The sequence below is a fragment of the Ascaphus truei genome, chromosome 7 (assembly GCF_040206685.1).
Source record: "Ascaphus truei isolate aAscTru1 chromosome 7, aAscTru1.hap1, whole genome shotgun sequence".
Taxonomy (NCBI): domain Eukaryota; kingdom Metazoa; phylum Chordata; class Amphibia; order Anura; family Ascaphidae; genus Ascaphus; species Ascaphus truei.
In genome coordinates, this window is record NC_134489.1 from 100,043,086 (window position 1) to 100,163,085 (window position 120,000).

Genomic DNA, 120,000 nt, shown 5'->3' on the forward strand with positions numbered 1-120,000 from the left:
CTCAGTCTCTCAGACCTGGTCAGGGTGCTGGGTGGGTACAGGCTGGCGCTCAGTCTGCTCAGGACCTGGTCAGGGTGCTGGGTGGGTACAGGGGGGCTGTCTCAGACCTGGTAGGATGGGTGATATGCAGATAGAATAAGGATGGGCGCCATGAACTTTTAGATTATAAACAAAGCGTTTATTCACATCCGTTTATAAGGGTCGCCATACAAGGACATACTTCACGTTAGACATATTAACTGGTGGCAAATCATAAATTTACTCTGTGCTTCTTCCCTGGCAGCTCTCTCTCTGGGAAGTACAATGGGGAGGGTACACTAGGGGAGGTACTTATGCGCTTGTTTCCTTAGTATTGGTTAGATTGACAATCACCTGCATAGCGTCAATAGTGCCCCATCCTAAGTGGGCCCCTGCTGGGAGTACACTCTGCTTTGTGGGATCAGTATCCCTTTATTATGTACTGCATACTTCGTCCATGTATATTGGATCAGGAGTTTACTAAGGACATTCCAGTGGGGCCGATCCGATTATGCTCCGGAGTTACTGCTCTGAGAACTCCTGCTAAGCACAAGCTCACTCCTGTTCCAGCAGGAGAACAATCTTGGGCCATTACTATAGGCACTAACTATATAGGGCACGTTCCTTAACTGAAGACAATGGATAGGACAGTCTTACAATACATATCTATACAGTTAAATAAATATATTTACAGGACTCATGGTGAGGCTCTCTGCCAGATCTCTGAGGAACCTGCTTCTATAACATTGAGTGGAACTACATATACCCATCTATCTCCCTATGGGGACATCACTGGTCACAGTACATACAAGGAAGTGGCAATCCCTTCTTAGGGCCCAGGATTTCTGTTTTATCCTGTTATTTTAAGAAACTGTTTTGCATTTACTGCAATTGTCTGTTCTTGTAATTATGTTTTTTCTGTAATTTGAAGCACTGTATTTTTATATAAAATGTTCCTTTAACCTGCTCCTGAATCCAGACCTCTGCATCTGAAGCAGCTCCTGCTAATGTGCCATTTGCTATTGCGGTTTCCAAACGGCGTGCAGATCCACCAACGAGATGAACAGGAACAAATTGCAGGAAACGGCAGCGCACTGCCACAAAAGCAGGAGGAGGCTCACAAGGAAAATAAAGTGATTTATTCCATGATAGGATCAAACATAGCACCTAGATAGCTCCACAAGCAGCACGCCTACGCGTTTCGGGCCGTGTGCCCTTCATCACCTTGATGGAGTATGCTGCCGTTTTCTGCTATTTTTTCCACTACCCGTGAGGTCGCAATGACCTCACTCTGGCACTTTTCGAGGGCTCAGATCCAGGGGAGCAGGTGGTCCCCCTCGTGTGGGCAGCATGGTGTGTGTGTCTCTGTGTCTGTGTGTGTGTGTCTGTGTCCCTCCATTCTCTCCCTCCCCTTCCCTCCATTCTCTCCCCCTCTTCCTCCATTCTCTCCCTCCCCCTTCCCTCCATTTTCTCCCCCTCTTCCTCCATTCTCTCCCTCCTGCCCTTCCCTCCATTCTCTCCCTCCCTCCCCCCCATCCATCCATTCTCTCTCCGCTCATCCGATACTGTCTCTCTCTCCCCATTCTGTGTCTGCCTCTAACTAGTGTAGATAAATGTATGTTATTGTCTGCTAGTTAAAAAAAAAATTCTGCACATTTAATATAGTGGGGGTTTCCACCCCCAATATTTTTTTTTATTAAATCACGGGTGCATCTTAGAATTGAGGAAATAGGGTATGTTATCTTTTGATTTAAACATTGCACTTCCAGGGGTCAAACCTGACACATAAGGATGATGGTGGGCAAATAAAGAAGAAGTAACAGGCTCCTCCAGTCTCCACGCTTGTTCCAGTCATTTCTCAGATTATTGTTTGTGTTTCTTTTGCCCACAGAGCAAACCCCCCTGGTTTCCTTCAGTTGTCTGTGACTCTTCCCTCTGGAAAATGTCACAGATGCCGCCCGGTGAGAAAGGATCTAGGCAGGATCTCATAACTCAGAACATTGGAAAGTTCTTCCGGTTGTCACTTATCTTTGGATAACCAAACAGGTTCAGCGATCCAGCTGTTCGTATAAACTGGAGATGGCTTCGGCTTCCCTTTCACACTGGAAGGGGGATATTCTGGAAGCCAGAGGGTCACGTGTAGGATGACTTAGCTCAGATAGTGTCAACTCGGCCCTCTTTTCCAAGCACGACAAGGTCTGTTTCTTTTCTTACTTTATTTGGAGAAAGCAGGGAAAAACAGTCTCTTGTGTAGAGGTGTAGGTCTAAATATCTCTGTGTGTGCTTAGTAGTAAAGGGAGGTGAAAAGATAATCTTGCAGTACCATTACAGGGGTTACAGCAAGGTACTCACTAGTCCAGAGGAATGGTGGAAAGGAAGTGCCAATGTATGCTGGGTAGTAAGATAGTCTGGGGACAGACCATCTGTGGGCAGAGCAGAGGGGGAGAAAGCAGACTAGCCCATTTGAGAGAAAAGCTGGGGCTGCTATGGCAACTCACAGGAGTGTCTGGGGGAGCTACAACATGTAGCAATAATGTTGCATTTCTAATACAGCAAGCTGCTGGGAGAGAGGAAATGGCACTGTATTATCACACAAGCGCTGTGTTTGTGTACAGAGCCAAACACATACAGCTGGCACTAAGAAGCTGGAAAGCAGGGCTCCAAGGAAAGAGGGGGTGAAACAGAAGTGCAGACAGGGGTATTCCTGTTCCATGACACTCCTGTCTGGTATCTGTAGATACCACTATATAACAGGCTATGTGGAACATATGTGCAATGCAAACATAACATAACAATGCAAAGGTCCATATTCCCATAGCAAGGTGATACCGGCCGGTACCACTGGCGTCAAAGTCCTTTGGCCAAACCTCCCAGTAAGGGAAGCCAGGTGGGTGCACAGCTCCAGGTTTGCTGTTTGCACCACAATGTCTTTGTGTAAAAGTCTCTGGCACTGTTTCATTTTAGCCTTGTGAGAGAACAGTCTTTTTGTCTCTGTAGTTTTACCCACAGAACGCATCCCCTTGTAGGTATGCCAGTCGTGGTAGCCTGTCGCTCTATCACCTGGCGTTTGGCAGAAGGAGATGGCTTTTGGCCCTTTGCGGAAGCGGAACAACACTCCTGGAAGATTGGTTGTCGAATCTAGTCCAGTAAAGAGGGCGTCGTTCAGGGACACTCCCTGAAACTGAGTGCTGGGGCTGAACACTACCCGGATTTGATCGGGTTCCTGAGGGTGGTAGGCCCCAGATGATTGGAGGTACCGGCATTCTTCACCTTTCTTCATTAGAGGTGCTGGCTTTGCGTGGCCGGTAAAGAATATCTTCTGGACGAAGGCCACAAAGTTGTTTTTGGTCTCTGGTTCCCTTTGTAGGTCGCAGAGGTGCAAAGTGAACCTAGAGATGGCATGTTCTCCATTGTTTGGGAAGCGCCTTCTTGGTGAACGGAATGGTAGCGGAGTCACCCAACTGCTTAGTCCGTCTTTAGAGAGCTCCTTGACTGTTAACTTCGGGAATCCTCTATCTTCCATTAATGGTGTTTGCTTGTCGTCGTTCCTTGTTGTCTGGAACGCTGTGCACCGTAGGTCATTGGTGCATTTCTCTTGCACGAGAACATCTCCCTGTAGTTTGGTTAAACGCTTTTGTGTCTCTTTGTTAACTGCCATCGGGAGGTTATTGTCTCCCCGGACGTAACGAAGAACAGTCTCTTTTGCCCTAGTAAAACCCTTTATGAAATGTCTCTGTGGCTGTCTCTTTTTAGATGTGTGAGAGGACAGTCCTTTTGACACTGTGGCTTCACCTGTGGAGCGCAGTGTTTTGCGGCTGTGCCAGCCGTGGCAGTTGGTTGCTTTGTCGCTTGATACTCTGTGGAGAAGAACAACTGTACATCTTAGTCGTGCCACTGCTCGCGAGAGGACTGTTTGATTGTTCATTGCCTTTTGGACGATCCCTTTGTCGGTCACCTTTGGGAGGTTCCTTTCTTCCTTCGGTGGAATCGACTCATCATCCTTAGCTGTCTGGACTGCTGAGCATCCCAGGCCATTGTCACATCCCCCTGATGTGAGGATGTTTTTGTTGATCTCAGGGGTATGACCTTGTCTCTTCTCTTCACTTGGCCCTCCTATCACTTGGAGATGGCCAAGACATGATTCAGAGAGGGGTTTGTGTCTACATTCTGTTACCACCGTTCTGCGGGCGTAAACATAGTGCTCTTTGTCGATGCACGCGTTGCCTACTATCACCCATCCTAGGTCAAGTCTTTGTGCGTATGGTGCGTTGTGGGGTCCGTTATGCTGTTTACGGACTTTATGTACCCTCATGATGTCCCTGCCGAGCAGCAGCAAGATCTTGGCGCCTTGTTCTACCGGCAGGATGTAGTTGGCTATTCCCTTGAGGTGCGGGTAATGGCGTGCCATGTCTGGTGTGGGAATCTCGTCCCTGTTTGTGGCCATGTGGCTGCACTCGATGAGTGTGGGAAGGGGCATGTTCACTTTGCCGTCTATTGAGCATATGGTGTAGCCGTTCACTCTTCTCCCTGTGGTCTCCATTCGCCCTGCGCACGTTCTGAGAGTGTAAGGAGAAGCACCATCTTGTATGTTAAACATATCGAAGAACTCTGACATGACCAGCGATCGGTTGCTCTGGTCGTCGAGGATTGCGTACATCCGAATAGCCTTCTGAGGTGGTCCCTGGGGGTGCACTGCGACAAGGCATATTTTGGAGCAGGATATTTTGTCACCTTCTTTTCCGCAAACCTCAATGCGCTGAGATGTGATGGATGTTGGTTCTCCTTCTTCTTTCTCCCCGCCGTGCTCCGCTACGGAGGATGGGTTCTTGAGTTGGTGGAGTGTCAGCGCCTCTGGGTGTAACGATGTCACGTGCTTGTCACTCTCGCACACTGTGCATTTGATCTCTTCTTTACAGTCCCTGGCTAGGTGAGTCGTGGAACCGCAGCACCTGAAGCAAACTCTGAATTCTCCAAGTAACTTCTTGCGTTCCTCTAGGGACTTCATCCTGAACCCAAAGCACTTGTTGAGTGGGTGTGGCTTCTTGTGTATGGGGCATTCCCTGTTTGGGTCCCTTGGTTCCTTGTCTCCGGCGATCGACTGATCGGGAGTAGTTTGGGTCGTGGGAGGCACGTTCGTCCTGCGGACCGAGATGGGTGTTTGGGTGTTACCGTATCTCGCCACTGGTCTCTCTGTCCTCAAGCTGCTTGCACTGTGTGTGGTTTGCGCACCTAAGAAGAAGCTGGGGTCGTTCCTTGTCCTGGCTGCTTCGCGAATGAAGCTCAAGAAAACTGAGAATGGGGGGTAGACGACTTGTTTCTCCCTTTTGTATTTGGAGCCTTGTGAAATCCACCTTTCTTGGAGGTTGAAGGGTAGCTTCTCCAGGATGGGTCTCACTCCACGAGCTGAGTCTAGGACGTTGAGACCTATTAAGGAATGGTCTTTCCTTGCGAACTCCAGTTCTTGCAGCAGGTCCCCGAGCTCTCGTAACTTCGAGTAGTCTTTAGTTGTGATCTTGGGGAAGCTGTCGATTCTTTTGAAGAGCGAATCCTCGACCACTTCGGGGCTGCCGTAGGACTCTTCTAGCCTTTCCCACACTAGGTCAAGACCTACTTGGGGTTGGTGCGCGTTTGCCGCCCGCAGTCTATTCGCGTACTCTCTGGATTCGTTCCCCAGGAACTTGAATAGCAGGTTGAGCTCTTCCCTTGCTGAGAAGTCCAAGCTGTTGATTGCGTCTTTGAACGTGAACTTCCACGTCTGGTAGTTCTCAGGGTGGTCGTCGAAGCAGATGAGCCCTGCTTGCACCAGGTCGCGTCGGATCATATACTTGGCTATGTCTGTCAGGCCTGAGGCGTCGGCGTGTTTGTCCCATTCTGAGGTAGTTGCTGGGAGGGTCTGTGCGGTAGCCTCTTCCTTGGCGTGGACGCGTGATGACTGCTGGTCGGTGTGAGGGGCTGTGTTTCCCCGTGTGGGTGTACCTGGATGGCGAGCCCGTTGTAGTGCATCCGTGTGCGCGCTGGCGTGCGGATCACTGTTGCGGCTGTGGCTATCCCAGGCAGCATGTGCCATTGACGGAGCAGCGTCTTCTCCTCGTGGACCTAGCGAGTCTTCGGTGTCTGTGGTGTCACTCCCTCCGTGTTGAGATGGTGCGCTGGTGTTTACGCTGAAGAGGCTCCTTACGTAGTCTTCAGTCCATTGGGCTGGATCCTCTGAGGCTATCCGTCTGTACGGTAGCTCCCCACCGTCCTGTCTCGCAGCTGCTTCTAGGACTTCGGCTTGAGCTATGGCGGCAGCGGCGTCCTCTTCTTTGCTTAGAGCCTCTAGATCCGCGTCTAATTCGGCCTTTCTACGCGCATTGGCAGCGGCGGCGCTAGCAGCGGCGGCGACATTGGCAGTGGAGGCGACGGCGGCAACCTGCTCCTCCTCTTCTATGCGCGCCTTTTCTGCCATTATGGCTGCCTCTCTCCGACCATATTCGGCCCTGGCACGTGCGGCCTCTGCGGTAGCTCGCGCCTTGGTAGCTTTTGCGCTTGCACTAGACGCGTGAGATTGCGCTGATCTTGCTGACCTTGATGAGTGCCTGGGTGTGCTCGAGCGCTGCGATGCGGTCTCCAGGAGGAGCTCTTTTCTCTCGCTTTGGGCGTCTGCGATGGCGGTTCGCACGCGGCTATCACGTGTCAAGTCAATGTTGTGCTGTAAATCCCTTTCATGCAGGCTTTCGCCGGTATTAGCCCTGGCCAGGTAAGTGACGTATGCCTCTGATAGCCCTTGGTAGCATAAGTGATCTATCTTTAATTGAGTTATTGCCTGCTCGAGCTGTTGTACGGAATTGCCAGCGGCGGCGACATTGCGTATCCCAAGTGTGGTAGTGTTCCAGGCCAACTCTAATTTAGCGCGGTGCGCTTCAATGTCAGTCTCGTATTTTTCGCGGGCCTTTTGTGTCAGTGTGACTGTCCGTTTGGGCCTTGCGCCTGCCTGCGCCTGTTGCAGTTGCGCAGCGGTCTCTGTGTCTGAGTGATCGCTTTCCTGCGTGATGTCTGGTGAGGCTCTGAGTTCTGCCATGCTGTAGGTGTGTGTAGGCCTTTTGCCAGTGCGTGTGGTGTGCGGTCTTTTACCTTGTCAGCGATGGGCGTCTGTCTCAGATGATGCCGAGCGGTGTCCTGCAGCGTGCAGCGTAGAGGTAGCTGTACTCACAGGTGTCCGGTGGCTCTGACCCGTATCCTGGCGGGTGTCCGGTGGCGTGGCCTTTGATGGCGCTGGCCGTTGGGACGTGCGCATGGGTAAGGTGAGATGGTGGATCCTCACTATGGGGCTGTGCAGAGGGTGAGCTCAGACAGAGAAAGGCATTAGGTTTTGTGTAAGAAGCACTGTTTGTTTGCAAAGCTGCTGGGCAGTTTGAGCTACTTCTTGTCTGTTAAGGCTGCAGGCTGTGTGCAGTTTGCTGTGTAAGCTGCTTGCTTGTACTGCTGTAGAGGCTGCTCTGTATTAGCTGTGTAAGCTGCTTGCTTGTACTGCTGTGGAGGCTGCTGTTTTATCATGGAGTCTGGAGTACCAGCTCCTGTAAGTGTCTGTAAGGCACACGATATCTTTTCATTATTCTGGAAGCCAGAGGGTCACGTGTAGGATGACTTAGCTCAGATAGTGTCAACTCGGCCCTCTTTTCCAAGCACGACAAGGTCTGTTTCTTTTCTTACTTTATTTGGAGAAAGCAGGGAAAAACAGTCTCTTGTGTAGAGGTGTAGGTCTAAATATCTCTGTGTGTGCTTAGTAGTAAAGGGAGGTGAAAAGATAATCTTGCAGTACAATTACAGGGGTTACAGCAAGGTACTCACTAGTCCAGAGGAATGGTGGAAAGGAAGTGCCAATGTATGCTGGGTAGTAAGATATTCTGGGGACAGACCATCTGTGGGCAGAGCAGAGGGGGATAAAGCAGACTAGCCCATTTGAGAGAAAAGCTGGGGCTGCTATGGCAACTCACAGGAGTGTCTGGGGGAGCTACAACATGTAGCAATAATGTTGCATTTCTAATACAGCAAGCTGCTGGGAGAGAGGAAATGGCACTGTATTATCACACAAGCGCTGTGTTTGTGTACAGAGCCAAACACATACAGCTGGCACTAAGAAGCTGGCAAGCAGGGCTGCAAGGAAAGGGGGGGGGGGGGGGTGAAACAGAAGTGCAGACAGGGGTATTCCTGTTCCATGACAGGGGATTATAATTTCAGATTTACAGATTAACAATCCCACTGTGGAAACCTGTACGGGCCGAGCAATTCCACTGATCACAGCCAGGTGGCAGCATTGTGGGACATGTTTATCAAAGTCTCCCAGCTACACAACTGGGGCAAACAAACAGCACCTGATTGATCAAAACTGGATTTCATTGTTTCTCTTCCTTGATAAATCTGATGTAAATCCAATTAACCCCTCACTATTTCCTAAATATGTTGCTCATAGGGGTGCATGTTAAAATGGCTGAGAAGTAAAGCCTGTCACCCTGTGCTCATTTGCATGTCATTACCCAGAATCCCTGGCTGCAGGGGAAGCACAGTTTGCTAAGAGATAATGGGGAAAGGCGGGGTTTGCAGACCTGTCACAGACATGAAAATGCCCCACACGTGGTATTTTTATTTACTGAAATCTGTTGCAAACTTGTTTATAAAACATTACGTCATTTTAGCGTTTGAATCACTCATTTAGACTTGATAAGTGACCCAGCGCCCGTCCCTTTATTTATTCAGGGTACGTATGACTTAAGAGGGTGACATAAATAGGCGAATAGCAAAAGTTAAATCTTTGCCCCTGTTTGGTCACAATAAATACGTTTTTTTATTTTTTTCACCTCATTTGAGTCCACACAGACATTTAGATCCCCCTGGCAGTTAAAGGGTTAACAATCCACCCCATTTACCTGCTACCCTTCCCAAAGCACCAGACCTTTGGGTAAAAAGATCACAACCAATGATTGTTAGCTATTGCTATCGATGAACCATCTGTACAGTGAGCCAAAGGTCGGGGCCGGAGCTGTACAGGTGTGTGTGAGAGGTGAAGGATGAGAACCCAGCGCTGGAGCGCATGAATCACTCACTTGCCATGTGTGAGAGGTGAAGCTGATACTATCAGGCGGCAAGGCCTTGGCGAGTCCAATGAAGCTCAGGGCAGGAGCAGATATGAGTTCAGCAGACGATCTCCTTCGAGGGGGTCGCTTCAGCCGAGATTGCGGGAGAGGCAGATAGCCCTGGAGGGGGTGAGGGTACGAGCTCGCTGTTGCCCCCCCACATCCACATACCACAAAGAATAGGACCCTCGGGCGTGTCGACTTCCGGCAAAGGAGGGGACATTGCGCCATCCCCCTCCCCCCCTTTTCTCACTCCACCTTCCCCCTCCCCCCCTTTTCTCACCCCACCTTCCCCCTCCTCCCCTTTATTCCTCAGTTGGCATCTTTACATAGTAGCTTTTGACTTACATCGGTAACTATATATTACAATGGATGTATGCTATGTCTATGCATTACTGTAAAAACTAATCAGTCAAGTAATAAAAAAAAAAGATGAGTTCAGTAAAATGCTTTTGGATTTTAACTTCAGATTACCACAGGGGTTCTCAAGTCCAGTCCTCAAGACACCCTCCCCCCCCCCGCCCCCAACAGGTCAGGTTGTCAGGATATCTCTGCTTCAGCACAGGTGACTCAATCAGTCCCTGCTTCAGCACAAGTGGCTCAATCAGTGGTGTTATGTACATAGCGCTTCACAGTAGTAATACATGTGGTAATCAAATAAATAACAGATAATATAAATAACAGATCATGGGAATAAGTGCTTTAGACATAAAAGTAACATTAAGGAAGAGGAGTCCCTGCCCCGAGAAGCTTACAGTCTAATTGGTAGGTAGGGAGAACGTACAGAGACAGTAGGAGGGAGTTCTGGTAAGTGCGTCTGCAGGGGGCCAAGCTTTATGTATCATGTGTTCAGAATATCCACAGTGCTATTCGTATGCTTCTTTAAGCAAGTGTGTCTTAAGGTGGGTCTTAAAGGTGGATAGAGAGGGTGCTAGTCGGGTACTGAGGGGAAGGGCGCTAGTCGGGTACTGAGGGGAAGGGCATTCCAGAGGTGTGGGGCAGTCAGTGAAAATCCATCCATTCTCTCTCCGCTCATCCGATACTGTCTCTCTCTCCCCATTCTGTGTCTGCCTCTCTAGTGTAGATAAATGTATGTTAATGTCTGCTAGTTAAAAAAAAAAAATTCTGCACATTTAAAATAGTGGGGGTTTCTACCCCCAATTTTTTTTTTATTAAATCAAGGGTGCATCTTAGAATTGAGGAAATAGGGTATGTTATCTTTTGATTAAAACATTGCACTTCCAGGGGTCAACCCTGACACATAAGGATGATGGTGGGCAAATAAAGAAGAAGTAACAGGCTCCTCCAGTCTCCACGCTTGTTCCAGTCATTTCTCAGATTATTGTTTGTGTTTCTTTTGCCCACAGAGCAAACCCCCCTGGTTCCCTTCAGTTGTCTGTGACTCTTCCCTCTGGAAAATGTCACAGATGCCACCCGGTGAGAAAGGATCTAGACAGGATCTCATAACTCAGAACATTGTAAAGTTCTTCCGGTTGTCACTTATCTTTGTTTAACCCAAACAGGTTCAGCGATCCAGCTGTTCGTATAAACTGGAGATGGCGTCGGCTTCCCTTTCACACTGGAAGGGGGATTATAACTTCAGAGTTACAGATTAACAATCCCACTGTGGAAACCTGTACAGGCCGAGAAATTCCACTGATCACAGCCAGGTGGCAGCATTGTGGGACATGTTTATCAAAGTCTCCCAGCTACACAACTGGGGCAAACAAACAGCACCTGATTGATCAAAACTGGATTTCATTGTTTCTCTTCCTTTGATAAATCTGATGTAAATCCAGTTAACCCCTCACTATTTCCTAAATATGTTGCTCATAGGGGTGCATGTTAAAATGGCTGAGAAGTAAAGCCTGTCACCCTGTGCTCATTTGCATGTCATTACCCAGAATCCCTGGCTGCAGGGGAAGCACAGTTTGCTAAGAGATAATGGGGAAAGGCGGGGTTTGCAGATCTGTCACAGACATGAAAATGCCCCACACGTGGTATTTTTATTTACTGAAATCTGTTGCAAACTTGTTTACAAAACATTACGTCATTTTAGCATTTGAATCACTCATTTAGACTTGATAAGTGACCCAGCGCCCGTCCCTTTATTTATTCAGGGTACGTATGACTTAAGAGGGTGACATAAATAGGCGAATAGCAAAAGTTAAATCTTTGCCCCTGTTTGGTCACAATAAATATGTTTTTTTTATTTGTTTTACCTCATTTGAGTCCACACAGATATTTAGATCCCCCTGGCAGTTAAAGGGTTAATAATCCACCCCATTTACCTCCTGCCCTTCCCAAAGCACCAGACCTTTGGGTAAAATGATCACAACCAATGATTGTTAGCTATTGCTATCGATGAACCATCTGTACAGTGAGCCAAAGGTCGGGGCCGGAGCTGCACATGTGTGTGTGAGAGGTGAAGGATGAGAACCCAGCGCTGGAGCGCACGAATCACTCGCTTGCCATGTGTGAGAGGTGAAGGATGAGAATCCAGCGCTGGAGCGCATGAATCACTCACTCACTTGCCATGTGTGAGAGGTGAAGCTGATACTATCAGGCGGCAAGGCCTTGGCGAGTCCGATGAAGCTCAGGGCAGCAGCAGATATGAGTTCAGCAGACGATCTCCTTCCAGGGGGTCGCTTCAGCCGAGATTGCGGGAGAGACAGATAGCTGGGAGGGGGTGAGGGTACGAGCTCGCTGTTGCCCCCCCACATCCACATACCCCAAAGAATAGGACCCTCGGGCCTGTCGACTTCCGGCAAAGGATGGGACATTCCGCCATCCCCCTCCCCCCCTTTTCTCACCCCACCTTCCCCCTCCCCCCCTTTTCTCACCCCACCTTCCCCTTCCTCCCCTTTATTCCTCAGTTGGCATCTTTACATAGTAGCTTTTGACTTACATCGGTAACTATATATTACAATGTCTATGCATTACTGTAAAAACTCATAACAGTCAAGTAATAAAGAAAAAAGATATGAGTTCAGTAAAAATGCTTTTGGATTTTAACTTCAGATTACCACAGGGGTTCTCAAATCCAGTCCTCAAGGCACCACAGAGCGTCGCGGACTTTGGAAGCCGGGAATATTTGATTTTTTCAAGGGCTGTCGCCTCATGTGGCAGCCCCTGAACAAATCAAATGCCCGGAAGCCCGCGCCGCCGCCGCAAAGCGAAATATAACTTTCGCTAGCGGCGATGGGTGACGTCACCCGTCCCGTCGCGGCCGCTATACACGTGGCCTAAGAGAAGAAGACGTGACCGAATTCCTTGGGACCATCAACCGTCTTTTGGAGTCAGATCTCAGGTGATAGGTGCTGCGTGTGGTAGGGGTGAGGAGCTTGTTCAGGTAGGCGGGTAGCTTGCCCAGAAAGTATTTGAAGGCAAGAGAGGAAAAATGAACTTTGCGTCTAGACTCAAGGAATTGCCAATCTAGTTTTTGGAGTATTCCGCGGAGTATTCATTTGTGTTGTAACATTATATGACAAAATGACATATTACATTGTAGCGATTGTCTAGTTTGCTAAGGTGAGTTTGGGGTGCTGTACCATATACTATGTCCTCATAGCCTATAATCGGCATTAGCATCTGCTGGGCGATGCGCTTTCTGACTTGTGAGCTTAGGAAGGATTTGCACCTGCAGTATAAAGTACACCCAGCTTGGCATAGGTTTCTTGTACGTTGCACAACTCAGTCCTATGTAAATATTTGTCATTGCATTCTAACGTTCTCACAGGCAGCCTGGTGTGAGCATTGGTCCAACAGTACCTGACCACATTTTAATAAGCATCAGAGTCAGGGCACAATAAGACACTTAACTACTGATAGGAAGCTGTCTGGGGGACTTATAGAGAGGCATTTTAAACATCTCTCTCTTTGTGAATATATCAAAATCATTTTTAATTTTTTTCCCCGCTCGGTATTTGAGGGAGTGATTATAGGATTTAAAAAATGAGAGTTAATGGCGTCAAGGATAAAAGCAGGGGACGGGCAACGCCAGTCTTCAACGGCCACCAACAGGTCGGTTTTCAGGATATCCCTGCTTCAGCACGGGTGGCTCAAGTCGAAGGCTACCTGTGCTGAAGCAGGGATATCCTGAAAACCAAACCTGTTGGTGGCCCTTGAGGACTGGAGTTGCCCGCCCCTGGATAAGAGCGTTAGAAACCCGTTGTTACACTGTATCACAGATGACTGTAAAGATATTCAGGTACACACACTTAAATCAGACCACAGAAGTCGCCGGTGGTCGACATTTTATTTGCATATAATTGTTTCACAATACCTCGTCTTGACCTTTTCAACGCTGTTATTATTTGAAAAATATAAGCGTTTGAAATATGAAGTGTCCGGGAGGTTAAACTGCAGCTCTCCCGAGAGTCCAGTTCAGCCTTAGAAGCTAGATACAGTACAACTCCGATAGTCCGCTATCCTATAGTACGGAACTCCTGATAATCCGGCATTTGACGGCTCACTCACTGTATCTTTGCATTCTGGTCCTCTCTGGTCTGAGAACTCCCAGGATCCAATGGTGGCAGGGTCAGCAGCCAATAGAAAAGCTGCCATGTCATCAGGAAGTGACATGGCAGCTTTCTATTGGTCGACCCCGCGGCTTCCGGGTTTAATCCCTGTCACAGGCATTTATTCCCAGAGTGATAAAATATATTCTTTTAGTCCCCACAATAGTTCGGAATATCCAATAATCCGGCACCACTCAAGTCCCAACGGGGAATTGTACTGTACTAACATTATTAAGATCATGATTTGTAACACTCTATAAGGGCAGGAAGTACTCAGTGACCACCTATGGGGCCTAATTACTAAATGTATCCGTATGCCATTTTTTCAGGCCTTTCTTTAATGTGCCTTTGTTGCTTCTGCTTTTATGTAAGAAAACTGAATCTAGTCCAAGTTTGGGATGTACTAAATTCTGCATCTGGAGTCAAAATCAAAATCCATTGAGTCCAGAGTCTCTTAAACCTTTGGTTAACAATGGGATTCTTACGTTTGCCGCAAATATGTGAAAAAAAAGTTTATGACATGTTATAGTATTATATGAGTAATATATTATGTAGAAGAGAGATGGGGGGGAAAGAGAGAGGGGGAGGTGAGAAAGGGGAAGAAGAGGGAGAAGGAGGGAGAATGAGAGGAAGGAGAGAGGGAGGGAGAGGAGGGAGTGAGTTAGAGTAGGGGTGCGCAAAATTAGGGTCACAGGATTTTCTAGGGACGCATCTCCATGACAACGCGGCATTAAATAACGCTGCGGGGTCAAATGGCTACGCGTTGCTATGGCAACGTGACGTCACATGACGTTGTGCCGTCATATGACACCGCCAAAGAGCAGGTATGGAGGTTGGGGAGGGGGCGCGAGTTGGGGGGGGGAGAGCAGACAGGGGGGCGCGAACAGAAAAGTTTGCCGGCCCCTGAGTAAGAGAGAGGAAAGATTGGGGAGGGTGCGTGAGAATTAGATAATACACGCCATGTTTTATAATGATGCTGACTATGTATACGATGATAATGAACGCACTGCGGTGTCAAATGCTGCCGAGTATGTATACGCTGATAATGAACATGCCGCGTTGTAAAATGGTGTTGAGTAAAATTGTAAAATTGTCAAATTAGTTGGAGAAGATATTGAGCGCCGAACATTCATACTCAACTTTTCACAGACAACAATCCTGGGTCCTCGTGGAAATGCAGAACCTTAGTCTGATCACAAAGAACTGAAATTAAAACATAAAGTTTGGATGGGAGAAAAATGATCTGAGAACCATATGCACACACTCACACTCACTCTCACTCTCTCACACACACACATATGTATCTCATACTTTGATACAAGGGCCTGCATATTTCAGTAAAGGATACATTTAAATATGTAATTGTAGTGATGATATTTTGCCATTGGTCAGTATCATGTAAATATTTTTAAGAACCCTTGTAATTGTTATTTACTGCTATGTACCGAAATCAAGGACATTATAGTTTCCGGAATGCAGACTGCTGATCGTGTGAAATGTAAAATCAGCTCCTTGCTATCACTGAGGTTTTTTCTTTAATAAATAACTTGGGCACCACAGTTTTTTTTTATACGTTACCTTAATAGTATTTCTTTTAACATTTCTAATAATTGTGCAAACCTAAGAAAAGAACCCAAATAGACCATATACTGTAGTTGTCTTATAACAGAGGTGGGCATCTGCAGTCCTCAAGGGCCACCAACAGGTCAGGTTTTCAGGATACCCCAGCTTCAGCGCAGGTGGCTCAGCCATTCTGAATGAGCCACCTGTGCTGCAGCAGGGATATCCTGAAAACCTGACCTGTTGGTGGCCCTTGAGGACTGCAGAGCACTTGCCCACCTCTGGCTTATAAACTCTCTCGTTTAAAGACAGAGGAGCTTCTCAGAAGGAGAAGTGGATGCAGGTGTGTGTGTGGGGGGGGGGGGAGGTTATAGGTTTGCTGAGCACGAGATGTGTCTCATACTATCTGTGGTTTGTTATCTACAGATTACATACATGAGACAATAAAACAGCTCTTGCTGAGCATGCATCCGGGAACATTGAGATCGATCTGCTCTGCGAGTCGGTCAAAGGGAATCTGATTTACACAATATTAGACCATTGGTGTAGAAGGGTCCTGAAGAAATGCCACGTACCCACATTTCCATCTCTCAGATACTTGGCTGTGGAAGGGCAACACAACGTATTGCTAAGGAGTAACTTACTAGTGCAGTCCCATGAACCCCTCTGATTTGCAGCGTGTGCTGGTCCCCGTGTGAAGTGGGTAAAGCAGCAATACGGGTTAACTTTTACAAATAAATACATATGTAGCTGGGCTCCCCTCTCACGCACATGTTGTTATATGATGGGAGGGTTGCAGCAGTGCAGGGAACGCTCCGGTGTATCGGAGGTTCCGCGACTTCAGGGCGCCGCCATATTGATTTCTTACTGGCGCAGGCGCAGCAGGATGTGGAGTTGGCTAGGGAGCAGAGGTCGCGCATGCGCGGGTGTAGCTGCCAAAGCCCGCGAAGGAGGAATAGTTCCTATAGGGTGCAGCGTAGGGGACTACGAGCCCCAGCAGTCATCGCGAGACCATGTGATGCCAGGGAACCAATGGGGTGGCTGGAATATCGGGAGGAAGGGAGATAGGGTTGCACGGGGGCGCACGTTGTTCAGAGCTAGCGGGAGGAGGAAGGAGACGGAGCTCCAGGTGTAGGGAGGCTCCCAGCCCCTACCTAGGCCTTATACCCCGGCCCAGTTAGGCCCTGGGTCCCCGTAGAGTGGAGCGGAGATAGGGATTGTCCCCAGACAGGTTCCAGTGTCCCTTACTGTGCCAGTTCAGAGACAAAGTAAAGAGACAGTACATATCTAGCAGAGGTCCGGGCTCAGACCCGGCTACCGTTGCGGCAGTCCTCTGGGTGGGATCGCCCCGGACAGCTATTGCTGGATCCAGTCGCATCTGACCCTTTGTGAAGACCCTTGGCAGGTCCGGGTACTGGAGTGCCCGGCAGGTAACCATCACCAAGTGCACCAACGATATATTCCATTCACACGGGACCAGAGGCTGCGCAGTCACACACATATATCTCACTTGAGGATGGGGGACATATTGTGTGGGGTTATTGGACACGCGGTGGGATCACCCGGTGTAGGGGGGGAGCGTCCTGCACGACGCGGTAGTGTCTCCTCTAGAGAGAGGCACCTGTTGATATATTGCATATGCTACAAGTAAAGTAATTCGGTTGTTTTACATGCTGTGTGCGTGTGGAGTGATATATAATTGTCCTGCGAGGGACCACTCCCCCTCTGGTGGGAGCCATCGCAGGTGGAGGCGCTGCACCGAGTACGAGGTATTACCTATCATTACGTGTGCCCCAGGCTCTCCGTGGCGGAGGCTCAGGCCCTGTGAGCCTACAGGTTATGCAGCATATGGGAGCGGTCTGTGCTCACACGGAAACAGGGCTACACATACACAAAACAATTACTACAGGGTTGAAGCAGGGGGTCTCCGCAGCTGATCCCCATTCATTTCAGCTCAGAGGACCCCCTGCTTTTGTAGAGATACTTCTCTATGGAGTTGAAAGGTCCAGGTGATGTGGTCCAATATGAAGCCGCGTCGAATGATATCACAGCTTCCAATTGGCCCAAATGACACGGGACATTTAAACGCCACCAATAGATGAAGGATCCTAGTTTCTCTGCTTACAGGGATACCGACACCGCTAGAGGGGTAAGTATCTCTGCAAGTAGGGGGTCCCCAGAGCTGAGATCAATAGGGTTCAGCTCCGGAGACCCCCCTGCTTTAAAAGTGTAAATATATACTGTATATATTATTATTATTTTAATTAACCATATTACTGCTTTAAGGCGCAGACTTTGGAGCTGTGTGATAGTCCATGGTTATCGCAAGTGCGAGCGCGCTCACGGCACGATCAAATTGATGGGCCTCTATGAGGTTGTCTTTAGCTCGCGCGGTGCCGCACGCGCAACCAGAAGCGCCGAGGCTCACGATACGCGAGGAAACAAATAAATGTGTTTTCTCGCGCCACGGCCAGGTCACGTGAGCAGTTCGCCCAATGAGGGCGAACCAGCTCTGTGACGTCACGGTCACGGCCACGCCCCCCGACACGTCCCCCCCACCATGTCTACCCAGGCCACAGATCGCTGCAGGTAAAGGCGCAAGTCACGTCATGCGAACGGTAGTGCGCACTCACACCATGGACGCGTCCTAATCCTGAGAACCCTGTAGCATTTGACATTGCTCAGTTGGATAACACAACGTGTGCGGTTATAACACAGAATGTCCCAGAGTGTCCCTGGAATTCTATTTATTTATAAAATGTGTTACCAGGAAGTAATACATTGAGAGTTACCGCTCGTTTTCAAGTATGTCCTGGGCACAGAGTTATGATGACAAATAATACATGGTTACAAATACAGTTACATAAGTGAGCAGGGTATACATTATATGCAAGATGAAAGACATTGCATGCACAGTTAGAGATAATATATATTATAGGCGTATGTAACAGTTACAGACCAGATAAAAATATGCACACAGTGCGCACCAGGGCTAAGTATAGTACATTATTTATTAATAAAAAATAACCGAGGGAATCCAACCCCACCTCAGTACATATGCATAGCAGAGCTAAGTTCGATTGCAGAGAACCCAAACCCTGTGGTTAATTACTACTACCTAGTAAAACTGAGTTCGTCAAAAGCATAACACACAATAAGCAATAAAAATAATAAAAAGACAGTGTTAATATTAACTAAATCTGAATAGACTATAGTATGGTTAAACGACTGTCTAAAAGTGACAGGGAGAGATGGAGACTTACACTAAAGCTCAGGACGGGTGCCGCGGCGAACGTATAGGGATTCGGATCACGTCACCGCAGAGATCTGAACACCGCCAGAGCTTCCTGCAAACGCCGTCTCAGCCTGTCAGAACACGCGCAGAGTGACCTGTCGTGACCTCTACGCGTTTCGCACTACGTGCTTCGTCAGGAGGTCACGCACAAGGTCACGTACGCGTATTTACATAGAACAACAGCCAATCAAATGTCAGACTGTGAATTTGAACAGATAGGATACCAGACGTAAGTGTCCTCCCGAAAGCTATCTATAATTTCATAAAGGCAACAAATATACCCAAACTAACCATAGAACAGAAGAATGAAAAGTGAAAAACAACACATTTATACACAGTATATCCCAACATCACATCCAAAACTAATAGGTGCAATGTTAAACGCAGATGTAAAGCATGCTACACAGTATATATAATTGTATTAGCAATCAAAACATGGAATAACGTATTTAATAAACTTACTAAGGTTACTACATACCGTTTCATACATATTTTATTTAAGGAACGGTGTTAATTCAATTAACTCGATAAATCCAATAGGATACCTAGTTTGGAATGTGTAAATCCAATATTGTTCTCGCTTTAATAGGTGAAGATCTCTATCACCTTGTCTAACGTTGGATAGTACACATTCCAATCCCTTAAATCTAATACAAGGAGGATCATTATTATGCACCTCTTTGAAATGTTTAAGTAAGGGAGTAAGGGGCATACCTTTTTCTAAAGGTTTTGGTATATTTTTAACATTACGCAAATGTTCTAACATACGCATTTTAAATGGTCTCTTGGTCTTACCAATGTACTGTAAATTACAGCTGCATTGTAAAACACAGACCACATGCGTAGTGAGACAATTTATAAAGCTTTTCATTTCATAGACATGATTAGTGGCACATGAAGTTACAGGTTTGGCTTTTGTAATATGATTACACGCCTTACATTTACCGCACTTGTATGTGCCTGTAATTCCTAGGCTAGTTCGCATATCACCAAAAGATTTGTTCTTTCTTACAATCTGACTTGGAGCCAAAAGACTTTTCAAATTGGGTGCACGCTTGAATACAATACCAGGTTGTGATGTCAAATGGGGTCCCAATATGGGGTCCATTTTGAGTACATTCCAGTTTACATAACACGTTTATGATATTATTATGTGCCCCACTAAATTGAGTAATGAAAGAAGGTATACCATCCTTTTTCTTATTAGCCCCTTTTCTTTTTCCATGATGATATCTGAGTAGAGATTCCCGTTGGATTTTTTCCGTTCTTGCTAATGAGTGATCGAACAAATCCTCATTATATTGTTTAGCAAGGAATCTATTTTTAAGGAATGAAGATTGTTCATCAAAGTCTTTGATCTTTGAATCATTCCTTTTAATTCTCAAAAACTGATTAAACGGGATATTCTGAACCCATCTCTTATCATGACAACTAAAGGGGTCCAAATATGAATTAACATTTGTAGCTTTAAAATGAGTTCTAGTTTGAATAGTATTAGCTTCAATATAAATCTCTAAGTCAAGGAAATGAATGCTTACATTACTATTCTCCCCACTAAATTTCAAATTAAATTCATTAACATTCAATAGAGAAACGAAGTCAAGATAAGACTCCTCACTTCCCTCCCAGACGATGATAATGTCATCAATGTACCTCCTCCACAGTTTAAGCTGTGGAGGAGGACACCCAACGACCATAAAGGACTCCCACTGTCCCATATACAAATTGGCGAACGGTGGGGCAAATGTAGTTCCCATCGCCGTCCCCAAGGTTTGTAAAAATATATAGAATCAAACATAAAATAATTGTAAACACAAAAAACAAAACTGTTCGCTACTACCTAACTACCTATAAAGTTTAAATGTACAAATATATACAGTGCAGTGACTATACCATCAATTTAGTGATAAAAAATTTATAAAAAATTAAACCACAACTCCCACAGTGAGATAATTATACATTAAATAATAAGTGCCACATAACCGTGTTGGGGATAATGGCGTCTGCAGCTGTAAACGCAGGGGTGGCTCAGCACCCCACACACACTAAGAGAATGGAAACAAAAGAAAACAGCGCACAACGCCAAATAGTGAAGCAAATTCAACAATATATTATAGAATTAAAAAGGGGGTAATATATCTGCGTACATGAAAAAAGTTGGTAAAAGGCATGTAGTGTGTATCACACTGTTTACCACTCGGCAGCTGTTAGCTGTAGATTCAGGTGCTTGCTTCCCTCTGCTGCTGCAGCTCAGTTGATTCTGGGGCAGGACGTCAGTCTTTTCACTGCCAAGGGGATTTCCCTTCATGCAGCCAGGTTCAGCAGCTGGTACTGGGGCTCGGTGAAATCGCTCCTGCTTCCTGGCCGATATGAAGCTGCTCCTGTACCTCGGCAGGTGTATCCTCTGCACAGAGGTTAAAACGCAGCTTGCTGGGGTGCCCTCAGCGTGCCACGATGTCGCTCCATCGCGGGACGCTGTGTAATGACGTCACTGTCTACACAGCAGTGGTGGATTCAATAGGGAAGTTTGAACAGTCTTACAAAGTCTCTCACAAGTGTCCAAAACAGCACACAGGATGAAATAAAAACAGGACAGGCCAATACATAGACAAAGGCCAATGTAAGCAGATATAAGGCAATAGAATGTTACATCCAACTAGTTTCGTAGAATTAACTACTTCTTCAGGGAAAATAATAAAATAATTGTGACTCAAAATAAATTGTACAGAAGTGAGGAAAAATTCAATTTGTGATATAGGTAAAATTGGTGGTGTCATCAAAAAGTGCCTAACTGCCTCTATAAGTGGTTGTAAATAAAAATCAACGTATACGGACAAATTGGAAGAGAGGGAATTAATCCCTGAAATAATAGGGCGTCCTGGTGGGGAAGTAAGTGATTTGTGTATCTTGGGGATTATTTACAACCACTTGTTATAACACATCCCTCTCACTTAAAAGACACCACTATGGTTTTACAGATCCTGAACAATTTTAGTTGGCATGAAAAATATCGTTTGGCCACATTAGATGTCGAGGCCTTATACACAAGTATCCCTCACTTAAAAGGAATAGAGGCAGTTAGGCACTTTTTGATGACACCACAAATGTTACCTATATCACAAATTGAAATTATCCTCACTTCTGTACAATTTATTTTGAATCACAATTATTTTATGTTTGATTCTATATATTTTTTACAAACCTTGGGGACGGCGATGGGAACTACATTTGCTCCATCATTCGCCAATTTGTATATGGGACAGTGGGAGTCCCTTATGGTCGTTGGGTGTCCTCCTCCACAGCTTAATCTGTGGAGGAGGAACATTGATGACATTATCATCGTCTGGGAGGGAAGTGAGGAGTCTTAGCTTGAGTTCGTTTCTCTTTTGAATGTTAATGAATTTAATTTGAAATTTAGTGGGGAGAATAGTAACGTAAGCATTCGTTTCCTTGACTTAGAGATTTATATTGAAGCTAATACTATTCAAACTAGAACTCATTTTAAAGCTACAAATGTTAATTCATATTTGGACCCCTTTAGTTGTCATGATAAGAGATGGGTTCAGAATATCCCGTTTAATCAGTTTTTGAGAATTAAAAGGAATGATTCAAAGATCAAAGATTTTGATGAACAATCTTCATTCCTTAAAAATAGATTCCTTGCTAAACAATATAATTAGGATTTGTTCGATCACTCATTAGCAAGGACGGAAAAAATCCAACGGGAATCTCTACTCAGATATCATCATGGAAAAAGAAAAGGGGCTAATAAGAAAAAGGATGGTATACCTTCTTTCATTACTCAATTTAGTGGGGCACATAATAATATCATAAACGTGTTACGTAAACTGGAATGTACTCAAAATGGACCCCATATTGGGACCCCATTTGACATCACAACCTGGTGTTGTATTCAAGCGTGCACCCAATTTGAAAAGCCTTTTGGCTCCAAGTCAGATTGTTAGAAAGAACAAATCTTTTGGTGATATGCGAACTAGCCTAGGAATTACAGGCACATACAAGAGCGGTAAATGTAAGGCGTGTAATCATATTACAAAAGCCAAACCTGTAACTTCATGTGCCACTAATCATGTCTATGAAATGAAAAGCTTTATAAATTGTCTCACTACGCATGTGGTCTATGTTTTACAATGCAGCTGTAATTTACAGTACATTGGTAAGACCAGGAGACCATTTAAAATGCGTATGTTAGAACATTTGCATAATGTTAAAAATATACCAAAACCTTTAGAAAAAGGTATGCCCCTTACTCCCTTACTTAAACATTTCAAAGAGGTGCATGATAAGGATCCTTCTTGTATTAGATTTAAGGGATGGGAATGTGTACTATCCAACGTTAGACAAGGTGATAGAGATCTTCACCTATTAAAGCGAGAACAATATTGGATTTACACATTCCAAACTAGGTATCCTATTGGATTTAACGAGTTAATTGAACTTACACCGTTCCTTAAATAAAATATGTATGAAACGGTATGTAGTAACCTTAGTAAGTTTATTAAATACATTATTCCATGTTTTGATTGCTAATACAATTAGATATACTGTGTAGCATGCTTTACATCTGCGTTTAACATTGCACCTGTTAGATTTGGATGTGATGTTGGGATGTACTGTGTATAAATGTGTTGTTTTTCACTTTTCATTCTTCTGTTCTATGGTTAGTTTGGGTATATTTGTTGCCTTTATGAAATTATAGATAGCTTTCGGGAGGACACTTACGTCTGGTATCCTATCTGTTCAAATTCACAGTCTGACATTTGATTGGCTGTTGTTCTATGTAAATACGCGTACGTGACCTTGTGCGTGACCTCCTGACGAAGCACGTAGTGCGAAACGCGTAGAGGTCACGACAGGTCACTCTGCGCGTGTTCTGACAGGCTGAGACGGCGTTTGCAGGAAGCTCCGGCGGTGTTCAGATCTCTGCGGTGACGTGATCCGGATCCCTATACGTTCGCCGCGGCTCCCGTCCTGAGCTTTAGTGTAAGTCTCCGTCTCCCCCTGTCAGCTTATAGACAGTCGTTTAACCATACTATAGTCTATTCAGATTTAGTTAATATTAACACTGTCTTTTTATTATTTTTATTGCTTATTGTGTGTTATGCTTTAGACGAACTCAGTTTTACTAGGTAGTAGTAATTAAACATAGGGTTTGGGTTCTCTGCAATCGAACTTAGTTCTGCTATGCATATGTACTGAGGTGGGGTTGGATCCCCTCGGTCATTTTATATTTATAAATAATTTACTATACTAATCCCTGGTGCGCACTGTGCGCATATTTTTCTTTAGTTTTGAAAGAACTTAGACTGGCGGTTGCTGTGAGAGTCTCCGGTAGACTGTGACTATGGCTGTGATAGTGCAGAGTATCCCAACGAATCCCACCAGATCGGACAATGAAGTCCATAACATTTGTAAAAAACAAGACCAAGAAAAAATATATGTAAACTGTATTACATACAATAACCTTTAGCCAGTTGGTTTACAGACTTAACGTCCCCTGATGCACACGCTTATGAAGCGCTCTGTTAATTTAATAAACCTAGAATTCTGAGAATCAACGCACAGAAAGTGTCATTTTGCTTAAAATGTTTATTTCCGTACCTGTGCAGAATGTGCCAGTGAAGAGTGGACCTCGATGCTAAAATGTTTATAGTCCACATACCCCCTCCAGGTCCTTCCATACCCCGTCCCCTTTGGCACCGCTGCTGTGCTATGGGTTCTGGGGCGCATTTCTCTCTGCCCAATAGTGATTGATTGCCGTTAAGCAGCGAGAAGTCACGCCCCAGAATTCTTCGCGCTGACGCCCCAGCACAAGGCCCACCAGGGAAAATGTCACCAAAACGTAACATCGGGGCCCGGACAAAGAGTCACTTACGATAGTGGGCCCCAGTGCCTGGTTACACCGGATCTTGTTCTGCCCCGGAGCGCTTGTTAAGGTTGGTGGAGATAATTACTCAGGGAAATGCTACAAATGTATCTAACAGATAAGCACCTACATTTGATTCCCATTTTTATTGATTTATTTTTCCATGTGGCACCTAAACGAATGAACAGCAACAAGAGTGCATGAGAAGTGTTGGTGTACACATCTTGGGGGTCTGCTCACATCGACCCCTATATATTTTCCATGAATCACATTCTGGCACTGAAAGGGTTATTTCCCTCAGAGGTGCAGGGGAGTGTGAAGACAAAAGCAAGAATATTACATGACATTGCAACATTACTGTAGCATGCACTGATTATAGGCAGTAAGGCAGCATGTATATTAATACTTGTTTATATGATGCAGCCAGACTGTACTGTCACATAAGCCACCTGCTGCAATGCAAAATCGTGTTTATTAACCCTTAGATGACAGATTATGATAGAACAATATTGTTTTATTTCTCCTGATGATGTTTTTTCATTTGTTTTGGCGCGTAGAAATGGACTGCGCTTTGCAGACAGATATAAATAGCATTAAATGTTTAATTACATAGGTTAAACAAATGTATTATTTCCACAGTATGGCTATTATAAATAATATGACACTCCTAATTTATATTTACTAATACCAGTCATAAATAAACACAAATACACATCATTCTGTTTTATTTCAATTGTATCAGTCAGGTATTCAATATGAGAGATGCGCAGAATAATTACAAAAAATAATTTCAAACATCTATATGGAGGCTTCTACATACATACATACATTCTTCAATACATACATACATGCGTACATACATAATTACATCTATACTATAATTCTAAGTTGTTTGTTTGTTTGTTTGTTTGTATGTCAGAAGCATCGAAATCTCACAAACAGCACCATGTAGCACCACAAAACTTTCACTGTACATTCTGCAGCGGATTTGTAGGTCAACGCAACTATTTTGAGCTTCCAATGTCACTCACCTCCCACATTATGGGCATTCTAAGTTTCCCTCGGGTGTCCTGCAAATTCAATATTACATTCCCTGGGCGAAGCCGGGCACAAAAGCTACTACTTACCTATATATGAGACAAAAGTTACATACATGCATACATACATGCATGCATACATACCCAACGCACATTTACTGAAGTTTTGTATTGCTTTTTGCACTGACATTGTGACGCTCACATTTAATAAAAAAAAGAAATCTTAGTATGTCAGAGGTCTGGTTACTGGATACGCCAGGCTGCCAAACTAGAGCAGAACAGGCAGCATATTTACACAAAATAAATCAAAGGAATCCAGTTGGAGTTTGTCCTTTGATACATCTGGTGCAATTATGTTACAGTAGTTTTCTCTTAATTAAAGCAGCAAAACGTGACATGTTTTTTGTTTGTTTGTTTGTTTTTTAAATAAATTGGTAAATACTTACATTTTTTTTTATTATTATTTTTCAACTCTTAATGCCATTTTTTATGGGTTTTAAAGCATCCTTTCATTTCTATAGCACGTTTAGCCCACCTCCCCAGCAGTGCAAGATAATTGTAACACTTTCCTGTTTGTGATCATTTATTGTCAATGTTCCCAGCAGTTTGAGCTGCAGACTGTAACAATAGACAATGTTACCTTAGTAATATAAGGATACATTGTAGCTGCTGAGTGACACTGACTGAAGGATTGATTGAAACTGAAAGCGGCCATTATGTTGGTCACACAATCAGGATTGTGACAGATTTATAACAGTAGCACCAAACGACTGCCAGCTTCGGTAATAAAGGAGTATTATACATTGTCACACGCTTTACATATACAGTACAAATAAGAAAACAAGGGGGAATGTAGTATTCCTGCTTTAATATTGCAACTGGGAGACATTAGTAAATAACAACCGTGGCATTGGCCGTGGTTCGGTCTGTGGTCATGTGTAAAATGAACCTTGGCCTGCCCCATGCAGATTAAGTAGCACGTCCTCCTATCCAGCAGGGAAGCCGTTAAGAGTGGGAGTATCTCACGCTCTTGCCTGCCTGTGTATTGTATAACGAGAACAGCCTGCAGTATCTGTCAGCCATGATATCCCCTGCTAGCAGGCGCTGCTTCCTCCCCCTGAGCAGGGGAAGGGGCCGCCTGCTCCTGCAGACATGGAACCAGGGGAGAGGGGTCGCAGGAGCAGCGGCAGCCACCGGAGCAGCAGAACGTGACAAGAGGATCAAGACGTTCGAGGACCTGCCGGGACCATCGCTGCTCACCAACATCTACTGGATTTTCCTGAGGGGTTACATCCTGCACTCGCATGAGTTACAAGTAAGTGTTAACCCCTTCTGTCCTGGATACAAAGAATTACACAACAGGGAAACGTACCCTGGGAGACACAAAGATCTCACCTTCCGGGGAGTTCAGACATTATAATGGGGAAAAAAAGCTGACTTGAAAGATTGAACCCTATTGGAATATATGAGAGCTGCGGTGCTGAGAGGCCTGGAAAGGGGTCACATTGTGATGGAATAGCCTCTACAGAGGTAGTAGAGCAGGGGTGGGCAACTCCAGTCCTCAAGGGCTACCAACCGGTCAGGTTTTCAGGATATCCCTGCTTCAGCACAGGTGGCTCAATCAGCGTCTCAGTCGAATACACCTGGCTTGCACAGTGTATTACCTTGTCAGGGTGCTGGGTCCGTGCAGCTGGGTGTTGAGGTAGAAAAGATGGGCGCCGGGAACTTTATAGTTACAAACAGGACAGGCTTTGTTTACAGAGTTTGAGGACGAACAACTTCCTCAGGTGAATTACTTAATTCCTGGAGAGGCACATGCTTGGAACAGTGGGGGTAGTTGTTTGGTCATAAAGGATAACTTAGTCATCATATAGCATACTCTTCTGGGTCCCTGCTTGGGCTGCCCCTTTATATCTTTAGTACAGAGAGGTCTTAGATCTCTATCTGGTTCTACGCGCACTTGATGACAAAGAGCTTGAATACTTGTTTTGCCCTTATCCTATCATTCCCATTTTTCACCATCTCCCAAAGATCCACAAGACATTGGTCTCCCCACCTGGGAGGCCAATAGTCGCTAGTATTGGATCTTTGGGAGATGGTGTATCCAAATATGTTGATCACTTCCTGCAGGCCATAGTGCAAACACTACCATCATATATCAAGGACAGCGGTGATCTCATGATTCAACTTGACTCCATCACATGGGAAACAAATTTTATTTGGCTTAGTCTTGACATCACATCATTGTACATAGTGATAATACATGAGCATGGGCTGGCAGCTGTCAGATTTTATTTACAAAAATCAGAACTTTCACCTGCACAGAGCACGTTTATTCTTAATGCAATTCAATTTTTGTTAACACATAATTACTTTATGTTCGATGGGGATTTTTATCTCCAAACACGTGGTACCGCTATGGGTACCAGCTTTGCTCCATCCTATGCGAATTTATTCCTAGGATGGTGGGAGTCGGTCCACGTGTTTGGAGAAAGAAATCCCTATAGACACTTTATCACTTTTTACAGGCGTTATATTGACGACCTTATTTTTATTTGGCACGGGGATGCACATTCTCTTTTTTTGTTCACAGAATATTTAAATAATAATGAATTTAATTTGAAATTCACCTCCACTCACAATGCTCACCATATTCACTTTCTAGATTTATTTATTTCAGTTAATATGCACAAACAAATTATCACTACGGTGTATCGCAAAGAAAATTCACGTAACACATTTTTGCGAGCTGACAGCTGCCACCCCAAATCCTTGTTAAAAGGAATACCAAAAAGCCAACTCATTAGATTAAGAAGAATTTGTACAAATGATGAGGACTTTGCAAAACAATCCGAGGAGCTGATGGAGCGTTTTGAAGCTAGAGGTTATCCAAAAGACGATCTCAAAAAGACACTCAGGGAGGTGAGAAATTTGGATAGATCTGTTTTGCTCAAAAGAGTGCAAAGTAAGAAAGACAAAAAATCTTTCCAATTTCCATATTTTGTTACTCAACATAACAATCAATCTAAAAACATTAGAGAATCCATTCACAAACATTGGGGAGTGTTAGCAGCAGATCCCTTATTAAAAACTATATACGATGAGGGTCCTAAGATAGTATTCAGCAAAGCCAAAACCATTGCGAACTTTGTATCTGGCAGCTTGTTCACTTCAGACAAATCAGTGATCAAGAAATTACCTAAGGGTAACTATGCATGTTCAAAATGTAAAATTTGCAAACATATGGATATCAAAAAAGATTTCGTTTCTTTTAAAACTGGTAAAAAATATTATGTGAATTCATTTATCAATTGTGATACCAATTTTGTAATATACTTGTTAAGTTGCGGTTGCGGGAAACAGTACATTGGTAAGACTGTAAGACACTTGAAAGTCCGTATACTCGAGCACCTGAGATTAATTATCAAAAAAGATTTGAGTCATCCCGTATCTCAACATTTTAGTCACTGTAACATGGGTGACTCAGATAATTTGTGTGTTCAGGGTATTGAACATATATCGAATCCGATCAGAGGTGGCAATAGACTGGGTATATTAAACAGAAGAGAACTATATTGGATATTTACTTTACAAACACGTATCCCTTATGGTTTAAACTCAGATTGGGATATTGGTACTCTTCTGTTTGATACCTAGCTTTGCGCAGACACTATTTTCTGTGTGTGATTAAATAGACTATATGCTTAATATGTATTAGATTGTCAGACTCTAGACATGTATATAAATCATATTCATTATGTAGACATTGTAAAGAAGGTCTCTGTTTTCATTATCTCTCTGGGCTGTGGAGCTTACACTTTATGTATACCAATTTGTTATTATAAGATGTCTCCACTATGCCCTTACAATATCATACAACCTAACTATGAGGATCTTGAAATACTGTTATCAAAGGTTACTTCTAATTGTTTTTAATTCATTTCTTTATTGGTTTTATCATTATTATGCTTTTCCTCATTAGGAGTGTTTTTATATTTTTTTTTGTTTATGTTAATAAAGATGTGTTTGTTTTGTATAACATACTCCAGGACGCACTGGGCTCGTTGCCTAGCTACGCTTAGCATTTGACCTTTTTGGTCACATGTCTGTGACGGAGTGACGTCATGCGCTATTTTTTCAAGAAGTGGGAGGCACTAGCATCGGGTGCATGTGCTCATGCGCGTGCAGTGATTCTCCCACCTCCTTCGCGCATGACGCGACTACCAGGGCACGCATTATGCAGCGTAACCACGCGACCATACGTCACGGGTCAGAGGTCATCTACGCGACCCGCGTGACGTATGCGGATATGCTCCGTGATTGGGCTACATGCTTGTTAAGTGAGTATAAATGGCGCTCCATAACTTATGGTTGTATTCACCTTGATAAAGGACTGTAGAGGTCCGAAATGCGTAGGTGTGTTGTTACTTTGCCTGGATCCTATTAAATAGCTTATTTTTGGTACGTATCCCTGTTGGTGTTATTGCTATTCTACAGCTGGACTTGGTGCTTCGTTTTTCTTCCCTGTTCTACATTCTAGTTACAAACAGGACAGGCTTTGTTTACAGAGTTTGAGGACGAACAACTTCCTCAGGTGGATTACTTAATTCCTGGAGAGGCACATGCTTGGAACAGTGGGGGTAGTTGTTTGGTCATAAAGGATAACTTAGTCATCATATAGCATACTCTTCTGGGTCCCTGCTTGGGCTGCCCCTTTATATCTTTAGTACAGAGAGGTCTTAGATCTCTATCTGGTTCTGACCATCTTTTTAGTAGCGCTTCAATGCTGGGATGCAAGAGGTGATCCCTTTCTATTGGGCTCAATATTATACTCCCCTGGGATGCTCCTAGCAGGAGGGTGCCCACGGCTACCTGGTCTCCTGTGCTGTGAGAGCAGAGGAACCCAGGAACGGCAGGAACAGAACTCCGCAGAAGGCTCAGCCAGGACGGGTCTTCTTGACTCAGCAGAATAATAAGAGACTGAGCAGGAGCAGATATGTAATCTGTGCTACTTCATTTCACATCAATCCTGTGTTGGGTGATATTCACAGGCTTTTTGTACTGCTTCCAGTTATTGATTACTTATTTGTACTTTTGTAAAGCCCTGTGCATATATTTGTCAGCTGTGCACACTGCTGAAGCTGCAGGTTTGGTGAGGAAGGCCGTGATTATACCGGAAATCTCACGCGACGCAGCGCAGCTTCAAAACAATAAAGTGCAATGAAAGCGCACATACCAATCGCGACGGTAGCGCCACGACGTGCTGCAAAGCTTCTGTCACATGAAGAGATTTGAAATGTTGTTTTTCACAGGCGACTGTCACAGCCAATCACAGTGCATCTTAAACAAAACACACACACACGTACTTCAGTATTAGGTGATACCTTTATCACCTAATGCTGAAGTACTCATTTATTTTGTACTATCGCAACAGGACTAACACGGCTATTTCTGTTTTATAGTGATACCATCCGGTATCTCTAGGTGCTGGAACAGTGCAGTAAGTGTGCTTTCCGGTCTACACAGAGTTAATCTTCCCCAGAGTAGCCAGTAACAGCTGCTGCCTAATTGAGAAGGCTGAACTCCTGATTGCTCACAGAGTTTTAATAGTCAGGAAGGGACTACAGAGAGCTGCCAGACAGACAATGCTGAGTCACAGAGTGAGAGATTGCTGTCGCAGAGAAGGGGACAGAGAAGTGCTCCCCAGCTAAAGAAGGAAGGCTGGCACAGCCCTTGACAGTGGACCCACAGAGGAGAATTTCTCTGAGCTCACGTGGGGCCAAGTTCCCCTAGGAGGAAAGGACGCAAGACCGTGCTGAAGAGGATACATCTGCTCCAAACAGATAAGGAAAACACTTTATTGTTGTCTACAGAGACTGTCTACATGGTTGCTTATGCCAGGGCATGTTTTGGGTGTGGGAACCAGCTTACCTGGCCATCTAAGTAGTGAGGGCGACAGCTACGGTGTAGTTAGCTTTCCATAAAGGGAATAGTTATTTTATTTTATGATTTGTTTGACTTAAAGGGCAGGTTGGTGTATGATTTAATCCCTTTAAATAAAACCCCATATAGAGAAATACAGTATTTCCGGCCTTAAATTGGGACTAAAAGATACTGCAATGTGGTGTGGGCATAAATATATATATATATATATATATATATATATATATATATACACATGAAGGTCAGTCAGCACACTGTAGTAGAAAAGGTTGTAATAGCAGATGCTAGTCCCATAGAGAATAAGTATGATACGAACCAATCCAAAGACCAGTAAAGAGACAGCAGACCGCACGGGGTTAATCCAAAAATCTATATTCACAACATGAAATACACGTAAGCCAACGTTTCGGTCCCACAGAGAGACCTGCCTCAGGGCCGCACGGCCCTGAGGCAGGTCTCTCTGTGGGACCGAAACGTTGGCTTACGTGTATTTCATGTTGTGAATATAGATTTTTGGATTAACCCCGTGCGGTCTGCTGTCTCTTTACTGGTCTTTGGATTGGTTCGTATCATATATATATATATATATATATATATATATATATATATATATATATATATATATATATATGTATAACAGAATTCCTTGCCAGGCAGACCAGGAGATCCAAGACCTGGTCTGTCTGGTAAGGAATTCTGTTACCTATTGTAACAGGGGACTTATCCCTGTTCACAAATGTGCCTCTAATCAAGCAGTGTGGTGGTTAACTGCTGGTAGCAAATTAACTAACACCACCTGCCTGATTAGAGGTGCCTTTGAGACAGGAAGTAACTCCTTAGCTCTGACTGAACTTGGGAGAGAGAGCAGAGATTGTCTTTGACTCTCACAACAGTCTTGAGCCCTGCCAGAAGAAACAGCAGAGCTGCTTACAAGACACAGGGAAAACTTCTGAACCTGAAGCTGACACACCCTGAGGGAAGGGAGCTGAACCAGAGAAAATTTTCCCTCCAAGGAACAGATAAGACTTTTATTCTTAAGAGACTGCTTATATCTGCTTATTTCATGCTATATGTTTTGGGGCTGCGAGAGATGCTTGACTTAGGGAGTTGTGAATTAATTGCATGGTATTTTCACTAGAGATACTCCCAAGTGAATAGAAGCTTTGTTCCCCCCCTGTGTTTGGATGATTTCCTGATGAAAAGGAAAAGGCACAATAAAGCCTATTATAATTTCACCTTATAAAGTCTCCAATTGTGTACCTCTGTGAACATCCGTCTACACCTATTCATTCCTATGGGACAAGAACCTACCTTCAATGCTTATGTGAGTGCCACCTGTTTCTGTACCTTCTCCTCAGCGTCCAGTCATCGTGGCTCTGTGACGTGAAATGGCATCGCGTTGACATGACCCTGCGGCGTCACAGTGTCATGGCAACGTGGCCCCACAGGGTGTCCATTTGTCATAGCAGCGTGATGCCGCATGGCGTCGTGACATCCCGTTGTCATGGCAATGCGACACCATTTGACGTCACAGTGCCATGATGATAAGACCCTGCAGGAGGAGATGCCGTCGGAGAAGGTAAGAGAGTTACCAAGGCCTCGCGCCCTCCCCCGGCAATCAGTTTAATTGTTGTGGGGGAGAGCACGGACGTCTGTAACTGGTGGGGTTTGGTGTGACGGCAACGCCATCAAGCCGGCCCAGCCATCGAGCCGGCCCTGCCATCAAGCCGGCCCTGCCCTCAAGCCGGCCCTGCCATCAACCGGCCCTGCCATCGAGCCGGCCCTGCCATCGAGCCGGCCCTGCCATCAATCCAGCCCTGCCATTAACCGGCCCTGCCATCAAGCCGGCCCTGCCATCAAGCCGGCCCTGCCATCAATCCAGCCCTGCCATTAACTGGCTCTGCCATCAAGCCGGCCCTGCCATCAAGCCGGACCTACCATCAACCGGCCCTGCCATCGAGCCGGCCCTGCCATCAAGCCGGCCCTGCCATCAAGCCGGCCCTGCCATCAATCCGGCCCTGCCATCAAGCCGGCCCTGCTATCAAGCTGGCTCTGCCATCAAGCCGGCCCTGCCATCAAGCCGGCTCTGCTATCAAGCCGGCCCTGCCATCAAGCCGGCCCTGCCATCAAGCCGGCTCTGCTATCAATCTGGCCCTGCCATCAAGCCGGCCCTGCCATCAAGCCGGCCCTGCCATCAAGCCGGCCCTGCCATCAAGCCGGACCTGCCATCAATCCGGCCCTGCCATCAAGCCGGCCCTGCCATCAATCCGTCCCTGCCATCAATCCGGCCCTGCCATCAATCCGTCCCTGCCATCAATCCGGCCCTGCCATCAATCCGTCCCTGCCATCAATCCGTCCCTGCCATCAATCCGGCCCTGCCATCAATCGGTCCCTGCCATCAATCCGGCCCTGCCATCACGCCGGCCCTGCCATCAATCCGGCCCTGCCATCAAGCCGGCCCTGCCATCACGCCGGCCCTGCCATCAATCTGTCCCTGCCATCACGGCGTCCCTGCCATCAATCCGTCCCTGCCATCAATCCGGCCCTGCCATCAAGCCGGCCCTGCCATCACGCCGGCCCTGCCATCAATCCGTCCCTGCCATCAATCCGTCCCTGACATCAATCCGTCCCTGCCATCAATCCGTCCCTGCCATCAATCCGTCCCTGCCATCAATCCGGCCCTGCCATCAATCCGTCCCTGCCATCAATCCGTCCCTGCCATCAATCCGTCCCTGCCATCAATCCGTCCCTGCCATCAATCCGTCCCTGCCATCACGCCGGCCCTGCCATCAATCCGGCCCTGCCATCAATCCGGCCCTGCCATCAATCCGGCCCAGCCATCAATCCGTCCCTGCCATCAATCCGTCCCTGCCATCAATCCGGCCCTGCCATTACGCCGGCCCTTCCATCAATCCGGCCCTGCCATCAATCCGTCCCTGCCATCAATCCGGCCCTGCCATCAATCCGTCCCTGCCATCAATCCGTCCCTGCCATCAATCCGGCCCTGCCATCAATCCGGCCCTGCCATCAATCCGTCCCTGCCATCAATCCGTCCCTGCCATCAAGCCGGCCCTGCCATCAATCCGTCCCTGCCATCAATCCGGCCCTGCCATCAAGCCGGCCCTGCCATCAATCCGTCCCTGCCATCACGCTGTCCCTGCCATCAATCCGGCCCTGCCATCAATCCGGCCCTGCCATCAATCCGTCCCTGCCATCAATCCGTCCCTGCCATCACGCCGGCCCTGCCATCAATCCGGCCCTGCCATCAATCCGGCCCTGCTATCAAGCCGGCCCTGCCATCAAGCCGGCCCTGCCATCAAGCCGGCCCTGCCATCAAGCCGGCCCTGCCATCAAGCCGGCCCTGCCATCAATCCGGCCCTGCCATCAATCCGTCCCTGCCATCACGCCGGCCCTGCCATCACGCCGGCCCTGCCATCAATCCGGCCCTGCCATCAATCCGGCCCTGCCATCAAGCTGGCCCTGCCATCAAGCCGGCCCTGCCATCAAGCCGGCCCTGCCATCAATCCGGCCCTGCCATCAAGCCGGCCCTGCCATCAAGCTGGCTCTGCCATCAAGCCGGCCCTGCCATCAAGCCGGCTCTGCCATCAAGCCGGCCCTGCCATCAATCCGGCCCTGCCATCAAGCCGGCCCTGTCATCAAGCCGGCTCTGCCATCAAGCCGGCCCTGCCATCAATCCGTCCCTGCCATCAATCCGTCCCTGCCATCAATCCGGCCCTTCCATCAATCCGGCCCTGCCATCAATCCGTCCCTGCCATCAATCCGGCCCTGCCATCAATCCGGCCCTGCCATCAATCCGTCCCTGCTATCAATCCGGCCCTGCCATCAATCCGGCCCTGCCATCAATCCGTCCCTGCCATCAATCCGTCCCTGCCATCAAGCCGGCCCTGCCATCAATCCGTCCCTGCCATCAATCCGGCCCTGCCATCAAGCCGGCCCTGCCATCAATCTGTCCCTGTCATCACGCCGTCCCTGCCATCAATCCGGCCCTGCCATCAATCCGGCCCTGCCATCAATCCGTCCCTGCCATCAATCCGTCCCTGCCATCACGCCGGCCCTGCCATCAATCCGGCCCTGCCATCAATCCGGCCCTGCTATCAAGCTGGCCCTGCCATCAAGCCGGCCCTGCCATCAAGCCGGCCCTGCCATCAAGCCGGCCCTGCCATCAATCCGGCCCTGCCATCAATCCGTCCCTGCCATCACGCCGGCCCTGCCATCAATCCGGCCCTGCCATCAATCCGGCCCTGCTATCAAGCCGGCTCTGCCATCAAGCTGGCCCTGCCATCAAGCCGGCCCTGCCATCAAGCCGGCCCTGCCATCAATCCGGCCCTGCCATCAAGCCGGCCCTGCTATCAAGCTGGCTCTGCCATCAAGCCGGCCCTGCCATCAAGCCGGCTCTGCTATCAAGCCGGCCCTGCCATCAATCCGGCCCTGCTATCAAGCTGGCTCTGCCATCAAGCCGGCCCTGCCATCAAGCCGGCCCTGTCATCAAGCCGGCTCTGCTATCAAGCCGGCCCTGCCATTAAGCCGGCCCTGCCATCAAGCCGTCTCTGCCATCAAGCCGGCCCTGCCATCAATCCGTCCCTGCCATCAAGCCGGCCCTGCCATCAATCCGTCCCTGCCATCAATCCGTCCCTGCCATCAATCCGGCCCTGCCATCAAGCCGGCCCTGCCATCAATCCGGCCCTGCCATCAATCCGTCCCTGCCATCAATCCGGCCCTGCCATCAATCCGTCCCTGCCATCAATCCGGCCCTGCCATCAATCCGGCCCTGCCATCAATCCGGCCCTGCCATCACGCCGCCCCTGCCATCACGCCGGCCCTGCCATCAATCCGTCCCTGCCATCAATCCGGCCCTGCCATCACGCCGGCCCTGCCATCAATCCGGCCCTGCCATCAATCCGGCCCTGCCATCAATCTGTCCCTGCCATCACGCCGGCCCTGCCATCAATCCGGCCCTGCCATCAATCCGGCCCTGCTATCAAGCCGGCTCTGCCATCAAGCTGGCCCTGCCATCAAGCCGGCCCTGCCATCAATCCGGCCCTGCCATCAAGCCGGCCCTGCCATCAATCCGGCCCTGCCATCAAGCCGGCCCTGCTATCAAGCTGGCTCTGCCATCAAGCCGGCCCTGCCATCAAGCCGGCTCTGCTATCAAGCCGGCCCTGCCATCAATCCGGCTCTGCTATCAATCCGGCCCTGCCATCAATCCGGCCCTGCCATCAAGCCGGCCCTGCCATCAAGCCGTCTCTGCCATCAATCCGTCCCTGCCATCAATCCGTCCCTGCCATCAATCCGTCCCTGCCATCAATCCGGCCCTGCCATCAAGCCGGCCCTGCCATCAATCCGTCCCTGCCATCACGCCGTCCCTGCCATCAATCCGGCCCTGCCATCAATCCGTCCCTGCCATCAATCCGGCCCTGCCATCAATCCGGCCCTGCCATCAATCCGTCCCTGCCATCACGCTGGCCCTGCCATCAATCCGGCCCTGCCATCAATCCGGCCCTGCCATCAATCTGTCCCTGCCATCACGCTGGCCCTGCCATCAATCCGGCCCTGCCATCAATCCGGCCCTGCTATCAAGCCGGCTCTGCCATCAAGCTGGCCCTGCCATCAAGCCGGCCCTGCCATCAATCCGGCCCTGCCATCAAGCCGGCCCTGCCATCAATCCGGCCCAGCCATCAAGCCGGCCCTGCTATCAAGCCGGCTCTGCCATCAAGCCGGCCCTGCCATCAAGCCGGCTCTGCTATCAAGCCGGCCCTGCCATCAAGCCGGCCCTGCCATCAAGCCGGCTCTGCCATCAATCCGTCCCTGCCATCAAGCCGTCCCTGCCATCAATCCGGCCCTGCCATCAATCCGGCCCTGCCATCAATCCGTCCCTGCCATCAATCTGTCCCTGCCATCACGCCGTCCCTGCCATCACGCCGGCCCTGCCATCAATCCGGCCCTGCCATCAATCCGTCCCTGCCATCACGCCGGCCCTGCCATCAATCCGGCCCTGCCATCAATCCGTCCCTGCCATCAATCCGGCCCTGCCATCAATCCGTCCCTGCCATCAATCCGGCCCTGCCATCAATCCGGCCCTGCCATTAATCCGGCCCTGCCATCAATCCGTCCCTGCCATCAATCCGGCCCTGCCATCAATCCGTCCCTGCCATCAATCCGTCCCTGCCATCAATCCGGCCCTGCCATCAATCCGGCCCTGCCATCAATCCGTCCCTGCCATCAATCCGTCCCTGCCATCAAGCCGGCCCTGCCATCAATCCGTCCCTGCCATCAATCCGGCCCTGCCATCAAGCCGGCCCTGCCATCAATCCGTCCCTGCCATCAATCCGGCCCTGCCATCAATCCGGCCCTGCCATCAATCCGTCCCTGCCATCAATCCGTCCCTGCCATCACGCCGGCCCTGCCATCAATCCGGCCCTGCCATCAATCCGGCCCTGCTATCAAGCCGGCCCTGCCATCAAGCCGGCCCTGCCATCAAGCCGGCCCTGCCATCAAGCCGGCCCTGCCATCAATCCGGCCCTGCCATCAATCCGTCCCTGCCATCACGCCGGCCCTGCCATCAATCCGGCCCTGCCATCAATCCGGCCCTGCTATCAAGCCGGCTCTGCCATCAAGCTGGCCCTGCCATCAAGCCGGCCCTGCCATCAAGCCGGCCCTGCCATCAATCCGGCCCTGCCATCAAGCCGGCCCTGCTATCAAGCTGGCTCTGCCATCAAGCCGGCCCTGCCATCAAGCCGGCACTGCTATCAAGCCGGCCCTGCCATCAATCCGGCCCTGCCATCAAGCCGGCCCTGTCATCAAGCCGGCTCTGCTATCAAGCCGGCCCTGCCATCAATCCGTCCCTGCCATCAATCCGTCCCTGCCATCAATCCGGCCCTTCCATCAATCCGGCCCTGCCATCAATCCGTCCCTGCCATCAATCCGGCCCTGCCATCAATCCGGCCCTGCAATCAATCCGTCCCTGCCATCAATCCGGCCCTGCCATCAATCCGGCCCTGCCATCAATCCGTCCCTGCCATCAATCCGTCCCTGCCATCAAGCCGGCCCTGCCATCAATCCGTCCCTGCCATCAATCCGGCCCTGCCATCAAGCCGGCCCTGCCATCAATCCGTCCCTGCCATCACGCCGCCCTTGCCATCAATCCGGCCCTGCCATCAATCCGTCCCTGCCATCAATCCGGCCCTGCCATGAAGCCGGCCCTGCCATCAATCCGTCCCTGCCATCACGCCGTCCCTGCCATCAATCCGGCCCTGCCATCAATCCGGCCCTGCCATCAATCCGTCCCTGCCATCAATCCGTCCCTGCCATCACGCCGGCCCTGCCATCAATCCGGCCCTGCCATCAATCCGGCCCTGCCATCAAGCCGGCCCTGCCATCAAGCCGGCCCTGCCATCAATCCGGCCCTGCCATCAATCCGTCCCTGCCATCACGCCGGCCCTGCCATCAATCCGGCCCTGCCATCAATCCGGCCCTGCTATCAAGCCGGCTCTGCCATCAAGCTGGCCCTGCCATCAAGCCGGCCCTGCCATCAAGCCGGCCCTGCCATCAATCCGGCCCTGCCATCAAGCCGGCCCTGCTATCAAGCTGGCTCTGCCATCAAGCCGGCCCTGCCATCAAGCCGGCTCTGCTATCAAGCCGGCCCTGCCATCAAGCCGGCCCTGTCATCAAGCCGGCTCTGCTATCAAGCCGGCCCTGCCATCAAGCCGGCCCTGCCATCAAGCCGTCTCTGCCATCAAGCCGGCCCTGCCATCAATCCGTCCCTGCCATCAAGCCGGCCCTGCCATCAATCCGGCCCTGCCATCAATCCGTCCCTGCCATCAATCCGGCCCTGCCATCAAGCCGGCCCTGCCATCAATCCGGCCCTGCCATCAATCCGTCCCTGCCATCAATCCGGCCCTGCCATCAATCCGTCCCTGCCATCAATCCGGCCCTGCCATCAAGCCGGCCCTGCCATCAATCCGGCCCTGCCATCAATCCGGCCCTGCCATCAATCCGGCCCTGCCATCAATCCGTCCCTGCCATCAATCCGGCCCTGCCATCAATCCGGCCCTGCCATCAATCCGTCCTTGCCATCAATCCGTCCCTGCCATCAATCCGTCCCTGCCATCAATCCGTCCCTGCCATCAATCCGGCCCTGCCATCACGCCGGCCCTGCCATCAATCCGGCCCTGCCATCAATCCGGCCCTGCCATCAATCCGGCCCTGCCATCAATCCGTCCCTGCCATCAATCCGGCCCTGCCATCAATCCGGCCCTGCCATCAATCCGGCCCTGCCATCAATCCGTCCCTGCCATCAATCCGTCCCTGCCATCACGCCGGCCCTGCCATCAATCCGGCCCTGCCATCAATCCGGCCCTGCCATCAATCTGTCCCTGCCATCACGCCGGCCCTGCCATCAATCCGGCCCTGCCATCAATCCGGCCCTGCTATCAAGCCGGCTCTGCCATCAAGCTGGCCCTGCCATCAAGCCGGCCCTGCCATCAATCCGGCCCTGCCATCAAGCCGGCCCTGCCATCAATCCGGCCCTGCCATCAAGCCGGCCCTGCTATCAAGCTGGCTCTGCCATCAAGCCGGCCCTGCCATCAAGCCGGCTCTGCTATCAAGCCGGCCCTGCCATCAATCCGGCTCTGCTATCAATCCGGCCCTGCCATCAATCCGGCCCTGCCATCAAGCCGGCCCTGCCATCAAGCCGTCTCTGCCATCAATCCGTCCCTGCCATCAATCCGTCCCTGCCATCAATCCGGCCCTGCCATCAAGCCGGCCCTGCCATCAATCCGTCCCTGCCATCACGCCGTCCCTGCCATCAATCCGGCCCTGCCATCAATCCGTCCCTGCCATCAATCCGGCCCTGCCATCAATCCGGCCCTGCCATCAATCCGTCCCTGCCATCACGCCGGCCCTGCCATCAATCCGGCCCTGCCATCAATCCGGCCCTGCCATCAATCTGTCCCTGCCATCACGCCGGCCCTGCCATCAATCCGGCCCTGCCATCAATCCGGCCCTGCTATCAAGCCGGCTCTGCCATCAAGCGGGCCCTGCCATCAAGCCGGCCCTGCCATCAATCCGGCCCTGCCATCAAGCCGGCCCTGCCATCAATCCGGCCCTGCCATCAAGCCGGCCCTGCTATCAAGCTGGCTCTGCCATCAAGCCGGCCCTGCCATTAAGCCGGCCCTGCCATCAAGCCGGCTCTGCCATCAATCCGTCCCTGCCATCAAGCCGTCCCTGCCATCAATCCGGCCCTGCCATCAATCCGGCCCTGCCATCAATCCGTCCCTGCCATCAATCTGTCCCTGCCATCACGCCGTCCCTGCCATCACGCCGGCCCTGCCATCAATCCGGCCCTGCCATCAATCCGGCCCTGCCATCAATCTGTCCCTGCCATCACGCCGGCCCTGCCATCAATCCGGCCCTGCTATCAAGCCGGCTCTGCCATCAAGCTGGCCCTGCCATCAAGCCGGCCCTGCCATCAATCCGGCCCTGCCATCAAGCCGGCCCTGCCATCAATCCGGCCCTGCCATCAAGCCGGCTCTGCCATCAATCCGTCCCTGCCATCACGCCGTCCCTGCCATCACGCCGGCCCTGCCATCAATCCGGCCCTGCCATCAATCCGGCCCTGCCATCAATCCGGCCCTGCCATCAATCCGTCCCTGCCATCAATCTGTCCCTGCCATCACGCCGTCCCTGCCATCACGCCGGCCCTGCCATCAATCCGGCCCTGCCATCAATCCGGCCCTGCCATCAATCTGTCCCTGCCATCACGCCGGCCCTGCCATCAATCCGGCCCTGCTATCAAGCCGGCTCTGCCATCAAGCTGGCCCTGCCATCAAGCCGGCCCTGCCATCAATCCGGCCCTGCCATCACGCCGGCCCTGCCATCAATCCGGCCCTGCCATCAATCCGGCCCTGCCATCAATCTGTCCCTGCCATCACGCCGGCCCTGCCATCAATCCGGCCCTGCCATCAATCCGGCCCTGCTATCAAGCCGGCTCTGCCATCAATCCGGCCCTGCCATCAATCCGGCCCTGCTATCAAGCCGGCCCTGCCATCAAGCCGGCCCTGCCATCAATCCGGCCCTGCCATCAAGCCGGCCCTGCTATCATGCTGGCTCTGCCATCAATCCGGCCCTGCCATCAAGCCGGCCCTGCCATCAAGCCGGCTCTGCTATCAAGCCGGCCCTGCCATCAAGCCGGCCCTGCCATCAAGCCGGCTCTGCTATCAAGCCGGCCCTGCCATCAAGCCGGCCCTGCCATCAAGCCGGCTCTGCCATCAAGCCGGCCCTGCCATCAAGCCGGCCCTGCCATCAAGCCGGCTCTGCTATCAAGCCGGCCCTGCCATCAAGCCGGCCCTGCTATCAAGCCGGCCCTGCCATCAAGCCGGCCCTGCCATCAAGCCGGCTCTGCTATCAAGCCGGCCCTGCCATCAAGCCGTCTCTGCCATCAAGCCGGCCCTGCCATCAATCCGGCCCTGCCATCAAGCCGGCCCTGCCATCAATCCGGCCCTGCCATCAAGCCGGCTCTGCCATCAATCCGTCCCTGCCATCACGCCGGCCCTGCCATCAATCCGGCCCTGCCATCAATCCGGCCCTGCCATCAATCTGTCCCTGCCATCACGCCGGCCCTGCCATCAATCCGGCCCTGCCATCAATCCGGCCCTGCTATCAAGCCGGCTCTGCCATCAAGCTGGCCCTGCCATCAAGCCGGCCCTGCCATCAATCCGGCCCTGCCATCAAGCCGGCCCTGCTATCATGCTGGCTCTGCCATCAATCCGGCCCTGCCATCAAGCCGGCCCTGCCATCAAGCCGGCCCTGCCATCAATCCGGCCCTGCCATCAAGCCGGCTCTGCTATCAAGCCGGCCCTGCCATCAAGCCGGCCCTGCCATCAAGCCGGCTCTGCTATCAAGCCGGCCCTGCCATCAAGCCGGCCCTGCCATCAAGCCGGCCCTGCCATCAATCCGGCCCTGCCATCAAGCCGGCCCTGCCATCAATCCGTCCCTGCCATCAATCCGGCCCTGCCATCAAGCCGGCCCTGCTATCAAGCCGGCCCTGCCATCAAGCCGGCCCTGCCATCAAGCCGGCTCTGCTATCAAGCCGGCCCTGCCATCAAGCCGTCTCTGCCATCAAGCCGGCCCTGCTATCAAGCCGGACCTGCCATCAGTTATACCAGACGCTCCCCCCCTCTCCAGCAGCCCATTTGCCAAGTCATGAGTACTATTACCCATTGAGGAGTGTTCTGTTACTATACAGCGGAACTTCTGCCTTATTTTCTTATCTGTGAGTGACTCTTGAGCACCGGTTTCCTATAGCACAATATGCTCTGATATCAAGCCGTCCCTGCCATCAATCCGTCCCTGCCATCAAGCCGTCCCTGCCATCAATCCGGCCCTGCCATCAATCCGGCCCTGCCATCAATCCGGCCCTGCCATCACGCCGGCCCTGCCATCAATCCGTCCCTGCCATCAATCCGTCCCTGCCATCAATCCGGCCCTGCCATCACGCCGCCCCTGCCATCAATCCGTCCCTGCCATCAAGCCGGTCCTGCCATCAATCCGGCCCTGCCATCAATCCGTCCCTGCCATCAATCCGGCCCTGCCATCAATCCGGCCCTGCCATCAATCCGGCCCTGCCATCAATCCGTCCCTGCCATCAATCCGGCCCTGCCATCAATCCGTCCCTGCCATCAAGCCGGCCCTGCCATCAAGCCGGCCCTGCCATCACGCCGGCCCTGCCATCAATCCGGCCCTGCCATCAATCCGGCCCTGCCATCAATCCGTCCCTGCCATCAATCCGTCCCTGCCATCAATCCGGCCCTGCCATCAATCCGGCCCTGCCATCAATCCGGCCCTGCCATCAAGCCGGCCCTGCCATCAATCCGTCCCTGCCATCAATCCGTCCCTGCCATCAATCCGGCCCTGCCATCAATCCGGCCCTGCCATCAATCCGTCCCTGCCATCAATCCGGCCCTGCCATCAATCCGGCCCTGCCATCACGCCGCCCCTGCCATCACGCCGGCCCTGCCATCAATCCGTCCCTGCCATCAATCCGTCCCTGCCATCAATCCGTCCCTGCCATCACGCCGGCCCTGCCATCAATCCGGCCCTGCCATCAATCCGGCCCTGCCATCAATCTGTCCCTGCCATCAAGCCGGCCCTGCCATCAATCCGTCCCTGCCATCAATCCGTCCCTGCCATCACGCCGGCCCTGCCATCAATCCGGCCCTGCCATCAATCCGGCCCTGCCATCAAGCCGGCCCTGCCATCAATCCGTCCCTGCCATCAATCCGGCCCTGCCATCAATCCGGCCCTGCCATCACGCCGTCCCTGCCATCAATCCGGCCCTGCCATCAATCCGGCCCTGCCATCAATCTGTCCCTGCCATCAATCCGTCCCTGCCATCAATCCGGCCCTGCCATCAATCCGGCCCTGCCATCAATCTGTCCCTGCCATCACGCCGTCCCTGCCATCAATCCGGCCCTGCCATCAATCCGGCCCTGCCATCAATCTGTCCCTGCCATCACGCCGTCCCTGCCATCAATCCGGCCCTGCCATCAATCCGGCCCTGCCATCAATCCGGCCCTGCCATCAATCCGGCCCTGCCATCAATCCGGCCCTGCCATCAAGCCGGCCCTGCCATCAATCCGTCCCTGCCATCAATCCGTCCCTGCCATCAATCCGGCCCTGCCATCAATCCGGCCCTGCCATCAATCCGTCCCTGCCATCAATCCGGCCCTGCCATCAATCCGGCCCTGCCATCAATCCGGCCCTGCCATCAATCCGTCCCTGCCATCAATCCGTCCCTGCCATCAATCCGTCCCTGCCATCAATCTGTCCCTGCCATCACGCCGTCCCTGCCATCAATCCGGCCCTGCCATCAATCCGTCCCTGCCATCAATCCGTCCCTGCCATCACGCCGGCCCTGCCATCAATCCGGCCCTGCCATCAAGCCGGCCCTGCCATCAAGCCGGCCCTGCCATCAATCCGTCCCTGCCATCAATCCGGCCCTGCCATCAATCCGGCCCTGCCATCAAGGCGTCCCTGCCATCAATCCGGCCCTGCCATCAATCCAGCCCTGCCATCAATCCGGCCCTGCCATCAATCCGGCCCTGCCATCAATCTGTCCCTGCCATCACGCCGTCCCTGCCATCAATCCGGCTCTGCCATCAAGCCGGCCCTGCCATCAAGCCGGCCCTGCCATCAATCCGTCCCTGCCATCAATCCATCCCTGCCATCACGCCGGCCCTGCCATCAATCCGGCCCTGCCATCAATCCGGCCCTGCCATCACGCCGGCCCTGCCATCAATCCGGCCCTGCCATCAATCCGGCCCTGCCATCAAGCCGGCCCTGCCATCAATCCGGCCCTGCCATCAAGCCGGCCCTGCCATCAATCCGGCCCTGCCATCAATCCGGCCCTGCCATCAAGCCGGCCCTGCCATCAATCCAGCCCTGCCATCAATCCGGCCCTGCCATCAAGCCGGCCCTGCCATCAATCCGGCCCTGCCATCACGCCGGCCCTGCCATCAATCCGGCCCTGCCATCAATCCGTCACTGCCATCAATCCGTCCCTGCCATCAATCCGGCCCTGCCATCACGCCGTCCCTGCCATCAATCCGTCCCTGCCATCAATCCGGCCCTGCCATCAATCCGGCCCTGCCATCAATCCGGCCCTGCCATCAAGCCGTCCCTGCCATCAATCCGGCCCTGCCATCAATCCGGCCCTGCCATCAATCCGGCCCTGCCATCAATCCGGCCCTGCCATCAATCCGGCCCTGCCATCAATCCGGCCCTGCCATCAATCCGGCCCTGCCATCAATCCGGCCCTGCCATCAATCCGGCCCTGCCATCAATCCGTCTCTGCCATCAATCCGGCCCTGCCATCAATCCGGCCCTGCCATCAATGCGGCCCTGCCATCAATCCGGCCCTGCCATCAATCCGGCCCTGCCATCAATCCGGCCCTGCCATCAAGCCGTCCCTGCCATCAATCCGGCAGTGCCATCAATCCGGCCCTGCCATCAATCCGGCCCTGCCATCAATCCGGCCCTGCCATCAATCCGGCCCTGCCATCACGCCGGCCCTGCCGTCAATCCGGCCCTGCCATCACGCCGGCCCTGCCATCAATCCGGCCCTGCCATCACGCCGGCCCTGCCATCATGCCGCCCCTGCGATATGACCATTCCAACTGGCTGTTGTTTGAATCTGCTTCTCTCACTGGGTATGTAATTTAGTACAAGATATTCTCATTGACAGGACCAATTAAACAGTGTTCTTCACAGCTAAAAAAAACTGGTAACAAGATATTTTTAGGTCCTTAGTGGTTTACGTTAGAAGCTATTTAAGAAACACTGTAACACTTAAATAATTGTATTTATATTTCAATGTCCCCTTGTCCGCACTTGCTATTTTACTGCTGGCAGAGCTGAGCTCGCCGCTGTTATTGTGCCCGTTATCTGTCTGTGCAGCTAGACGTCAAAAACTTCTTTCAAATAGTCTTTGGCAACAGATCCGGACTCCATTTTGCTGGCAAATCTGCTTTGGGAAAAAAAAGCACAAAATGCACGTATCGATCTGCCAAATCGGAAGTAGTATAATGCATTGTCGCCGGCGCTTATTGTGGACGCGACGGAGAGACAGCGCTACCAAAATTCTGGTAGTCAGTCGAATTTGATTTTTGGAGAGACAGTCTCCACATGTGACTGGCTATAAGCCAATCAGAGAGCTTCTGCGCCCTCACTGCCTTCCCCCTTGCTGACGTCACTGGCCTTGCAGCCAGCGATGTCTCCAAAATATATGTAAGGATGTGCATATATATTAAAGGGGGGGGGGGGGTGGGGGGGAGGTGGTGGGAAGGAGGGGGGTGGGGGGGAAGGGGAGGTGGGGGGGAGGTGGTGGGAAGGGGAGGGGGTGGGGGGGAGGTGGTGGGAAGGGGGGGGGGGTGGGGGGGAGGTGGTGGGAAGGGGGGGTGGGGGGGAGGTGGTGGGAAGGGGGGGGGTTGGGGGGAGGTGGTGGGAAGGGGGGGGGGAAGGGGGGGGAGGTGGTGGGGAGTTGGGAAGGGGGGTGGGGGAGGTGGGAAGGGGGGTGGAGGTGGTGAGGAGGTGGTGGGAGGTTGTAAGGGGGGAGTGAAGGGAAGGTGAAGGGGGGGTGGAGGGGAGGTGAAGGGGAGGTGAAGGGGAGGTGAAGGGTGGGGGTGGAGGGGAGGTGAAGGGGGGGGGGGGTGGAGGGGAGGTGAGGGGGGGGGAGGTGAGGGGAGGTGGAGGGGAGGTGAGGGGAGTGGAGGTGAAGGGGGGGGGTGGAGGGGAGGTGAAGGGGGGGGTGGAGGGGAGGTGAAGGGGGGGGGGTGGAGGGGAGGTGAAGGGGGGGGTGGAGGGGAGGTGAAGGGGGGGTGGAGGGGAGGTGAAGGGGGGGTGGAGGGGAGGTGAAGGGGGGGTGGAGGGGAGGTGAAGGGGGGGTGGGGGGGGGTGAAGGGGAGGTGGGGGGTGAAGGGGAGGTGGGGGGGGTGAAGGGGAGGTGGGGGGGGGTGAAGGGGAGGTGGGGGGGGGTGAAGGGGAGGTGGGGGGGGGGTGAAAGGGGAGATGGGGGGGGTGAAGGGGGGTGGAGGTGAAGGGGGGGTGGAGGGGAGGTGAAGGGGGGGTGGAGGGAGGTGGAAGGGAAGGGAAGTGGAGTGAGGGGAGGTGAGGGGTGGGTGAGGGGAGGTGAGGTGAAGGGGGGTGAGGGGAGGTGAAGGGGGGTGAGGGGAGGTGAAGGCCGCTCCCTCACCCGTCCGGCCGCTCACTCACCCGTCCGGCAGCTCCCTCACCCGTCCGGCCGCTCCCACGTGGATCTGAGGCGGGAGGCAGCTTGTTGTGGCCGCTCCCCCGCTGTGTCCCGGGCACTCGCTCCTCCGCTCACTGTAGCGGCGCCGAGGGGGGGTGTTTGAAAGCGCGGGAGACACGGGGAGAGGAGGACGTGCGCGCGTGTGGAGGCTGATTTCGGGGAGGAAGAGGCGGAGGCTCCGGCGGGTATGTGAGCCCCCCCCCCCCGGGTTATACATGCTGCTAATGTACACCCCCCCCTACTGTGTGTGTGTGTGTGAGTGTGAGTGTGTGTGTGTGTGTGTGTCCCTGTGTGTGTAACTGTGTGTGTGTTTGTGTCCCTGTGTGTGTGTTTGTGTCCCTGTGTGTCCTTTGGGCCGTCACTCCGCCTCAGGCCAATGAGAGGTGTGCGGGGGCGGCACAAGGGACCAATGAGATTTCCCCTAGGGACACCGGACATCCAGCAGGCAGGCAGGCTGGCATGCATGCATGCAGGCATACAGTGCTTTCACTAATATAGTATAAGATGAGACATACTCCTAAGGAAAGTGGCAGAGCCGCTTATGTACAGGACACTATCCCAATAAGGTGTGGCCGAGCCACGTTGTGTGTGTGTATGTAAATGTTATATGATAAGTCTGCATATCATTTGTTATTCATGTGTGATATAAAAAGGTTGCTGTTGCATACTGCTGTTGTTAGGTTCTTGCTCAGGGTATAATCTCTATAATGGGGATCCTGGGTGAGTGGAGGCGCTGCACCACAAGTGATAAAGGTATACCCCCAGGCTCCCAATATGCGGAGGCTCAGAGCTCCTGAAGCCACAGGTTTATGCACCGTAGTCCCTTAGTTCAGGTGTTCACAAAAAGGGCTACATTTGGAGGCGCTGCTGAGATCTTAGACCTGGGGTGCCCCCACATTTTTTTTTGTCTCTATTGTGCAACCAACCCACATCATGTCGGTGCCCTCGGCGCTCGAGGTGCGCAAGTGGGCCCAACGGCGCGGGATTCCCTTGAACCGTGTTTTCGCGCTGGGCCATGTCCCCGCCATGATCTCGTTAGGCACAGTGACCGAGCAGGTCCGAAAGCTTCCTCTCCTGGACAATGCCCAAGTACAAGACCATTTTTATGACCGCGACCAGACCTGGCGCCGGATCTTGTATGCCACTGAACAAGATATATGCCCCGAGGCTTTGCCCCGTATACTGCTGCTGCCCGAGGCTCCGGGGGTGCGCTGTCCCATCGTCCAGGCGGACACCCCTGCGCCCCTGGCCACTTCCACCCCCCGGAGAGAGTATACCCCCACCGCTGGCGCCGCGACGGGAGGCCCCGACCACTCCCCTGACCGTGGCCTGCACCCTCACTAGCCCGCAGCCCTGAGCTTAGGCTCCTCCTCTACCCCGTCCGGCCTGCGGGCTAGCCTCAACCGACTTAGCCTATCAAGATTGGACGCTTACCCCGCTGTCGGGGATAGCTTACCGGGAGACACCTCTTTGCCCGCCTTAGCTGCCGTTATCCACAATACCACCCAGTCGCTCCAGTACAGGAAGTTAAAGGCCTTCTCCGGGGAGAAACCCACGCCCCAAGGGGAAGTAGGGATAGAGGACTGGCTGGATCATACCGAACAGGTACTACCTGAATGGACCTGCACGGACGCGGTCCGTAGACAGCGCATCGTCGAGTGCTTACGGCCCCCCGCGTCCCACATGGTGCACTACTACCGAGACGACAACCCGGAAGCTGATGCGGCAGACCTCATCTACTGCCTAACCAAGGCGTATGGAGCTCCGGTGGACATGTATACTTTGATGTCGAAATTTCATGCGTTAGCCCAGAAGGAAGGGGAGATGGTATCCGATTTTCTCAGGCGACTACACCTGGATCTCTGGAATATGGTCAGGAAAGGCGTGTTGCCACGGAAAGAAGCCAACGGAATACGTACCACTCAGTTGCTGAGGGGCCTCCTACCCCTACACCCCATGTCGGTGCGGGTCAGTAGCTGCATAACGCCCGGGCAAGCCCTGTCGTTTCACGACTTAATGGATCGGGTCCAAGCGCACGAGATGGTGTTGTTAGGGCGTGACTTAGCCACCGGGAAGAAGCCACCGCCCGGGGGTAAAGAAGCCAAGAAAGTGGACCCAAAGCCCGACGTGCCTGAACCTGGGGATCTCGATCCCGAGGATGTCCCCACCCCAGTGACACCCAGACCTCGTCCCCCGACTGGGCGAAGTCCCCCAACCAGGAGAGACGAGGCTTACCTCAGCCAAATGCAGTGTTACGCATGCGGAAAGATGGGACATTTACGGGCCCACTGCCCCACCTCGCGGAGGACGTCGTCCCGATCGGCGCAGTCGATGCCGTGCCGGCCCCTGGAGGATGAAAAGGTGTTGCCACCCTCTCCGAGCCCCCGAATTGGCCCCGCCTCCCTTATTCGAGTGGTTATTGAGGGCATCTACGCCGCCGCATTATTGGATACGGGATCTCAAGTGACCATCGTGTATCGGCCCTTCTACGACCAACACCTACACCAACTACCGTTGCTATCTGCGGATGCCTTGCGACTACGGGGACTGAGTCATGAAGATTACCCCATAGACGGAGTAGTAAAGGTGCAGTTAGATATTCTCCAGCTGAATACTGGTAAACATCACCCCATGGAAGTGGAGGCCTTAGTGTGCCCCGAGCCGCAGGACCACCCCAGCGCCCCAATCATCTTGGGGACCAACGCTGACATTGTGCGCGCGGTATTCCGACAGTTTTTGCAGGAAGCAGGAGAAGCCCCACTGCTGGCCCTAGCGGCCTGTCCCGCCCTCCAAGAGGTCTGCGGTAAAATTGCGACTGAGGAAGAGCATGGCGTCCTCTACAGCCAAGAATGGGGACTGACCCAGATTCCCCCGGGGGAAGGACGAATGATGGTCGCCGCTTGCCATTACCCCCGTCGACGGTCAGAGGATCAGCTCTTCACCTTGGAGAGTGTGGCCCAGGACGAACAACGTTTGGGCTACAAAGTACTAACCTCGGTCAAGGAATGGCCCGGGAAGATCCCGAAGCGCACCTGGGTGTATGTGCAGAATATATCCCCGTACCCGATGACTATTGACCGGCGGCAGACGCTAGGAAGGATATACCCGGTAACTTCCGAGGAGGAGGCCTCGACGGGACTAGCTAGGAGCTCGCCTACTACCATAGCGCCGGCATTGGAATTTGACTTTGGCGACTCGCCCCTCCCGGATGAGTGGAGGAAGAGGCTGCAGGATGAGCTACACGACCGAAGGGGTGTGTTCTCCACTGGTGACATGGATGTGGGGTGCAGTCGCAGTGCCCACCATACCATCCGAATGAGCGACGCCACCCCCTTCCGGGAGCGCTCCCGCCGGCTTGCCTCAAGGGATGTTGACGAAGTGAGGGGATTAATCGACGAGATGGAAACGGCTGGCATCGTGCGGGAATCTCGGAGCCCTTACGCCTCACCCATTGTGGTAGTCCGCAAGATGAACGGGACGGTCCGTCTATGTGTGGATTACAGAACGCTGAATAACCGTACTATCCCCGACCAGTATACACTGCCCCGAATCGAGGACCTCCTGAATGCGTTGACCGGGAGTAAATGGTTCAGTGTGCTCGACCTCCGGTCCGGGTATTATCAAGTGCCCATGGGCCAGGAAGACCAAGAAAAAACGGCCTTCATCTGTCCCTTAGGGTTTTACCAGTTTACCCGCATGCCTCAAGGGATCTGCGGTGCCCCGGCCACGTTCCAGAGACTAATGGAAAAAACCCTCGGAGACCTTAACCCGCGAGAGTGCTTAGTGTACCTGGACGACATTATCGTGTTCTCTGTGTGTGTGTATGTAAATGTTATATGATAAGTCTGCATATCATTTGTTATTCATGTTACTCTAGAGGAGCATTCCGAGAGACTGATGAAGGTGCTGGATAGGCTTGAGGGGGAGGGCCTAAAACTGTCGCTAGACAAGTGCAAATTCTGTCGGACCTCTGTAACGTATGTGGGCCACATTGTGTCAGCTGATGGGGTGTCCACCGACCCAGGGAAGATCGAGGCGGTGATGAACTGGCCCAGACCTCAAAATGTTCAAGAGCTGCGGTCTTTCTTGGGGTTTTGTGGCTATTATCGGCGGTTCGTGGAGGGGTATTCCAGCAAGGCCAAGAGACTGAATGACCTTCTCAAGGTGTATCCGGGAGAAACCGGGAGAAAGGGGAGCTCGGCGCAGACACCCTTTGGGAAGACATGGACTCCAGAATGTGAACAGGCCTTCAAACACTTAAAGACCAGCCTCACTCAGGCCCCCGTCTTGGCCTACGCGGATCCTGAGCGAGACTATGTCCTACATGTCGATGCTAGCCTCAGCGGGCTAGGAGCGGTTTTGCATCAGAAGTATGAGACCGGGCTACGTCCAGTGGCCTACGCGAGCCGAAGTTTAACCCCTAGCGAGCAGAATTACCCGGTCCATAAGTTGGAATTTTTGGCGCTAAAATGGGCGGTGGTGGACAAGCTGCACGATTATCTATATGGAGTACCGTTCGAAGTACGCACGGACAACAATCCCATGACCTATATCAATACGTCTGCCAAATTGGACGCCACCGGACACCGTTGGTTAGCTGCTCTAGCCAATTACCGGTTCAACCTTAAATACAAACCCGGACCCACCAACATAGGTGCCGACGCTCTGTCTCGTCGACCTGGTCTGCAATCCACCCCTGATGAGGAAGTCTGGGAGGAGATACCGGGCCCCGGGATTCGTGCTCTCTGTTCAGTAGCGGCGATAGTCGATGACAACGTAGCATTCTCGGAATTACGGGTGGTTGACTCGTTGGGATGTCATTCGCAGGCTGTTCCTCGGGCCTATCAAGGTCGAGACGGGATGAATATCAATGAAGATAATATCATAGCGTGGAAGGATCTAGTGCATTATCAGACACAAGACCCCATAGTGGAGCTAGCCCGTCAAGCTGTACAGCAAGATAATCCGTCTATACTGAAGCGGGCCCCCAAAGACTTGGTGAAGCTCCTGTTAAATGAGTTTGGGAAGTTTGAAATGGACAATTGTTTGTTATATCGGGTGATCTCCTATCATAACCATCCCGATCGGCGTCAGTTGTTTTTACCGGAACGTTTGAGAACACTAGTCCTCCGGGCCCTTCACGATGACCATGGTCACCTGGGCATTGACAAGACCTTTGGACTACTGCAGGATAGGTTCTATTGGCCGAGAATGAGGGAGTCAGTGGAGCAACATTGTAGGAAGTGTAATCGTTGTTTACAAAGGAAGACACTGCCTACCAGGGCGGCTCCTATGGCACACTTGAAAAGTTCGGGTCCCATGGATTTGGTGTGTATGGATTTTCTTTGTATCGAACCCGACAGTCGGGGAGTTAGTAATGTTCTGGTGATCACTGACCACTACACTAGGTACGCCCAAGCGTTCCCTACGAAAGACCAGAAGGCCGTAACGGTAGCCCGAGTACTATGGGAAAAATATTTCATTCACTATGGGTTACCAAATCGTCTCCACTCCGATCAGGGCCGGGATTTTGAAAGTACACTGATACGGGAGTTGCTCACCCTACTGAACGTTGCCAAGTCACGTACTACCCCGTACCACCCCGAAGGGGATGCCTTGCCCGAACGGTTCAATCGCACCTTGTTGGATATGTTGGGTACATTGACGAGCCCGCAAAAGACGGAGTGGAGTAAACACGTCGAAGCATTGGTACATGCGTATAATTGTACCCGACATGAGTCCACTGGGTATACCCCGTATTTCTTGATGTTCGGAAGGGAAGCCCGGTTACCGGTGGATGTGCGCCTACGGATATCTACCGATGGGGTATCCAATAGGACGCATTTCCGATACGTTCAGCGACTAAAGGACAGTTTACAGTTGGCCTACAAATTGGCTGAGCGGACGACCGCACAATTGAATGCGGGGAATAAAAGGCGTTATGACCACAAAGTACGTTACAAGGAAATTCACCCCGGAGATGCGGTCCTTTTACGCAACTTAGGTGTTCCTGGGAAGCATAAATTGGCAGACCGGTGGCGGGAGGGTGTGTATGAGGTGGAGTCACAGATGCCGGGTCTTCCTGTGTACCGGATCAAGGATTCTGAAGGCCGCGTAAAAGTGTGGCATAGGAATCATCTGCTTCTCATACCTCAAGTAGGGACGGATGAATTGGAAGCCCCAGCCACTGCCCTAGATGGAGCAGTTGAATACACAGAGGATGGCTCCGAGACTATAAAAATTGCCACCTCTGAGGATACAATGGAGGGAACCTCTCAAAGGGGCCTTCCGGCCGTGGAGGCATCTCCCGAAGGAGCCACGGGTAAAGAGCCTTTTGGCCCGAACATTGATCATTTGACTCCCGTGAGTCAGCCTCTAGACCCACAAAGTCCATGTTTTACACCCCAAAGAGACTGTGCTAATGCTGAACACCCCTCAAGGGTAGAGATGGAAATACCAGTTGAGACTGAGCACTCTGCAGAAGAAGCAGAGGAGGATCAACCCCGCCGAAGTCAAAGAAACAGTCAACCTCCCATGCGAATGGCATATGATCAGTTTGGGGCACCCCATTATGAGGCTCAGCAGTGGGCTCGGCATAGGATGCAAGCTATGATGGTACTGTTTAATGAGATGTGTAACCTAATCTAGGAAGAGAGGGTTGTGTACATAGTTAATATATATGTGGTTAGGTAGTCCAGCGGGGACGCTGGATTCTGGAGGGGGGAGAATGTAAGGATGTGCATATATATTAAAGGTTCCGCGCTGTCAATTACATAGGCAGCGCCATATTGTCCCTGTTTGCCAGCGAAGTTACTGCGTACCAGTTGGGCTGCGCATGCGCGAGGGAAGCGCGCGAAGGGTAATATTAAGTAGAGACTTGGAGGGGGTTGAACTATGAACTCTGACTGTGAGAAGGTCAGCTGAGGCTGAGGACCAATGGGATGCGAGACTGTGTATGCAGGAACCGGATGCGTGTGGGCGGTGGGTCAGAGCAGCGAGGGAGGTGAAGGAGGAGGTTGGCGGAACCTCGTGTGCGAGAGCAGAGGGTCAGTGACCCGTCTGCTTAGGTAGGGTATGCCCACAGCCCCAGGAGCCTTTCCCCTGCCATCGTAGGGTGCTGTATTTGTAAGGACGCCCATAGTCGTCAGGGACGTTCCCCTTTAGTGAGGGTCATATGCGGAGCTGCGGAGCTGCGGCCGCCATCTTGGATTTTCCCATCTGACGGTGCTGCAGAAGGGAGAGACGGCGCAAGGCTGGATTAACACCAGGGCCCCCTGTGGAGTGTCAAGGTCATCGTAGTGACCGGAAGGTATCCTTATCTACAAGTGCACCTACACCGGTCACCAGGCACTGATCCCGCCTCCCACTAACTAATTGGGTTTCCTGAGAGAATGCATATGGTACCATACTTTACTGGTTATGAGACATACTCCTAAGGAAAGTGGCAGAGCCGCTTATGTACAGGACACTATCCCAATAAGGTGTGGCCGAGCCACGTTGTGTGTGTGTATGTAAATGTTATATGATAAGTCTGCATATCTGTTAGATCTCTACAGATCAGGTCCTTCTAGGGCAAGCAAAACCTTTTCTCCCGGGAGCTACTGAAACGCAACAGATATGGGATGCTTTCAATTAGCGTAGCATATACGAGCTCGGAGCTGTGAAAATTCAAGGAAGCTAGTGGTTGAATTGTCACAACTAAATTTTAATGATTCTCAAGCAGGTTTATATACACAAAGCAGGGACAAAAATACAGTTGTCATCTGTTACAAATATGGGTACACATCTAAATTTACATGTATCCTTCACATAATGCCTTTTCTGTAGAGCTTAAAACATTTAACTGCTGAGCAAGAGACATATACAATGGTGACTTATAAGGCAGCCCTATCCTCTGTTTTAACAATATTTTGACAAGCATTGAACAGTTGGTCTCAAGCTATTTACGATAGCCTCCCGTGAAAATAGCAAGGCCAGCGTATTCTTTTTAACCTTATCAATTCCAGAAGACAGTTTTAACCTTACATTCCCTCCTTTTGTTCTGAAAGAACAAACCAATTGACCAGTCCCATTTATTCTTCTGCAAACCACTCAGGAGAGGAAAAACTCCAAGGAAGAAACCTCCAAGAGACCATGTGCCTGCAGAAACCTATCTCTTTTAGGTATCTCGTCAGAGATGAACATATGGGTGGTTGACGAGTACCAAGACTATTGGTATTTCTCGCTCTCTTTGTGGGAGGCATATACATAATGGTCGAGCTAGAAGCAGAAACATCTTTCTTTGGCAAAAAATAGAGCTGATTACACTTTTACCCATCTAGATTAATTCATACACACAGAGTAATAAACCTGCGATTATCCTAATTCCGAAAAGAATTTATTTCCCAATACATCGAGCCAATTTTCAAGGCCAAATGTAAAATCAAACTCTTTTGTTTCCTCTCGCATTCTAGATTAAATTTCTGCTAGAGTATCCATATCATGGTGTAAACTTTTTTGATTGGGTGTCAATATAAGAACGGCATTCTTTACCCACTAATTTACAAACCCCTCCTTGTGCTGCCATCAGATAACCCAATGCCATACAATTTTGCAAAACTACTGTCCTTATCTATTGCTGAACCTTAAAAATAGCGTCTTTTAGTATCGTGAAAAAACAACATTTATATTGACTACTGAAAAATCCCCTTTTGCATATAAATCATACATTCCTAAAAGGGTATTAGACCTCCCACTACTCTCTTAACTGAGCTATTTTTAATAATTAATGCCTTTCAATTTCGTATTCTTTGCTTAGGTATGATGAACATTATTTAAATTCTATTTCTGAGCATAAGTGGGGGTTGGTGTGGGTTAATATTTCCTAAGAGCGACTGCCCAACACATACATCTTACATACTACATTTACTCAGAATATCGGAACAGACAAAATGGCTGCCATAGGCAAAATGGTTGACTTGTGATCCTTTCCTTGTGGTTGACACACGCCCTTGGGTGACCTCCCCACCTTCCATTTTTCCAATCTTCTCAGCCCCCTCTTCCTTTAGAGACAGTCTTTTTAAAGAACAGTTAACCATATCATAGTCCTACCGGACCAAAAAAATAGTCCCATAGTACATAACTTGATTCCTTTCTGGCCATTGTATCGGCCCAGTTGATTTCTTTTTTTTCGGTCTCTTCTTCTGGGGGACTGCTGATATCTTCATCACCAAAAAGAGACATAGCATCGGTGGCGGGGTTGCAACGCACTTCAGGACCAAAGTTTTGCTGTTCATAACACAGAGAGTAATGAGTAGGACAGACACACATACAAAAACATCCACTAGCTTCGCTCCCAGCGAAATAATCTAACCACCAAGTCCCAACAAATCCCAACCCTCATCTCTACCTTCAAACACTGGAACCACTTTCCCAAATATCCTAACCTGGTCTAGTTGCAGGATAATAATTTATCTATCCTTCTATCACAGAGTCAATAATTTCCCTAGGGTAAACTTGTATTTCTACTCCCTTCATAACCAATTTCATATATATATAGTTCTACAAATATCTTATAGCATCTTGTCTTTTTCCAAGGGGTTAAATATAACTCTCGTGTTCCTGGGGTGCAATTTATTGGGTATGTATAGTACATTGGGATATATTGCACTAAGATGTGGGCTTTGTTTACCAGGATTCTATTATATAACAAAATATTCTTGTTACTACCCTATCGTCTTTATGTGGACACCACTTACAGTATATAGACCTAATAGAATAAACATTGTAATAAAATAATAAAACCTGTAAAAAGAAAGGTTATTAAAAAGTTAAAAGTTCATATGTTGAGGTCCGATGTTTCTTCCTATGAACTTTTTCTCCTTTTTTTTTGGTTAGTGCCGGGTTTTCTTATGAACCAAAACACCAACTGAGAACGGCTGTGTCTTTAGGCCATCCCTCCTTTGTTGAGGTTTAATTTTGAAGCGACTGTGGGTGCACTTGTGTAACATGGATCCAGGAAAAATACTCTGATTGGGTAGAATCTGGAATGGGCCTCTCCACTTTAGATGAAAAGCGCTTTTGCGTCACCTTTATCTTCATCTAATTGGAAGGACTGCACCTGGACATGAGACACTAAGACAATTGCATTAGTTTCACACAATAGATGCTGATTAATATCGTCTGTTTTAGAACATAATCATACAACATCAAATCTACAAGGTACCTAGGGTGACCATTGGTCTTCCCATGAGAGAAAATTATATCTGATTGTCACATTAGGCTAGGCCAAATACACCTTTATATTTAAGGGATCAATCACAAGGCAAAACAGGCAGAAAAATAAACGGTGGTTCATTCGGATAAGACCTTGAAAACACAAACACAAGAAACAGAGAATATACTTTGGGGGACCTTATACTTATTAGGAAAATAACTTGGGGAGATTTGGACTCGAAATCCAGGAGTCTGGGGGGCACAGGGAGGCCCTGGTGTAATTCACACTGCGTTCTGTCAAATCATGCCTGCTTGCTGGGGTAAATTAAGTGACTACCAGCACTTTGGCCCCACAACTCCTGCAACCAAAATAATTATATTTCCACCCAAATATCCTCCTAAAACTGACACACAAGAAATTTCACAGTTCCGCTAAGGGAATATGACATAGAAAATAACAAGGTCAGTTCACTTTCAGGCACTCCATATCTGAGCTGGGGCATTGGAATGCTTATTCACATGTAATTCACATGCCAATTCACATGCTAATTCACCAACCTGGGTTTAAATCACAGGACAAACACAATGCATTGCAGGTTTTAGAACACATAAAACAAACATGTAAACACAAGAGCTTGCACTCCACTATTTGCACCTATCATGTGGGGTTCTAAAACCTTCTCTTCTCTAAGATACCAGCTAAGAATACCTTGCTGACAGACAAGACAGGCCAAAATATCACCTCCCTTTCCCCTCATGTGCCAGGAGACTCTGTTCTCATAAGCATATTCTGTGCAGCTATTTCTCATAAGGGGCCACCCATACAAGGCAATCCACTTATAAGTTTGCACAGACAGCTGCAGGCCCATGAGGCAAAGGGAATACACAGAGAATGCATTAACTAGCCCACTGGCAGTTAACCCTACATACACAGTTCCTAGTTTATACCCATGTGGGGGTATAAAAAGGAAAAATTACAGGCAACCTAGTAAGGTACAATATTATGTAACCATGCTGTAAAATGGCTACAGTCATCTCTCCTGCTGACAGTAAGGCCTGGTAAGTTATGGGCATGCCAGCAGTAATTATGGAGGTTTGCCCTCACACCCTGGTGAGGTGCCCTATGTATGGATGGGAGTGATTGCACCGAGGGGTGCACCACAGAGGAGTACCTCACCAGGACCATCCACAAGCGGACGCTGGGATCCTGATGAGATGGAGGTGCTGCACTGGATATAGGTACGACTCAAGTACAGTACCTCAGCTGCCTGTCTGGGTTGGCAATCCCCACACACCATCATGCGGGAGACTCAGGAGTCCTGTTGCCAACAGGTGCACCACCAGACACTACACTAATGGGGACTGCTTAGACCACAGGGGCCAATATGAGATTGGGTGGGTCAGGCCAGAAAATCCGTTACAATTACACCCAAGAGCCAAGAGCTGACACTCTCAGCCCTTGCCATATGGTTTCAGGGGTAGCCAGCAATAATAACAGCAATAACACCCTCCTTTTGTTCACTTGTATTACATGTGAACAATATCATATAAAGGATAACAGCATTTAAAGCATAACCTTAATGGAATTGCTTGATGTATAGCAAGACTAACCTAAAACCTTTGGGTATAACATTTTCATAAAAAAAATCTCAAAAGAACCCTACTGAATATAAATATAATCTGCTATAGTCTTCTGACAGAAACTTTTAGAACACAAAATAGCATCTGATTTGCTGAAAGAACAACCTGTAGCATAAAAACCTATAGACACAGATTTAAAGGTGGGACACATTTGAGAGAAAAAGATGGTTAAAAATGATAAAATATTAAATATTTGATCAACTTTGCAGAAAAATAATTCCATAGAGAACCCTCTAGTATATGAGAGAGAGTGGCTCAGTGAGTAACGACACTGACTGGCACTGAGAGCCTGAAGCAGGTGGAGCCCGGTTCAACTCCCAGTGTCGGCTCCCCGAGACTCCGGGCAAGTCACTCTATCTCCCTGTGCCTCAGGCACCAAAAACGTAGACTGTAAGCTCCACGGGGCAGGGACCCGCGCCTGCAAAAATGTCTCTGCAAAGCGCCGCGCACAACCAGCAGCACTATAGAAGAAAATGCTATTATTATTATTATTAGTATACTGGCAGACCTGGTCAGGGGCCGTTTTCCTTGTACGTTGCTTTACTGCTATTTCGGGGTCTGCACACTTATACATGGCTCAGCACTAGAGTTTCTGTGCTGATTACATTGGACTAGTGGTTACTTTATCCACCTGTTCCCACTGCAATACACTAGTGATTCTATGCAGTTCATCAGTGATCCAGAACATTACATTGTGTTCATACTATAGGATCTGAGCGTTTAATATTTGTTTTAATCAACATTATTTTACACTGTTATTAAAGATTTAAGTTTTAACCACTTCGTTACCCACCCACCAGGTGTTTAGAGTGCTCATTTTGGGTTACTGTCCTCTGTTTATTGGAACTCTATATTAATCAATTTACACCTGTTTCCATTTCAAGCCATATAACAAGCTCAAATAACTCTCTGGGTTTCCTGCCAAAACCTTGTACCAGAAAAAATGGTTAATTACTGGTTACTGCAATACAATTTGGGACAGCTTGAAATATGCAGCTCTTCACACAGCCCGACAATGTTTCTGGTATTCAAAAATTAAAACTGGATCTTTGTTAAACAGAAAATTGTAGGCTTTAACATATACTTTTAGATAGTTTAGTTACTGGTTATACACAAAAAGAGCACAGAGCGCAGATACAAAACAAACAGAATTTTACGCTTCTTTCACACATATTTTCTTACCTATTTTAATAAATAGGAAAACAAAACAGTTTGATCCTGCAGAATAAATTAATAAAGATATCCCTTTTTTTTTTTTTTCATATCATAATTAACTTCTTCTTTTTTTTTTTTTTTCTTTATTTAAACTAATTTTTAAAATGCTGAGCTTCTAGTTAGCTTTGTGTCTAGAATATATTTCCCCTGTTATTCTATATAAGATATTCACCTGATTTTATCTGTGGAGATTTAGAGGAAAAGAATTATAATTCTGGTTAAGGAAATAAATCGCCTGGCCAGTACGATAAACATCCTTATTATTCCAGTGACTGGACTGTTTACAAAAATAATTCATCCTTTCTTTATTCTTTTTCTCCACAGATACCCAAAACTTTAAATTAGTTTATATTATTGTGGTGGTGTACACCTTTTAAAAATTAAATTTCAATCATGAGCAATTAATTATATTCTTATTTTAGAATCATTTGCAAGTACTGAATAGTGATTTTGTATACATACAATAAACCAGTATTCTTATTATTCAATGCAAATAACACTTTCACATAGATAGAATTCACCCAGATTCTTACAAGCACACATACAGGGATTACTCAATCAATCAACCTTTTTTTTTTACCATATCCATACTTAAAAATAAAACATTCTGAGGGAAAAAGAAACCTATACCTGTTATACTCTTGTTTTCCACTTTTCAATTCAGACAGGAAAATATTATTAATTTAAACTTAATATATACTCATACTCAGTTAATGTTGCACAAATAATTTGAGTTTGCATGTTCGTTTTTCCTAAGAGGCATTCACGATTTTTAGTACATTCCTATGCCTGTGTAAAAATAGCTGGAGGAAAAAAGGTGGGGGCTACTTGCAGCTGCTTATTACAATACATACAGGCGAGAGAGAGAGACAGCTGATTTTGCCACTAACAGCGAGGGAGAGGGCTGACAGGTTAGTGTAAGTTCATTAGATGACAAAATGTTAGTGCCCATAATGAGTTTATACAGGAAAGAAATCTTAACACTTTATGCGCACGTATTAATAAATCATTATTAACTTAACTTTAAACAATACTTACCTTCACTTAACTTTAAACAATACCTTGACTTAACATTAAACAATCCTTATGTTAACTTAACTTTAAACAATACCTTGACTTAACATTAAACAATCCTTATGTTAACTTAACTTTAAACAATTTTAACTTAACTTAACTTAAATTGCCACGCTATTTGAAATCATATACTGTCCGTTTTACTTATCAGGGACTTACTGTACACTTGATTAAACAATAGGGACCCACCCTTTGTTACATTAATCACAGACTTACCCTCGATAAAACCAAAAGGGACTCTCACCCTTTGTTACATAAATCGGGGACTTACCCTTGATTAAAGGGACTTACCCACGATTAAACAATAAGGACTCTCACCTTATGTTCTTTTGCCCTTATAAATTTAGGTTGTTTAGTTTCGCAGAGGAAAAGGTGAGAAACAAATAAAAAGAATCTATACTCACCCTTTTTCCTGTGCGAAATTCCACTTCTGTCACCAAAACTGTTAGATCTCTACAGATCAGGTCCTTCTAGGGCAAGCAAAACCTTTTCTCCCGGGAGCTACTGAAACGCAACAGATATGGGATGCTTTCAATTAGCGTAGCATATACGAGCTCGGAGCTGTGAAAATTCAAGGAAGCTAGTGGTTGAATTGTCACAACTAAATTTTAATGATTCTCAAGCAGGTTTATATACACAAAGCAGGGACAAAAATACAGTTGTCATCTGTTACAAATATGGGTACACATCTAAATTTACATGTATCCTTCACATAATGCCTTTTCTGTAGAGCTTAAAACATTTAACTGCTGAGCAAGAGACATATACAATGGTGACTTATAAGGCAGCCCTATCCTCTGTTTTAACAATATTTTGACAAGCATTGAACAGTTGGTCTCAAGCTATTTACGATAGCCTCCCGTGAAAATAGCAAGGCCAGCGTATTCTTTTTAACCTTATCAATTCCAGAAGACAGTTTTAACCTTACAATATCATTTGTTATTCATGTGTGATATAAAAAGGTTGCTGTTGCATACTGCTGTTGTTAGGTTCTTGCTCAGGGTATAATCTCTATAATGGGGATCCTGGGTGAGTGGAGGCGCTGCACCACAAGTGATAAAGGTATACCCCCAGGCTCCCAATATGCGGAGGCTCAGAGCTCCTGAAGCCACAGGTTTATGCACCGTAGTCCCTTAGTTCAGGTGTTCACAAAAAGGGCTACATATACAATACAACTTTCGCAATGGCGACGGCAACGGGTGACTTCATCGGTTGTGTCGCCGGCTGTATAAGCGCAGCCTAAACCTCTCCGGCTAAAAGTGTTGAGGGAAATGTTGTTAACTTGTTTTTAAATGTTTCATTTAAAGCAGCAGTAAGAACAAATAAAAGTTGGATGTGCTTATCAGGAGATGCATGATACATAGGGAGGCATTCTAGTAGCCGTGAGTTCCATGCGGAAACAGCTCTGTCCAAACCGTGCAGGAAACAGCCCTGTCCAAACCGTGCGGAAAAGGGTTTACTTTTTTTGCAGCGTTTTCATTCCAGCTGTGCAAATCCGGTGGGAATGACCAAAAAGGTTAAAACGCGCATTTGTTGACAACTAGCTGAATTGGAAGGTCCGCTAAGTGCAAAAGACAAAACCGCTTGTAATAACTTGTATTTATTTCTCGCCTCCTTCAGAGTGAGTGGCGAGATTGGTCTTGCGAGTTTCATTCAGAGCCGGAAATATGGGTTTTGCCAAGAGAGAGCAAACCCATATCTCGGCAGAACCCCATATCTCGGCAGAACCCGATAAGTCAGACTGGGGATGGAGTTAGCATTACCTCAGGTCATGCCACTTCACAAGCCGCTACAATCTGAGTGTATGGGCTCTTAAACCGCGCGGTTTGTCATTTTTAATAGACGCGGTTTAAACAATGCGATTTGTAATACAGAATATGGATTTTTGGCTAGTTGTAATCCGCTACTTTTGACCATGTCAAACCGCGTGGTTTTACAAGGGCAAGCTCGCAGTTACTAGAAAATCCCCCCACAGTTTGAATCCCCACCGCGGAGAAATGACAAGGTCTTCGTGTTCTGCTGACTTTCTTTCACTTGTATCTTTCAGTTTATCTATAAGAAGAATTACGGCCCCATGTGGAAGTCTTCTCTGGGACAGTACACAAGTGTGAACATTGCTGATGTAGAAATTCTGGAGACTTTGCTGAGGCAGGAGGGGAAGTATCCCATGAGGAGTGATATGGAGCCCTGGAAGGAACATCGGCGCCAGAGGGACCTGTCTTATGGACCTTTTACAGAGTAAGTTCCCGGGGGCATTAATATTACCAAAGCAAACTTCAGAGAGGACAGGACCTGTAAATACATAAAGAGAAAGAATCCATGTGAACAAGCACTCTTCCTCCAGTGAAATAAAATAAGAAATTGTTTAATGTGGAAAGGAAAACAAAAAAGTTAAAACCTATTAGATGCAAAAAAGCTACCACCCATTCTGTGCCAAATGTAAGTGGTACAGAAATACGGATGCCACGTGTAAATGACACTGATTAGTGTTCCTGTCTTCTATAGGATAGGGGCAGACACTGGTAACTACCACAGGTCAAAATATTTTGAACACTTAAATATCTTACCCTGAAAAGGGATATTTTAAGTCACTGTATATACTGTAGTGTATATACGTCACTGCATATACTGACGTGACAGTGATCTACATATCTAATTCTGATCCCTTACAGTGGTAAATCACCCAATTGGGCAGACAGCCTCATAGACCACTGGGTTGACCCACTAATTGGGGAGAGTGATCATGTAGGTAACCATTATGTACTAGATTAAACAATGCTACCCCTGTTCAGGCAGTAGCTTGATGTTTGCAGCTAAGCACAGAATATATGCATGAGAGTGAGTGCTGGCACACAAGGTGCCTCACTGAATGTCACTTCCAGGTAGAGACCGTGGACCCCACCAATATGGTAATGTAGTACACACACACACACATATAACTAGCTAGTGGGTGCCTCCTAGGGCCCACAACTTAGTTTAACTACCTCACAGCATGCAGGAGTGGTAGTAACACAGGGCTATTTTCGCCAAACAGGAACTCTGATGGATAGTAAAAGTACCATAGCCTAGCGCTGTGGTCGCATCTAGTGACGTCAGAGACTTAGCGTCATCTACACCCGACGTACGTTTCGTCCCACGTGGGGAATTCGTCTGGGGTATTCTTTCTCAGGACTGGACCTGGTCTGAGAGCCTTGGCACTTCTAATTACAGCAGAGGTGTGCAAACTGGGAGGTGCGCATCCCAGGGGAGGTGCGAGATTTTCTGGGGGGGGGGGCGGACCATGGTGGTTGCAGAGGTCCCGCACTATCCACAAAGGCATTTAAATTAAATGCCGGAGGACCGTGCGAGGCCTCTGTAACTAACTTACCTTGGCTTCTAGCGATGCGTCGTCATGGTAACGTGACATCACATGACCCCATGGCGTTATTTGTCGCCGGAGCCGAGCAGGGTGGACGAAAGCAAGCAGGGGGGGGCGCAGGGGGAAAAGATTGTGCACCCCTGCGTTACAGTATATGAGAGTAAAAGGTCTCCATAGTGGAGATTTCTTGTGATACGGAGCCAAATATCTGGAACAGAATGGGTATAATTAAATGATGCGTAAACTGAGAAGGTGCCCTGCTCCACTCAGCTTGATTCAGATTACAATTGTAAAGGAGGGGTGCGATATAGGGTGTAGTGAAGCAGAAACAGGACCCTATTTACAGAAGTGCACTTAAAAGACAACCTCCTAACTATAAATACAAAAATAATACATCTTTATTTCATTCCAAACTCATCGTTAGAAATTGAGCTGAAAGCAAATACTCTGGTACTAGGATATCAATAAATCCCAGGTCTCTATAAAATAGTAGTCCTTGTATAAATATTCAGTATTATCTCTCAATAACATATTTATATATGTATAAGTATGAATTACTGTGTTATTTGTTGAGTTATTCAGTCTCTTCTTTCAATCTAAAAGTTTGAGCCACCAATAGTTTGCAATCGATGTGTCTCATCGCTCAATTCTCATACTTAAAGTGCAGTGAAGTCTCCAAAAAATAAATGACAAAGGAGAGACGCTCCCAGTGAATAGAACGGCTTTTCTAAGCTATACAGCGTTGTTGTTATTTATCACTAGCTGACACAACGATGAGTTTTGAATGAAATAAAGATGTATTCTGTTTGTGTTTATAGTTAGGAGGTTGTCGTTTGAATGAGGCATACCCCGCTTTAAGTACACTCACTTTAAGTACACTCGCGAGTAAGTACATATCGCCCAATAGGCAAACGGCAGCTCACGCATGCGCCTGTCATCACGTCCTGAACAGCAATACCGGCTCCATACCTGTACCGAAGCTGTGCGCAAGCGGGGAGACTATAGAGCCTGTTACAAATGCGTTATTTACATCAGTTATGCACGTATATAACGATTGCAGTACAGTACATGCATCGATAAGTGGGAAAAGGTAGTGCTTCACTTTAAGTACATTTTCGCTTTACATACATGCTCCGGTCCCATTGCGTACGTTAATGCGACGTATGCCTGTACTGCATAGGTTCTGTTTCCCTTGGGTATACACTAATTAAACGATAGCACTGTTTTGACGTTCTGCAGCTACTCTGTCAGTGTAATTGTGCTACATACACAACTGCTGATATTTGTAACAAACCATGCAGTCAAAATACAACTATAGTCCCAGCACTCACTGACTATATGAAAAAAAAAAAAACTGATGGAATGTCAAAAGCAAAAAAATGATTTAATATAAGCACAAGGTAACTCCCAATTGGAGTGAAGCTGGTATATATGGACCCTATTAATACAGTGGAAAGTGTAATATTACACAGGGTCAGGAAGTGGGGTAAACAAAACCATAAAAGTGGGGAGAGAGGGGGAAAACAAGTTCTGGGGGGGAGGGGGTTAAGTTTTACAAGGGGGGCAACGACCGTTTCGGGGAGAACCCCTTCCTCAGGCCCGTTCCCTTAGGCCTTTGCAGACCATAAGGTACTTCCCTTGACCCTATCCCTAACCACCGGACCAGCACACAGTAATCAAAAACACCAACCTATCACACTAATTCACGCCCAATTGGCAAAGTCCAGAGTACACAGGAGTTAAATAATGAAAATGGAGAGGGTTCAAACCGTCAGGTTTACTGCAACTAAGTCTCTCTTCTCCCACCACTCCTGCAGATGTGTGAGCAGTCAATCCTTTATCCTCTCCCAGGAGGATAATTTAGCTCTCTGTGATATTCAAATCAAATCAAATCAAATCAGCTTTATTGGCATGACGAAAGAACATTTCAGTATTAACCACTAGTAACCCAACTCCTCGCTGCCCCCGCTGGCAGAACATTGGAACACTTTTCATGTTTGCCCAATATTGATCAGGTCCTGTCAGTACTATTGATTGGTGCCTTTGTACTGTCAGTGCAGTGTGTAAACCATACAGTAAGTAACATGTGCGCCCCTGAATAATGTTACACGTCTCTCTCTCTCCCCCAGGGAGGGGCATCGCTGGCACAACCTGCGCTCGGTGCTGAACAAGAGGATGCTGAAGCCAGCAGAAGCCGTGCTCTACTCGGGGGTCGTTAACGAAGTGGTAACGGACTTTCTGGTCAGGCTTCGGGAGATCCGAAAAGAAACACCATCTGGGGACATGGTGAATGACGTAGCAAACCACCTGTACAGATTCGCCTTTGAAGGTACTCCAAGTTCTGCAAGGCTTTGCAGGTCCCTCCAGCACTTATGGAGTTAAAATGCAATGTATATTTTATATACATTAGTTAAAGTACATTACACATGGGCTAAGCGCCAGCCCTCAAGCCCCCCCCCCCCCTTCCTCTCCAACAGGGTAGGTTTTCAGGATACCCCTGCTTCAGCACAGGTGGCTCAATCAGAGGCCCATTGAGCCACCTGTGCTGAAGCTAGGATATCCTGAAATCCTGACCTGTTGAGGGGGCTTGAGGACTGGAATTGAGCCCCCTGCATTACATTATAAACATTTTAAATATATAGAAAGCATAATATATCAATTTGATTTTCTTTTGCATATCTTTACTGAGTGACACTACATTATAATAAAGCAACAGCCCCCCACAAACTGAACGATGAACAGCCCCCCACAAATTGAACGATGAACAGCCCCCCACAAACTGAACGATGAACAGCCCCCCACAAACTGAACGATGATATCTTCAGCAACCTGGAGCCTCAGGTGTCTGAGATGCAAAGGCCACTGAATAGAAAGCCACGAAATCACGTCCCAAAGACAACACCACTTTCTATTGGCCAACTGAGTCACCCGGTTATGAAGATGTTTCCATTTTCTAGGATTTCTTTCAGTTTCAGGTTGCATTTGTGTATCCTTCTAAGGCTGCGTCCATGGTACCTCAGACCGCGCCGATCAGACTGCCTTAAGGCAGTGTTCGCGTACATGCGGCGTGCGGGCGCATGCGTGTGGAGGCAGGAGGGGGCCCGCGATACGCGAGAAATCAGTTTCTCGTGCGACAGGGCGGTCACGTGAGCGGTTCGCCCAATGAGGACGCCCAATGAGGACGAACCAGCTCCGTGACATCACTAGGAACGCCCCCCACGGCTGGAGTACTATGGCCAGGGAAAGCACCCGCTTTCCCTCAGCCTCCGCGCGTCTCTGCACGGGCTGCGGCACCATGTCCGCAGCCTAAATGTTGACAGCCCCTATATATCTGTATAACTCACCTGGCTTGGGGTTTGTTATCCAAGTATGTTGACCATTACTGATCTAGATGGGCTTTCCAGGAGGTTGAGGCATAACCCCATAATATCCGCAATGCAATCATTTGTTTTTAACTTCCTAATTGTTTTTGGAAGTCATAAGAGGGGGTTCTGCACTCGAGAAGGAGAGAATATTGCCACGTACAATGAGCACAGGACATCTGACCACCTGCATTGTCCCCCTCTTCCTTCTACATTAGGTATCTCGTACATTCTGTTTGAGACCCGGATCGGATGTTTGGAGAAGGAAATCCCGACGGAAACCCAGAAGTTTATTGATTCCATTGGTTCCATGCTGAGAAATTCTGTCTATGTCACCGTTCTTCCAAAATGGACCAAGGAGGTGTTTCCGTACTGGAAACGTTACATAGACAGCTGGGACAACATCTTTGCCTTTGGTGAGCATTGTCGCATGAAGAATATCCTTTCTTAAATAATTAGCGCTGGCAACGTTGTGTTTTTGAATTTGACTACCTTGTAGTCACAGATCCCCGATTGGAAATGAACAGGCCAGCTGGGCCATGTGGTTCTTACCGGGCATTAAATGTTTCTGCCTTAAGTGCCTGCTCTTCACTATTTAATTAGAACTATTTTATACTTTCCTGCAGGGGGGCTCAACTCCTGTCCTCAAGCCCCCTCCCCCCCCCCCCCCCATTCCCCCAACAGGGCAGTTTTTGAGGATCACCCTGCATCAACACAGGTGTCTCCATCAGTCCCTGCATCAGCATAGGTAGCTCAATTAGTCCCTGCTTCAGCAAAGGTGTCTCCATCAGTCGCTGCATCAGCACAGTAGCTCAGTCAGTCTATGCTACGGCTCAGGTAGCTCAATCAGTCCCTGCTTCAGCAAAGGTGGCTCAATCAGGGGCTCGGGGTTCGACTGTGCCTCTGATTGAGCCACCTGTGCTGAAGCAGGGATATCTTCAAAACCTGACCTGTTGGAGGGGTTGACGACTGGAGTTGAGCACCCCTGCCTTACTGTGCAGGTTTATTTCATAAGTAAAGATAAACTAAGAAAGTTGTCCCCTCTTTTGGGTCTTATTGCTTTAGGGAAGAAGCTGATTGACCAGAAAATGGAGAAGGTTCAGGCTCGATTGGAGCGGGGTGAGGAGGTGGAGGGGGAGTACCTCACATATCTGCTCTCCAGTGGCAAACTGACCAGTAAGGAGGTGTATGGCAGTGTGGCTGAGTTGCTACTAGCCGGAGTGGACACAGTACGTAGTATGATACCCTTACATTGTTAAAAGAACCAGTGTGTACAAGTGGGATGTTGAAGGGACCACAAAGGACAGGAATAGAAGATACCATCCTCAGTCACGCAGCATTACTACCATGCCTGGAGGAGAAGGGATTTGCATAGAGACAAGCCTGGAGATATTTATTCATTGGGTTTCTCCCTTCGATATCCTTGAAAACCAGAGGGACCAGCACTCCATTGTTATACTATAGAAACTGTAGACAGTACAACAGGGAAAGATAACAAATGATCATTTTATGCATGTGTGAGTGTTGCTCAGAACTGGAATTGTTCTGCAGAGAGGGGCGGAGTGCCAGAACATATTATTATTATTATTATTATTATTATTATAATATGTAATTTTTATGTAGCACTAATATTGTATGAGCCTCCCACTGCAGCTATGGGTTTAACAAGTGGCCTTTCGTTGTGCTTACCTTGTAATTGCGCTGTGATAACGCACTCCCCTCTCCGCAGACATCCAACACATTGTCGTGGTCCCTTTATCACCTGGCAAGAAACCCTGAGATTCAGGACTCCCTGTATCAGGAGGTGATCAGTGTGGCGCCCGGAGAGAGTATTCCCAGCGCTGAAGATATCTCCAGAATGCCGCTGCTGAAGGCGGTGATTAAGGAGACCTTGCGGTAGGTTCTCTGAGCAAACTTCACCGTTTAACAGCAGCATACTGTAAATAGACAACACATTTTATCTGGGATGATACTGCTGCCCAAAACAGCACAAAGTGTCCAAAATGTTATCGTTATGTTAAAAGTAATTAGGATTTTTGACTTTCATCAATTTTGTTATTTTTGTAAATGTATTACACAAGCTACACGATCCCAGGTGTGTGAAGGAATAACGGCTTGTCAATGTGTTATTCATGGGGGAACCAGGATATCAATGTATGAGGTGCTCTTACAGAAAATCATATCACTGTGTGAGGAGCCCCCACAAGTGCAAAAGCTGCCAGCTCCCTAATGGCTGAGCCACTGATTGAGCCGCCTGTGCTGATGCAGGGATATCCTGAAAACCTGACCTGTTGGTGGCCCTTGAGGACTGGAGTTGGCCATCCCTTGCTCTAGTGGAAAGAATGGGGTATAGGTATATGCCTCCGAAGGGAGGAAGATAAAAGTGACACACCGACCACCAGATTCAGCCAGCTCAGTTACGGGTGTTAACGCCTCTTACTGACTTGACGGGAAGATAACTTGTGCGTTAACCTCTAACGGGGCTCTCTGAATAACCCATTGAGAGAGCTATTTATCGATGTCTCCTTACTGAAAAACTGGCACAAAAACAGCATCACATTTGTCAGAGAATACAGAAAAAATATGATTTATTTGCTTCAATAACTCTGGTGCTATTTTCTTGCATCAGATTGCTAGATAATTGATCGCCTAATTTGCTCAATTGTTAAGACGAGAAACTTGATATTTGACTAAGGAACCTGCGCACTGTGGAGATTTTGAGCCATGTTTACTAAGCAGTGCTAAACCATATGGCACATTACGGCATGCACACTTTAATGGGCCTACAGGTGCGTTACTGCTTAGCACTACCTAGGACATTTGTGTCTTTAATTAGCTACTTTCAAGGGAAACAACATGGCATCCGAGTGTGCAACATTGCATGAAGAGGAATATGGCGGAGTATCACTAGTGAAAGGAAAGTGATATTTGCTCTGAAATAGGTTGTGTATGAGGTGTGGGCTACTAAAATGGAGGAGCTTCCCAGTGCAAATGAGTAGGATGTTAGTTTGTGTGAATTCACGCCCATTGCACCTTCCGGCTGTATCATTTTACGATGGTAATATTTATTGAAGATTTTGGTGTTGCCATATTATTAACATGCAATCAGGATTATGAAAGTACCTTTCGATTGGTCTAAAGCTTTGATGGAATCCGTCCTGTTCCACTTTACTTCCCTTGTAGGATGTACCCCGTTGTGCCAACCAATTCCAGAGTCGCTGTTGACAAGCCGATAATCATTGGAGACTATTGCTTCCCGAAAGATGTAAGTGTGGCACTTTGAGGAGTTACGGCTGAGTTCGAGCCAGTGGTCAGAGCGTTGACAATGGTCAGCAAACATACAGAGCTCGAAGGGACTACCATTCAAAGCTAAAGGGCGGCAGAGAGGGAAAGGGAGGTTGATAGAAATATTTTGCATCATGATAAGCCAAGGAAGGGACTAACACATAAAATACATACTGTAAAGCTGCAGGGTACTTCAACATAAAAATAATCCACAATTACACTTACATAGAGTAACAAAGGAGGGAGAGGGAGTACTGTGGGTAGTATTATACCTTTAATTGGACCACCAAGTAGTTTATATGTTACAAGCTTTCCAACCTGTCCGGGTCCTTCATCGGAGAACCCTGACCCTGAGAGGTTGGAAAGCTTATAACATACCTGTTATTGGACCAACAAGTCATTATCATACCTCCTACTCCTTGTCACAGGAGACCAGGACTATTGCACCAGGGATCAAATCGCCAGACAGAAACACAGAGTTTATCAAATTCATTTATTGGAAAAAGAAATATACACAACTGTACAGATACCCAACACACATACCCACTCCCCACCTTTTTTATACCTTATATGCCACAATATTGAAACATTCAATGCCAGGTGCTGTCAATATGCCCAGCCCCTGATTGGTGGGTTTAATAGCAACAGAAAGAGAGTTACTTGGAAAGGTCAGACACCTTTGCAACATTCCCGCTGAACATAACATTAACCCCTGGTCCCTGACGTGCTGGAACCAGGCTTCATAATACATAGATATACATACACATAATACATAGATATACATACACATAATACGACTATTACTGACAGGTAAGGGTAATGGCAGGCTTGACCTTTATAAAAAGCAGTCCCGTTTTCCCCTACCGCCACACTCCCTCCCCCTCCTTTGTTACTACATGGAAGAAAGGAGCGACACGGCCCCCCTTCTCTGCCCACGTTACACGGAGAAGCATTTTCTGACTACCGGAAGAAGAGCGAGAGAGCCTGTTTACATCTGTGTCACAGAACATGTAACAGTTTTAGCTGCAGTGAAAGAGGAGGCTAGTCTGTAAGAGAGGAGTATCTCATTCTGTCCCGGGTGGCTTACACCTCTGAATCACGTTCCTCCTTGGCCTGAATGAACTGAATTTGATATATTACGCTATATGTCACTGTTGTGGCACATGATAACGATTTATTTCATATTTGCAAATGAACTGAATGTTAAATAAATATATTTGTCATTTTTACCTATCTGACACTACATAGTTACATTTTTACATTGCTTAACCAAGGGCTCCCAAAGTTAATTATTGTAAGATTTCTCTAATCAACACTTAATTACCCAATTGACCTAAGTATCAGTAAGATAACTTGCTCATATACAGTGTGTGTTGCCCTGAAAACGTGGCCTTTCGTTTGCTCGAGGGCTTAACCGCTTAATTCCCAGAGGCATCTGCTTCACAATGAATTAAGTCAGATTGGCTTTTGAGAGCTGCGTTGTCCTGTTTTCCCATTTGCAGACGCTCTTTGCTCTGAGTCACTATGCCATATCCCGTGATGAGACCAATTTCCCCGAACCAAACAAGTTTAATCCCCAACGCTGGTTTCGGGACGGTCAGATGAAGCACCATCCCTTCAGCTCAATCCCCTTCGGATACGGGGTCCGAGCTTGCGTTGGGCGGCGGATCGCTGAGCTGGAAATGCACATGGCGTTATCGCGGGTGAGTTTTATGATGGTTCTAAGGGCTGAGACTGACCAGTCAAAATGTCCCTTTGAGGACCAATCACACAATCTTTTCACCAGAGGTGTCTGAACCACAGAACATTCACAAGTGGACTACACTGTTTCCTCGCACAGAAATAATGTTTTCCAGCATTGGTGATTAGGGTGAATTAGAATACAGAAGGTTACATGTTTTCAAATGTATACATTCGTTGTGTTCTCCCCAAAAGTATTCTTGGAACACTTTTTGGAGGTTTAGTCCCAAATGAACTCATTGCAGTGATAGATTTAAAGCTGCAGTTCAAGCTGCCGTTTAAATAAATAAATACATTTGCCATTCAATATGTGCATCAATACAATCTGCACACTGACAAGTGATTAGCTAAGCTGCAGATCGATCTGTTTTCCTGTAATCGTCGCGTGCTCAGGGTTATTTAATTCAGTTCTTGCACAGCATTGTGGGCAATGTAGTGCAGCAATATTATGTGACAGAGCAGTTACTAGATACAATTGGTTCACTGCTAGAAAGAGGGCGGGGCTCCAGAGCCTGTCAGAAAGGGATTGGGGCTGTCACTTTGGAAATGCTTCCTACATTAGAAACATTAAAAATGTCTTTAAAACATTTTTAATTTTTTTTAAAATGCTACAAGTATTTTCTCATAGTACAGAACTGATTTATTTAAAAAAAATACACGTAGGATATTGCCTGAACGGCTGCTTTAAAAGGTAAAATACAGGTGCCTAATGCCAATTAATTAACTTAATCAAGTATGTGTTCAAATAATTATGTAAAGTTGCCCTTGAAATATCAGCAAACATTGTACAGTACATGGTTTTAGTTGCGTTATATTTTTCTTTGTGTGTTACTGCATGTTAAGTACCTGTCACCTTTCTTAGTTATCTGACAAAGGAGCAGTATGTCTCATTATGGTTTTGTTCTGACTGGGCTGGATCACATAACAAGCAGTATCCTCCCTCTCAGAGTTCCTACCGTCAATGTGAACTTTGAAACTTTACAGTAAGATTGTAAATACTCAGACTGGGCTCACCCCCATCGCAGGCTGTAACATTACCTCCGTACAAATATAATAGGGAGGGTAAGATAAACCTGAATTACCATTAAAAGATAACTGAGTCTGAAGTATATTTTCTTAGTAACTTAGCTCTACACCTCGTGACTCTACAATATGCTTTGTGACGAAATGACAAGGCTGCTGGCTCCTGCCTCTTACTGATTCGCACGTGCATCGCTTGTGACATTCATGGAAGGCAGAGATCTCGTAATCATTGTCACTGGGGGTATTCAATACCACGTATGTTACATTGTGTGCAGGTATTACTGCACACTGCATTTTGGCTAGTGACACCGAGCTGTAGTGCAGAAAATACAAAGTCTGCACTAGGACACAACCACACCGGTTATATGGATTTACTTTTCCTTCCCTCTACCTTCGTCCTCAGATAATCCAGAAGTTTGAGCTCAGACCCGAGCCTCTGGCGGGAGAGATTAAAGCCATTGCCAGGATCGTCCTGACCCCTCAGAAACCCATCAACCTGCAGTTCCTGGAGAGAACAGCTGCAACTCGCCAATCGGCTTGACCATCCTCTTACTGCGCTGCTATAGAACAGACCTGGAACCAAGGGGTTAACAGTGGCACTTAACGCTTTCACAGCCACAGACTTTAACTCGTTTGGTGCTGAAGAGACCGTCCGTGAGGAAAACGCACAATAAAACAAAGCAATTTAAATTTAAATAACAAGTAATTTAAAAATTAGAAGTAATAAAATAAATGTATAATGTCTCTATGAGGGACCAGCCCCCTGTGTAATAGGCCCCATCAAATCTGACAGATGTTTGGAAACGCTAAGTTATGGGTTTCCCCTTTCACTGCATAAACCCCCCTGTAGTGAAGGGCTAAATCCCTAACCCCCACTTAGATTGTGAGCTCTTCAGGGCAGGGATTTCCTCTTCTTTTGTCTGATTTTGTTTATCATATTGTATTATAACTTCCTGCTCCGTCTCTTTTGTAAAGCGCCGAGTATACCGTGGGCGCTATATAAATAACGATATATATATACGTCCCAACTCATCACAAATGGATGCATTTTATTAGATACTAGCTGAGAGACCCGGCGTTGCCCGGGATGTAATTTTGGGGGGGCGTACGACAGGGTTGGGCTTCCCCCCCCCTTGACAGCTAGGTGGGTGAGTGAGTTGACTGAGTGTGTGGGTGGGTGGGTGACACTTGACTGAGTGGGTGGGTGGGTTGGTGACTGAGTGGGTCGGTGACTGGGTGGGTGACTTTGGGTCGGTTTGACTTTGGGTCGGTGGGTGGGTGACTTTGGGTCGGTGACTGGGTGGGTGACTTTGGGTCGGTTTGACTTTGGGTCGGTGGGTGGGTGACTTTGGGTCGGTGGGTGGGTGACTTTGGGTCGGTTTGACTTTGGGTCGGTGGGTGGGTGACTTTGGGTCGGTGGGTGTGTGACTTTGGGTCGGTGGGTGTGTGACTTTGGGTCGGTGGGTGGGTGTATGACTTTGGGTCGGTGGGTGGGTGACTTTGGGTCAGTTTGACTTTGGGTCGGTGGGTGGGTGACTTTGGGTCGGTGGGTGACTTTGGGTCGGTGGTTGGGTGGGTGAGTTGGGTCGGTGGGTGGGTGACTTGGGTCGGTGGGTGGATAACTTTGGGTCGGTGGGTGGGTGACTTTGGGTCGGTGGGTGGGTGGGTGACTTTGGGTCGGTGGGTGGGTCGGTGACTGGGTGACTTTTTCAGGGTCGGTGACTGGGTGGGTCAGTGACTGGGTTCGGTGACTGGGTGGGTCAGTGAGTGGGTAGGTGGGGTCGGTGAGTGGGTGGGTGGGGTCAGTGACTGGGTGGGTGGTTTTGGGTGAGACTGGGTGGGTGAGTGGGAGACTGAATGGGTGGGTGAGTGGGAGACTGAATGGGTGGGTGACTGGGAGACTGAATGGGTGGGTGAGTGGGAGACTGACTGGGTGACTGAGTGGGTGACTGACTGGGTGACTGAGTGGGTGACTGACTGGGTGGGTGAGTGGGTGACTGACTGGGTGGGTGAGTGGGTGGGTGAGTGGGTGACTGACTGACTGAATGGGTGGGTGAGTGGGTGACTGACTGAATGGGTGGGTGACTGGGTGACTGAGTGGGTGGGTGACTGAGTGGGTGGGTGACTGAGTGGGTGGGTGACTGAGTGGGTGGGTGACTGAGTGAGTGGGTGACTGAGTGGGTGGGTGGGTGGGTGAAAGTGGGTGACTGGGTGAAAGTGACTGGGTGGTTGTGTGGGTGACTGGGTGGGTGAGTGGGTGACTGACTGAATGGGTGGGTGAGTGGGTGACTGACTGAATGGGTGGGTGACTGGGTGACTGAGTGGGTGGGTGACTGAGTGGGTGGGTGACTGAGTGGGTGGGTGACTGAGTGAGTGGGTGGGTGACTGAGTGGGTGGGTGGGTGACTGGGTGAAAGTGGGTGACTGGGTGAAAGTGACTGGGTGGTTGTGTGGGTGACTGGGTGGTTGTGTGGGTGACTGGGTGGGTGGGTGACTAAGTGAGTGGGTGGGTGACTGAGTGACTAAGTGAGTTTTTGGGTGACTAAGTGAGTGGGTGGGTGACTGAGTGGGTGGGTGACTGAGTGAGTGGGTGACTGGGTGGGTGTGTGGGTGACTGGGTGGGTGGGTGTGTGGGTGGGTGACTGGGTGACAGTGCGTGGGTGGGAGACGGTGGGTGACTTACCTTGACCCCGGGGGGCAAGAGTGGCAGGAGGCCCGGACCGCGCTTCCCCTCCGTCTGGGAGCCGGCGCACGTGAGGGAGAGAGCAGGAGGCCCGGGCCGCGCTTCCCCTCTGCGGGATCGGCGCACGTGAGGGGGAGAGCAGGAGACCCGGGCTGCGCTTCCCCTCTCCGGGAGCGGCGCACGTGAGGGGGAGAGCAGGAGGCCCGGGCCGCGCTTCCCCTCTCCGGGAGCGGCGCATGTGAGGGGGAGAGCAGGAGGCCCGGGCCGCGCTTCCCCTCTCCGGGAGCGGCGCATGTGAGGGGGAGAGCAGGAGGCCCGGGCCGCGCCGCGAGGGGGGAGGAGCCTGGAGTTTGCAGCTGAGCAGGAGGGCCGCGCTTCCTCCGCGGCGCGCGGTGAGGGTGATGGTGCGGCTGGGGATGTTGCGGAGCGTGGGGATTTGGGTGAGGTGGGGAGGGGGGAGAGAGTGAGGGGCACCGGGAGAGGAGGGGGGGGGGGGGAGGTGTGGAAGGTGAGCTGCGGTCCTACTGACGGGGGAGAGTGAGTGTGTGTGTGTGTCTGTGTGTGTGTGTCTGTGTGTGTGTGTCTGTGTCTGTGTGTGTGTGTCTGTGTGTGTGTCTGTGTGTGTGTCTGTGTGTGTGTCTGTGTGTGTGTCTGTGTGTGTGTGTCTGTGTGTGTGTCTGTGTGTGTGTGTCTGTGTGTGTGTGTGTCCCCGTCCGTCCCCTTTGGCCCGTCACTCCACCTCAGGCCAATGAGAGGTGTGGGGGCGGGCGGCCCAAGGGACCAATGAGATTTCCCCTAGGGACACCGGACATCCAGGCAGGCAAACATACAGTGCTTTCAATTATATATAGTAAGATTGAATTCACAGATTTAAAGTGACTTCCGGGGTGTGTGTGTATATAACAGACTAAGGAAATGGGATGCGGTAAATAAATGTGTTCATTTTAACAACGTTGGCCTTTATTCCAGTAATAATAATAATAAGTAGTAATAATATGATCTGCTGTGTGTATAATGGCCAGTCCTGAGGAGAGGGAATGTTCACATGGTCTTCTACAGAAATAAAGAGCCTGAGTTCAGTCTTTGACTGAGCCACTGATTGAGCTAACTGTGCTGAAGCAGGGATCTCCTGAAAATCTGACCTGTTGGTGGCCCTTGAGGACTGGAGTAGCCCACCCTTCTTAATGACATTAGCCCCTTTGATACACAGCAACTGGAATAAACCCAGTTAAAAAACTGCGCCAAATGTTACAAAGTAACACATGGCATTGCTGTTAATGTGTCGCTGTAAGATCAGTGCTGCTCTTTGAACTGGTTTTGCCTGAGTTTTGCAGTCACTTCATGAATCGGGCATGGGGAACCAACTTTACTTAAGGTATATTACACCAAAAAATCACAACTTGCCTATCATGGTTTGCATGCTTAATACTGTACATAGAGATCTACCTGCTGGATCTGCTGAGCCCAATGCTGTGTGTTCATACAGCAGTGAAACGTCTTGTAGAGAGGTGCGCTGCCGGTTTCTAAGGCTACGCTTATAGTGTCGGTGATGGCGCGTCAAAACAAATGCATTGTCGCCGTCGTCGGCGCTTATAGTGCACGCGACGGCGCGACCAAGTGACAGCGCTACCAAAAATCTGGTACTCACTGATTTTTTTCAGCGACGGTCTCCCCTTGCGGCCAATCAGAGAGCTTCTCCACCCCTCTGCCTTCCCCCTTTCTGACGTCACTGGCCTTGTAGCCAGCGACGTCGCCAAAACTTAAATTACAACTATCGCGACGGCGACGGGTGACGCCATCGGTCGCGTCGCCGGCAGTATAAGCGCAGCCTAAAGCAGGGTACGAGTTGGAGGTGCAAGGCACTGAACGGGTGTATATCAATAAGACGTGACTGTGGTAGTAATGCCCGGGAGAAGCTCCGAGCAGGGAAGGGGTTACTGCGGAAAAGCATCGTAAGGCTCCAGCACAGAGATAGTTAATGGGGCGAGACACCCAAGGGGGGGCTATTTATGAAAGTGAGAATCGGACAAAATTCTTGAAAACCAGGGCAATTTCCTAGAGCACCTTGTGTTTCTGCCTATCAGCATGTTCACCGCGTCTTCTCATGACTTCCCCCCTTGTTTGCTCCTGTTGCCCGAGCTAAGGCTAATTGAACCATTAGGTGATTTACTAAATGAAAAACGAGTGGTTTTGTGGGCGTAATTCTTATTTTGCCCGCTGCTGAGGTGTAAATCCTTGGGTACTTTATACAGTTTCACAGCTTTAATGTGCCCTTTGTGTGTGCCACCTCTGAGATGGTGTTAGGCTTCACTCTTCTAATATTCAGAAGTTTAACTCAGATATACTGTATGTAATGAGCTTAATATGAGTGCACTGCTTAATATGGAACAGTGGTAGGTCCAAGTAATGGAAGATACATGTGTGTATATATGTGTGTGTGTATATATATATATATATATATATATATATATATATATATATATATATTTACACACGATAGTAGGCACCCCTCAGCATAGCAACTGTCATAAAAAAAAGCAAGTGCAAGAATCATAACAATAAAATATAAAAATACTTCACCCAAACCACATTGGAAAAAGAAGACTCTGCAATGATGGGAGTCAAAAAGATAGACATCCAACGTTCCAGTCCCACACACCACCCTAAAGAAGGTCCCATGGTGGGACACACTCCACCCTGAGGAAGATCCCACTGTGGGACACACACCACCCTGTGGAAGGTCCCACGGTGGGACACACACCACCCTGAGGAAGGTCCCACGGTGGGACACACACCACCCTGAGGAAGATCCCACTGTGGGACACACACCACCCTGTGGAAGGTCCCATGGTGGGACACACTCCACCCTGAGGAAGGTCCCACAGTGGGACACACACTACACTGAGGAAGGTCCCACGGTGGGACACACACCACCCTCAGGAAGGTCCCACGGTGGGACACACACCACCCTGAGGAAGATCCCACTGTGGGACACACACCACCCTGAGGAAGGTCCAACTGTGGGGCACACACACACTGAGGAAGGTCCCACAGTGGGACACACACTACCCAGAGGAAGGTCCAACTGTGGGGCACACACACACTGAGGAAGGTCCCACAGTGGGACACACACAACCCTGAGGAAGGTCCAACTGTGGGACACACACAACCCTGAGGAAGGTCCAACTGTGGGGCACACACACACTGAGGAAGGTCCCACAGTGGGACACACACTACCTTGAGGAAGATCCCACTGTGGATCGAAACATTGGATGTTTATGGTTCTTCCAATACAATCTTTTTGACTCCCATCATTGCAAAGCTGAGTCTTCTTTCTCCAATGTGGTTGGGTATTAATACTAAACGGGTCAGTTACATACACATGTTCACATACAGTTTATATAATATATAACATGTTGATGATGGTATATTATTGAAGGAAAGAACACACACACACACACCTATATATATTCTGTGATAGACTAACATTGACATCACTACCTATTGAATAATATGCTTTGTGCTCTCACTACTTTCATTATCATTATACGTCACACAATACAATAAAGTCTGCACTTAGCACTCCGTGTAAATGTGATACAAGCGCAGGGCATTTACCTATTTACTCCGAAACAAGTCTCCGCTAACCGTGAACGCTAAAACTCCATCTCAGTAAATAGCCCCCTACGTATCCAGCAGTGACAGAGTTAATGCAGGGGCTCTCAACTCCCATCCTCAAGACCCCTAGACAGGTTAGGTTTTGAGGATATCCCTGCTTCAGCACAGGTGGCTCAATCAGTGGCTCGGGGATATCCTCAAAACCTGACCTGTTGGGGGGTCTTGAGGACTGGAGTTGAGAGCCCCTGGGGGGTTAATTTTAAAGTCTGCAGATCAGTTATCCCCACATTAGAAGAACTATATCCAAACCCCCTACCCCCAAATGCTCAGTGTGTGATACAGAGTGCAGCCAGTCTGGCTTCATGTGCTGCTCCTAACACAACCTCAATAACCCCATGCCCTTTACAGTTTGGGTTTCGCTGCCCCAAGGTTTCGCCCCCATTGGGTCCCAAATGAAGACTTGCTGATTGAGGAAGAGTCTTCGGTCGGGTCCCGTATTAAATACTATGTCAGAGGCAACGTTGTTTTCTTTGCTCTTTGCTATGGTTTTTAACCCACTCGCTGCCAGAGCAGTTCTGCGCAAAGTAAGAAGGAAAGCGGATCTCTCTTTTGCTACAATTAATGTTTAACCCGTTCACTGCCGGATACATAGAGCATGGTTACCTTAGTCTGCCCCCAAAACGATATCATACTTTCTTTGTAATGATCCATTAGCCTCCCAAGGTCATTACTTACTCTTGTATCAAAAGCAACGCTGTTTTTACAACCATATTTAACCCCTGTAGTGCCAGAGATCTGCAGACCCCCCCCCCCCCCGTCTGACTGAGTAGTTAACGTTGTTCCTCTATAATTATAATGAACCCTTTACAGACAGAGATATGGATCAGCACTGATACCCAGTTTATTAGCAAAGTTTTTTTCTCCCCCATTTTGCAATTAAATGTACGTTCTCTATTGCTATATATCATTTCAAGGTATGTTTCTGTAAATTTATTTAACTCCTCATTGCCTGGGGACAAGCAATCCTTGCACTTCAAACAGGGCACATTGCAATCATGATTTACACCATCAGAATCAGAGATCTGCAGATCATTACCTGCAGGGAACTGCAGATCATTGCTCCGCAGCCCATCAACTGCATAGTAGATTATAAAAAAAAAATCGGCAATCATATTTAATCCCATAGCTGTCAGAGACCAACAGAGCATTTCTCCCCAGTCTGTCAACAGCCCCTCTGTCTTGTTCCTTTGCAATTATATTTAACCGCTTTGCTGCTAAAGAAAACATCTGCAGCAGCAAATGAGTTAAGTTGGGTTGACAGGCACATAGAACACTCACCCTGCTACTGACAAAACATTCAGGACAAGGCTAACCCTAAGCAGATCTCTGCTTGCTGTGTGCAATGTGCACAAAATATCTTGTGCATGTAGAGTGAGGCAAGTGAGAGCTTGTGGGACAAGTCAGCCAAGGGTTATCCTCTAAGGTCAGAGTCTCTTGGGCTACTCACCACCACAGTCCAATGATGTTTGCTGGACACAGGAGGATAAAGAATAGCCCCAGTTGAGTCCTGGACAGGGGCAGCATGCTTGCTCTGGGAAAGGTGAGTGAGGGAAAGAGCTAGGTAGGTGACAACTTTTAGCATGTGTGAGGCAGGGCATCTGCTCTCACCGGCTCCAGAGCGCAGTCAGCGGGCATGGGCAAGCCGAGAGCAAGGAAGGGGGAGCCCGGCTGGGAGGGACACAGAGGGGCCGGGGGAGGAGTGAAGGAGGTGAAGAGAGGGAGAGACAGGGAGGAGAGAAAGAGAGGAGTGGAAGAAGAGATAGAGGGGGGTGAAAAAGAAGCACAAGGGAGGAGGAGATGGATAAAGAAGAGAGGTGAGAGAAGTGTTGGTGTAAGGGGTACCCCGGCAGATTAAACCAAAGGGGGTCACTACATATGGATTTTAGATCTGTGACCAGAACTTTTTGGGATGGGTTGTTATATTGCATACATTGTAATAATCCTGAATTGGGGATGTGTTGGCATGTAGGGCAATATGTATTCTGAATGGATGGTGAACAAGCACCCCCTTTGTGAGAACGTCTGAGAGCCCAAGACCAGTGGGTACAATACAGAAGGGAAAAGAATACATTGGGGATGGGGGGATTAGAAAGGAGGGAGCAGTGCAGGTGTGTGGTGGTGTAGGAAGGGACAGGGTTATTGCGCACTCTCCCCATTGGGTAAGTCACAGTACACTTGTTCACTCAGTGCCCTTGATGCCCTGACAACAGGCAAGCATGGGAGTCTGGGGAAGGGTCTCTGAATAAGACTGTGCACACACATGTCAGGTAAAATGCCTCCCCCCCACCTCTATCATCCACTCCCTCTGGGCCAGAATCTCTCCTGTCATTCAAAAGTATGCAGAAGAATGTAGGATAGACTTGGCAGTGTCATGACTGGGGGATGGAAAGGAGGATCGGGAAAGAAAAAGAGAAGAAATCAAAGTGGAAATAGAGAGACGTTGAAAGGGAAGAGGAGAGGGAGAAGGAGAAAGACAAACAGAAAGGGAGCCAGGTGGAGGGAGAGAAAAAAAAAAGAAGGAGAGGGAAGTTGGGTGGCTAGAAAAATGTCAAGAATAGGTCACTGATAGGAAGTTGAAGGAAGAAGGAAATAATAGAGAGAACTGAAGCACAGAGGAATGGAGGTCTGGAAGGGGTTGGACCGTGAGATAGCTGAGGAAGATACTTGTTTATTGTAACGAGAGGACATTTCTGAGGCATGAGGTTCCTGCAGGTGACAGCCTCTGGGCAGAGGTTATCAGCTGATAGGAGAGAATGGGAGATAGCAGGCAGAACGTGGGACCTAACCAGGGGATGGGAGACACCACAAGCAAACCTTCAGAGAGACCAGATGTAAGAGAATACAACGCGGGGACAGGGACTCCTCTTCCTTAATGTCTAAAGCACTTATTCCCATGATCTGTTATTTATATTATCTGTTATTTATTGGATTACCACATGTATTACTGCTGTGAAGCGCTATGTACATTAATGGCGCTATATAAATAAAGACATACAATACAATACAATACAATCCCTCAGTACTATATTGATATAACGAAATGGATACAACCTCTGGAATGCCCTTCAATATCCGACTAGTACCCTCTCTATCCACCCATCTTAAAGCCCACCTCCTTAGCGAAGCACATGGCAGGTCCATGGATGATACAATACACTGACCGTGGCCCCTTGCAGAAGCACTTACCGGAACACCTTCCTGCTGTCTCTGTGCGTTCTTCCCACCTACAATCTAATTGGTAAACTCTTGAGCGCAGGGATTCCTTCTCCTATTGTTACTTTTAATTCTGAACCGCTTCTTCCCATTATGTGTTACTTGTTGTCATTTATATTATTATGTCACGTGTATTACTTCACTGAAGTGCTATGTACATTAATGGCGCTGTATAAATAAAGATATACATACACACAGCACACACATACAATACCGACTTTCGCAATCACAGCCTGCACAGATTCCAGTTTCTAGTTGTTTGGACCCGTTTAGCGAATAGGATCCGATGCGTCTCTCTAATACAAACAGGGAGGCGCAGTGAGCGAGAGAGGAGTGAGCGCCTGCCCGCAGGGCATCAATATTTCCTGAGTTCAGGATTTATTGCCCACAGCTGAAGATTACGAAATATTAATATAAATTGTTTATGCCTCTTGGCCATGTTCACAGTCAGAATATGTTTTATAATCTCTTGTGATATCTTTTTTTTTTAACCCCTTGGCAGCTGGAGGAGTCTGTACGTATTTCTTCCAACTTAACAATATCTCAGTGGTATGAGTTACATGTACTTTCCCGCAGAGCTTACAATCGAATTTGTAATGCAAAGAGATAAAGTGGCCGGTCCAATCTTATTCTACTCTTCAGCGATCAGTGCCTAATGGAGAAATACAGTTTAACCCCTTGGCTGCTGCATGGGCTTTTTATGCTTTCCTCATTGAATCTCCCCCTTTTTTAAGGTTCTAACACACTGGATATATCTGCTTTTGTCTTTAGGCTTCGAGGAATGTATAATAGGCTGTGATGGGGGAAGAGTGCCTAAGGATTGCATTTGTTTTGTATGATTTTTAAAGAGAATTTGTCAAGATTGTAAGCTCTTCGGAGCAAGGACTCCTTTTCCTAAGTTTATTTTATTTATTTATACAATGTGTTACCAGGAAGTAATACATTGAGAGTTACCACTCGTTTTCAAGTATGTCCTGGGCACAGAGTTATGATGACAGATACATGGTTACAAATACATAGTTACATAAGTGACCAGGGTTATACATTATATACAATACAAGACATAGCATGCACAGTTAGAGGTAATATATATTATAGGCGTATGTAACAGTTACTGACCAGGTTAAAATGTGAGACAGCTTTAGTTTTGAAAGAACTTAGGCTGGTGGCGGCTGTGTGTAACTTTTATGTCTGAAGGACTTCTTCCCATTGTGTTATTTGTATTATTTGTTATTTATATGATTATGTCATGTGTATTACGGCTGTGATGCGCTATGTACATTAATGGCGCTATATAAATAAAGATATACCGTACATACAAGGCCCAGAATATTTATAATGAAAAATTAAATACGTAAACATGTTTTTTGAGGGATGTAATAGCTTTGTAATAAAGTGAGGTCACTCAACAATGTGATATCGTCTCTGCCAGTTTGCAAAATGGTTATTTAACAAGATGACATACGTAAAATACAAGTTATGCCCAAGGAAGGGCCTTACTTAACCCATTGCTGCCTGCGCCGCATTGCAAAGCGTGTTGTTACCCGCCTCTCTGGAAGATAAGGGGTTAATTAAAAAAAGGTCTGTAATTTCACATGCACCGTTCCACACAGTGACACTTTAGGGGTTCTCATTGAAGTGCTCTTTGTAAAGCACCAACATATTCCACAGCGCAGTACAAAGGGGGTACAGAGTGACATCAGTTATGAAAACTGAATAACATACAAGTAAGGACAAACAAGCGCAAACAGGTACAGAAGGTAATGAGGCACTGATCCCAAGAGCTTACAATCTAGGAGATACATATCTGTGTATTATTTGGTACTACAGTCTGCACCAAACAGCCAGTGACTACAAGGAACTGTGGGGATTATCATGTGGAAATTTGCATTTGTATTAAGCACCAATATAAAAGCACCAATATAAAAGACAATTCACTGCATAAAACACCAGATTTATTTTGTTATTAAATGCTGTTTTTACTTTGGTTCAGTAGATGGGGACATTTGATGCATAGATCCCACTAACCGCAGCACCAACACATGTCATGGTCCATTTGCATAAACAGCAACAACAAAAAGACAGAAAAGAAGTGAGGTGCCCAAATTCCCATGATTATGGGATTAGAGTCACTGCTGTGTCCCCAGGGACCATGACCTTGTCTCCGGGTTACAGCTCAGTGCATGGCAGGGACGGGATCTCATGGTGTAACCCCAACACTGCAAACGTAGACTACAACACAAGGTGAGAGTGAGTGTTCTACAATGTGTATGTATGTATGTATGTATTTTATTTATATAGCGCCAAAAGTGTACTCAGCGCTTCACAAAGAATACAGTACAGTACATTGGAGAGCAATGCTTTTGGGCTGCTCCAGCAATGACTGAGTTAATATGCTATAATATCAAGGTGTAGCAGGTAACAATGTATCTCCTGCTGGGATATTCTGTGGCAGAGTTATGCAGAAGGGGAATTCTTTGTACTGGTGCGTGTGTGTTTTGGCAACACAGCACATAGGCAAAGCTACACCTGGCTTTCCTGTCTGCTAATCTTCAGCAGAAGGTCCAGCGCTGTGGCCACAGGTCATTTCTGTCACTCTGTGTCCATTCAGCTGACCGCAAGCAGAATGTGCCACACCAGAGACTTTATTTAATATAATAATGGTGAAATACAGGGACTACATTCCCCTGCTTTATCACTAGCACTGACCTCTGGATACAGTAGGTCAGAGGTGCTCATCTCCAGTCCTCAAGGCCCCCAAACAGGTCAGGTTTTCAGGATATCCCAGCTTCAGCACAGGTCGCTCAATCAGAGGCTCAGTCAAAGACTGAGCCTCTGATTGAGCCACCTGTGCTGAAGCAGGGACTGATTGAGCAACCTGTGCTGAAGCAGGGATATCCTGAAAATCTGACCTGTTGGGGGGGGGGGGGGGCTTGAGAACTGGAGTTGAGCACCCCGCAGTAGATCATAATGAATGTAACTAAACAATGAAGGGAATACCATCAGTAATTTACATTTGTCAAAATCAAGCTACATTTCAGCCACATTCCCCTCCTCCTTGGGCCCCTTTTCCCTATTGACAAATGACCCCCACTGGTGCCTGTAAGTTTTACACCGCACAGCGCTGGTTACACTGGCGGAGCTACCCAACAATAAATGATTGAAGGGTTGCGGGTGGGCCAGTCTCCCTTCTCCTCCTCCTGAATCGGCTTTGTGCACCTGAGCTACAATCCATCCGCAGCTGTCAGATAACCCTGGCACGGTGTGGGGGCTGCGAGTGCTGAAATCCCGGGATCTCTGGTGAAGGTTTCCTTCTCACTGCGCGGCAGCGGTAGAGACAGAGGAGCAGGTGTAAACGTTTATCAGATCTACAGGCGAGCAGTGGGGTGACATGAAATAATCCCTTTGATTTTCTCCAGAGAGGTTTTTGTACAGTTTTGGGGGGAGGGGAGGGATGGGGGGAGGGGAGGGATGGCGGGCAGAAGAACCAAGACAAAAGTGCAGAGCCAAAAATCATTGCAGGTGTAGGAGACCCTGGGAGGTTAGCATTCGTTCTAATCAGCTTAGAGCAGGGGTGGGTAACTCCTGACCTCAAGGGCCACCAACAGGTCAGGTTTTCAGGATATCCCTGCTTCAGCACAGGTTGCTCAATCAGTGGCTCAGTTGAAGACTCAGCCTCTGTGCCACTTGTGCTGAAGCAGCGACTGATTAAGCCATCTGTGCTGCAGCTTGGATATCCTGAAAACCTGACCTGTTAGAACACCTTGAGGACTGGAGTTGGCCACCCCTGGTTTATAGGATCCCAAGCCTTGTATGTCTCTGGGGAGGCACTTCACGTCACTGTGATGATAGTTTAGCCTTATCCCCCAGGGAATGGTGTCAGGTACATTGATGGTATCTCTCTGTTCAAAATAACTGTTACCAGGTAGAAAATGGTTAGCTTCTGTTAAGGACAAAACAATGGGTTTCACCCGGGTAGAAACAAAATAGTAATCGAAACACCATATTACTTTCACTGCCAGCACTGTCACCTCTCGGCACCCAACATTAGAAAGGTTCTCAGTGGATAATGTCGGTGTCACAGTTGGAGACGGGCGCATTTTTTTTAATCTGAATTGGATCCGCAGCGGATCGTCCGGTTCCTTTGACCCATGGATTTCCGTGGATCGGTCTCAAAAAGGGCGATTCGCGGTTTGCGGATTTAAAAAAAAATATTATTACCAATACGCTCCGTGGATTCCGCAATTCGTGGACGGATTTGCAGAATACCATTCCGCGGATTCAACAATCGGTTGGCGGATTTGTAAGAATCCGTGAATCGATAGCTCAATCCATGGATTGGATTCTACAGATCCATCCACGGATTGTATCCAATGGTGGATTTGGATGAATTCACGTGGATTAAAACCAACCAAATCCGTCCGTGGAATTTACACCACGAAACGGATTTTTTTTTGGGGGGGGGAATTGCGAGAAAATCCGGGAAACGGATTTGGGTGGATTTGCCCGTCTCTAGGTACAATGTGCCTGGCGCACGTTAGGAAGGAATCTTGGTCCACCAATAATCATATGGCTAATAATTCCTATTTTTAGCTTTATCTGCCTTACAATGTCCTGCCCGGAATACATATGCCCCTTAAACTTAATAATAAAAAAATTGGACAAGACAATAGAATATGGTGGTAAATACCACAGCTTTTTAAATTAAATTCAACATTTCATATTGAATCATAACCAACCTTAGCCATCCGGCCGTACGTGATACATCGTGATACTGTATAGACATCTCACTAAACTCTGCGTCCAAGTCAAGAGCTTACATCCCAGCAACCATCACTTAACCGCCACGTCAAAAAGCTGTGACAACCATGCAAAATAAATGATGCCTATATATATATTTACATTTCTACATAAATAAATATGAATGCAGCAAAAACAAGGAAACTATAACAGGATTTAACACAATGTTACTATACTTAGAAAAGGAAACCCCACAAATAACCACCTTCAAGTTAAAATATATACCATTAAACAAAACACGAGGGGGGCTAAAGGTAACATTCAAATAACACCCCCTAACTGCTGCTGAACCCCTTTTATAACCTACTAACTGCCAACCACGTGCTAGCCAGGGTCTCAGTGGATAATGTGGGTGTCACAGTGTGTGGCACATTATGAGGGAGTCTTGGTCCACCAATATTGTGTGGCTAATAATTCCAATTTCTATCTTTACCTGCTTCACAATATGTTACTGTCCCCTCTGGCAGCCAAGTGGTTAATAGATGCATATATGCTACATACTGTACTCCACCCAAAAAAAATGTTTCAAGTCATTTTAAAGACCAGAAACCCGGACTTTATACAAAGACACCAATAGTGCCAATTAAAGTAAGGATGGGTAAGGTCCCAGGTTTGAAATCCGAACTTTGGTCAACTTCTGAGCTCGTTGGGATGATAAGATCATTTTCCAATCTCAGCTGGAGTTGAGACAAAACCTGAGGCGGGCTCATCCCCGGATTCGTGCTATTATTTGGGGTTTGAAAACAGAAAACACAGAATCTTTTGCATAAAAGTTTGAATTTTGAAAATGAAAATACAAAATCCACCTTATTTTGACATTTTTCCCATAATTTTTGACAAATCCAAACCGAAGCTAAAAGAATTCTAGCAAAATCAGAACCAGAACCGCAAGACCAGTAAAAGTGCCCATCCTTAATTAAAAGATCAAAGCCCCATACAGTTATTTTGGTTGAAAACATGCAGCAGAGAGGGAAATGTGTGTCTTGTCGGTTTATTTCTTAGTTGTATAATGCATTTCACAATATTAAAAGGTGATAACGCATATCTCTGCAACAAAACATTATCCCCCTGTGACTTTTTAATCATTCCTCCTAATAAATCTACATTAAGCAAAGAGACAAACGGGGAGGGATGGAAGTCTACATGATGCAAAACAGATGTTTTTATTAGCACAGACAGGACCAAAAACATAGCAAGCTAAACGGGGAGTGGGGAAGATTGTCAATTTCTCAATCTCAAATTTCTAATCTAAAGCCTGAGAATCAATCCAAATAAATCCACTGAAATACATGACGTGTATGTGTGTATGTGTGTGTGCATGTATGTATGTATGTATGTATGTATGTATGTATGTATGTATGTATTGTGACAGAAACCAGGGGATGGTAATAAATTCCGTATATAGGGCTCCCAGGATACTAGACAGTTTCTATCCTGTTTGGCCTGGGAGTGCAGCCTTATAATACATACACTCCATCCCACAGTTTGGCAAGCGCTGGAACTGAGGGATGAGAGATCCAGACCAGAGTTTGTCTGCTGCCTGATTTCTGTCACCTGTCATGCTAATTAGGAATCAGGTATGAAAGACTGATTTCCTGTTTGCTCTGGTCTCCCCACAAGAGCCAGGAGGCTGGAAGGCTGCTGAACTACAGAGGGTAGAAGCCTCTTCCCCAAACAGGTTCAATCTTTCTGTTCATTTGTGTAAGACTGCAAAAGTACCTTGTTTTGTTGTTGGGAGTGGAAAAGCCACTTCCAACCCTGAGTCAGGGATATCTAAGTTAAGTTATCGCTCAGGTGAGCAGCTTTTGTTTTGATCTGTTTTCTGTTGTATGCACTGTGGCAGTCTCAGTGCCTGGGACTGAATAAACCAGGCATAGCCTGTTTAAAGGAACAGTACGTGACGCCTCATCATTTAACCTACCCTAAAAGACCGTGTTCTAAACAGTCCCGGACAAACGACGGAGCCCTGGAGTAAGCCGTTTGTCACATATGGTGGAGAATGCGGGCAGAGCACTAGGGGGTCTGCGGGTTGAAGAACTTTGAAAAAAAAAAAAAAAAAAAAAAAAGTTTTTTTCATCCTCTGCAAACAAGATGGAAGACGTGGTGGGTGCGCTGGTACGCAATGTCGCTGCCCAGAAAGACGTGAATGAAACCCAGCAACAGCTGTTAATAGCCCAGCAAGAAACTAATGCAAACCAGCAGCAGACGAATGCAGCCCAGCAACAGCTGCTAATAGCCCAGCAAGAGATTAATGCCAACCAGCAACAGGCGAATGCAAACCAGCAACAGACGAATGAAGCCCTGCAAAACGCGAATGCAAACCAGCAAGAGACAAACCGCTTGCTGAGAGAGGAGCAACAGCGGTTCGCTCAGGGCTTACAGCAGGAACTCGAGATCCTGAGGGGGACTATCAGTAACCTTCCACTGGCAGCGGCAGCCCCAGTTCCGAAAATGACCAGGGCAAGCCACTACCTTCAGAAGATGGGACCCTCGGATGATGTGGAAGCCTATCTTCTCACGTTTGAACGCACGGCACAGAGAGAGGGATGGCCAGAAGCTGAGTGGGCTGGTCTAATCGCACCCTTCCTAAGCGGCGAACCCCAGAAGGCTTACTTTGATCTAGAGCCAGCCGAAGCTAACGTCTATGCAAAATTGAAGTTCGAGATCCTCGCCTGCCTCGGCGTAACCACGGCTGTTCGCGACCAAAGGTTTCACGCATGGTCCTTCACGATGGATAAAGCCACCCGAAGCCAGATGTATGACCTCATCCACCTCGCCCGGAAGTGGCTACAACCCGAGATCAACTCAGCCAGCCACATCGTGGAACGGTTGGTCATGGACCAGTTCTTGAGGAAACTTCCCTCTGCCTTACGCCATTGGGTCAGTCGGAGTGACCCCCACAATGCGGATGAGCTTGTGGCCCTCGTAGAAAGGTACAATGCAGCAGAAGAGCACCCGCAACCCACAGTCGTGGAGCAACCCCACTACCCGAGGTTCCAGGACTCTTCCAGAGACGGTAAAAGGGTACCGGGGTTAAGGGGCGCTGAAGAGCGGCGACCACCTTCACGCAGCACCAGCAACAGTGGTTCGCACACTAAGGGCAATAGCCAACATGGGGAGCCGGGAAAAGGCTCTAAGTGGGACACAGACTATGTACCTAAATGTGTAAATTGTCATGAGAGGGGCCACACAGCAAAAATCTGCCCACTAAATGATGAGCCCATGCAATGCAACAGCGTGGAACCTTATTCGCTGTTGTCCCAATGTATGGGCCCTAGCCCAGAGGACCCCTTGAATAACCATCTGTGGGCATTTGTAAAGGTTAATGGTAAGAGGGTTCGGGCACTTCTTGACTCTGGGAGCATGGTCACACTAGTGTCCGAATACCTCTTGCCCATTAAGAAGAAACAGGGAAACAGTTCACAAAGAGTGGCAATTTGTTGTATACATGGGGATAATCATGAATATTCCACTGTTGATGTTTTTTTTGAAACAGAGTTTGGTTCTTTAGATTTCAAGGTGGGTATTGTACCCAAACTGGCACATGATGTGTTAATAGGGACCGACTTTCCCCATTTTCTAAAAATGTGGTCCCCCGCTCAGAATAGCGCCCAGAGTTCAATAGCGGACCATAACGAAGTATTAGAAGAAACAAATCCTTTCCCTTTTTCAGAAATGGAGGTTGACGAGGGCCCAAATAAGAAGGGGGAAAAGGAGGAGTGCTGTAAAATTCCCTTCCCCATCACTACTTTGGTAGGGAATACCCCAAATCAAGATGTTGAGCAGACACTTACCACCCCAGAACCGGATAAGACCCTCGCTGACCTAGAGGTCAGTCCTGGGAGTTTTAAGAAGGCCCAGTGGGAGGACCCCACATTAGCGGTAGCAAGGGGAAATATACGGGACCAGAATAGTACTCCTGGCCAACCAGATAGGTCACTTGCTTACCCCTACTTCGAGGTAGAGAACGACCTAGTATATCGGGTTGATAAAAGGAAATCAGTTACAACTAAACAATTGTTGGTACCACGGACATTCCGTAACGTAGTATTACACCTCGCACATAGTCATCCATTGGGGGGACACCTAGGGGTGGAAAAGACAAAAGAAAAGGTTCTCCGAAGCTTCTATTGGCCTGGGGTTCTGGCAGAAATTACGAATTATTGTTCCTCATGCCCAGAATGTCAGATCACCGCCCCGTTCAAGGCGTACCGCAGCCCATTGGTACCCCTTCCCATAATAGAGGTACCATTTGACCGGATTGCTATGGATCTAGTAGGACCCCTAATAAAGTCTGCTAGGGGACATCAGCATATATTGGTAATATTAGATTATGCCACCCGATATCCGGAGGCAGTTCCCCTACGTAGCACCTCAGCTAAAAACATAGCAAAAGAGTTAGTAGTTCTGTTTTCCCGGGTCGGGATTCCTAAAGAGATTCTATCTGACCAGGGAACACCATTTATGTCCCAAGTAACGAAAGAGCTATGTAAACTCCTAAAAATCAAGCATCTCAGAACCTCAGTCTATCATCCACAAACAGATGGTTTAGTGGAAAGGTTCAATAAAACCTTAAAGAGCATGTTACGGCGGGCGGTTGATAAAGATGGGAAAAACTGGGATTGTTTGTTACCGTACCTGTTATTTGCCATTAGGGAAGTTCCCCAATCATCCACAGGCTTCTCCCCGTTTGAACTATTGTATGGCCGACACCCAAGGGGCTTACTGGATATAGCCAAAGAGACTTGGGAACACGAGGTTACCCCTTACAGAAGTGTAATAGAGCATGTTGCCCAGATGCAGGACCGCATTGCTGCAGTCCTACCCATAGTGAGGGAACACATGGAGAAAGCTCAAGAAGCACAGAGGAATACATATAATAAGGGTGCTAGGGTCAGAATTTTTTCTCCAGGTGATAGGGTACTAGTTCTGGTTCCCACCGTGGAGAGTAAATTCCTTGCTAAATGGCATGGGCCATATGAGGTCTTGGAAAGAGTGGGAGAAGTAAATTATAAGGTAAGACAGCCAGGTAGGAGGAAACCTGAGCAAATTTACCATATAAACCTACTCAAGCCCTGGAAAGATAGAGAAGTCTTGTTAACCCTAGTACCCCCAGGTCCGTCAGAGAATCAAGAAACTGACCCAGAGGTTAGCATAGCTGAAACCCTGTCTGTTCATCAGAAACGAGAGGTTCAGAATTTAGTGAAAAGAAACAAAGAAATCTTCTCTATACGGCCAGGTAGAACTAGCGTAATTGAACATGATCTAGTCTCTGAACCGGGGGTCCGAGTTAACCTTAAACCGTACCGAATCCCAGAGGCCAAAAGAAAGGCTATAAGTTTAGAGGTTAAAAAAATGCTAAAACTAGGTGTAATTGAGGAATCCCAAAGTGGGTGGAACAGCCCTATAGTCTTAGTCCCAAAGCCAGATGGTACAACAAGGTTTTGTAATGACTACCGGAAACTAAACGCGGTGTCAAAATTTGATACTTATCCTATGCCCAGGGTAGATGAACTTGTAGAGAGACTGGGCAAAGCCCGATATCTCACAACCCTAGACCTAACAAAAGGGTACTGGCAGGTTCCCCTCACAGAAAGGGCAAAAGAAAAGACAGCCTTCTCAACCCCAGACGGCCTCTTTCAGTATAAGGTGTTGCCTTTTGGCTTACATGGAGCTCCCGCCACATTCCAAAGAATGATGGATAAAATTTTAAAACCACATGCTCGGTATGCTGCCGCCTACCTGGATGATGTGGTAATCCATAGTGAAGATTGGCAATCCCACCTTCCAAAGGTCCAAGCTGTGCTTGACGCAGTCCGGTCTGCTGGACTAACTGCTAACCCCGCTAAATGCACTATTGGTCTGGAGGAGGCCAAGTATCTGGGATATTCTATTGGCAGAGGTTTACTCAAACCCCAAACACTCAAAGTGGAGGCGATACAAAATTGGCCAAGGCCAGTTACAAAAAAACAAGTAAGGACCTTTTTGGGGTTAATTGGGTACTATAGAAGGTTTATTCCCAATTTTGCAACTAAGGCAACCCCACTAACTGACCTCACAAAAGCAAGAGGACCGCTAATGGTAAAGTGGTCCCCCGAAACCGAACAGGCCTTTAGAAGCCTGAAAGAAGCTCTCTGTGCCCAACCAGTGTTGGTCACACCTGACTTCTCCAAAGAGTTCGTAGTCCAAACCGACGCATCTGAGGTAGGGCTGGGGGCGGTACTCTCCCAGGAGTCTCAAGGTGAGGAGCACCCCATCCTTTATTTAAGTAGGAAACTAAATCCCCAGGAGAAAAATTACTCCATAGTAGAGAAAGAGTGTCTCGCAATAAAGTGGGCTGTAGAGACGCTCAAATACTACCTGTTGGGGAGAAAATTCCGGTTGGTCACAGATCATGCACCCCTTACCTGGATGTGTCAAAACAGGGAAAAGAATGCTAGAGTGACCAGGTGGTTCCTAAGCCTACAACCCTTTAAATTTTCTGTGGAACACAGGTCAGGGCACAAACATGGCAATGCTGACGGGTTGTCAAGGATGCACTCCCTAATATCCATGGTCGCTCATCCCTCGAGGTCTGAGCTGGGGGGGAGGATATGTGACAGAAACCAGGGGATGGTAATAAATTCCGTATATAGGGCTCCCAGGATACTAGACAGTTTCTATCCTCTTTGGCCTGGGAGTGCAGCCTTATAATACATACACTCCATCCCACAGTTTGGCAAGCGCTGGAACTGAGGGATGAAAGATCCAGACCAGAGTTTGTCTGCTGCCTGATTTCTGTCACCTGTCATGCTAATTAGGAATCAGGTATGAAAGACTGATTTCCTGTTTGCTCTGGTCTCCCCACAAGAGCCAGGAGGCTGGAAGGCTGCTGAACTACAGAGGGGAGAAGCCTCTTCCCCAAACAGGTTCAATCTTTCTGTTCATTTGTGTAAGACTGCAAAAGTACCTTGTTTTGTTGTTGGGAGTGGAAAAGCCACTTCCAACCCTGAGTCAGGGATATCTAAGTTAAGTTATCGCTCAGGTGAGCAGCTTTTGTTTTGATCTGTTTTCTGTTGTATGCACTGTGGCAGTCTCAGTGCCTGGGACTGAATAAACCAGGCATAGCCTGTTTAAAGGAACAGTACGTGACGCCTCATCATTTAACCTACCCTAAAAGACCGTGTTCTAAACAGTCCCGGACAAACGACGGAGCCCTGGAGTAAGCCGTTTGTCACAGTATGTATGTATGTATGTATGTATGTATGTATGTATGTATGTATGTATGTATGTATGTATGTATGTATGTATGTATGTATACCACACTTACTTAAGTTATGGTGGGTAAAAAAAGTGACAAAAACCCTCCACAGTAAAGCATATAGCAAATGGAAATATTACTGTGTGCTCATGTGCATGTCTTAGACAGGTCTGCACCCCCGCCTTTCACCATTATCACCGAGCACACAGCACTTCCACTGCAGCAAGGGATTCTGGGAAATGACATGCAAATGATCACACAGTGCCACCTTTTGCTTAAAAAAAATATAACATGGTCCCCTGTAAGCTTATGCTTGCTGCATTTCACAGCTTTGAGCACAGCATAAATTAAGATGCATAGCCAGTAAACCCACCCACAGACGGCCGTTTTGAACTTAATGGGGCTCATCAGTGTGGGGTTGGTTATACTGGCTGTGCAAAATTAATCTTAGGATAGGTTTCACCACACTTAGTTAAGTTATGGTGGGTTTTTGTGCTCATTTGCATGTCATTTCCCAAAATCCCTTGCTGCAGTGGAAGCACTGTGTGCTGGGTGATAATAGTGAAAGGCAGGGTTGCAGACCTGTCTAAGACATGCAAATGAGCACACAGTAATATTTCCAATTGCTATACATATACATATATAATGGTGGTGTGCATTGTATAATTTTACAAGGAGTCCTGAACTGCACTTTTATGCTCATCCCACTGGATGGCGAAAGAGAGCACAAACGTGGGTATGTTTCTATAGAATAAAGTGTACAGCAAATACAAATACTACTTGTGAGCACATTCAGATATCTCAGACAGGTCTGCAAACCCTGCCCTTCCCCATTATCTCTTAGCATACAGTGCTTCCACTGCAGCAAGGGATTCTGGGTAATGACATGCGCATGAGCACTCACAGTGTATAGAATAAAGTGTAAGCATATCACCAAAACATAGACCAAATTCCTTAATGATTGGCCCCAATTCAACAATGAGCCTTCTTCTCCTTGCTAAGGAACCTTTTAACCCTATTTGAATAAATTGATCAAAATGGAGAAGACAGCTTCCCAACATTCTGATTAGGGGCCAACGTTCTTGATTTCCCTGCATGGCCCAGCTGGAGTCCATAGCTCGTCTTCACTAGTCAAGCATCTGATATCTGGGGTGGGAGATCAGACTCAGGGGGGAAGAAGGGGTTAAGAAAGATTCATCCGCTAATATCAATAACTGGGAGAAAACCAAGTAGTCCAAGCTAAACAGGCAAGAGAAAACAAGAGGACCTGCCAATTCCTTACAACACATGCAGTGCTGCATACATTATCTCATTCTTGCCACCCCGTCCTCCTTTGGGTATGAACAAGGTTCTCCTACATGTTGTGCCTGCACAGTATCTCTATGTGTGTGACCCAAGAATTAAACAGGACACCGAGGGTAAAAGGGATTGCCAGTCTATGGAAGAAGCAACCAACATAAGTGAAATAGCAGAAAAGGAGACCCTAGCTGTTACAATGCTGTGTTCCATTCATCCAGCATGGGAAACCACAAGAAACATAGAACCTGCTATATACCTTTGCAGCCATGTATAATTTCGGCAGCACAGGGCAGGAGTAGGTAGCAGCCGGATGAGTGCCGTATGATTCACCACCTAGTCTGGGAATTAGTGGAGAGACTAATAGTCATGATGGGGTCTTTGTACCCAGGCAATTTTGGAGCCCACTCAGGGCATTTGTACTGAGCGTCAGTATATCAAAGGATTTTGCTCCAATTTTGCCCCGCGTGCACCTAGCTACACGGGGAGCGTCGAAGGAGTTACATTGTGCACATTGTGTAACGAGATGTAGACAATGTGGAGTCTCTGTGGGAAATGTATTTTCTTTTCATTTTGCGTAAAATAAACAAATCCACCAAGTTTAAGGGGGTGTACATCGTCTAACAATCTGCACCAGATGTAACAAACTGCATATATCCTGGGAGGGCAGGGGGGGGGGTCTGGGTTTGCAGGCGGGATCGAAGGATACGAGCCAGTATTGAAAAAATACAATTATCTTCTAATATCTACTACTAAATTCAATTTTTTAAATGGTACGTTTTTATAGATAAGAACATATTAATCACCATCTAAAATCAAATTTGCAGTCGGGTTGTCTGATTTGTTTTGACAGTTTCCTTTATTAAAACGCATTGATCTTCTAATCCAGGGGGGGGGGTTTACTCCAGTCCTCAAGCCCCCACCCCCCAACAGGTCAGGTTTTTAGGATATCCCTGCCTCAGCACAGGTGGCTCAATCAGTCCCTGCTTCAGCACAGGTGCAGGTGGCTCAATCAGAGGCTAAGTCTCTGACTGAGCCCCTGATTGAGCTGTCTATTCTGAAGCCGGTATATCCTGAAAACCTGACCTGTTGGGGGGGGGAGGTGTTAGGGGGTGGGGGGGGGGGCTTGAGGACAGGAGTTGAGCACCTCTGCTCTAATCTTAAATTTGTGAAACATTTCCAAACATTTAGATGAAAAGATTCATTGAAACCAAATAGGGTTAAGAGAGGGAATTCAAATCAGTAAGAAGAGCCACAGTTCTCCAAATCAGGATCCAGAATCCATTCTTTCAGTGATCACTCGCCTCTGTACAAATGCATGAGATTCCCTTTTCAAAAGTTAACTTTAGGGGTTTAGTGATTAGGGTAGGGGGTTAACTTTAGGGGTTTATTAGTTAGGGTAGGGGGTTAACTTTAGGGGTTTCATTAGTTAGGGTAGGGGGGTTAACTTAAGGGGTTTTGGTAGTTAGGGTAGGGGGTTACGTTAAGCAGTTTTCGTGGTTATGGTAGGGGGATAACTTTAGGGGTTTTAGTGGTTAGGGTAGGGGGATAACTTTAGGGGTTTTAGTGGTTAGGGTAGGGGGTTAACTTTAGGGGTTTAGTGGTTAGGGTAGGGGGGTAACTTAAGGGGTTTTAGTAGTTAGGGTAGGGGGATAACTTTAGGGGTTTAGTGGTTAGGGTAGGGGGATAACTTTAGGGGTTTAGTGGTTAGGGTAGGGGATAACTTTAGGGGTTTTAGCGGTTAGGGTAGGGGGGTAACTTTAGGGGTTTTAGTGGTTAGAGTAGGGGGATAACTTTAGGGGTTTTAGTGGTTAGAGTAGGGGGATAACTTTAGGGGTTTTAGCGGTTAGGGTAGGGGGATAACTTTAGGAGTTTTAGTGGTTAGGGTAGGGGGTTACCATTAGGGGTTTTAGTGGTTAGGGTAGGGGGTTAACTTTAGGGGTTTTAGTGGTTAGGGTAGGGGATAATGGGTTAAGATTTTATGGGTAGGCTGTAGGGTTAGTATTAGGGGTTAATATTATGGGGGTTTAGGGTAAGTGCTAAGGTTAGTGACTTACCTTAGTGGCGTAGTGGGCGGCGGATAAAAGTCTCGGCGGCGAGGTGAGCAGCAGCTAAACACCGGCGGTTATTTGGTCGCGGAGAAACGGCCCCGACCAAATGTTCTAGGACGTACTTTTTGACCTGAAGAGCTCCCTATTTCCCATTTCCCTATTTACGGGTGTCCCAAAGGGGTCAGCGGGGTGTGGATCTGGGGACAACCTGCTGCAAAAAATAGAACCACGTTTGTCAAAGAAGAAATCCCAATTAAAACAATGGAGCTTTAATGTATCGGAGAAACTTGGTGCTGTTTTGCAGGAGTATTTTATCCTGATGCTGTTTTGCAGGAGTATTTTATCCTGATGCTGTTTTGCAGGAGTATTTTATCCTGGTGCTGTTTTGCAGGAGTATTTTATCCTGATGCTGTTTTGCAGGAGTATTTTATCCTGGTGCTGTTTTGCAGAAGTATTTTATCCTGATGCTGTTTTGCAGGAGTATTTTATCCTGGTGCTGTTTTGCAGGAGTATTTTATCCTGGTGCTGTTTTGCAGAAGTATTTTATCCTGATGCTGTTTTGCAGGAGCATTTTATCCTGGTGCTGTTTTGCAGGAGTATTTTATCCTGGTGCTGTTTTGCAGGAGTATTTTATCCTGGTGCTGTTTTGCAGGAGTATTTTATCCTGGTGACATTGATCCACCTGAACCTCGGGATCCACCCTGGTAATTAATGGAAGCCAGGTCAGCCATATGAGGATGACCCCTCAGGAAAGCAGCGTCTCGGGTTACTCCTTTGCTTCCATAACCTTACTCCTCCTCTCCCCTCAATGTTACAATGTTATTATAAATTATAAAGCCATTATTTCCCTTCCTCGCTGCATTCTTTGGCCCAGCAGAAGAATTTTAATGTATTTATTTTTTAGGACTGCAGGGTGAGCAGGTGGGACACCCAAGTCCTGTAGCATGCACAGGAGGGTCACCCAAGTCCTGTAGCATGCGCAGGAGAGTCAATCAAGTCCTGTAGCATGCGTGGGTGGGACACCCAAGTCCTGTAGCATGCACAGGAGGGTCACCCAAGTCCTGTAGCATGCGCAGGTGGGACACCCAAGTCCTGTAGCATGCGCGGGAGGGTCACCCAAGTCCTGTAGCATGTGCAGGAGAGTCACCCAAGTCCTGTAGCATGAGCAGGTGGGACACCCAAGTCCTGTAGCATGCGCAGGAGGGTCACCCAAGTCCTGTAGCATGCGTGGGTGGGTCACCCAAGTCCTGTAGCATGTGCAAGTGGGTCACCCAAGTCCTGTAGCATGCGTGGGTGGGTCACCCAAGTCCTGTAGCATGCGCAGGAGAGTCACCCAAGTCCTGTAGCATGCGCAGGAGAGACACCCAAGTCCTGTATCATGCACAGGTGGGTCAACCAAGTCCTGTAGCATGCGCAGGTGGGACACCGAAGTTCTGTAGAATGCGCAGGTGGGACACCCAAGTCCTGTAGCATGTGCAGGTGGGACACCCAAGTCCTGTAGCATGCGCAGGTGGGTCACCCAAGTCCTGTAGCATGTGCAGGAGGGTCACCCAAGTCCTGTAGCATGAGCAGGTGGGACACCCATGTCCTGTAGCATGCGCAGGTGGGACACCCAAGTCCTGTAGCATGCGCAGGTGGGACACCCATGTCCTGTAGCATGCGCAGGTGGGACACCCAAGTCCTGTAGCATGCGCAGGTGGGTCACCCAAGTCCTGTAGCATGTGCAGGAGAGTCACCCAAGTCCTGTAGCATGAGCGGGAGGGACACCCAAGTCCTGTAGCATGAGCAGGAGGGTCACCCAACTCCTGTAGCATGAGCAGGTGGGACACCCAAGTCCTGTAGCATGAGCAGGAGGGTCACCCAAGTCCTGTAGCATGAGCGGGAGGGACACCCAAGTCCTGTAGCATGAGCAGGAGGGTCACCCAAGTCCTGTAGCATGAGCAGGTGGGACAGCCAAGTCCTGTCCTGTAGCATGCGCAGGAGGGACACCCAAGTCCTGTAGCATGCGCGGGAGGGACACCCAAGTCCTGTAGCATGCGCAGGTGGGACACCCAAGTCCTGTAGCATGCGCGGGAGGGACACCCAAGTCCTGTAGCATGCGCAGGTGGGACACCCAAGTCCTGTAGCATGAGCAGGTGGGACACCCAAGTCCTGTCCTGTAGCATGCGCAGGAGGGACACCCAAGTCCTGTAGCATGAGCAGGAGGGTCACCCAAGTCCTGTAGCATGTGCGGGAGGGACAACCAAGTCCTGTAGCATGAGCAGGAGGGTCACCCAAGTCCTGTAGCATGTGCAGGTGGAACACCCAAGTCCTGTAGCATGTGCAGGTGGGTCACCCAAGTCCTGTAGCATGTGCAAGTGGGTCACCCACGTCCTGTAGCATGTGCAGGTGGGTCACCCAAGTCCTGTAGCATGCGCAGGTGGGACACCCAAGTCCTGTAGCATGCGCAGGTGGGACACCCAAGTCCTGTAGCATGCGCAGGTGGGACACCCAAGTCCTGTAGCATGCGCAGGTGGGACACCCAAGTCCTGTAGCATGCGCGGGTGGGACACCCAAGTCCTGTAGCATGAGCGGGAGGGACACCCAAGTCCTGTAGCATGAGCAGGAGGGTCACCCAAGTCCTGTAGCATGAGCAAGAGGGTCATCCAAGTCCTGTAGCATGAGCAGGAGGGTCACCCAAGTCCTGTAGCATGAGCAGGAGGGTCACGCAAGTCCTGTAGCATGAGCAGGAGGGTCACCCAAGTAATGTAGCATGCGCGGGAGAGTCACCCAAGTCCTGTAGCTTGAGCAGGAGGGTCACGCACGTCCTGTAGCATGCGCAGGTGGGACACCCAAGTCCTGTAGCATGAGCAGGAGGGTCACGCACGTCCTGTAGCATGCGCAGGTGGGACACCCAAGTCCTGTAGCATGCGCGGGAGAGTCTCCCAAGTCCTGTAGCATGCGCAGGTGGGTCACCCACATCCTGTAGCTTGAGCTGCTAAAAACTATTGATAAGAGAGATCATGTCAACTTAATGTACAGATTTAACTTTAGGGGATCTATGAGGCTGCTTTAATCCATGAAATTGTTCAGAATCATTGATACTGTCTCCCGGAACACTGTCCACACTTGCACTTTTTGAATCTGATTATTACCCAGGACAGGCCTAGCCCTGCTTTAGTAAGCCATTTTCCCATATAGACTGTAAAATGCAATTCCCCCTACAGAAAATTGGCATGAGCTGTGTATATACCCAGGAATTAAGTTGACCCTGACAACTCAGATAAAGGGACCCCAGCATGGTTCCATGCAGCCTGGACAGTGGCAGAGGGAGCAGAGACACATACAGAGATGAGAGAGGTCGCATGGAGGATTTGCAGAAAATGCCCTTTCAGTGCTGCCTGGAAACAACCATTTTTGGAACACCTGTCACGGTCACGGGCAGAGCAAATTCCTGTGTTGCTGTGCACGAACCTATGTGCACAATCAGAAGCCAGCTGCAGAATTCCTTTCCAAAGGCAGACGATTGTGTGCAATCACCTCGGGCTTTAAAAGCTGGAACTTTATCAGGAGGTGCGAGGCCTTTTGATGTTAAGCCCCTGAGAGGCAGACGAGCGCTGCTCATCCTCAACATTCCCTAGATCCCAACTTCAGTATCAATGGGCCATGGTAGGAGACTGCTCTTGACCTCTTCGGTGGCTGAGGGGGTCCAGTAACTCATTGCAGAGCGTATTCAGAGTATGACTGTGTGGGCTCCCAGTTTATTCTGCTTGGGGGACAGAGACCCCCAAAGCATACCTCTATTAACTACAGCTGCTGAACCTCACTGCACCTCTTTTTGACATCTATCCAATAGTAAATGTGAGAATTGAGTGAAGGACCTTTCTGCTGGGTATAGTACTATAGGTCAAAGTGAAGGTAGTAGAATTTGCAGACGGAGCCAAATGAAAAGTACAGATCCAACGAATGGGTATTGTAAGTAGGGATGGAAGATGTAAAGCATCAGCCAGATGGATGTGCTTATGGAGCCAGTCACATATTAAATGAGAAGTATTTGCCAAGGCATCGTTTTACATCTCTTGTTCTAATGGGGGGGGGGGGGGGGGGGGTGAAATGACATTGTCTGAAGCTGTCCATTAGAAATGCACCAAGAATTGCACCTCTATTACCTCCACGCATATACCTCTATGGGAAGATATGTATCCATGTAAAAAAAGAAGCTTGTTTTGACGCATTGCTTCTTCTTGTGCATAAAACCTAAACTTATTTTTTTTTTAATTACTTTTTCTAAAGCGCTACTCACCCAGAAAACGAATTACTAGGGCGCGTGTCGGAACTCAGGGAGGACACCCCAATGCAGGCGTTAACAGTACAACTGTGTCTATAACGCGTTCTTCTCACGGCGCCCTGGAATGCTTTGCCTTGAAGGAGTTAACAAGGGAACGTAAGCGATGGATCTGCGCGGGATGAAAGGGTCAGATAGAGATTATTACTGTTCTTTGGATGGGAGGGAGAAACTTTGGGCACAAGACAGGGAGTTAAATAAAATCAGAACGGGCTATTGGCTCTTGTGGACCTGCAGTGTGTTATCATAGGGACCCTGACTGATCTAAACCAGTGAGTCCTGTCTGCACTTCTGATCCCACCCCTAGGCTAATAGTAATTAATATTGCTGTTGTTGTGACTGCAGAGTCCTGGTGTTAGCACTAAATGCCCACCAGCTTCTTGCCATCCTTGTTCTGCACTGACAGCGACACCTACTGGCAATACAAAGAACAGCAATGCATGTGTCTTTCCACGAGTGGGCATGGGGAGTTCATAAGAGTCCAGTCCTGCAAACAGTGAATGTGAAATGACGTCAGTCTCTGCATCCCTGCGGGAAACCCGAAGTCAACCAGTCCCACCCATGTCACCCTTCCCTCCTTCAGCAAGTCCCACTATTACTTACTCCGTGTCTAGAGGTAAAAGGCTACGTCTCCCAGTAATTATATAATAATACAGTTATTGCTCCTGCTCAGCAGCCAGTAAACTATTCCCACCCGGCCTGGTCTAAATCAAGGTCACAGCATGTTTTTGTGCCTCCCTGTAACCATTGCTTGAGCTTTCCAAGCAAGGAGGGGACCTGGTGCCTGTGCTCGGAGCCAGCCGACCCCAGAACTAACATCCGTCAGCTGAGGAGGCAGCAGTCTCTGGGTCTTGGGCATCGCCCCATGGCTGCCCACCCCCTGTCTATCCCAACACTTTCCCCATTAGCTGTCAATCTCCAGAGGTAACAAGACCTGTATTACAGTGACCATCCTCTCAGGTGCTCATTACTCTTCATCGCTAGGGGTGACAAACTCTGTATCTCTGCACCCCCCTCCCCCACTTTAGCTGTGCACCCTTAGAGGTAACTCACTCTGTATCCCTGCACCCCCCTCCCCCACTTTAGCTGTGCGCCCTTAGCGGTAACTCACTATGTATCCCTGCACCCCCCTCCCCCACTTTAGCTGTGCACCCTTAGAGGTAACTCACTCTGTATCCCTGCACCCCTCCCCCACCTTTAGCTGTGCACCCTTAGAGGTAACACACACTGTATCCCTGCACCCCCCCCCCCCACCTTTAGCTGTGCACCCTTAGAGGTAACACACACTATATCCCTGCACACACACACCCCCTTTAGCTGTGCACCCTTAGAGGTAACACACACTATATCCCTGCACACACACACACACCCCCCCCCCCACCTTTAGCTGTGCACCCTTAGAGGTAACACACACTGTATCCCTGCACACACACACCCCTTTAGCTGTGCACCCTTAGAGGTAACACACACTGTCTCCCTGCACACACCCCCTCCCCACCTTTAGCTGTGCACCCTTAGAGGTAACACACACTATATCCCTGCACACACCCCCCTCCCACCTTTAGCTGTGCACCCTTAGAGGTAACACACACTGTCTCCCTGCACACTCCCCCCCCCCCCCACCTTTAGCTGTGCACCCTTAGAGGTAACACACACTATATCGCTGCACCCCTCCCCCCCCTTTAGCTGTGCACCCTTAGAGGTAACACACACTGTATCCCTGCACCCCCCTCCTCCCCCCACCTTTAGCTGTGCACCCTTAGAGGTAACACACACTTTATCCCTGCACCCCCCCCCCCCACCTTTAGCTGTGCACCCTTAGAGGTAACACACACTTTATCCCTGCACCCCCCCCCCCACCTTTAGCTGTGCACCCTTAGAGGTGACACACACTGTATCCCTGCACCCCCCCCCCACCTTTAGCTGTGCACCCTTAGAGGTAACACACACTATATCCCTGCACACCCCCCCCCCCTTTAGCTGTGCACCCTTAGAGGTAACACACACTGTATCCCTGCACACACACCCCCCTTTAGCTGTGCGCCCTTAGAGGTAACACACACTGTATCCCTGCACACACACCCCCGCCCCACCTTTAGCTGTGCACCCTTATAGGTAACACACACTGTATCCCTGCACCCCCCTCCCCCCCCACCTTTAGCTGTGCACCCTTAGAGGTAACACACACTTTATCCCTGCACCCCCCCCCCACCTTTAGCTGTTCACCCTTAGAGGTAACACACACTGTATCCCTGCACCCCCCCCCCCCTTTAGCTGTGCGCCCTTAGAGGTAACACACACTGTCTCCCTGCACACACACCCCCGCCCCACCTTTAGCTGTGCACCCTTAGAGGTAACACACACTGTATCCCTGCACCCCCCTCCCCCCCCCCCACCTTTAGCTGTGCACCCTTAGAGGAAACACACACTTTATCCCTGCACCCCCCCCCCCCACCTTTAGCTGTTCACCCTTAGAGGTAACACACACTGTATCCCTGCACCCCCCCCCCCCCCTTTAGCTGTGCGCCCTTAGAGGTAACACACACTGTCTCCCTGCACACACACCCCGCCCCACCTTTAGCTGTGCACCCTTAGAGGTAACACACACTGTATCCGCTCAGCTGGGCAGACACCAGACATCTACATACTTACTGAGCTGTGTGTCTGATAATTTGGGGTCTCTTGTGAAGAGTGCTGGGTTACTGGCTCTTCCTGCTCACAGTGTGACACTCGCCTAACACCGTCTCCCAGAGTGTGATCCCCGGTCTCCTGATAACCTCCAGCTACCCCCAGCACATTGTGCCAGGGGCTCTTAGCCTGAGAGAATATTAACCCCTTCACAGCTGGATGGGTAATGCATGGTTCCCACACATGCTTTAGCTAAGCTGAAACCTCTACCTTTGCAATGAATCTTTGGTGCGCTATGTTCACATAACACCTGTTTAATCATGATTTATTACCGTCTCCTCGGTGCACATTCTACCCGTACAGACCTCTCACATCTTACACCGTCTTTGCTCATTTCTGCGCACCCACCGAACTCTTCCTCCTAATATTCAGTGACTGCTGATTCCAGGTGCCCTTGCCCGCTCTTATTTGCACTTAATAAATGCACCTGTAATCCTCCCTACGCGGTTCTTAAGGAGTTTGCATCAGGTGATGTACATGGCTGGGCTCAGTCTCTCATACCTCGGGTGCTGGGTCCGTGCAGGCTGGGCTCAGTCTCTCAGACCTGGTCAGGGTGCTGGGTCCGTGCAGGCTGGGCTCAGTCTCTCAGACCTGGTCAGGGTGCTGGGTCCGTGCAGGCTGGGCTCAGTCTCTCATACCTCGGGTGCTGGGTCCGTGCAGGCTGGGCTCAGTCTCTCATACCTCGGGTGCTGGGTCCGTGCAGGCTGGGCTCACTCTCTCATACCTTGGGTGCTGGGTCCGTGCAGGCTGGGCTCAGTCTCTCATACCTCGGGTGCTGGGTCCGTTCAGGCTGGGCTCAATCTCTCATACCTCGGGTGCTGGGTCCGTTCAGGCTGGGCTCAGTCTCTCATACCTCGGGTGCTGGGTCCGTGCAGGCTGGGCTCAGTCTCTCAGACCTGGTCAGGGTGCTGGGTCCGTGCAGGCTGGGCTCAGTCTCTCAGACCTGGTCAGGGTGCTGGGTCCGTGCAGGCTGGGCTCAGTCTCTCAGACCTGGTCAGGGTGCTGGGTCCGTGCAGACTTGTCTCAGTCTCTCAGACCTCGGGTGCTGGGTCCGTGCAGGCTGGGCTCAATCTCTCAGACCTGGTCAGGGTGCTGGGTCCATGCAGGCTGGGCTCAATCTCTCTGACCTGGTCAGGGTGCTGGGTCCGTGCAGGCTGGGCTCAGTCTCTCAGACCTGGTCAGGGTGCTGGGTCCGTGCAGGCTTGTCCCAGTCTCTCATACCTTGGGTACTGGGTCCGTGCAGGCTGGGCGCAATCTCTCAGACCTGGTCAGGGTGATGGGTCCGTACGGGCTTGGAGTAGATATGCTGATGGAATAATGAGGGTACCAGGAATATTTATAGTACAAACTTGCGCTTTATTAAAAGCCGTTGATAATGCTCTTCACATAAAGACATTCGGTACTATATACACTTTAACTGGTGAGCAACCATGTTTGTTCTCTTTAATTCTTCCCTGGGCAATCCTTACTCTCCCATGCCAGGGAGGTGCTTGGGCTTGTTTCTGTTACTGTCATCTTAAGTGACCACCTTCTGCGTAGCGTCCGTAACTCTTTATCTCAATAGGACCTCATCTTAGGTTACCCTCGCCACCATGAATGGTGGGAGCACTATCCTGGTGCAATGTACTTCGTGCTTCTCTTAAGCTCTCTGATTCAGAGACAACGGGGGGACTCCCAGCAGGGCCGCGCCGATTAGATCCCTGGGCTACTTTTCTGAAAACCCCTATAAGACATAGGCTTCCTCTGTAGGAACCTGTCCGCTTCTGTACTTCCATGGATATGGATAAGACACTTTCCCCAACTATAAAACAACAAACAGGGACAGGACATCACCACTATATACATTACCTATACACAGGAACTTATACATACTGTATAAATTACCAACTGTGAGGCTCCTCCAACTGTCACTCCCAGGAACTTAAGTTCAAGAAACATCAGTCTCAGTATCTATACCCTGATAGTGACATCACTGGTCACCATGCATAGAGTGGGAGGAGGGGCTTCTTTCCTGCTACATCACTCTATACCATGTGATGGGAGAGGAGCGTTACTCTGCGTGGGCCCTCACAGGTTAAAGCCCCTTAAAGCTGCAGTTCAAGCAATATCCTACATGTGCATTGTTTTAATAAATCAGTTCTGTACTATGATAAAATCCTTGTAGCATTTTAAAAAAATTTAAAAAACACAATTTTAAAGACATTTTGTAGGTATTATAATGTAACAGGCATTTCTGGTACTATAACATCAGGACATGGAAGAGAAGTAAAATACCAAATAGTGCAATATTGTCAACCCCAACAATGAAATCAATGCTGAAGGCTCTATAAAATTTGCACTCACGTGTACCACGTGATAGTAAGGCGTTGTAGTTATTAGAAGTTACCAACTTTAGTTTCCAGATAGGTACTCCAGATCCATAGAGAAGGAAGGGATATCCGTATACAAAAAAGGAAAAAGCAAAATAGTATAGTACTGCTCTTAATATTAAAAACACAAAGTATTCCACTTACATAAGTGCCTTTGTGGTGAGCATTCAGACCACCCTGGGTCATATGGACAGACAATTGTTTCTCACAGCAACAGCATCTGCTCCGCGGCCGTCACAGCATACACTGGGCTGATGTAGTTGTCCTCCACTCTGGATGTCACCAACAAAGTGCCACTCTGTAGTCAAATGATTCACCCAACGCGCGTTTCCACATAAATGTCTTCCTCAGGGAAGTAAGGGAAGAGCTAGGACTGCTCCTGGTGCCCTAGGCTGGGAGTGAAGGTCCAGGGACATCCTGAGGGTGAAGGCCTAAGCTCTGTGTGCTGTTCCTGTGTATGCTGTGAAGTGTACAGTGAGAATAAAGTGTTCCAGTTATTCAATATACCTCCTTGCCTGAGACTGAAATCTATCAGGGGGGAGAGTAAAAAGTTCTCCTGCAGGGATTTCACCCTATCATCACCTGGGGTCTGCACGAGATGGAGGCGCTGTCACCGTGAGTACGAATCAGTTATACCCCAGAAGCCTGTTCTGATATCCCTACCATCATGCGGGAGACTCAGGACAACTGTAAGCCAGCAGGTATGCACCACACACCATGTAGCAGCAGTGTAATCTCCCAGAGGCAGTGCCATCTTAACGCATGGGCACACTGGGCAGGTGCCCGGGGGCCCCACGAGCTTAGGGGCCCCATGCTAATCTATGCACAGACCAGAATTTAACACAAATTTTCCAATCACCCGCCTCAACATTCAAATCTCCCGCTAACTCGGTAGGAGAAAAATTACGACTTGTAGCGGAGAGTTGGCGGGGCCCAGTGCACTGCTTTGCCCGGGGGCCTAGAATGCTGTTAAGACGGCCCTGCCCAGAGGGTTGGGGGGTGGGGGGGATTGGCTACATATATATATTACCCATTGCATTGCAGTACTGTCCTAGAAAGCATGTTTGCGTATGAGAGACAATGCGTGCGAATATTCAGCCCGTCAGAGGTTTGCACATCCCTCACGCTGGAATATTGCTGCAGTAAGCTGCATCTATGTAATCATTTTTGTCATTTTCAGGTATATCCGTGGCGGTCTGCAACAAGTGGCAGGAGTTAGGGCGGAGGTCTGTGCGTCGGTTTCATCTGTGACCTTAAAGATGGCGTAAAGTACCAAGAACATGCAGACTGTCCCACACGGGATAAAATTGGAGCCCGGCACCTGAACACCTTTATGCAGAATGCAAATGATCCTAATTGCTCCACGTGTGCCTTGATACATTCCCCTGTTAGCCTGTCACCAGCTTGTCTCTTCGGAAAGGATCACGGGAGGTGTGAATGTGGGAACCGACACAGACCCTCCTCTCGCCACTAAGCGAAATCCCTCCGTCCGGATCTTCAATGTGTTTCAGAGTCTGAACGCGGATGTTATTCGCGGAGGAACTTTATCAGCACTTGATGCCAGTGAATCAGTAGCATCTCATTGCTGAACCAGCCAGCAACATGTGTGGCCTGATCTGCCCCTAGCCCCTAATCTCTGCTGCTCGGGAAGCAACCCTTTAACCCACTCACCTCTGTGTATCATAGTTATCGCCCCTTGCAGGAGCATGCTTACCATGCCATCCTTATTATGATTGCTAATACCTGCTCGCTCATACCAGGGGGTAAATGAGTTACTGGGTTTTTCAGTTAGGCTTTAAATCCTAAATGTCCAAAGCTGTTACACATATGAATTATAGAGTAGTTGTTAAAAGTAGTGGAGAAGAGGTTACATGGCTAAATGCTTGCACTTATTGGTTACATTATTAAAGTGGTGCTAACCTTCGAAACATGGATTGTCTGCTGGTGTTATGTGACTGCTAATGAAATCCCATCACATTCCATTTGGCATCAAAAGACCTCTGAAGGTGAACCAGTTATTGTTCTTTAATTCTATGGCCACATTTATAGCAGCAGCTATTATAGTTTGGGATCACCACTGTGCATTCACTATGACCACTTCTAAAGACCCGCAAACAGCAATGGACTATTCCTATTTGTTATCAACATGGGTTCAAGGCAAGTGGCTGTGGCTACTTCACAAACTCCCTGGAAAAGGTCTGTGAGTGGTATCTGGTTAAGGTTACTCCATGGGGCTTTGTATCAAGGGAGGTTATGTATCGAAGCCTGAGAGCTGAACACACACACCACACACACACACACACACACACACACACACACACACACACACACACACACACACACACACACACACACACACACACACACACACACACACACGTCTTGTAGTCCTAAACAGGCCTCAATAAAAGTGTTATTGGAAAACCACACACATTTTTCCTGGCTCCTGGAGCACCTGGCAAAGGGAACGTGTGTTGGCGAAAACCAGATGCAAAACACAGCAAAGAAACTGCACCAGATTTAGCACCTGTTTTGCAGGCAGGAGACCAGGATAAATAAACTCCAATATCTCGTAGTCGACATACGATAGAACCAGGAGTTAAAGAGTAGCACTGGGGTTTATTTATGACCCTAGCAACAGTACTTTTTTTATTTACAAACTTACTAATCCACTTCCTTTTCAAAGAAAATTGTATATATTTTAGAAATCCTTCTTATTTTTACAACATAAATGTTTCTTTACATGCCCCCCCCTTTTTTATATATATGTAAAACATGTGACAATGTATCATTCTACATTCTCACCTAAGCGGGCGATTGTTTGGTGTTCCTGTTATAAATCTGTAAAAATCCTGATTGTGTGCCTAACTAAATGGCTGCCTTTCAGTTCCAATCAATCCTTCAGTCAGTGTAACTCAGCAGCTACAATGTATTCGGATATTACTAAGGTAACATTATCTATTGTTACAGTTTACAGCTCAAACTGCGGGGAATATTGGCAACTATTATCCAGTACTACAGAACTGATTTATTTTTAAATACAACTATAACTATAATTACAGCAGGGCCCTGCTTCTCAGCGTCCCGCTTTTCGGCGATCAGCCGATACCGAGAAGGGGGCCACCTTGTCTACGCATGCGCAGAACGGGTAAGTCAGAGGTCACGCATGCGCAGAACGAGTAAGTCAGAGGACGCGCATGGGCACAACGGAGGTCACGCATGCGCACAACGGAGGCGGCGCAAGCGGACACTGGGGAATTTCAGGTCTGCGCATGCGCACAAGCCAAAAATCGTCGGTTCCGCTTTCCGCCAATTTTCGCTTTGCGGCAGGGCCTTAGAACAGAACCCGACCATGCCCGGGGCCCTCCTGTATAACTATATATATATTTACACGATTTCACATGTTTTGCTGCTTTAAATCTTTCTAAAATACAGTCCAAGAAGCGTTGCCCTGATGTTTAATAACCGCGGATCTTACTGTATGAAAGTCAGCCACAGTATCACTGTGTATATCAGGAGGGCCAACTCCAGTCCTCAAGGGCCACCAACTGTCCAAACTTTCAGGTTATCCCAGCTTCAGCAAAGGTCGCTCAGTGGCTCAGTCAACGACTGCACAAACTGTGCTGAAGCAGGGATATCCTGAAAACCTGACCTGTTGGTGGCCCTTGAGGACTAGAGTTGGCCACTCCTGGTCTATATTGACTATGTATCTTCAAGGAGAAGGGCATGAAGGGTATAAAGATACTCGTTATCATTTAACAGTCTAGCAGGGGTGAGGCAAATACCGTATTCCTCTCAAATGTTAACTGCTGCTGGAAGTAATAGGATTAGCACCTTGGATAATACCATACACGATACATAAAGCTTGGGCCCCTGCAGATGCACTTACCTGAATGCCCTCCAACTGTCTCTGTACGTTTTCACCATCAATTAGATTGTAAGCTCCTCGGAGCAGGGACTCCTCTTCCGAAATGTTACTTTTATGTCTGAAGCACTTATTCCCATTGTGTTATTTGTATTATTTGTCATTTATATGATTGTCACGTGTATTACTAATGGGAAGCGCTGTGTACATTAATGGCGCTATATAAATAAAGACATACAATACATACATACAAATGCAGGGACCGAGAGCATACAGTACAGACATTGTATAACCACATCGATATCTTCTGTGTATAGACAGTACTCTGAAGGGGTTAAAAGGGCTTCATTTGGTGGTAGAGATACCCACTAATGGACCACTCCACTCACCACATTAAACAGAACTCAATAACATGTCTCAACACCTGCAAATATATCCCATTTTCTTCAGCAGTTCCATGGCTATTTATTACAAAGTCCTTAAAGTAACATGATATAAGTGTAATGACACCAATGCAGTATCACGGATTTCTGCTTTACAAATCTGCTCTTTCGACCGTACCTGTGGCACGCCCTCACCCTCACTATACACAGGGATGCCACCTTCTACTGAAGGCCAACCCGGAGAAAAATGTTTTTAAATGCCGCGCTTACCTTCGGCGGCGTCTCCCGGCATCTTCCCCCTGAAACTCTTCTCAATATGGCTGCGCGGGGTCACATGGCGCTGCGTTGCCGTGACAACGAGGACGCTATGTGACGTCACGCGGCATCAAGTTGCCATGGCAACGGGACGCCTTACGACGCGTTGCATCAGGACGTCACGTAGCGTCTTGTTGTCATGCCAATGGGCGTCACGTGACGTGGATACGTTGGCATGGCAACGTGGCGCCATTTGACCAAGCACCCTCTCTCCCTGCCTGTAAGTCAAACCTTAACACTCACCTCTTCAATGAAGCATTTCAATAGCCTAGGCTCGTGGCTACTGTCCCACACCCACGCTCACTCCAACTAACCAAGCACTGCCATCTCCTGCACTTAATCCCTCACCTGCTGTCTCCCAGCAAACCACTTAGATTGTAAGCTCTCCGGGGCAGGGATTTCCTTTCATACTCTCTCATTTTGTTTGTTGCACTTATTGTATGTATGATAATGTCATGTACTGTATTGTCTCTGTTGTAAAGCTCTGAGAACACTGTGGGTGCTATATGAATAAATATATATATACATGTATACATACAGTCATACATACATACATACAAGGGTTACCACCTCTCTTTTCTTATAGCAGAAACCATTGGGAAAATGGGTTATTTACACATTTATGTTATAGAACTGAGCTCTGCAGACATCTAGCACAGTACCACTACTTTCCTTCAGCCGATCGATAAAAGACACAATAATGCTGAAAAGTGATGTTCTGTCCAAGGGCATCTTATAGGGAGGGATTTTAGGCTATGACTGTGACATGTTTTAATAGCATGAATTCCTCCCATAAGAGGGCTGTTTGGGCTCTCAAAAGCTGTTCTTGCAAAGGGGAAATATTTCTCTCGCCACAATCTGCAAAGCATGGGAACACAATAGGAGTGAGCAAAAAGATTTTCTTTGACGCGCTGTGTTTTGGTAACCGGTATCACGCTGGGAGTCTGAGCACTTGTTTTCACGGGCATAGTGTTCCGTGTAACAGAGAGGCCTTTGGAATACAGATCCTCCTCATCAGTGCAATTCCGAGGCGTATCTGTATGACCTTGGAGCACACGGAGAGAAGGAGCGGGCTTAGGTGGAAGGCGGCGGGGGGGTGAGGATTGTGTCTTCCCATGGCCTCCCTTGCTGTGATCAGGACTTCCAAACATGTTTAACGCATTAGTCACTGGTTTAGGGAGGGTGTATGGGAGGGGTGGCCAAATCCAGTCCTCAAGGGCCACCTACCGGTCAGGTGTTAAGGATATTTCTGCTTCAGCACAGGTGGTTCAATCAGTGGCTCAGTCTTCGACTGATTGACCCACCTGTGCCAAAGCAGGGATATCCTTAACATCTGACCTGTTGGTGGCCCTTGAGGACTGGAGTTGGCCGCCAGTGATCAATAAGCGACACCTGCAGACCACCATATATCCAACCTTGGTGGGTTCCAATCATTATTACCCTGCGATACTTGTGTAGATGGTATCGTGCCCCTTTTCGTTTATGGTAGCAAAAGTGAAGCTGCCCAAAAAAGCTGCAGTCCCAAATAGGATCACAGGGGATTACTGGCAGGGACATGCATAATGGGTTAAATCCTGGCCATGGATGTCTATCTTTAAAAAAAAAAAATCTGATAACTGTAAATAATTGCATCTTCTAATAATTCCCAAGCAGAGCTGAGAGAAGATTAGTAAGGGACATCTTGGTATGTGTTACCTGTGAGACGTTGGCACAACATCAGCACTGTACAAAGACTGAGTAATAATCCCTGTTCTCTGAGGAGTCACCGGGTGGTCATATGCATCGGAAGAATCTGTGGTCAGAAAAGTCCGGTTCAGTTATCACGGGGGAAATGGGCTTTGGACCCCCTAGAAATGTAGTTCTAAGTTTGGGTGGCCCTATCGGTCATGGAGAAATGTAGCTTCATTGTAGGTTGGGGACAAACATTAAGGATCCTTTATAGATGACATTATAGTGCACAGATCATTCGAAACATTTTGAAGAAGAAACCTAGAACCCAATATAAGACACATACGGAATGTTCTATATATGCTTTTAACCAGACACAAAGAAAATTGTGCTGAGTAAATAGTGGCAAAACCCTCCACTGTACAGAAAATACAGTTCATGTCTCAGACGGGTCCAAAAACCTGCCTTTCCCCATTATCTCTTAGCAAACTGTGCTTCCACTGCAGCCAGGGATTCTGGGTAATGACATGCACATGAGCGCTCACAATGTGTCACTCTTTGCTTCTTATCTATTTTAACATGCGGCTGCCAGAATCGCTCTACCCCAGGCCTGCACAACATACGGCACGCTGCGTGACGCCATGGCAACGCGGCGTCGCTTTACACTGCGCGGCCATTTTTTCAGAACCTGTAGGGGAAAGAGTAGAATTTGCAGGGGAGAAGATGGATATCGCCACACCACCCTGCCGCACCCTGCTGCAGGTAAGAGTCGTGGGGGGAGGGGGGGAGGTTTTTTTTTATAACCCCGGAAATTAGATAATTTGAATTAAAGTGCGGCCCGAATCTGTTTTCCTTGCAGCAGTTTGGCCCGTCTCTCTTTACAAGATGTGCAGGCCTCCTCTACTCTTTCCTAAATCTGTCTCAGCGTCTCCCCTGCTCAAAATCCCTCTCCTGGCTTCCTATCAAATCCCGTATCATACACTCCATTCTCCTCACTTTTAAAGCTTTACACTCTGCCCCTCTTAGCCCTAAATTCTCGCTATACACCACCCCGACCCTTGCGTTCTGCTCAAGGATGTCCTCTCTCTACCCCCTTTTGTGTCTAAAGCCCTCTCCCGCCATTACACTGTTCTCACCGACTGCCCCACACCTCTGGAATGCCCTTCCCCTCAATATCCGACTAGCACCCCCTCTATTCACCTTAAAACACACCTGCTTAAGGAAGCATGAGCAGCACAGTGGCTGATAATTAACACCTCATACATTAACCTTAGCCCCTTGCAGACGCACTTACCAGAACACCCTCCTACTGTCTCTGTACCACCAACAAATTAGATTGTAAGCTCTTCGGAGCAGGGACTCCTTTTTCCTAAATGTTACTTTTATGTCTGAAGCATTTCTCCCCTTTATGTGTTATTTATATGGTTATTTATATGATTGTCACGTGTATTACTCCTGTGAAGCACTATGTACTTTAATAGCGCTATATAAATAAAGACATGCGTACATACATGGATTTAAGAGTATGCCTGACGCATTTCACAGCTTTTGCAGAACTGCCTGGGTTCAAGAAGTGCATAGCCAGAAAACCTACTCAGGCAGCTGCTTTAGACTTTTTGGGTCACATCAGTGGCCAGTTGGTTATACTGGCTATGCAATGTGAGGCTGGTAGTGGCCACAAGAATATAGGCTTGTAAGAACAGTTGCTGTTCCCTCCGGCAGCATACTGCTGCGGCACAGTTTATTCGAGCATTTGCCCGTTCTGTGCCGCAGCAGTAGCCTGGCGCGCGCCCGAGAGTGACGGGCGCGCGCCGAAGCAGCGGAAGAGCGCCCTCCGATCGGGGCGCTCTCCCTACCGCTGCCGGGTCCGCCGGGTCCCCCGGAACCCCCTGCCGCTGTCCCGCGATCGCGGGACACCAGGGCTCCCTCGGGGAGCCCCTGGACGCGCGTGCAGGGGGCGCACGCTCCCGAAGACGCGTGACCGCGCGTCTATGACGCGCGGCACGCCGAGGGGCGGCCACTAGCAAGCCGGGAAATCTCCCGGTTTGCGGATCTGGCCGCAGTGTAATAAACTGTGTCGCCAGTGTAGAGGTTAAAAAGGATGTGAAGGAAAGTGTAAACCAAAAAACCTGGCCTGTGTGCCTCACACATCCCCCGCTAATTCTCACCAATCTAGAGATGAGAAAACAGAATTTCAGAATAAAGAAAATAGTCTATTTTTAATAAAGTGGGGTGTACAAAACGTAATCAATGTTTTATACACTGCATTAGGTCATCACACCGGACAGGGGGTGGGTTTGTCCGATTAACAAGTGACAGCAACGAAGAAGGATGAATACTCGACCACTAGGAGGCGCCTCCGACGTTGGCATCGTGCATATTACAGACACAGTTTTACTAAGCAGCATTTTGATAGCGGTGCAATAAAGTGAACGACCTCTTATAACACACCCAACACTACATTCAACTGTTGGCAAACCTAAACTTTCCTTTCTTTTAAGAAATGGGAAGTATTTTAAAAAAAAACTACTTTCCTATTTTGTTGTTAATGCAAATCAGACACAATGAAATGATGGTCGGGGTAACAGGGTAACTTCCCTGAGAGCTTGAACCCAGCACTGAGCAGGTTAATTCAGAGGACACTGTTCGTATTAACCTGGTCAGCTGGCTTGTTGGCTCCTTTACAAAGCCTGCAGCATTGGCGGCAGGGAGAATCTCTAGCACATGGAGGGTCTGTGCTGCCAGAGAGATCCCAGGGGAAGAGAGACTCTGTTCCAAGGAACACCGGTCCCTGGAACCCGCCAGAGGGAACACCGACCCTGGACTGACATGCAGAGCACCCTGCCTACAGGTCCCTCTCTTTGGACTGTGTCAATAGGTTGGTAAGAGACCTAGCCTTCCAGCCCTCCGATAGGGACTGCTGATTGTTGGCAAGTCCCCTTCATGGGGTTTGGCCTGGTTGTTATTTTCTGGTCTAGTTTTGGTTTTGCTGATATAAAGCTGGTTTCTGTTTAAAGCTGCTGGCTAACAAAGCCAGCGTTTATCTTCCCCTAAAACCATCTCCGGGCTGTTACCCTCTGCGCACATCTCCTACAGTCGGTAAAGCTAAAAATGACACGCCTATTGAGCTAATTTGCATGTCACTACCCAGATATCCTGTCTATCTTTAAGCAACAGTCCCTACATTTTTTTCCCCATGTACCTAATCTCTGGGGTTCCTCAGGGTTAATCTGGGATTCCTGACCTCGTTGGGACCCCCTGGTTCACCAGATATGTAATTTCTTGTTGTTGCCGGCGTGAGACCCCCCAAAAACACCAATATGGTCACAGGGTCACCGACAGAGTGTTGCACTTTTGTCAATCCCGATCATGTTTTAGTTTCTATTGGCAGCTGGAGTTAGGCTGATGCCGCCAGCATTTTGTGCCTAGTGGATAAAACCGCTTATATCTCAGGAACCGGAATTCCCCAGGATGTCGTAGGAACCATGGATCATCTCCAAGGGGCCCCTGTTCAGGGTGTGTATGTGTATCACCCAGCAGCGCAGACTTCTGCTTAAGTACTGTATGCTGTGGTAATGGGATGAAGGAAGCAGGTTCGGGAGGTTCATGGAACACATGTAGGGGTGGGCTCTCTCTTGGCTCTCCTTAATGCATAACTATAGTGTTACAACATAAATTAAAACACGGCGCGTAAAGAGCTTAGGCCTATTTTTTAAAGAGGGCCCTGCCCCTACATTTTCTTTACCTGAATGAGGGCCCCCCTTGAAGTGAAACTGCTGTATTCTAATAGTCGGGTATCCACAGGTGCCAATTTACTGGTCCTACGGGAAATTAAAATGGCTGCCAGATATCTTACCATCAAGCCAATCAGTGAAGGGAACGTGACTGTGAAGCGCAGCATTGCACTCACTGGCTGAGACAGTCAGAGCAATCGAGACTCCTCTGTTAACCTGGCAGGATACCCAATAACTGCCGCTCAATTGGGGTGAGAGGGGGGTGGTTGCTGCATTTAAAACAGTGCTACAGGCAGTACTTCCGTTCTGGAAGTAGCGTTGGATAGTGAAACCATTGTAAAGTGAGTCCCATGTTAATCAGTGGTGGTGAGCGTTGGATAACGCATTCAGGCATCGGATAACGCATTCAGGCGTCGAAAAACGGCCCTTAGGGTTGCATTGTAAAGCGTTGGATATGCCATTCGTTGTAAAGTGAAACGTTCGATAACGAGGACTACCTGTTCTACTTTTTATTTAATGGCCCTTTTGCCACTAAGATACACAAGATCTTGATGGACCGCTCACTGTGTCACTGTAGGAAACGCCGCTATCAGTAGCTCTTAGGAGTCAGTGTAACACAGGCCTTGGACAGCCGAATACCTGGTTACAATTTGTACCTTTGTAAAAGGATTAGCGGATCGTTCTAATCCTACTTTAATCATCTAAGACCTCTGAGGAGGTGGTGGCTTCGGGCTGCTGAAACCTAACCCCGTTTCAGTGCACTGCTGGCCGGTTCCAGCAACAAAGAGGTTAACGCTGGCCTCAATCAGAGCCAAAAAGGAACCGTTTCATTAAGAGAAAAGCCATTACTCAACCGCGGCTAATCTCCCGGAGCTTGTGTTGCTAGCAGAAGATAAACTGAATTGTTATCCAATCTAGGTGATCATGAATCCCGGCTACATAAAGATGTAACCCATCCAGGGGGTGAAGAGGTGGGCGCAGCGGGACCGGTGCCTGTTTTATACCATGTCAAAAGCCCACAAGTATTTTAAAAATATCTTTTTCATTCCGTTTGTAAACGCGGGGAGCGGACGCTCGGGAGGGGGTTTTATTTCCTCTCACAAAAAAATCTTTGGCTTCTCCAAACCCTGCACAACAGGCTCGCCTAAAAAAGGGAAGAGAACAGGGCCCCGGGGGCTCTGTTCTCACTGCAAAACTACACACACTTTATAACTACACAATTCACCACAAACACAATTAGAACCCACAATAATCTACACAAATAGATTCCCCGGGGACGTCTCGGGCCAAGAAGACATAAGGGGCCGGAGAGGTCAGGTTCTGACGTGCAGGTTTGGCCTGCCGGGCCTCCTTCCCCACCCTCCAACTTTTTCTCACCCCCCCCCCTCTCCCACCCTCCCTATCTCACCCCCCCTCCATCACCCCACCCTCTCTCCCCCATCCCTCTATTCTCTCTCCCCATCCCTCCATTCTCTCCCCCATCCCTCCATTCTCTCTCCCCCCCATCCCTCCATTGTCTCCCCCCATCCCTCCATTTTCTCTCCCCCCATCCCTCCATTCTCTCTCCCCCATCCCTCCATTCTCTCTTCCCCCCCCCATCCCTTCA

General features: G+C 48.4%; 1 protein-coding gene and 1 long non-coding RNA gene across 2 annotated transcripts; one reads left to right on the forward strand and one right to left on the reverse strand.

Annotated features, from left to right (window-relative positions):
* Window positions 1–26,427: 26,427 nt before the first annotated feature.
* LOC142499786 (sterol 26-hydroxylase, mitochondrial-like) lies at window positions 26,428–75,127 on the forward strand. The gene is made up of 9 exons (XM_075609647.1): window positions 26,428–26,745; window positions 63,368–63,558; window positions 66,808–67,007; window positions 68,259–68,456; window positions 69,106–69,269; window positions 69,770–69,936; window positions 71,224–71,305; window positions 72,828–73,028; window positions 74,492–75,127. The coding sequence occupies exons 1-9, from the start codon at window positions 26,512–26,514 to the stop codon at window positions 74,627–74,629; spliced, it is 1,575 nt and encodes a 524-aa protein (XP_075465762.1). The 5' UTR covers window positions 26,428–26,511; the 3' UTR covers window positions 74,630–75,127.
* LOC142499787 (uncharacterized) lies at window positions 54,746–82,197 on the reverse strand. The gene is made up of 4 exons (XR_012802739.1): window positions 81,896–82,197; window positions 71,164–71,409; window positions 69,730–69,977; window positions 54,746–57,309 (listed from the first exon to the last, which is right to left on the reverse strand). It is a non-coding gene; the product is annotated as an uncharacterized LOC142499787 (long non-coding RNA).
* Between the last annotated feature and the right edge of the window lie 37,803 nt (window positions 82,198–120,000).

Excerpts from the sequence above, each read along its gene's own strand:
- LOC142499786 (XM_075609647.1), top strand. The coding sequence starts at position 26,512 with ATGATATCCCCTGCTAGCAGGCGCTGCTTCCTCCCCCTGAGCAGGGGA. Across the intron at positions 67,008-68,258 it reads GTACAGATTCGCCTTTGAAG|GTATCTCGTACATTCTGTTT; the intron begins GTACTCCAAGTT and ends CTTCTACATTAG. Across the intron at positions 69,270-69,769 it reads TACTAGCCGGAGTGGACACA|ACATCCAACACATTGTCGTG; the intron begins GTACGTAGTATG and ends CCCTCTCCGCAG.